Source organism: Mastacembelus armatus, chromosome 19, assembly GCF_900324485.2.
Source record: "Mastacembelus armatus chromosome 19, fMasArm1.2, whole genome shotgun sequence".
NCBI classification, from domain to species: Eukaryota; Metazoa; Chordata; class Actinopteri; order Synbranchiformes; family Mastacembelidae; genus Mastacembelus; species Mastacembelus armatus.
The window spans coordinates 7,256,344-7,378,366 of NC_046651.1; the positions used below are offsets into that span (position 1 = coordinate 7,256,344).

Below are 122,023 nucleotides of genomic sequence, written 5' to 3' on the forward strand. Positions count from 1 at the left end.
ATCTTATCTTATTTTGTAATAACTGCTATGGAAGAAATAATAAGTTCTGCTGCTTCTCAGGACTTTCCTCGTCCTTCTTTCCTCCTGAACCTTCCACTTTGCCTGTGAAGGGAGGAGTGATTTCCAGGGAATTTCCCCAAATACTTCTTTCCATTGCATGCTGGGTTCACCACTGGCTACCTCCTTTTCAAAGCTTAATGCTAACCTTTCAACCTCTACCTCCCAAATCATCAAAAGGCAGCATGGAGGTAGGAAATAACGTCAGGGTTGGATGTGAACTCAAGTGTTTCAGAGCATCTTGTTACAGGATGGAAGGCTCAGCTCTATTGCTGAGAGTCAAGGTGTCGCAGTAATAATCTAATTTATCTAAAAACTGTGCTCAGAGTACTCAGGACCTCTTTCTCAGGTTGGTATTGAATTTAATACAGCAACCATGAGCAGTTCCAGCTGGATAATTACTGTGGAGTCTGCGTTTTTTCCCCTCCGCATGCAGCAGAGAGAAGGATGTGGTGCGTTGAAGAGGTGGGCTGGATCAGAAATATGGAGAAAAGAATGGAGAAAATGAGGCAGACGGGCAGTCAGTCCTTTAAACAGAGAGCTGAACAGAGCAAAAATCAAGAATAACAGCATGTGAGTCTCCCTCACAGTCCCATCACCTGTACAAACCAGAGCTCCTTCTCCTGTGCGATATGAAGTGGCATTTTTTGTCCATAACAATGTCGAAGCTGAGATGGATGATCAATTTATAACAGCATGAAGGTTTTGCTTTGTTAAATTCACAAACTAATGATTCAAATCTTTAGTTTTGATTCTGAGCTACTAGTACTGTTGTTTTAAAAACCCACAGTGTCGTAACCTACATATCCTACACTGGAAAAAACCCAGGGAAATACAGCACCATGATGTTGTGTGCTTCCGCACATCTGTTCTAACCTACACTGTTTCCAAAAGTAAGCATTATAACGCCAGTATAGTCAGGCCACAGACTGGCCCACTTCCAGTCTGTTACTGCACTTCACATATTTTCTGGGCTCTTTTGCACTGGTAACATTTAGTAAGAAATTATTTGTAGAGGGACTATACACGATATATGTTATGACACACTCAAGGGTGAAATTGAGTTCACTTTTGTCCATGATAGGTGCTGCAAAATGTTCTTTAACTTTAAAATAAGTGTTTTCCTTTCCAAAGAAAGTTGGTCCTATAATGTTACTCCAATTCCAGATTAAGATAGAAAAATCTAATAATAATGCACATCTTCTACATTTCTCCTTCATGTAGTCAATAGTGTCAATATAAAGAATTGTCCATGGAACCAACAAAGTCACTTGAAAGATGAAGTTGATTATTCAATAAACATTGCTCATTAAAAAAGCAGTTACAGTACAATGCTTCATGATTACCCAACACATGTAACATGACTCCTGAATGGAAACCTACCTGTGGCTGACACATGCACAAGTAACAAAGTCTTAGTGGCATTAGTACAGTAATTGATGTAATTACCAAAAAGAACAACACATGGACACTTCTGTTATCGTTCTAATGTGCTAATTGTTATTAATTTAGGCTGTGTGTCTCTAGTAATGCATGTTTATTAGGACATGCATTACATTTACTCTTACGTTGCTGTTTACTGTCTGCAGGGTGCACCATGTTAACTGAACATTTACTGCATTATATTAACTTAGAATAATCCTTAGAGTCATTGAAATAAATTAGCAACACTAGCATGTTAATACAGAGCAGTTGCAAACATCATTTCTATGTTTCAATGTGAGTCAGCCTTTTTCAAGCTGTAGATCAGAGTGTTTTGGAGTAGGAAGTAGAAAGAGTCACTGTGTGAGATTAACCTCCACATGCTGACAAATCAACCTGGGCAGACTGTTCAGCCCACCAATCATAACCTTAAAGTCAAGCGAGGACGACGGGAAGTTAAATATAAAATGCTGCTGATGCATAAAACTTGAGGATGGAGAAGAATAAACTCCTCAGATTCCTACATGTGTTGTTTTTCAACCTGTCAGCCGATTCAAAAGGAAGGCTGCGAGTTTATTATGGTTGTCCAAATCTTAATTTACTTTAACAAACAATAGTCTGGGTGTACAGGATTATAAATTGTTATTAAAGGGTTCTGCAGCCACATCACAACAAGTGCTTTAAGCTGGCTCTCTGTTTCCAGTCTGGTTCACAGATATTCAGACAATATTTGTGGGAAGTAAATCCCCCCTTCAACCACTGTCATGAAGCAGGCGAGCCTCCATAAACCTTATTATTATATAAAGACTACAACAATACACAGACTTGTGCTCTAATGAGAGGTGGAGTTATTGCTGTATGATTATGATTGTTACTAAATTGCCTGGAGGCGACTGTATGTTTTATACTGGATGACATGTTTACTGCTGCTTGGTTTTCTCTTTCTCTGTAATATACTCTCCTTTCCGGCTTTTCTTCTTGTTTTCCTCTGTGCTTCTTTCATTCCCTTTTTTCTTTCTTTCTTATTTTCCTCCCTCTCTCCCCCATCTGAAGAAAAGTGAGGCCCATAGGAATGTGCTGATGGCTGACTGTTTCATCTTGGTCTCACATTACCGCCCAGACTGAACCTCATTGACCCGATCTAGCGCACGGACGCACACACTCACACACACAGACACAGGCACGGACGCACACACAGACACACACACACACACACACTGGTATTTGTCATTGTGCCTGTATTTTGATGCCCCTGATCTCCAGGGTAACGGGTGTGAGTGCAAACAGCAGGATGGAAAGATGGAAAGCTGTCCTGTAAGCACAGTGGTGGGGGTTTTTTTCGCAGTTAAAGCTGAGTTTATATGACCACATCGACTGTTCCTGATCCCTTATACACTGCTACATGGGGAAAACTTGTAATCCTTTCTTAATTCTGCACATTAAACTGACTGAAGAATTTTCAAACCCACTAAAAGTCAGTGACAACTTAATTCGACAGTGCTGTAAAGGTTACTGCTTCCTCTGAAACCATGCAAGTTGTCTATCAATTGTATGGCATAGTACTATTTGGATTTATTGTTACTTGAAGGGCAGTTTTTCCAAATTGAAGAATGTGGTGATGATGAAAAAAATATATATATATTTTTGTGTTTTTTTCTCTCAGTATCTTTTTTCCCAATGGTCTCAAGGACGATTTAATATAAAACCATCTGCCTGTCAAAAACACCTGTAATTATATAAACATTTACAAAATATAAATGTTAAGAGTTATCGAACATGCACAATGTTGTTTTCACAGCATTTGAGTTTTTGGTCAGAGAGTTGATTGCAGGTTGCAACATCTCGTGTCAAACACAGGCCTTTCCACAGAAAAATTCAGCTGAATTAATCCCACCTGACTAACAACTCTGAACCGAAACATGACGGTAAGTTTCCCAACAATTTTACATGTTGTGGATGTTGGAAAATCCCGAGCTCCACAGAGGTAAACCTATGCTTCCAATAAAAATTATCACTGACTCACATTTCTGTCAACAGCATGTGAAAACAGTGGATTCATGCCAGGGTCTCTGGGATTATACCGTTCCCACCAGCTTGTTTCAATTTTGAAATTTAATTTCAGTTTTGGTTTTAATTTCATTTTTATTTCATAAATATGCAAGTTTTCAGCTACTGTGCAGTGTCTCTTTGCTTTATGTATGTCTTAATAAACTTTGTCCTCAGATGTATTTATCACTGTTTTGATCATTTGTTGTCATTTGAATAGGCCTTGCTTATGCCACAAGCAGCAGCTGGCAAAAACATCTGGAAAACACACACACACATATTCCCCTACCCCTAAGGATCCTGTGGCATGATAGTAAAAAACACAAAAAAACAGCTTAGCAGGAAAAACAGACATGTGACAGTTATGAACTTGTCCAATATGTCTGCATGGGTCCAATTAAATATCACGCGATTTCCTCATTTCATAAAACTCAGGATACACAAACATTGTCATTACAAGGGAAGGATGTACACAAATGCTTGTTTGTTTTTGAATGCGTATATGTGTATATCTATATGTGTTTGGATCTGGTTTTTGTGTTTTGTTGACAAGTACTGATGTGACATCAACTGTTTTTTCTAGCAAACATAACATACATAAACATGTTTCCAATAGAGTTTCCAATTCTACGGTTTTAGAATTAAAGTGTTTGTCAACACATCTGACATCGGCTTAACCCCCCTAACATGCACACACACACACACACACACACACACACACACACACAGACAAACACACACAAGTGACTGTCCAGTCATTGTTTGGATACTGTTACTAGACAGGGCAGGTATGTTTCCTCTCTTAGTAAAAAAAAAAAAAAATTAACCAGTAACAAATTTTGTGATGTTTTGGGCAAACCTTCCCTCATTAAATGTGCCCTCATGTGGCTGTGTGACTGTTCAGTGTGTGGAAGAGGACAACATCATGTTCAACCTTTATTTTTAAAAATGTCAGATATGTGTAAATACAATAGTTACGCTATGCAGTAATTAATATACACACTGGCAATACATGTATTCTAGTGTCATCCTTCAAACTGTTGTTGGTAATTGAGCAGCAACAGATTGAAAGGGGTGTAAAAATGAGTGAAACAACCACGGTACCAGCTCTGCTTTGCTCAGTGCTGAAAGGATTACAGTTCCATGATGCAAACGTGGCACCAAGAGCTGCCCTCAATAGCCCCCACCTCCACACACGTACAGACCTAGACACATAGACATGCACACATCCCCCTCCTCCATGCTTCCTCCCTCTTCCTGCCAAGCCAACACGACCACTCAGCCCCCAGGGGCAACTTGTGTGGCACTGAATTCCCTCCCCACCTCCATTTATTCATCTTATTCTCCCCTCACATCTACACTCCCAAGCCGTTCTTATGTACTGGGCTGCTTACTGAGTGACCACTTCAGAGTACTGTACCAGTTCAGTGAGGAACCACTAAAACCCTTTGAGCTGAACCAAACTGGGAAAACAATGTTGGTCTCTTGTACAATCTGGGTTGGCAGTGTGTTGCCAAATGATCAGAAACTATACCCTTTTGTGAAGAGACATTCTAGGTCATCCAGGTTACTTTTAGTTTGACCGAGACTGGCTCCAGTAAGGATGACTACACCTTAAAACTTTTATTACCATGCAACCCAATGACCAGGAAGGGGAAGAAAAAAAAGATAAACGGAGATCACATTGTTCCAATACTCCCACACAAACACACATACACATATGGAGCTGTTCGCGGGGATCCAGACAAAAAAGGGTGAGCTGGTTTAAAAGGAAGTTTAAGGTTGGATTTCAGAAACAAGTAGTACATAGAGATAAAGCTGAAGTGCATGCACACCAAGAAAAATAAGATCACATTGTCCTGTCAAAAGAGGTTCCACTGTGTGTAAAGGTCTTATATGTACTTTATCTCTTGTTTGCTTATATTACTCACTCAAACATAAGATGTAACCATAAACATGCATGTGGAGACTATTATTTACTGAATAACTGCTATTATATGTGAAATGGGATTTAACTGTAGTAGTTAAGGGGCTGTATAAAAATTACTGTGTAAGAGGGGATGAACTATGTCATCTCTAGCTGGTACAGTTGTTTTGACATGAATGACTAAAGGTACAAAGGTAATCTTAAGCGATTTTTCACATAGCTGCCAAACTGCATAATAGTAGTGAACACCCAGCAATGATGCTGCTGAAGGCTTAAACCCACTATCCTGAATTCCAACTATTAATGTGACAAGAGAAGGCCAAAAATATATACACAGTATTAATGAGTTGAGATAAAGTCAAGAGACTGTCTCAGTTTTTCCTGAAACTTTGACTATCTTCCCTACAGGAAAATAAATACATAACGTTCCTGGCCCCATATGCCCTCAAAGCCCCCTAAGGGCCTTTAGACTTCAGTTGTAATATACACCAACAAATACCAACAGTCTCCAGCTTTTTAGAGTTTTGGTGGGACCTGCAGACGCCTTAAAGTATAAAGACACAGGCAGCGCATGACATGCCCAAAGTCAAGGACTGGACAACAGTCTTACAGTTACATGGTGGGCACATTAACCAACGCAGCAGCCAGGACACCCACAGTCTGCTGCGCCTTTGGTTTCAACAGGATTGGCTCTCATACCACAAGTGTGCACATGTGCAAACTTGTTTTTCCAAATTTTCTAAGCACTGTATATTGTAGGCCTCATTTACATTAATCCCCATAACCCATTATCATCATTTGTATGTCTTATAGGAAATAAATGAAGGGGAACTCTTTGCCTCATGAAATTTTATTTGCCATTTAACTGCTGTATACCAGTCGGGATGTAATGAAAAACCTTGGGGTTACATGATTGATTTTTAAACAACTGCATTTTGGTTGTAACAATCTACAAATATGCCAGCTCATTTTCAGCAGGAGAGGTATATAAATCTGCTGTTTATCAGAAATAACTATGGGCTGTGTTGTTTACTCCTGAGTCATTCTGCAGCCAGTTTGTGTCACTGGACTGAACGGTAATCAAGTTCAATTCAACTGCCTCACTGTCAAAAGATGAAAGTGTTGTGTCCAGTAGAGACTATAGTGGTAAAACTCCCTTTAAGGCTAAGCTAACTTAAGCTTTCAGACTGTTGGCAGGAACCAGAACTGAGTCTGTGTAAAATACTCCAAAAATTTGGTGAACATATGAAAAAAAAAAACCAAACACAGCAAGATGCCTGTGTTAAGCATGTACTTTTATTGCATTACTTACATTTCAAGCAAGCCAATTACAACTAACTCTGGGAGTGACCCAAGCCTTAGTCTGACTCCATTTTATGAAGCGTTCTAGTGCAATTATCACGACATTGCATGACTGAGAAACACAACCAGAATCAAACTTGATCTGTGTGAACTCTCCCTCAGAGCTGTAGCGGCAGCCAGATGTCATCACCAACCACAGAAAGAAAAAAAACACAGCAGCACAATCTGATAGGACGCAATCTAGTGACATAAATCGTCAGCTTTCCACTGCTCTGCCATACCATGTGGTTTGGATAGAGCGTTATGTAGGCCAGTGATAATTATGCCATATCTCTCTGACTGTCTATATGTGTGTGTTGGTTTCAGTCAAAAATATAACAGCCCCTTTTCTGTCACAACCAAATGATTTATATTGTCTGTTGTGATGGAAATATCTTCAGTCAGAGGGTTGGGTAACACATTATTCAAATGCAAGTTTTTTGTTTGCTGTGTATGTTTCATATGAACTGCAGTTTGTGGAGGTGTTTTTATATTGCTAATTGAGATTTGATACAAAGCAAGGGGGTATCCTTAAGGGGAAGCTGAAAGGCACCAACAGCTGATGATAGAGCTGGCATATGGCTTTGCATTTACAAGCCACACTAAAAATACAGGCCAGAAAACAAAGTATAATTTGAATTTGGTAAATACTAAAAAAAAAATGCTGCTGTTTGGCAGCTGCCTCCAGTCTCTGTCTCAGTTGCAGCTTCACCCCAAACACAAATGCACTGGAATTCTTTCCATGCTTGCTTCTTATTGCCATTTAATAATATGTAACATTTTCAGAGTGAAACCCAGACGTGATGTTTAACGTGATGGATTGCTTTTCTTCAGCATGTTTCTCCTCTGTGCATGATGTTTTTTAAACCACAGTTCAATCAGTAACTTCCTGGAAATGGTGAAAAGGGGGATTCAAACATGTAGACGCTGGTGGTACACTTGGGAGAATGGTAGGTGGTCAAGGTCAATGCTTACCTGGCCTAGTATCATTCTGGTTAATATGATCTAATTTTAGCATATTTAAAGGTGCAATAACTAAGAATTTACACATTGCTTGACATACTTCTCTGACCTCCAGGTGACCACTACCTCACTTTTTCCCTCAGCTGCATTTGACAGAGTTCATATCAGCATCTAATTCCTTGCAAGCTGCCGGGAGATTCTTCTAAGCTCCAGTCTGGTACAGTAAAAGCCCCAATACAGTCTGCTGATTAAAATGGAGCTGTCAGGGAGTCTCCTGATTGGCTGCGGGGACATGAGGAGATAGATCCTTTGGCTGTGGGGGACTGAAGCAGTCCTGTGATAGACTGGCAACCTGTTCAGGGTGTACCCACCCTCTCACCCAGTGTCAGCTGGGATTCTACGGATTGAAGTGAGTCTTGTACCATACGCCAGCATGTGTGCAGAAGTGGGTGTATGTGTGTTTGGCTGGCACACTTGGCCAGCTTTGTTGGGGGTAGAGGGCCAAAGTAGATCTCACAGTCTGAGCTGGTGTCTTGGCTCTGGCAGATGCAGAGGCTGTCTGGTCAGCACAATGATCCTGCATGCAGAGTGGTTAACTGGACTTTATGCTAAAATACATGGTTACCAATGTGCGACATAACTTCTAAAATACAGTTTTAGGGGACCGAAGGATCCGTCAACATATTATATGCCATTCCTCTGGTAGATATGACTTTTGCATACACAAAGTTGTTCACTTTTTAATGAAAACTGGAATATACTCGCAACTTAATGTTAGTTTATTTAGTTGCTTGGTAGCTAAATTAACTGCACAAAACTACACCTGACAGTTAGCTGGTATAAAAACTTAGTCACAGCTTACTGTCTGAACTTATGAAGTGTAGTAAAATAAACCTGCAAAAATGTTTCTGTGAGCGTGGGGTCGACCTTGTGCAGGATATTCAATCACGAAACGTAGGCTTAGGAGGGAGGGGAACACTAGCGGCTTATAGTTGCAGATTCAGGCAATAAAAAGGGCTTGTTAAGATAAAGTACTGCATTATATTTTAAAATTGGGAAGGAAAGGAAATGCATTAAATGAGACAAAAGAAAATACACACACACACACACACGCACACACACACACACACACACACACACACACACACACACACACTTTTTCCTGCCATGCTAAGCCTTGGAAACCTGCCTCTTATGGTAACACCATGGACTGGGCATTGTGACGTGGTCTGTCAGGCCATGGGGTGACCAGGTTGACCGTTTTAGTTTACAGTAGAAGGTATTAGGTGACTCACATAAACACCACAGCATTAGGTGAGGTTTAAGTGTGCACCAGGTGAGTGTTAGGTAAGTGGATCAGAGTTGGAGTCCAGGGATTAGCTTTAAAGCCACCATAACTAGCCCTACGAGCACACGCCTACATGCAAACACACACACACACACACACACACACACGCAAACTAGCCACATTAGCTCTGTGCTGAGGGGATTTGACTTCTTCTATTCTGGTTAGAGCCCTCTGTTACTCAGACAGTAAACACACTTCTTTCGTAAACATCCCGATGACTCATGACTGACCTCCAGTTCCTGTAAGTCAGTACAGCAGCTCGCTGTAGGCTCACAAACATCAAGCACACATTACATAAAGGGATCAGTATGGGAAGTTTTGTTGAAAGCAAACTAGCATAACAGTGCTCCAGGAGCTGCAGAGAGGAGATTAAATAGGAGAACAAATTTGTGTCCCCAGTGAAACCATGACAGGTATATTATATATATATGGGAAACATTTCCAATTTAAAGCTGTTTTCTGCTGCTATGAAACAAAACATAGTGATCCACATTTCATGTATTCTTCTGTTATCATATCATCATATGCTGTATACGGAAACTGATTTTCTTCTGGGATGCAGGATAGAAGGATATTCAATTACTAGCGCTGGGGAAAATGTTAGTCAGTGTTGAAAACATCTAAGATTTCTCAGGCATTTTTTTCCTCTGCTACAGGTATCTGTAATATTGCATATTACTTCTTTAATTCACACTTGTATGGTAAACTGTCCAAAGAGGGTTCAACTGTAGACCTCATGTCTAAGACCTGTATCCGTCAGGTAATAGAAACAGACTAGGATTCCCAAAATTGACATCAGGACTCTAACTTTGGTGACCAACACATGTCCACATACAACAAGCGAATCTTTAACAGCACATTAGGTAACTTTGAACATTTAATGAAAACATTTAATTGGATCCTACTCTATTTTTGTACATCTTGCTGATTTTAGTTACAAAAGTCTTCCTACAAGACTAAAAATAAAGTAGAAGTCACTTTCTTAGATTGGATTTTATTTCACATGTAGCACATCCATCCAGCCATCATCTATACACACTCATTCCTTAACCAGGGTCACAGGGATCTGCTGGAGTCTATCCCCAGATAGGTCACCAGTCCATCACAGGGCCACATACAGACACACACAGGCCTAACATGCATGTTTTTGGACTGTGGGAGGAAACCGGAGTACCTGGAGAAAACCCACACAAGCACAGGGAGAACATGCAAACTCCACACAGAAAGGCCAGGTTGCGAACTCAGGACCTTCTTGCTGTGAGGCAATAGTGCTAACCACTCATCCACCATACTGCTCATGTAGCACATGTTTTACAAAACCTTACAAAACCTCATTCACATCCTGACCAAAAAGGCGTTATATAAACTGTAAGAGCAGACCCATAGTGGTAGTGTCCTGTGTGGCTAAATATGAGACAAAAATTGGCTTTTTATTTTACTCTCTTTTGATTACAGTATGCTCTATATATTCAATATAAGCACAATTTTGGACACACCTTCTCCTTTAGTGTTTTTTCTTTATCACTTGTACATTAATACTATAATAATCCAACTATGAAAGAAAATGTATGGAACTATATAGTAAAAAAAGGTTTTAAATAACCCAGTTTTATATATACAGCTTGGCACACTCGTGGCATACTCTCATCAGATTCACAATGTAGTTTTCAGTTCAAAGATGTGCCTTGTCGAACACTTCTTGACTTCATAATGTGCTTTACACCTTCAGTTGTCTTGTGCAGAGGAAGACTGGGTACAGATATAACAAGCCTTATTAGTTCTACTACAACCACTGTGCAAATCAATATTATGGCCCAAAACTGTTAAGTAAAGAGAAAACAGTCTATCATTACTTTAAGAGAAACGAAGACCAAGTGCTACCTCTGCTGCAGAGGATGAGTTTATTAGAATTACCAGCCTCAGAAACTGCCGATTCACAGCACCTTACATTACAGCCCACATAAATGCTTCTCGGAGTTCAAGTGGCAAACATATTGCAACATCCACTGTTCAGGGGAGACTGCATGAGTCAGACCTCCAAGTTGTGGTAAACATTACTTTGGAAGAACAACAAGCAGAAGATACTTGCTTGGGCCAAGAAACACAACAAATGCACATTAAATCAGTGCAAAACTGCCCTTTGATGTGATGAGCTCAAATTCAAGATTTTTGGTTTGAACCTCCATGGGTTGGTTAGATGTCGAGAGAGTGAACGGATGGTTCCTGAATGCGTAATTCCCACTGTGAATCATGAAGGAGGTGTGATGGTGTGGGGGTGTTTTGGTGGTGACACTTAATCAAACTTGAGGGCACACTTAACCATCATGGCTACCACAGCCAGAGGCAGACTTACCATTAATCGAAGGTAGGCGGTCGCCTAGGGCCCCGAACTACCAGGGCCCCACAATTTATGGTTAATCTTTCATCACTTAAAACCAACCTTGTATTTCCTTGAATCAACTTTCTAAAACTGTGTCAGAAAGTCAATTCGTGACACGAGTTGCAGAAGTGTTTTCAGACACCCTGACAGTGATTCGCTGCAGTTTGTTTTGAGCAAGCGAGGAGACATGAAAGATATGAAAATAACATTTGAGGAGAAAGAAATAACAGGGAGAAAGAATGAAAACTGGAGGAATACAGTGACAAAGAAAGAGAAAAGGAGGAAAGATGAAAATAATAACAGAAGAAGAAAATATAGGGATGACATAGAAGAAACAGTGTCATGACCCATAAGAAAAAAGATTCAAGGAAGAGAAAGAAAACAGTTAAAGAAGAGAAGGAGTAAAACAAGGGTAATACATTGCTTTGTGAGGTCAAAGAAGTTGAATGGAGAAGAAGTTAAAGTCATGACTAAAAAAGCCCTGGATGTGGAAGGGCCCCATACCGATGTACACCTCCAACTTGCTAAGTCCGCCACTGGCCACATTACGCAACGACATGCCATCCCATCTGATTTACACTTACTGGGACTATCATTTGTCTTCCAACAGGACAACGGCACACCTCTTGGTTATGTAAGAGCTATTTGTCCAGGAAGGAGTGATGGAGTGCTGCATCAGATGACCTGGCCTCCACAATCACCCAAATCCTATTCAGATGGTTTGGGATGAGTTGGACCACAGCGTAAAGAAAAAGCAGCTAATAAGTACCCACACCTCTGGGGACTCCTTCAAGATTGTTGGAAAACCATTGCAGGTGACCACCTCATGAGGTCAACGGAGAAGATGCCAAGTGTGAAGCAAAGTTAGCCACTAATTCCATATTTGTTTAATATGGAATTCATTTCAGTGTCTTCAGTATTAATATGCAATGTTGAAAACAGTAAAACTAAAGAAAAAACATTGAATAAGAAGATGTGCTGAATTCATTGGTAGTGTGTGTTTGCATATATATAGCTTTAACAGGAACATAAGTCATAGCCTCACTCTACCCACTGGTACATTGGCACACTTATTTAAACACACCTAAATTTCATAACTTTGCAGTTCACTAGTGATAATTGGAAAGAATAGAGAATAGAAGCAGAGGCAAGGAAATTAGACACACCAATTATGATGCTGGAAATTCATAAAACATACTAACTTTAACTGAAAGTTAAATTCACACGTCTGGGATAATGTTACGACCCCTTAAGTGTTTCCATTCAAAGCCTCCAAACTTTTTGCTGTGAGACTGTCGGTGGTGTGAATATAGAACAAGGCTGACTGAGCAAGCGATGATAAACACAGTCCGCCCTGTGAATTTCCACCATCAATAGGGGCTTTTTCCAGGCCCAGTGCACTGCAGCCATCCAGTGAGCCTGTGTTGACTGTATATACAGAAAGAGAGACTGTACTTACTGTGTATCTGAAAGGTTGCCTTTCTATGTACTGAAAGGATGATGTCTGCTTCTGCAAAATGTGCAGCATAACTGTAATAAAAAACCAGTAGGAAAATGCCTTTTCTATTTACTATGACAAAATGTTAAGCAAACTATTTTCCGCTCTTAGAAACTTGGTGATGTCTGGCATATTTTCCTCCTGAATAGACAGGAAGTGATGAATTTTACAGTTCTGGTGTGTTTGTTATAAACAGAAGGAAAAATGGTAATTACCATAACCACTGATGCTCACCACTGTTGAGGAGCAAAAGCATAGAGCGCCACCTACAGAAGGTCAAACTTCATCAAGAGAAAGTTCCAGAAAGACCATATGATTACATTCCCAGCCTCACCACTTGACTGACAGATGGCTGCTGGGAAATGTAGTGCAGAATCATCACCGTAATGTGCACCAAAATGGGGACATAACAGAAAAAAACAAATTAAATTCTGTGTTTGAGTAACTTGTGTGCACATGAAGTCCATCATGGCCACTTACTGGAGGGGGTCAACAGCCATTTTGGGAAGTGTAGGAATAATTTTCTCAGCTCCTGTATTACACTTCACTATAGTCAAAATATAAAGGTGCTAAAATTAAATACAAATTCTCCATAATTAATTCTTTGAACCTCTCAGGTTGGGAAAGCTGCCTTAGTAGTAAACACTTAGTAAACAATCTGATTAACGTACCAAAATATTTTAAGCCAGGCTGTACGTGTTCCACCTTCAGTACTCCTATGACTGCCCATGAAACCTTGGTTCACTCCAGCATCTAGCAGAAGAGCAGAGCTCCATCTTGTGGTAAGAGCAGGCCAGAACTTTCTCTAGCATTCACTCAAACTTTGAAGTCTGAGCCTCATTTTAACCTAAATCTGACCTTCCTGCTTTCATTCATTCAAAGCAGTAAGAAAAAGCAAAAAACAATATTTATTTTTTTCTTTGATTTTATTCCATAGTTTAAAAACATGACTTAAAATGAAATCAGCATATAAATCAACACATCGAGTAGTAAAATAATTTGTGGCTGCTCTTCATCATTAAGAAATGCCTACATATCTACATATGATTTTTTCTCTTGGACTAAATATACTGAATTTATTTGTACACATATGGTGTAGACAGTTTGAAAAATATGTTTACAATTGTTTAATTTTAGTGGTTCAGACATGACTGCTAATGTGTCAAAACAATGAGAAAGCTTTACCGAACTGTAGCCTCCTTTAAGAATTTGCGTTCTTATAGGAGAGGAGTGTAGACTCATGTAGAGTGTTATTTGCTTTCAAAGTGTACAATAAATATTTCCGGCCTATATGGCTTTGTTTTTGTATAACCAGCTTAATCAACTCTAAACGCGCTTTTACTTCTATCTGTGCAACATGCACATACACGTGCTTGATGTCATTCAGAGGACCTATGACGTTCAAAGGTTTAGAAATTGACATACATTCGAACATTGTTGTTACGATCAATGTCCAGTGACACTGCTTGTAACTGTGGGCAACAACGCTCAAAATACTTTGGGCTCAATTTTATTAGTAGTATTCATAAAACTTACAGGTGTAACTTACAGATTAAGTTGGTGTGCGTAGGCTTAAACCTTTACTGAACAAAAACCTAATTCATAGCTTTATACAAACCAAATAAGCACATCTTGGCTTAAAAGCTACAAATGAATTGTAGCTTAAGGGAATAACCAATATTTCTTAAACCATAAACTGATTTTCCTTTTCCCCATTTCCTGTCACCTGGAGGACGTGTCTTCTAGTAGCCAGAATTTGGATCTGATTTGTAAAGTGAAATTTGACTAACTGTAACCTCAAGACTTTATGTGCTGTTTTTTTTCCTCTCAACTCAATCACCTGAGCATTATGCAGCAGATCCTAATGTAGAAGCTGCTGTCCTGCGATAAAGGTGGAAAACAGCAATTATTACACACTGCTTTGCCTAATCTGCCTGTGTTTAACTGAAAGCTGTCAATCTTCTGTTTTGTTGCATCTGTACAAATTAAACACTTTGACATGTCACAGCAGGCATAATTCACCAGTGTAAAGAAAATTTATTGTTAGATGGCTTTGATTTAATGGTTTCCCTTTCAGGGTCCTGCTATTATGCAGTTGCCATTGTTAATGTTATTAACATCTGTGCATTCCCATTATAACAAGTCAAAATATCTGCTGTGGGAAAACACTACACCCTCTACTGAATAAAAGTGTTTGGAGATATAAATTCAAGCTCCACGTGCAACTGGTTTTGGTCGGTGCTGCAGCATGATATGAGGAGGGTCCTTTCTCTAAAGGAACCTGAGAGGAAAATCAAAGTCCCTTAAGCCCTTTAATATTTTACTAATACACTGCTCAGTTACTTCTTAAGCAGTTTAAAACTGAGATGAATTTACCAGTAGGACAAACACTCAGTTGGGTCAGGGCACTGTAATAAGAGATACTATTGATAAATGTCAGCAGAGCTTTTCCCCCACCCCAAGGCTCAATGGCAGCTTAACCTTCACAGCAAAGATGTGCAGGGCAGAATGCCAAATGGACGCTGGGAAATTATGTAGGCATTTTTAATGTTTTGCTATTTTGTCTGCCAAAGATAAAAGCCTATCCAAACAGCCAAGGTGACAGACTAGAATACATTTCAAAGTGACACACATGATCATCTGAAAAAGTTAACAGAGACAGTTGATTATCTGACACGGCTTGTAATTATAACAGGCTTTCACCTGGAGTTTGATATAATTATAATACTTATAGCTGGTGCTCTGTGAAATCTGTACAGTCAGAAACAAAAACCATATGAGGTCTATGTCTATTGTATTGCACATACAGAAAAAAATGTGCATTCAAGTTTGCATACAATGATTAAAAAACACCCCTTAAACAACCACTACTAAAGAGAAGTGCCTGAAAAGAACAACAAAAAAGGATGATTGTGAAGAATATCAAGGATGAAAGCTTATAAAAAAAAAAAAAAAAAAAAGTATGATGACAACAGAAGTAAATGAAACTCCCTTTTAGAGATAAAACATGTTCTGTTATGAGTTGGGTTGTGGCTCAGATCTCAAACACATGACTCAGTTTCACTCCCTCAAGGATGATGGTGTTTGAATTGTGCAACAGGAGCAGTGAATGAAACAGGACTCATCCAAGCTGAAAGCTTGTGCACTGACTGCCATAACACAGGCTGCAATCAAAGGGCAAGTCTTGATGCTCAGCATTGAAGTGAGTAAACATGCAGGCTGGGATGTAACCCAAATCTGACAAAAACATTACCTGGAGGCAACAGCGATCTATGCACACTGAGTCATGTCTTATTTTGTGCTACCATACTGCCATTTAGTCACACGTATGACTTGTCCGACTGAAAAATGCAGACACGTCATATATGATGGGGGAGTATCAAAACTGTGCAATGGGCCTAATGGGAACATCAGCCACCAGCTGCCTTAATTCTTTCAAGGCACTGTTTATGGTTGTCACGCTTCTGTCCTCTAGCAGCCACTGTGGGTATTACTTCAGTGTTCAATTTGCCGTCAACATATAATGGTCATAACAAGACCGAACATGGCCTACAACGGTCAGATATCTAGAATTATACACTTTTTTCTTTAGTCGGGAAGAAAAATGCAAGTTGTCCAACTGCTCTTTGATAAATTATTTTGACAGTGTCCACTTTTGTATCACTGGCAAACACACTGACACAAGTTTGTGAATTAAAAGGGTTTTGCTCACTTGTTGTCGGTCTAACATCTGCCGTCTTTTCCTCACAACATCTGGACGGAGTTTTTTTGATGTGGAACAAGTTTTGTTTCCACTCTTTGTACGGACTTTCAAAATAACTTGTATTTTACCACATCTTATGTCTGGTAGCTCTACTATTCCCAACCGACAGAGAAAGGACTTTTTTTCAGATTACTTTTTTTTTTTTAAGTTGAATTTTCTACTTTTCGCCATGCTTGTTCTGTTTGTATGCGCACGTGAGACGCATCAATATGGCGCGTATAAAAATACGTCATCGTGCATATGTCAATATCGCGAGATGACAATTTGTTACAATGGAGAGGAATTATACCGTTATGTCGTCGACAAAATTATATGATCGTTATTATTCCTATCCCTGCGATGCAAAGCGGTTGTTATTATTACAGGATCCACTGAGAATAGACACCCACATTTTACAGCTTTTTAGCTCCCTGTTTCGGTTCACCACTCCGTCTGGCTCTTACTAGCCCCCAACATAAAACATGGAAGTGAACATTTCTGGCAAACCAACTCAAACGAGCCATATGTTTGCTGGTGAGGAAGGTCAAACAGCCACAGAACAATTATTTATCCCCAAAGGTTATTGCACCACAATGAAGATGCTAGGTGAGTGAATATTGGATTGACATTCAAGCCATGGTGAAAAGGGAGCCCTAAGCAACTGAGCTGATTACATCAGGGGTGTGTTGCTGCCCCCATAGTGGTCTGACGGTCAATAATGTAATTTTTAAGACCTTACGTTTTTGCACAGTAATTTCCACTTCCCTAGACAATTTGATTGGCTGTAATGCTATGACTTGAGTTCCAGGGAAACAGTCTTGTCTCTGTGAGCTACTGCAAAACAAAACTGCATCATATGGGTCAAATACATAAGATTCCTTTTGCCCACAGGCACACAGGCGCACACACACACACACACGCACACCATTCAGACACCATGTTTTGTTTGCAAGATACATTAAATCATTAAAAAGGCAGCAGTTGTAGCTGAGATCAAGATAAAAGTTCCTGAATCTTAAAAAAAAAAAAAAAACACACACAAAAGCTTAGCAGTAAAACTAGAATCTTTCAGGACATTTAAAACTTTTTTGTTTCTTCTTGTAGAAGGCACACAAACTACCACGAAAGTATAGTAATCTTTAAATGTGCAAAAAAGCTCAGTTGACATTATTTCCTTAATATAAACAGTGGGGGGAAAAAAGAAATGTTTGATATCTCAGTCCCCTTCCCCACATCTTCCCCTCTTGTTTTTGTAGAGGAGAGAAGGACTGCAGTGCAGAGTCTGGTGCCCCAGTAGAAATGTGCTTTAGAACCAACACAACCAACTCTGCATTTCTTCCATTGGCACTTAGTTAGCATTAGTGCATACAAAAGAGCAGAGACACAGTCTTTGCATGTGCAGCATGATGTGGTTGATAATGCACCAGCCCAATGAGTGATTTTTATTCCAGATGGTTCAAAGATAAGAGGACGAAGATCTCCGGCTAGAGTCTGGTGTCTGGTTTCGCTTTAATAACACAGCAGACCCCTCAAAAAATACAATGACACATGGTAGATGAAAGAAAGCAGCACATCAGTTTCTCCCTTATATACTTTTGAACCTCCAAAGTTTGATTTTAAGTCAGTAATAGTGTACTCAAGATGCATAACATATCCAGCATTAGGAGGCACCTCTGGTCCTTGAGTATGTGCCCCCACAGCAGCATCCCTTTTTGTCTTCAGCTATTCAGATGCAGGGGAGGAGCCAGTGGTAGTGGGTGACAGCTTGGGTGCTCGGAGGGCCTGTGGGTTGACAATGACTTGGATAACAAAGTCCTTCTGGATCTTGGTGTCTTGCAGCCGCGTCTTGTCCGTGAGCAGCTTGCCAGAGAAGAACCAGCGCTGGTGAGCAGCATCGATATCCTCCTGGGCCTGCAGCTGCTTCTTAAGCTGCCCTATAGTGTCAGCCATGCTGGCGCTAAGGCGAAGGTCTTTACCAGTGGACAGACGTACCTACAGCAGAACAGAAAATGTAAGATCAAACAAGTGATGCCTTGAGTGCCAGGGCTACACTACTTAAAAAAAAAACAAAAAAACCCTGGGGCTGTTTTTATTTACCTCTATTAGTGATGAACACTACAATACAGCAATACAATACAGCTCTGGCTTTATGGAGAGCTTATTTATACATTATTAAACTGTTTTCCAGGCTAGGTAAAATTCTTATATGTTTGTGAAATGCCACTTCCTTTCCAGCCTTCACAATGCCTGCATTAAGGTGCAGATGTGTGAACTGTACCATGGAGATAGTCCCCTCTGATCCGCTACCTTAATTTTCAAAGGGCCCACTGTATTAAGTGTTTCATGCAGAGAGGCTACAGCACTGTCAACAATATGATCAATTTGATAGGGAGTGGGATTGAGGTGGTCGCCCTCCACTGTGTTGGCACATGGCTTAGAAGTAGATACTGATGATATCATTTCTTTAAATTTAGTAACAGCATTGTTTTCCCCCAGTTGCTGCATGATACATTATTTTAAATACAAAAGTTATTGAAGAATGGTCATATAAAAGAGTTTGGGGGAAATTATCAAATGTTCAATTTCAATCAGAACAAGATCAAGGGTGTGATTAAAACAGTGGGTGGGTTTATTTGCATTTTGAGGGAAAACAAGTGAATCTAATAACGAGACTATTATTTTCAACATCCACATGAATGTTAAAATCTCCCACTGAAATGACTTTATCTGTACTAAGCACTAAATCAGATAGGAAGTGTAGAAATTCAGTTAAAGACTCTTAATAAGGGACAGGTGACACTAAATAATAATTATTAATGAACTTGACCTGAAGATTGCTGCTTCTAATCCATCTCAACCTGTGCTTCAAGGAACATATCTACACATTAAAATGAGATGTTAAGTTGTTAACTTCCAGTGAATGTAGAGAACAACCCAGTATGACTGTAAAGAGCATGTTAAAGTACCTTGAGCTGGAATTCCTTCTTGGGTGCTACTGCGGGTTCAGGGCTGTCACTGGGGTCTTCATCACTGCGCTCTGAGATGAGGTTGACAGGTGGGGCCAGACAGTAGACGGGCAGCTGGTAGCGGTTCCCAAGTTCATCGTAACACTCAGTGAGAGTACCTGAAGATGAAAAGAGGACACACCAGCATTTAAAATCCAAATCAAGTGTTTCACTATTTTCATGTCAAAGCATCATTTTTAAAGATATGAGTAACCATGTGTTCTGGTATATTTTATGTTTCCTGTCCTCACCATGTGGCAGTGTAATGCTGGCTCCATCCACTATAGCCTGGGCCAGCTCATGGTCATTACATTCAAGGGCCACAGCAGCGGCTTTCAGGGCATCCCAAATCTCCTTCCGACCCTCAAAGGCTGGGGCTGTGTCCCAGAACTCATCCCGCTTGCTCCGTAGCTGGCCTTCTGTCATTGGGTAGTCACTCTTCCACTTTGGACGATCTTTCTTCAGTGGCTCATTACGTCCTGCAATGGGGAAGACAAGTGAGGAAAGATCTGTATGAGTAGAAAAACTAGAAAAAAAACACTTGAAAACACTTAACATACATCGTTACAGCTGTCCTGTTTAGTTTTAATGTAAACAAAAATAACTTATTGTGTATATCCCTGAAATCTAACAAACCTTGTGAATGCATTTGGCATCCACTCCGTCCTTGTTCCAAAAGACACTGGCTACACTGTATTGCTTTATTTGCTGTCTATATGTACAATTTCTCTGTTTTTACTGTTAGAAAATGTCTGTCAAGAAGGAGTGAAATGATCTGAGAAAACACAGAGATCAGGCAGATTAATTGTTGATTGGCATAATGTTCCAAAATAATTCAGAACAGACATAAACAGAGCTGGCAGCAGGGACAGAAATGCTAGCTGCCACCAGAGATATCTCATCCCACACCACTATGTCATCTGAATCTAAAATTAAAGAGGTGGTTCAGCGTTTGCAATATGTATGAAGCATGTGTCTTTGTAACCTTATCTGTGTTTCCCACCATTCAGTATTAACACAAAGCACACCTAGCCCAGAAAAGCACTTGTTTAACAGGAGGTGTTCCCCATGTAGTCACACAACACACTCAACACAGTCTCCAAGCATCAGGCCAGGAAACTAACATACCTGACATCATCTTAAAATTTACTAGATATTCTTCCTGAAATTATGCTGTAAAATTGAATTTACAAAACAAGCAGTAGTTCTGTGCTAAAAAAAAAAAGTGGGTGTTTTTTTTGTTTTTTTTTTAATGCGTGCCAACTGTCAGCCACTTCATCTCTTGATGTCAAAAAGCACTTTTCAGCACGCCGTAAGTCTTAAATCAAGTACTAAACCAGCCCAGGCTTATGTTTACAAATGCCTGAGAGGCAGAGATGCCAGACGCTGAGAAGCGGAGTGATGGAAAACGAAGAGTATAAAGGAGACAGCACACATCCAAGAGATTGATTTTCTTAGAAACAAATTATTTATAGTGTGGGCAGCTTAGGAGGAGTAATTTGGAGGCAGTGGTGTAAAATTAGCACTTGGAGCAGATTCAATCCCCAATGAGGCAAAGGGGCTTCCTCAATACTACTCAGCAACAGCAGTAGTAGACATTCTGTATGCTGTGTTTAAGAGAGGAATGAGATTTAAATGGCAAAATCCAGCCTGATTCTTATAATGCAACATAAGACACACATCGAAATGCAGGTACAAATAAAATAAAATAGCCTTTTTGTACAGATTAAAGAAACAAGCTCCAACATGTTTAGCTGTGAGGGTGTACAGGTACTGGAAGGCAACCTTCCACCTAAATCTCAGACAGAGCACAGTTCCCAAAATGTCTAACTTTCCCTTCAAATAATAGGACAGTTTATTTTATTGTATATATACATGAGGTGGGTTTCCTCCCACAGTCCAAAAACATGTATGTCAGGTTGATTGGTGACTCTAAATTGCCCAAAGGAGTGAGTGTGAGTGTGTGAGGTTGTTTGTCTCTATGTGGTCCTGTGATGGACTGGTGACCTGTCCAGGGTGGACCCCTGCCTTTCACCCAGGGAGAGCTGGGATAGGCTCCAGCAGATCCCTTCGACCCTGGTTAAGGAATAAGTGGGTATAGATAATGGATGGATGTCTACACCTGGTTTTGAAAATATATACTATGAGAGACAAGGATATCATCATGGGACATGATTAGGACAGGTTTTTATTCTTTTCTTACATATATCATTACATGATTTCAACAAATGAAGGCCCCGACTAACAGCTCCCACTAGTTATTGCTTAATGACACATTCAGTCAGCATGATGTCAACATGAATATATTTTCTAAAGAGTTAACGCTGCACAGTTGGAACTAGCAGATGTGAGAAAGCAGGATGCAAAATCAGGGTATTTTCACACTGTGGGGCTCATAACAGCAGGTGTGATGTGATAGACTACACTGAAACGTATTTACGAGTTTTAATGAAACCAGTCACAAATAAGGCATGAGGATCAAACTGCGTATAAAGCTGCATGTGGGTGCTGCATGTGAAGATATACACAAAACAACGCACCCCACAGCCATCTGGGGCTCACAGACATATGTGGCTGTTAAGGCAAGGAAAGTAACACTTACTGCTTTAGGCCTGCAAAGACATTTAACAACCTCCCACATTCTCCTGACATGAGGCAATGAATGAGGGGCGTTCTAGTGTGTTCCTCTCAGACACCACTGAACGTGCACTGGAGCGTTACAGAGGATAGATGGGAGATACGCTTTTAAACTGGACTCAAAGTCTCAATCTATGTATGATCTCATTTCCTAAGATACATACAAAAAACATTATGCATTCCCAGGTGTTGTCTCCTTACAGCTGGTTATCTTATAAACACAACAGCACATTCAGCCATCTGCCACTAAAGATAAACTCATTCTCTGTACCTTGACTCACAGCGCTGTAGCAAATTCAGTTCATGTGGGTACCGAGTTCTGACAAGACTGCACAAAATGCAACACATACATCACATTTGCCTGTTTACCATTGACCCACAGTTTGGACTGTTGTCTGTACAAAACAAGACTTTTGAAGATGCCAGTAATGCAATAGTCATTAAAACCAAATGTTTCAGTGAGGATTTTTTTTTTTTTTTTTAAATTGTGGCCAAATAGATATTTATGTTTAACACCAGAAAGATAAACCTGGGGACCATGTTTGATAAAGAGCTGTAACAATCAATAAAAATCAATCAAATTGTTTTCATAACTGACATGATTTTAACCATATTTAAGCCAACAAGTCAACATTTTCTGTTTCTAGCTTCTCAGCTTTGAAGATATGATCCTTTAATTACACTAAACTGAATGTCTTTGGAGTTTGAACATTTTAATATGACACCTTGGTCCATGGGGAATTATGATAGTAATTTTTCACAATGTCAGGGCAATGGAAATTAATAGTGTCAGTTTCTAAATTATTTTAATCTTGCCAATGCACACTGATACTATTATACTTGTAATAAGACAGCATTATTCTGGATGTGTTTGGATTGTGGAAGGAAGCTGCAATACCCAGTGAAAACCCATGCAGGCCCAGAGAGAACATGCAGACTCCACACAGAAAAACCCTTGGGTCGAAGGGGGTTTGAACCCAGAACCTTTCGCTGTCGCCTCACAGCAACAGGAAGGTGCGCCATCTAATATCCCCTAGATGACTAATGAGATCAGAAAAATTATTGATGCACCACAAAAATGTTATGCTGTAATGTTACAAAGCAGCAACAATTAAACAAAGAATTCCTAGTCATGTATTTCTTAGTAAGACTGACTAAAACTCAAGATATGTACTATTTACTTCGCATTCGTTATGGGCACAGCTGGCCCTCAACACACTGCAGGAAATGTGAGCTACCAAAGTGCAGTCTGTGAACACAATAGTTTATTTTCTGTAACTACAAACAATCATTTCCACTCCCTGATGGCCTGCTTCTCATCTGACCTTCAAAAAGAAAACTACTCCAAAAAGCACTTGGTTCTGCAGACACAGTGGACAAGTTGTCCAGCCTTGTTCTCTTCGGGTACATTTCAACCTTGACAATGCAAGTAAGCCTTTGTCTTGATCAGGCACATGGCAGAGACACAAATATGATACATTACAATTCAACACAGACCCCAGAGCAATTTCTTCCAAAAAAATAAAGATAAACTCTTTACTGCAGGGTGTGGACTAAAATGGACCAACATGTACTGTGACAAATAAAGATAGCACATCCACCTTCTGTTGTACTTGACCTCCTGGTCTGATTGACTGATTGACTGACTGACTGATTGACTGACTGACTGACTGACTGACTGACTGATTGATTGACTGACTGATTGATTGACTGACTGACTGACTGACTGACTGACTGACTTCCTGTCCGCCTGCCTCAGTGTGTGTGTGTCTGCCTGCCTTTCTGCGTGCCTGCCTTGTGTGTGACTGACTGACTGACTGACTGACTGACACTCTGTGTGTGGGTGTGTCAAACAGAGCAGATTCAGTCCTGTTAGAGAAGCCAGTCAATCATGCAGCAGGACATGACAGGGCTTGTTCTTTCGAAGCCTGGTCTAGGGAGTTGTCTGTTGATACCAATCAGGGTGGGAAATTAGCATGAACCAATGCCAAATGTCCACAAAGTCTCAGTTTTGACAGCTTTTACTGTTAAATAGTCAATCCATGAGCCAATTTGGAAGGTGACAAAGAAGACAAATTATGGTTAGGATCACAAGAATCTACTTTAGATGCTCTTTCTGGGATTTATCCAAGAGGATATGGGTAAACAAAAAACTTCCCTTTCTGCTCTGATACAAAGCTGGGATCAGTCTTTCTAATGTAAACTGGAGACAATTCCAGCTGGAAAAAGACTGACTGCAAAACTTTCCATCAGTAAGAAGCAGAGGAAACAGAACCTGCATTTAAATAAATAATAGGACTCTTGGACTCCCAAGAGTCACTACAATGGGAAATTCGTTCTGTCTGGAGATGCTGAATGTGACAGTAACCACACTGGCTCTCAACCTTATACCAAAACATATCTGATTAATGAGAAAGTTTTAACTTGTCAAGAAAGGAATGTAAATTTTAAATTGCTCATATTCTATTGGAAGTCAGGTACATTTTCATCTTATATTCAATGTACTTGGTAAGCCTGTAAAACCTGTAAGTCTGTAAAGCTTCTAATCAGCACAGTCACACCACCTATCATAAAAGGTCACGCTAAATATGCCTGACAATGCTGTCTGGGGTCCAAACAACGCAGGCATCTTCCAATTCCACTGTGTGGCGCCTGCATCATTCAGTTTAGTCTGGTTGTTCATATAGCATTTCTTCTTGTTAAGTGCTGACGCAGCAATCCAGACTCCATCTGTCACTATCAAAGACAAGTGTAAAAGAATAAAACGTGGCAGGTCGCCAGTGTTTATCTTCAGGGGAATGTAATCTTCCAGGAAGATATTGGACATGAACTAAAGCCTCTGACATGAATAATCAGCACATCAGCAACTTCAGGAATCGATGCAACCTCTTCTTCTTTGCTAGCATTTACAGTAACCACAATGTACTGCTTAGTCTCTAACTGCACAGATATATGCTGTTCACAGGACTACCATAATACTGCTTTTTTAGATAACAGTTGGCCCAGCAGGTTGGATGCTGCTGGTGAGCAAACTGTCAGCCTTGATGTAGGTGCGATGTCAGGCAAAGGCAGGTGTAAGTGTTGATTAACTGGACTATGGTCAGTTTTAGGTGTGGGTCTGGGAAGGCAGACCTTGTCTAGATGTTCAAATAACAGAAGGGAGTTAGACCACATTCTGTGCAGTGACAAAATAAGAAAACTTTGTTCAAGAAAAGGGAACCTGCCCTCTGCAGACCAATACACCAGACAGAAATTTAACTACGCATCCAAAATAAAAAACTGGTACCCATGAATATCCTTCCTCTTTACTTGCAATTGTGCAATTTCTTTTTGCAGACACTTCTATGTTTGTAACTGTACAACTGAGTCACAAGCAGGCTATGTCAGCTAAACCTGTGTAACACATTGGTCTAACCATGCTGATATGCAGTTTTAGGTGAGAAGACACATAGTTTGCATGTGAATACTGGCCAAAGAGAAAGACCACCCAGAGAGCTGTAGCAAAGAGTGCTGTTTTCTCTAGCAGCTCAGTGGAGGTGTGTTTTATCCTGTTTTAACACCAATCACAGCTTTCCCTTCAGAAAAAATAAGATCAGTATGGAGGTTAAACTGCATCCAGGTCTGATGCAGGACTGGAAAACATCTGGACAGAGTAAGCACCAACCAGGTCTTTCACATACACTTGCAAAATATGTCCAAACCAGCATAATGTTGCCATGTCTTGAGTTAAGATAAAAGTAAATTAAGTGCAGCTAAAAGATGTGTTTTTAAATGATGTAGTGAAGCACTACCTATATATCCACATACACGACACAGTGTAGTTTTACCTCCTCGTCCACCGTTCCTGGAGGAGCCTCGGCTCTGTGTGTCGTCCCAGCCTTCCCAGTATCTCCCCACACATCCTCCCATGGCTGCAGATGCTTCCCACGCGTCTCACTAGCTGAACAGGGGGCCCATCACGCAGAAGGAAGATCCACTAGGTCCGAAGAAGACGGGTCGCGGGTCCAGCGGTGTAAGCCTGGCAGGTCATCGGAGAGAGAACTGTTTGGATGTTTGACAGCTCTGCGCGGATCCGGACCTGTCCTGTACCTAATGTTACCTATCTGCACTTTTCTTGTGTCAGTGTTTTGGCACGACCCCTGAAGATTGAGGGCGGGGGGGGGGGGTCGTGGCCCGTAGCACCGTTAGAAGAGTTTGAGAGCCACAAAATCGCCGCAATATCTGCCAAACAGTATATTAAAGTTAGGATATGCCCAGAAATGTGTATGTGATTTAAGAGTCTGTTAAACTGGACTGGTTTATATCCTGATGTCCAACAGGCTAAAGAGCGCGCACCTTGGTCGCTAACAAGCTAACAGGGCCAACCAGCTAGCATCAGTAAACACAAACTTCCGCACACTCGTGGACATTTTCCCCGCACAGTGAATTTCTTCCTAATGCGGTGGGTGCTTAGAGCTTCCCGCAGCGCTCGGTTTTCCGATTCATTTCTCTGACGTTGTCTCCAGATGTTTCTCTTTAAATCCCCCAAAGCGTTACTTCCCTCTGTGCTGGTTAACGACGACTAGCGGCGGAGCTAGCACCACCGAACTTTTTACGTTTAAACGTCAGCACGCACGCAGGTGTTGCGTTCCGTTACGTCGGGGAGGGGGAGGGGGCATTACGAATAGCCCAGATTGTAAACATATTAGTTAGTAAATGGGGTAAGACATTGCTATTATATACAACCGATTCGTTTCTATTGAATATCGTGTTTTAGCGATCCAGGTAATAATGAATTTGATGTTGTTAACAGGCACTCCGTGTATAAAGAATTCCACTCTGGTTAAAGTTTTCTGAAATCCGAACAGCACGTGAAGGTAGCACCAAAAACTAATGTTGCGGTTTTTTTCAACATTCAATAAACGATTAACTACACTTCAAGCAACATGCACGTAACCCAATTAACCTGAAGTTAACACTGTGCCCTGTCGTCAACAGTCCTGTTTTAAAAAAAGTTTATGTAAAATTACTTACTTTTGCGGTTTACGGTTAACTTTTCGCGCATGCGTGGAGTGGGTGAATTTACAGGGGCACGATGGCTGCGGACGGTGCTGCACTGCTGTCTCTGGTGGAGGAATTTGTCTCGGGACTACAGGACAGCAAGGCCAAAGATGCAGCAACAGGTAAAGAGATTCTCGTCATGTTTTACCGGCAGCTTTCCAACACAGCTCGGTGTGAAATAAACCCTGTGGAGGCTGCTGTTCTGTTTTTCAAGGATGCGCACCGCGGCATGACGGTTAACTATGGTTAGCTGAACTAGCACCACAACATCCTGTGCGGCGTTAACGTCACATCTTCATCTGAAAAACACGTCGTGACGCTACTGTGCAAATGTTGGCACCCCAGCAGCACACGCTGAAGCCACCGCTGGTGTTTGGTTGTACTGTCAGTCGATTAATGATAGAGTTTGGATGCTAGACCCCACATGCTGCTTGTTAGCTGCAGAGCCTGTGTCCCGTATGCAGTCATCCTGTCAATGAACTCTAGTAACCTTACATGTGAAATCCATCCATGCTCCTACATAATATGTGGCCCACTAACATAATTAGCCCAGTTGTGTTATCAGTTTTCTGCCTGAGCTTGTAGCTCATAACAATTCACTGAGCATGGTTTTCTTTTCAGGTGTCAGAGATGGACAGTTTACAATACTGCAGCTGGTGGAAGCACTGGGGTGAGCTGTCAGCATTGTTGGACATAAACAAAAGCTTGACCATGCTGACATTTCTGTTTTTTTCTCGGATGCACACTCAGTACAATACATCAAGTTGTTTCATTTGACCAGTTGAAAAATGTTGGTTTGATAACACACGTCTGAAGCTAAATTATAATTATATATTATAATAATATGTTGTCATTTTCGTTTACCTCTTCCTCTCTCTGGTAGACTGAGTTTGACTAGCTCACAGCCTCACACCCGAGCCAGAGGAGTCCAGCTGCTGTCTGAGGTTTTACAGGACTGCTATGGAAATCTTACAGAGAGAGAAGGTGCAGTTCTTCGCTGTCATTCCAAGTCTTTACTCTTTTCTAGATAATCAGGTTATCTTCAGAAGGGTACATGATGACATATTAAACATATTATTTACTTGCAAAGCCCAAAATATTGAATCGTGTGTGTGTAATCTGTACTCCACTTTAGATAAGAGTGTTTGTCATTGCCATAAACACTGTCCCTGTAGAGAGGGATGTTTGACCTATGTATGCCTATACCTCCTCTCCTCAGTGGAAGTGCTCATTGCTTTCTACGAAAACCGTTTAAAGGACCATTTTGTCATCACACCACACGTTTTAAATGGACTCAGAGCATTGGTGAGTGTCTGCATGAGGTTTCATCAGAATTAATAGACAGAATCCTTTAAGAATCCTTTTTAAGAAGTTCCAGATGTGATGTTGTCGTTTCCAGACAAAGTCTACGGTGTTGCCTCCTGGCTCGGCCGTGTCCATGCTGAGGTCTTTGTTCCAGGACATTCCAGTACAGGTAAGGCCCAACGTAGTGTTATATAAGGGTGTTAAAAAATAGGTTTAAAGTGCATTTTAAAGACGTGTGCTATCCTGAGGAGGTTCTGTGTGTTTTGTGCCAAAGGTGAACACAGCAGCAAATTTGGACTGCATCTGTTTCCTTACACTTGCTACACACAAACACACATCCATGATGTTTTAATGCTGTTGTTCATTGTAAAGTCGTTGTTGATCTGCGTATTTTCCTCCAGTCTCTGAAGATGGAAGAGAGATCATACGTCTACAATATGCTCATCAGCCTCATGGAGTCCAGAGAGGCCGGTAAGAGACAGGCTGTGCTGAAATTATAATTTACTGTCTCCATCAATTAAATAAAGGGGAATATTTGATTTAGCATTTTCAGCAACTGCTCAATCTTCTTCAGACAAATATTGATTGCACATCAGAGGTTAAAGAATAAACCTTTCTGATTAATCCACAGAGCTGAAGGGTTTGGGGGCGGACTTTGTGTTTGGTTTCGTCCAATCAATGGATGGCGAGAGGGATCCTCGCAACCTCCTGTTGGCCTTCCAGATCGCAAACAACATCATCCGCAGAAGTTATGATCTAGGTGAGAGCGCATGTAGTACAGCATCCCCCACGCTGCTGTTTCCTCAGTGTCTCCGAGCATTTTCTAAACCTGTTACCAGCATATTCTTCCTGTTAATTTCCTGTCTGCTGTCTCAGGTACATTCACAGAGGAGCTGTTTGAAGTGACGTCCTGCTATTTCCCCATCGACTTCACCCCCGTAAGTCCCTGTTTTCACAGCTGCTTTGACTGGGACACTGATGAAAGCAGAGAGATCAGATACAAATGTCATCACCAACTTCCTGTAACCTCAAATGAACTCTTTAGAAAACAGTAATACAGTGACTGGCAGCTTGTCTGTTCACACACATTTACCACCTCTGCTTCACAGAAGATCCCAGCTCTGACCACATTTCTAAATTTAAGGCTACAGCTTATTATTATTTTCACTATCAGCCATTCTGTCTATTTTTTGGTCTAGAAATTAGAAAAAAAGTTTTAAAAATTCCCATCACAAATCCATGTTTTGCTCTGAGTACAAAGCCCAAAAACAGATACTAAAACAGATTTTAGAAGTTGAAACAAGTGAATTATTTTTTTCCAAATGATTTCCACAAAATTACCTGATCATCAAAATAGTTCCTGCTTTTTAAAAGCATGCCTACCTTCACCCTCATCTCTTCATAACTACCCCAGCCTCCCAATGACCCCCACGGCATCACCAAAGAGGAACTAATTCAGGCGCTGAGGGCCGTACTCACCGGGACGCCAAAGTTTGCTGAGGTAGGACAAAGTCAGCTTATGTGGAGCTTTTTGCTGGGAAGGAAATGTCGTGACTTTGCTCTGAAGAGGGTTTATGCTTTGCGTTACAGTTTCTGTTACCTCTAATCATTGAGAAGCTGGATTCAGATGTTCAGAGCGCGAAGCTGGACTCACTGCAGACGCTGGTGAGTTCCTCAACTCTGAATCTTATCTGTCTCAAGGATGTGGAGTATGAAATTTTCGCAGCTCATATTATCATTTAACTCTTTTTACTTTTCAGACTGCATGTGTGTCACAATATGAACATAAGGACTTGGCAGAATTCCTGGAGGGGCTGTGGGCGTCACTGCGCAGAGAGGTTTGTATATGTGGTATCTTAAAGTTGGTGTACTCTGCAGTGTTCATTTCATGACTTTCCTTTGTATTTCCACGGAAAAGCAATGGCATTAAAACACAGATGGCCCCCAATTATTCCCGCTACAGGGCTGAAAATGCAAAATCCAGCAAAAGTACTGAGTGATGTCTCATTACGAGTGAGAACATAATTGAGAGCAAACTACAGGAAATGACCCAAAATACAAAAGTTTCTGGGAAGAAAGTAACAAAGGCAGTTTCTCATGATGAGAAAGCCAAGAAAAACAAGATGAAGGCTGGACCAGTGCTGATATTCATCAGGTTTTTTTTGTGTTCTTAAGAGAGTGTGGATAATATCCTGATTCTGCAGGGAGCAACATCACATGTGAAATCTGACAGATCAGTTACAGAAATGTATCCAAGTAAACTTTTCCACCGTTTTAACCACGCACCAGTTAGCAACCTGCCAGTATAATCACATCTTAGTGATTCTGAAGCTAAACTCTGCTTCTCATTGTTTTGTTTTTTTTGTTTGTTTTTTGTTTTTGTTTTTTTTCTGTAGGTGTTTCAGACCTCCAGCGAGAAGATTGAGTCTGCAGGCCTCACTGCTCTCACCGCACTCACTTCCTGTCTGTCTCGCTCAGTCCTCAACTCTGACTCTGAAGACTCCCTCAGAACATTCCTGGATCTTGTTCTCAACGGTGAAATGTTGAATTCTAACATTTATGCACGTACCTAATGAAAACAAACAGTTTTGAACAAACTACATAGCCCTGCAGGTCAAAACACTATAAAAATGACAGTTAAAGTAAAACAGGTGCAGTACATACAGAGGGTTAATCATAATAAAACCCAAGCTGGATGACAAATGCAAAAACAACAAAACTGAAGTTCTTTAAATAACTAAAAAGTGGTGTGATCAGAGTGACAGTAAGGTGGTGGTATTGATTTATAGAGACATGTCCTGTTTTCCTAGATTCAAGTATTTTAAAAAACTAAATGTACAAGGGCTGGGTTACTAGGAGGGTTTTCTGCAGTGTAGCGCCGCTCGACAGGCAGGAAGTTAGACCACAGTGACTGCTCTGCTGCTGAATTTCAGCCAGCAGCTCTTTCATCCTTAACATGTCACATTAACAGTCAGCTAGTTTCTTACCAAAGTACAGTTAGAGCACAAAATCATACCAACTAATATCACAGGTTTACACACTTGTTTTAAGTGATCAACAAATAAGTGGTTAAAGGTATTCTTAATGTAATAGTGTAGCTGCGTTTAATGGCAGGAAGATGCAACTTAACAAATAAACAAGTGACTAAGTTACGTGACTTTCTAATGTGATGTTTCAGATTGCAAGCATCACCTGTGTGAGCCTGACCTGAAGCTCGTGTGGCCCAGCGCTAAGCTGCTGCAGGCCGCCTGCAGCGCCTCCACCAGGGCGAGCCACATCGTAACAGCCGCTGTCATGCCTTCACTAATTGAGCAGTACAGCAGCAGAACACAGGTACCCCAGAAACACCAACATCGCAGTGTTTGTTGTGTTTTTTTAAGAATAGATTTGTGGTTATTTGATAATGAGTTGCTGTAACATCCAGTCTGAGTTTCATTCATTTATTCATTATTTCTGTGCTGGTACTGGTGTGAGTATTTTCATATGATTATTACAATGATATTAGCAGCCTTATAATAAACTGGAAGACTTTCTGTCTCTGAGCAGTGTTCCCACAGACGGACATTATTGGAAGTGGTACAACGTTTTGTCCAGTCAGTAAAAATCAGCCAGTCTTTAGAGAACGGTGAGTGCTCAATCCATTATTCTCTGAATAAAAGCATCAAATGCAGCCCAGAGCCCATGTTTAAAAAAAAAAAAAACTTCAAATTATTCATGTTATACTTGTCTAATTTATTTCAAATTTTAACCAGTGTCTTTCTTTGATGTAATAAATTCCACACAATAAAATCTTCCAGAAAGATAACAACAGTATGACTGAATTTTAATTACCTTGATAAAATCTAGACCTCCAAATCTCATGGATTTTTATTGTTCATCTGTTTGATGCCAAACATCTTGCACAATGACAACAGTAAAAAGATTGCTCTGTGTTAATGTCTCCTGGCATTAAAGTAGGATTTTTCCAGATGTGCTGTTCAGTATATTTACGTTTGGACTGTGATGGTTAGGATTATCTGTTCACTTGTTTGAAATACCTCAAGTGCTTAGGGACTGTGTATACTTGACCATGGAGACTAAAGACAGAATTGGCTTTCCATGAAGTTTAGAAGAATCCTCAGGTTTTGGCTCATCAGCTTCTGTTTCTTTGTCTGTGTTTCATCCCTCCATGCTAGAAGAGAGTGTGTTTTTAGCCTTCAGCCAGCCCCTGTGCAACATGGTGTTCTCAGCTCTGACAGAGTCTAATTCCAGTCTGCAGATCACGGCCACCTCTGTGCTCACATCGCTGGCACAACAAACAGGTGAGGTGTCTTACATTTACAGCTTAGTCAGTTTCTATCAGAAATACAACACTGATTTAAATATTACAACTGTACTATACCTCAGGTTTGCTGCTGGACTCTGATATTGAGCTGGCTGTAGATCACCTGACCAGACTGTTGCTGACAGAGGAGGATGATAGAGTCAGGTCAGCTTGTCACCAACATACTCTCATCTGTCTTTCCCTTGTCATCGATTTGATTCACCACACAGTGGTTTTTACAGCGGTATCCTTTTATGAAGTATTTATAGTACTTAATAGCAAAAAAAATGCTTTTAGTCAGTTGGAATCAAGATGTTGCTGTGCCTCTGTATCTTTGTCGTGTTTCTGCTTGCAGTCTCGCTGTGGTGGAGTGTGCCGGAGCCCTAGCCCAGCTGTACCCTGCAGCTTTTATTACTAAACTCATCCCCAGGCTAAAGAAGGAGATGTTTTCTGGCAAGTGAAAAGCATGTACTAAATATGACATCTGTGTATGTAATATAGACAGACTATACAGATGTTAATATTTGTATTATACAATGTGTAGAAATATGAATTAACCTCACCAGCCTGTTCTTTTCCTCTCTTCTCTTCTCAGAGCCAATGGAGCAAGACAACAGAAGAGAACCTTCAGAGCTGCATTCCCATAATGCAGTGCGGCAGCGTTGTTTGTCTGCTCTGGCTGCGGTGTCCAAACAACCCAGTGTTGTCCTGGAGAGCACGCCTGTCCTCCTGGAGGTGCTGAGCTCAGCACACACAGGTAATCAAGATATCAAAGAATCAAGGAATTAAGGCGAGACCAAAAAGGCTGCCTGCAAGCGACAGGGTCATTTCTTGTTGCTTTTAGGGAGTGCCAGTTTTTCGGTGGAGGAGGTGGTGCTGGCGTGTCGAAGCCTCCAGAGAATAGCAGAGCAGGTCCAAGACACCGAAAAGACAGGACGATGCTTTCACGACATCATCATTCCGCGCCTGCTGTCCTTGGCCCTCCAAGCAGCACTGCAGGGTATGCACCAGATTTTCTCAGTCTCAAAAGCAACCACATAGCCTTGGTTTATGTTTGACTGTGACCTGATGCTGCCTGGGATTCTCACTGACATCCCATTGGTTCATCAGGTGAGGGGTCATCTGGCTGCCGGAGCCCTCTGGTAGAGGAGGTGGTCCTGTCTGCTATGGTCCCTGTCATCAGTACTTCCTGCTCCAGGCTGCAGCCCACGTCAGTACAATCTGTCTGTCAGTTCTTCATTTTCTTATTGAGCCTGAAGATGCTACTGCTACTGTCTGTTTCTCACCTCTTTCTTTCTTTGTCAGTCTTTTCGATTTGCTGCATGATCCCCAGTAAAAGCATTTTTCATGAGGTTTGCCTGGTTTCTTATGTGGCGTTTAATGTCATCAGGCTGGCAGGACAGACAGCGTCGAGGGCCGTCTCTCTCTTCCTGGACGGGGATGTCTCCTTTTTGCCCGACAACTCCTTCCCATCACACATCCAGCTGCTCAAGGTCTGTGTGGACATGGATTTGTCTGTGATTTTATGTGTTGTTTGTTCATTTATTGTCTTTCCATACTTGGGGAACATCAAATGTTTGCTATAATTACAGGCATGACATTTTGTGTCCTGGAAATGTGATTAAGATAAACTACCCCTCTCCCCTGGAGTTTGTGTGTCTGTGTGTTTAATTTGGTTTTGGGTGTTGATCTTTGTGCGTTGTATGAAAAAACTTTTAATAAAAATATTATTTAATTGCACAGTAAAGATAATTTGTAATCAGATATATTGTTATTAAATATCTTATCCTAAGAATGTAGCTGTATTACATTATTATGTGTTAACCTCAGATCATTTATATTCTTATCTTAGGAGTCATTTTAAGTTTCAATTTTCACTTTTATGTCACTGTTGTGTGGATATTGTGTTCATAGAGACATGTCATGTTTTCCCATAAGCAGCAGGGGGACTCGTGGAGCCAGTCTCAGATGGTTTGTCTGCTGATGGGCTGCATGTGTTCCTTACCTTGCAGTGTGAGTCCCATGTTCAAGGCTTAAGTGTGTTTTCACTGAAAGTTTTAAAACTCACTGTGGGCGTTTGTGAAGCTGAACACCAACAGCATTGTGTCTGTCATGCAGGTAGAGGTGCCCCAGGTAGACCAGCTGCTCTCACAGCTAGAGGAGATGAGCTGCACCTGCAGCCACCCGCTGTCATACACCGCTGCTGCAAAGTGCTTTGCCGGTCTGGTTAACAAGAGACCACTGGGTCAGTGTGTGTGTTCAAACTCCCGTGAAGTGTCATCAGAGGTTTTTGTCAGGAAACAAAGAGCTTCATCTCGTCAGTTAAAAGCCATGGTGGTGGTTTGGTTTGTTCTGCAGGTGATTCTCTTGACAGCCTCATTCAGAGGACGATGAAGAGGGTCTGTAGTGAGTTGGACTGTACAACTTCAGCTGTACGCACCCAGGCATTCACACTCCTGATCTGGGTGAGTTACTCTGTCATTATATCTTTTGTCAGACACTATGTGGACATTTTTACTTACTTACATCACTTAAATTAATCAGTACATTATTAGTTATTTTAGCATAAGAAGCAGCAAGTGCATTAATGTTACCTTTGTCTCCAGGTTGCCAAAGCACTGCTTCTTCGATACCACCCTCTGTCCACAGCACTGACTGACAAGGTAAACCCTGTCAGAGACCTTCACTCACCCCGCTGTCCTTTACTCAACATAACTGAATATTGTGTTTTATGACAGTGACTTTGGCCTAGGTATATTCTGTCATTGCATAGTTTAATATCTGTCATGAGCCATGAGAATTTGCAAACTTGGTGTTGTCATTTTATTTTTCAAACTTTTGCCTTACACTGTGTCCTCTCAAAGCTCTTCTCCCTGCTCGATGATGCTGAACTGGGTGCAACAGCGGCCAACGGCTTCTCGCTGCTGATGAGCGACTCTGTAGACGTTCTGAATCGTAGTTATCATGCCGACGTTCGCATCATGTACCGCCAGCGCTTCTTCAGCGAGAACTCGGCTAAGCTGGTGCAGGGTTTCAACGCAGCTCCCCAAGGTACATGGCAGCAGCCCTGCTGAGTAGATCAGCTGTTTGAAACTAGTTTGATTTACAGGAGATTTGAAGGGCAGTGTGTGAAATCTGTAAAAGAGAAGGGATAACCTTCAGGTTGATTACATTTCTCTAACTTTATACATTGTCTCTGATCCAGAGAAGAAGCCCAACTACTTGAAAGCTCTGTCCAATATTGTCAATAAACTGCCGAAACAAGTTCAAGTCACTGAGCTACCAGCGGTGAGTAAACAGGAAGTTTATTTGGTTCATTTCAAATTGTATTTTAACTACAGTGACCATCCTGGCCTTTGGAAGCAACAGTAAGGTGAAATGTTTTTTTTCCCCCCTTGTCCAGCTTCTGTCACTGCTGCTGGAGGCCTTGTCATGTCCTGATCAAGGCGTCCAGCTGTCTACCCTGTCCTGTCTGGAGCCCGTCCTCATTGACCCACCTCTAGCCCTCATCCAGCAGCTGGAGGCTTTGGTCAGCAGGCTGATAGCCCTCATCTGTAGTCCAGCCATGGTTAGTGAGAAGTCTTACCTGAGAGTACTTTCTATCCTGGTTCAAAAACATACACCAGCTTATTACTCCTGTTATAATGTGATATACTTCACCATATCTCAGTTACAGAGTAATACAACATCTAAATGAGACTGAAGGAGCACTCTTTTTGACAGTATTGTCCTTATTTTTCAGAATGTAAGGATTGCCTCGCTGCGGTGCATCCACGCTCTTTCCCGTTTCCCTGTACACGAGGTACAACGCGACTCATTTGTAGATGCCAAGAACCTTGACAAGCTATTAAACGCTTTTGCAGAATCTCACATTTCTGAGTCAGCACTGAAGTAAAAATGATCCTTGAGGAAAGTCCTATTTTGCAGATGTTTTAAATAAAAAAAAAACAAAACATTCCAGCCTATAATATCCCTCCACTTATATCCAATGAATGTGAATTCTTTGATGAAGCAATTTGGTGTTTTTATACAGCGAGGTTAAGTTTATTTCCTGCTCAGACTAAACTAACCTGTTATTAGTAGGTAGCATGAGTACGGTGATGTGATTTTCTCATAACAATATTACCTCATCCATCCAAATACAATAAACCTTGTCTCTTTTCTCAAATCAACACTATTATCAAACTAAAGATATCCCATGAGTAATGTGTTCCATGTAACTATAAAAAAGTAAAAACAAACTCAAAAAAAGAAAAACTGAACATTTATCGCTGTTTCAGATCTTGCCATTTCGGGCCCGAGTGCTGCAAGCATTGGCCCCGCCTCTGGATGACAGGAAGAGGCTGGTGAGGAGCGAGGCGGTCCAGGCCCGAGGAGAGTGGTGAGAATCGCATACCTCTGTTAGAGACAGACACACACTGGAGGATAATTCAATTCTCACATCTGTGTTACTTTCCTCATAGGTTCCTTGTGGGAAGCCCTGGGGGAAGGTGATTTTGTTCCTCAAACCAAGCCCAAGTCTCCAATTCCCCTCCCTCACTGATCCCCCATACACTTGGAAGAAGGCAGATTCATGAGCACCAACCTCCAGGACCAGGCACCCAGGATCAGAGCTGTGTGGTTCACACAACTGTGCTCCCACCTTCTCTCGGGATTCCAGCAGCATTCCCTCCTTCCTACACCCATTCCTTTCATCCAGAATCCCTCTGTCATCCATCTTCTGTCTTGCTTTTACTGAACTCTTTTTGTTCTAACTGCCTAATCTTTATGAATGCACAAATAAGAGTAAGGGACTGACATTAGAATGTAGTCTAAATGCAAAGTATGAAAATGCCTAGTTTACTGTGCAACACACTTCATGTCCATTGTTCTCTTTCTCTCTGCTTATCAGTGTGGATGCCATATAAAATTGCATTTTCACATCTAGTCCTAAAATTAAAAATGGTTGCTGTTAAAATGCACTTTGTATGCATCCACTCCTGAACAAAGAGGATGAAAACACAGTGCGTATGTTCAGTAGAAAGGTCTCTGCATTGGGTGATGTGTGATCTTCTGAAATTGTGGCAGTAATGTTTGTCTTTTCTTACACTTTCTGAGCGTTTTGAGAAATTGAACTGCTGGAAACATCAAAGATCTCCACTTCACTGCACGTACAGATGTGGACGTGAGTGTAGCACTGAACCCGGCAGGCGCCAAGAGCCTTTTAGCTCCTCCTCTGGATGAATGCATAACTGAGCAGTAACATCCTAAATCACGGGTGTATTTGTGTCACTGAGGTGCACCGGCTGGGTGGTGGAGTTAAATAACATGGGGGGGGGGGGAATGTGCCAACTGTCCTCAAGCACCTCTACATCACCTTCACTGACATAAGTTGAATTTTAAGATGAATTTTACCTAATTAACCACCTGTGTTGAGATTAATGTTAATTGCTGGATGAAGATTGTATGTTGTGTGACTGTCAAACATCTGCCTTTAATTCTTTTCAATATTTGAACAAATATTGACGCTATGTTATAGTTAATGAGTCTTTTCAGTAAGGCTGGCTGACTTTGGACCTCACATCAACTTATGCCAAGGAAATAGACAAGATTTAAAATGTCTAACTTTAAGATGTCATTAAAAGTTTTCTTTGTAATTATATGAAAAAACCTTATGTCATTTGTATCCACATGAGAATGGGGACAATATAAAACCAGGAAATATCAAACATATTTTATTTTTTTAAAAAAACCAAATCAAATTAGAGCCCAGCTCCTACTGGTTACAAGTGAAATCCCAGCTATATGTCATGTTTCTATGGCAACTACAGATCCAACCCATCCATTATTATAGATATGAAGACGTTTGGGAGAAAAATCTGAAATTCCTTTTACCACTTTAAATTTAAATTGCCTTGTTTTAAAGGTTGAACAACAAAAAGAGGCACACGGTTACTTTACCAGAAAGATGACAAAACAAGTGCTGCGTGGTCAACAATTAAAGACAAGTCGATCAAACTCTTTGTTTTTTGCTCATCTTTGGCACCAGAACATTGGTTTAAACCAGTGCTTCTCATTGTCATTAGCACACACGCCCCAAAACATGGCTGCAAAATATTGCAGGTGTAAACAAAATGACTAATGAAACAAAAAAATGATAGATGGCTGCTCCACTGTTGGATGGATTTGTCCTCAGCTGAAGACACAGAAACAGTAATTCTATCAAAATAATCAGACTGAAAACTGAAAGACCTCTTGAGTCAGAAGAGGTCAAGGCTCAGATCCATGACTAAATATGCAGTCAGGGACTTACTGAGAGTGTCAGTTGTTAAAGGTGATATCTTTTGCAGTTTCTCGTGTCTGAGAAGTTCATGTGTCCATTAACAAGTCAGATATGCTGATGATCGGAAATCCTCTACACCACCCTGTAAGATGCTGTAACTGAGTGGGTGTCATCACCAATCAGTGAGCCTTTATAAAATCCTCACTGCCTCCCACACTGCCTTCTCTTCCATCTTACACTACTGTCAAAAGAGGCTGTGGAGTTGGTGCAAGAACTGAACAAAAACTCTTAGTTGTGCTTTTACCAATGGGTAGGGGAAGGAGAAACAGGTTTGGGCTTGGCAACAACGCTGACCAGCAGCATTGAAAGGGCAGGGTGACATCAGCTGGTGGTGAGATTTACAGTGTGAACTATAAGGCTGTAAACCAACAGATGTAAATAATAGCACTACTGGTTATTTCCATATATCTTCACACTACCAAGCTTCTTTTCCCCTATCAAAAGACTGTAGCAGCAGCTGGGCTTGGAACGCAGCCCTAGCTGACCTCAACGCTGCGACACACACCAGCCATGTTACTTGTTGTGTAGATGCAGGTTGTAAGTGGTAAAAGTTAAAGGGTGAAGTTCAAATTGCCATGGGGTCTCTTCTGGTGACAGTGCTGTCCCACATGATGCCGTCCCCACAAGGCAGGTGGCTTGAGGGTAAGAGGAACCGTGTGACCCAGTGACTAAGAAACAGAAAAAGAAGTCAACTAAGGTGTCAGTGCAAACAACAATGGGCATTTTCCATTTATACTTTCTTTTAGATCTGGGTTGGTTTGTATCTGCTTTCATACATTATTCCACATGAAATACAATTTCATATGTGATTTAATTTACTGGCAAAATGTGACAGTTCTGGCTGTTATGATGCTTGTACAATGATCAAAATTCAGATATTGTGGACTTTTACTTTATAACTCTCTGAGGTGTACACCAACAGAACCCAGGCAAGACAAGGATGTTTAAAAAAAAAAAAGAAAGGTAACAATCTGAGTTTTATTGTTTTGATCCATATGTTAGGGAATATCTGTGATTGGGAAACTGTGTAGTTCAACTCACCTTTTTTTCTCCACGCCTAACAGTAACTTCCAGTTATTTATTTTACCATGATGATATGGATTCCTGAACACCTGCATCCCAACAAAAGAAGAAGTAATGACTTTTCCTGCACTTGTACTTTGCAGTTAATGTGAACTGCCCAGTAATGCCTAACTAGCTGCCAACAGTGTCATCGGTGTATGTACCTTGCCCTTCTCCTTCAGTCTTTTGGTCTCTTTGCGGTTGATGTGGCGTTCCACGCTAGTCTCTCCCCTGCTGATGAGCACGGCGTGCCACAGGGTTAGTCCTCCCAGAGCTACTGCCACCGAGCTGCAGGCGTGGAGTAGGGGGGGGCGCATTACAACCTGACCTCTCTGCATCATGTTACCAATCTTCATCTCATCATTTAAACAGGGGGACAAAAGCAGTGAAGTGTTGCTCACCTGGTTAGTACCCAGAGGAAGACGATACTCTTATGAGCAGTGGTCTCTCTGAAAGTGTAGGCTGGAGGAGGGGTCTGATAGTAACTCTGAAAATGAGAGGAACTGTCAAATAAGGAGGTGTTTCACTTACAACACCAAGGCATACATCATAGAATACCAAATAAATCCAGTTATGAGTTGAAATCAGGCATTACACTCATCCAGCCTCACCTCTATGGCACTATAGGCCTCCAGAAACATGTCCCTGCTGCTGATGCTGCAGTAGATGCAGCCGAGCATCATGTAAAGGCAGAAGGAGAAGAAGTAGCGATGGTTGAAATGGCCCACACAGTTGTTCAACCAGGCTGAAGACATATTCAGTTCAATATGCACAAAATGGGAAATGCACGCTGATTAACAAGAATTACAATTCACTGAATGCATTTTCTTTGAAGTTAATCTGTTGCTTTTAAAAAGGATACGGCAGTGATGGTCCATCTTCAAAACACACCTGGAATAATAAGAATAACAGTTTGTCATGAAAGATTTACCTCCACAGATTGAAATAATTCTCAGGAACAAAGATGGCTACTCATCTTACATGTTGCAGATGCTGCAGTGGTGTGTCCTGGCTGGTTTGGGAGTTATACACTTCTTACAGATGGATACTGAGGGAATATGAATTTTGTCCTGGAAAAAAAAAAATCAAAAAATAAACATTCCAAGGATGTATTATCTTATTAGACAAAATAGAAGTCAGGCTAACTTATGTTTTGTTAGGGTGACATTTTTCAGATGTACCACAGAAGACAACCACCATTGTAAACAATGTGTACAACTTCTGAGCTGTAACTCCCAGTACTTGTAGTACACACCTAACTACACCAAGGACGCTTTCAGACCAAACAGTTCTAGGGACTCAGTTCTATGAACTACCCTGCTGAGGAACAGACCCAAGAACTACAGACCATAAGGGCCTCTTTTTTGTTTGCATTCACACCGCCAGTAGGAAAGCTGAAATAATGTAAGCCAACTGATGGTTGGCATGGCGACATCACTTCTGACATTCAACAACTCTACTGAAAATGTTCATGTTTTGCTTTAATCTGTCAAGATCTCTCTGAATTTTCTCCGTCACGTAGGCAGCCTGGACTTCGGTGTCAGTCATATTGTGAGAGAGTTTTTTCCAGACTAAAAGCTGTTGTTTACCCTAAAATTAAACTGCCGGATGACAGTGCTGCATTGGGTTAGTGTTTCACGAATCAATGTCAGTGAACATCACTCGTGGTTCCTATTGTACTGTAAAGTACCTAAAAAAAAAAAAGCCTCTGTGAACAGTGTTTTAAAAACTACTATGTGGACATACAAGGGGAGCTTTCTCCAAAGTTCATCCAGCCTGAAAGCACCTCATGTGACTTGGATACCTTGGGTGGTTGTCCTGGGGAGGTGGTGGCGGCCTTGTAGTAATGGAAGACCACCATGATGAGCAGCCAGTGGCCATAGCAGAGGTGCCAGACGACCCAGTGAACAGGGTAGGTGCTGAAGATTGTGGGTAGGACGAACAGGTAGACGATGGCCACGACTGAGGTGGTCAAGAGGATGACCAGACAGACGAACACCTGAGGGGCAGAGAGGGTGAGGACAGGGTTGAGAGAAGCAGTGTAACATTTGGAAGAGAGTTGAGAAAAGAACCTACCACTCCAAACCAACGGGTCACGTTGTCCACGATCCAGTAGACGGGTTCGAATGCACAGTCCAGCAGGGTGTCTGAGTTGTTGAGGCTGTTGAAATACAGTGACTTCAGCAGCACCTTACCATAGCTCCACAGCTCCGATAACCTCCCCCTCGTCCACAGTTTGTCACCCCCGCCTCGGCCTCCTCTCTGTGGGCAGCACAGCCGGCACCACCACAGCGCCAGTCGCATGGCCCGGGAGAGCTGCCACCTCCAGCTGCTGCCCATACGCATGCCACCACCGCCACCCACTCCTCTCCTACACACTCTGCCTTCCAGACACACACAAACGCATAGACACACACACCAACAGTTACTAACACAGGCTGCATAAAAGAGCATCTCTTCATAGCGTAGCCTGATAATCGCTGAGGTCTCCATTGCCTGTGAGAGGTTGTGAGAGCTCCCAGTGCATTTGAGCAGAAGGATACGAGAAGAACAATGAGCAGGAAGCAACACAAGAGTCTTCCACTTCCCGTTATCTAAGTTCGATATCAGCATCCACCGTGCGACACATCCATCCATCTGAGCAATTAAGCACAGAGGCGATCAGGTAATGAGCCCCTCAGCCCCTCTAAATAACACTTCTACTGTTAATAATTCACAGCAAATCCCAACCTCCAGGCCAAAAACCTCTTAGAAACCTGCCAGGAAGATACAAAGTGGTAACTCTACAGGAGGGAAATGCAAAGGGATGGATGTCGTAAGGAGGACATAAAGTGGCTACCTGATCCTGGGGCATCATTTCATGAAAGTTAGTATTGGTTACACAGATAAGACTTGTTCAGGTTCTCTGAAATAGGATGGCATTAATAATGAGAGATACTAATCAGGGACCTGTAGTAGACAGTAACAACGTGCCCTCTTTCTGTCTCTGTCAGCTACTGTTTGACTTCTCCTCTTAACTCTGGCCTGTATTTTGTCAGTATTGTTTTTCTGTTTGGTCAGCATAAACACTTTGTAAAGACAATATCTGACCAGAAACAAAAAAAAATGTCCCACCTGTCAAGCTGCTACCAGGGAGCGGTTGGCTTTTGGTTAAAAACTTCAATTTTCTGAAAACTCTTACTAACTTATTTTCTGTTGATCTACTAACAGGAGATCTTTGGAAAATATAATTTCCTTCGAAATATGAAACATCTTCGGGTTAATGCTGGGGGTAACATCATGGCGTTGAAAGAAAAAGAAAACACCCTGCAGACACGTGCAGCGGCACCTCTGCTTGTCGCAGACAGGATGCTGGCTGAATAAATAAGAGTGTTTAATGGGATAATAATAATCTCCATGTTGTGTACCTGGCAGTCAGAGGGAACATAGCAGGACACCGCCATCTCTATGGCAACCAGCTGGCCTAAATCTGCTCTTACAAGAAAGGACGCTCACTGCCATAAGCTGCCACAGACTCTGAGAGGCACAGAAGATGATGGTGGACTTTCTTTTCCGTTTTAATATTGCAATAATCCTCTTGTAGTGGAATAGTAAAAACATGAGTCCTCTTGCAGCCTTATGAAGAAATATATTTAAGCAACAAGCCAATAAGATGATTTAGCTTATAAAACATGAGATAAATACTGATTGGCTGACACGATGATAACCTGCTTGGACTTTACACCTATAACCCAACAGTGACTCACGACTTTGACACTGATCCCAGCTACTGTTCTGTTTCGTTTTAGTTGTGACACATAGTGAATTACCTCCCCCAGATGAGCGTTCAGACTTGGTGCATATCAGGCAGGTTGAAACAAGAAATGAATGAACAAAGATTAAAGATTAAGTTCCAAATGATTTATCCCACTTCAGAGATCACTCATTGTTTTTGCTCATGTAATCTACAATCAAACTTTCCTACATGGCAACCTTATTTTTTCTCTTCAGCACACAACACAATGAACACATGCTGCTTCCTTTGGCTCATTTAGACATAAAGAACATTTTCACAGACAGTATCACACAACCCTAACTTTGAAAACAACAGTGCTTTGTTCAAATGGCTGTCTGAAGGCAGATGGATTAAAACTGTGCGAGTAACCAAACTACAATGTCATATAAATATTTAATCCTGACAGTAGAACCAGTAGATGACAGCATCCTCCAATTAGCTGTCATGCTGTGTTAGCCTGCTAATTGCTAGCTGCCTCCTGCCACCTTCAACGCCCCCGTGTTATAGGTCTGTTTTAATGATTACAGTGCACCGAGCCGGACCGAACCTTACACTGACATGCGTTACCTGGTCAGGTGAAGTGGGCGGACAAGCCTACAGCACTACATCAAGTCATGGTCAGGTTGTCCAGTGTTGTTAGCTTAGGTCTCCACTGACAAATACACAGTAGCCGCGATACCTACGAAGATCGTCTATTGAGCAGAGTCTTTCAATGACACCTATAACCCAACAGTGACTAACGACTTTGACACTGACACTGTTGGCGTTACACTAATGAGTAGATTTCCGTGATTTATGTTTATGTTTATGTAATGTAGGTTAGCTCTAAAACATTTGGAATTGTATTTTCTTCTTTATTTTTATTTTATTAATTAGTAGGGATCAACTCTTTTTCAGGATGTGTAAATTAGTTTGATTGACTTTCAACTTGACGTGTATTTTTCAGTGCCCGACAAATAAGTACCAAGTGGGACATCCTGTTTTCTTATTTTCTTTGGTGGCAGTTCGCAGAGATCGCGCAATTCGCCCTGGGAAATGAAGTTTTATTTGTTGTAGCATTTCAATAAAACTCCTCTCAGCTTCATGCAAATGATAAAATAAAACCACATTTCCTGTTCCCGGTACGGGTCCTTCGTATGAGAACATTGAATAACTAACGAAACATTTATTAAAAAAAAAAAAAAAAACAACGGATTTTTTTTTAAATGTCCATAAACAGGAAGTATCGAAATCATATGACTATAGAAAAATGGCTGCGGTGCAGTGGTAAGATGCTGTTTTCTTATTAGGCCTTATTTTTCTAAAGGAGTTGAATGGTGTATGTGTGGTTACTGCTGAAGGTTTGACACTGTACATGAAGTGAAAGTGCGTGTATCGCCAACATGTAGTTACATATGAATATACAAAGTACAATGGCAACTTGTTACTGCAGGGTTTCAACACAGCACAACACAGTTATGTACAACGTTACCAAGTATTATCGCTTTGACCTTAAATCAAAGGCATTATTATTATTATTAGTAGTAGTAGTAGTAACAGTAGTAGTAGTAGTAGTAGTAGTGGTACTACTTAGACAGCATTAACGGTTGTAAATACCCTTAGTATTAACATACTGACAGGGAATGGATATAAGTGAAGGCTTGTCATTTCATTAGAAATTGCCTCTGTACATCATATAATGGATCACATCTAATTAAACACATGCAGAGTTCACAGGTGTTTGTTTTACAAGTGATAACACTTTTTTCTGCATCATTTGATAATAATCATTTGATAATTAAGATGTCAGTAGGAACAGCTGGACATAGTCTGCCTCTCTCTCTGTTGTGCGAGCAGGCGTTCCCGTGGGCGTAACTATGAGGCTGAGCTGCAGAGGTGTCATCCTGAGGTGGTTCCAGTGGATTTTGGGGACTACCATCCCCTCAAACCAATCATGGTCTGGCACGTCACAGCACATCATACAAATATCCAAAACCGTTGGTGTAGTCCTTAAACGTCCCTTTAACAGCTTCATCTTCTCCACTCAGGTGACAGATACAAAGACCCGCCGTGGAGCTCGTAAAGGTAGCACCTCCTCCTCTTCCTCCTCATCTTCCTCGGCACCCCCGGACCCACTCAGCTCCATGCTCGACGGCACAGACCCCCTGTCCATGTTTGCAGCAGCCTCAGCCAGTGAGACTCCAGCCATGTCACACAGTGCCTCCACAGGGGTCAGTTCAGACCTTAGACGCACTGACTGATATTTAGACAAATGCTGTTCCAGAGGCTTTTCTCCCCTGATTTAACACTGACATTTGAAACATTACCTATTGGCAGTTATTGGTATTAACCATCCTAAACTACCATCAGTAATCAGCACTGTGGTGAGAGATGATACCTACAATTGATTAAAGTTAAATATTGTGCTTCCAGGACCTGGGGAGGAAGAGGAGGGAAAAGGAGGACGAGTTGGTCGGGCCAGACTTTGAGCCCTGGCCAGCTAAGCGTGGCGAGATCCTGGCCAGGTTTACCACCACTGAAAAACTCTCAATTGTGAGTCCTCTGTTTTAACACCAAATACTAAGTTGTTCTTTTACTACAAACCAAACCCTGTAAGTTTATTTTACCACACTCTGTGTACACAGTCAGGCTTTACTGGATGTGGCTCTAATTAAAATGTGTTTGTCTTCTTAGAACCTTTTCATGGGCTCTGACAAAGGTAATACTTGTGTTTCTATTCAACATAATAACTTCCTTAAATACTTAAAAGGCTACATCTCTGCTTTATATGACTAAATATTAGCAACGATTATATGGCAGTGTATCAGTTACCATGTTTTAAAAACTGATCTCTCCTGTGGCCTCTGTAGGAAAAGCTCCTGGTCCAGGATCTTCAGCAGTTTCAGAGAAAGTTCGCACTCGTCTGGAGGAGCTGGATGATCTGGAGGAGGTTGGGTTTTATCCTTGTCCCCATGAGTGCAGGCTTGTATTAACATTCCAGTATATATGTGCAAAGATGTGTGAATGGTCCTGCACACCTGCCAAGTGTGGCTATATGAGAGTTAAAGGTTCTGACTGGGAGCATTCAGTTGAATAGAATTGGTTACAAAGCTCATCAGCCCAATATACTAGAATTTAACATTTTAGCTAAGCAGAGTGAATGTATGTGTGAGCAAAGACGTATTCTGGAACTACATAGTTGTCTGTGTGTGTGTGCAGGGATCCCAGAGAGAACTGCTGAACCTCTCCCAGCAGGATTATGCCAACCGCATTGAGGAGCTGAACCAGTCCCTGAAGGAGGCTTGGGCCTCTGACCAGAAGGTCAAAGCCCTAAAAATTGTTATCCAGGTAACCCACCTGTTCACAAAAGGGATGGAGAAAAAACTCAGATATTCCATTTTGAGGACAGTGTTTAATCAACATTTGGACTAATCTGGGTCCAAATGAACTGGTCTTTGATTTAACAACATTAGCATTGATCTGTGTTTCAGTGCTCTAAGCTTTTGTCTGACACCTCTGTGATCCAGTTCTACCCCAGCAAGTTTGTTCTCATCACTGATATCCTCGATACCTTTGGTGCGTGAAGAAGCCTCACTTGAATTCTTGTAGAAAAAACACTTTGTATGTTTTCTGAGTACAGTCTTGCTTGTTTATAGGTCGGCTGGTGTACGACAGAATCTGGACCATGTGTTCAGACCCACGACCTTTACCAGGTATGGATCAAGCATCTACATCCAGTACTATTTCTGGGATACATGATATTTACTTTTGAGGTGACACTGCGCTGATTCGGTGTTCTGTCACTTGGCGGCCCCCCTCCTCAGACTCGTTCACAGTAGAAGATGTGAATGACACAGCCAAGGAGACGTGCCTCAACTGGTTCTTCAAGATTGCCTCCATCAGGGAGCTCCTGCCCAGACTGTATCCTTCACCAGCATTTTTTTTTAAACATCTGCTGGTCAAAAATTCTTTAGTGCAGAACTGCCTCCATCAGTCTAAGTAATCTTAACTTGAACATGGTTTTGAAACTTTGGTTGTCCTGTACGCAGTCAAGACCCACACTCACCTCGTGTATAAATTTGAGTCTTTAACCTCCATGAACAGATATGTTGAAGCTGCTATTCTCAAGTGCAACCGCTTCCTGAACAAAACGTATGTTAATTTACTTTATGGGCAACACCATTTTTCCATTAGGTCTCCATAAATATTGATATTCCAGAGCCATTCCATCAGAATTTATTATGTTCCTTTAAGTCAAAGTCAGATTTTGGTTTCTTTGTGAAAAATTTGTGTTTTAGGGATGAAGGTGAGTTTTGCCCTAACAAATAAATAAATACATTTTTTGTTCTTTTTTCTCCTTCTGTCCCTCCTTCCTCCACAGTGGCATTCAGGAGACTCTTACCCGGCTGACAGCCATGATCAGAGGGATCGGAGACCCTCTGGTGGCTGCATATGCCAGAGCTTACCTCTGCAGGGTGAGACACATGGCAACATGCTCAGTACTTTTTATTCATCTTGAATTTTATGTTCATCCTTATCTCATTTCGCAGCATTTCAGAGGGTCTGTTTTGTCTTTACCTCCCCCACTAACAGTGCACTGCTTTCTCGCTTAGATTGGCATGGAGGTGGCCCCCCACCTCAAAGACAGTCTGAACTGCAACTTTTTTGACCTGCTCGGCACCTTCCAGCAGATCAGTGGGGAGAGCGTCCGGAACCAGCTGGTGCAGCAGAGGGTGGAGGTGCCCGAGTACCTGACTCTGTACTCACCTGCCATCAGCTGGATCCTGCAGTGCATTGCCTACAGAGCCCCAGAGGTGCTCCGTCACATGCATTTTACCTGCACTCTTCCAGTTTTTAGTACAGTCAGTTCTTTTTTTTTTTTTTTTAATGGGGTTTGTGTTTCTTTTTCAGCCTTTGCTAACAGAAATGATGGAGAGATGCAAGAAACTGGGAAACAAGTGAGTGTTTTCTAACTTTCCTGCCTCAGTTCAGTTTAATGAATATCCTCACTTGTCTAAAAATATTTAGTGTTTTTGATCAGTTTTTTTGAGATTTATTAAGTTAAAGATCACGTGATCAAGTGATTAACAAACCTTTACAGATGGCTTTATGTAGCATTTTAGCTCCTTGTGGTTGTTTTAGTAGGAAAACATTTATGAGTTCCTGTTTCCCACAGTGCCTTGCTGCTAAATTCAGTTATGAGGGCGTTCAGGCCGGAGTTTGTTGCAGCTAGAGCCACTGACTTTATTGCGATGATCAAGGAGTGCGATGAGGCCGGCTTCCCAAAGGTCAGAGAGTATGATAAGTTATAACATGGTCATAGAGTAAATGTGAATTTACTTTTCTTTTTCATTTTTTAAATTCTGGCCCTAAAAATATGTCTTAAAAATCTGGTGAAAAATATCAAAGTAAACATGTTTATGTTACTGTGATGTGTCTGGTAAATCTGAAATGAATTGAAGTTTGTTTGCGGTCTCCTTGTTCAGCATCTGTTGTTTGGATCTCTGGGTCGCAGTCTGGCCTGTGCCGACCCTCCGGAATCCGAGAGGCTGACGATCCTGAACGAAGCCTGGAAAGTCATCACCAAAGTCCGCAGTCCTCAGGTACCGAAAGACTGACACTGGGTCTCACACACAGTCATTGAAATCCAGGTGTTCCAGATAGTTACTCAAAATTTGGTTGTGACTTTCAGGATTACGTCAACTGTGCTGAGATCTGGGTGGAGTTCACCTGCCGAAACTTTACAGTGAGACAATTCATTGAGCCCATATTTACCATTTGGGACTGGATAACAATGTTAACCTCTCACTCTCTTCGGTTTCTCTTTTCCTAAGAAACGCGAGGTCAACACGGTTCTAGCTGACATCATCAAACACATGACCCCTGACCGGGCGTTCGAGGACGCCTATCCTCAGGTAAGAAGCTCGCTGACTAAAGCACCAATTTAACCTTGTGCAAAACCAAATCATTGACTTGTTTCTGCCTTCTCCTATATTGTCCCTCTTTATTCCACATGTACCTTAGCTGCAGTCAGTGATCAGGAAGATCCTCACCTACTTCCATGACTTCTCTGTCCTCTTTTCCATGGTGAGTGTTCTCTAGTTCATAATGCATGAACTGAAACTGGACAAGCTGAAAAATGACCAGTGATTTCCATTCCCCCAGGAGCGTTTCCTGCCATTTCTAGACATGTTTCAAAAGGACAGTGTGAGGGTGGAGGTGTGCAGATCCATCATGGAGGTCTTCATCAAGTAAGGGCCCCATTAAAGTTTGGTGAAATAATTTGGTTTATTTATATACATACCTTATACATATACATACATATACACAGTATATGTTGGCCAGAGTTTGGACTTGGTCTCAGTCTATATGTTTGTGTCCTGCAGACACCAGGTGGAGTTCACCAGAGACCCAGTCATCCTCAACGCCATGCTGCACATCTGCAAGACCATGCACGACTCTGTCAAGTAGGGCACTTTGAGTGTGTGTTTAGTATTTTATTGCAGTTACATTTTTGTTTTATTCCAATTTATGTTTTAGTTGATGTCAGGCCTCCTGTAGTTTTCTTCATTTTAATGGACACATACATAATGTGACTGTTGTTCAGTCTTCGGGCAATAACCCCTGTGTCTTGCAGTGCTCTGACTCTGGAGGACGAGAAAAGGTCTTTGGCTCTCCTGATCATCGGCTTCATCCGCATGGTGAGACACCTCAGATAACCTGAGTTTAGTGTCATTCTATATTTTGGTCTGCATGAAACAGCCAAAACTATTTATCTTTCCCAAAAAACATGCTGTGGTTCTCAGGACTAAGCCCAAGAAGAAACTTCTTTAAAAACGTCTAACAAATATATATTTTTATTTTTAAAAAAAGCTAAATAAGTTCCAAAAACAACTGGATACTGTGGAGCTCTTTCCATCTGAGGATTAAGACATATTTGGTCCTCCTCTGAGAATTTGTGAATTTGTTACACTTTGTTCTGTTTGTCCATTAGGTTTCCTTTGGTCGTGACTTTGAGCAGCAGTTGAGTTTCTGTGTGGAGGCCAGAGCCACCTTCTGTAACCTGGAGCCAGTACTGGTGCAGCTCATTCACGTCAGTATAAACCTGCACACGTGTGCATTCAGTCAGTGTATGACATTCACACGCTCGCTCTCATCTTTGCCTTGTGTCTGTTAAAGATGGTAAACCAGCTGGCGATGGAGACCAGGAGGGTGATGAGAGGCAGTCACTCCCGAAAAACAGCGTCATTCGTCAGGGTGAGTCAGTGAACGGCATCTGATCGCTGCAGGCCACCGTACAGATATGAGCAGAGTCTGGCATCCAGCTTTCAGGCTTCAGATACAGTCAGAGCACAGTGGACACCCAAAGGCCATGTTTCTGTCTTTCTCCTCCAGGCGTGTGCTGCCTACAGTTATATCACCATCCCATCACTCAGCAGCATCTTCAGCCGTCTCAGCCTCTACCTCCTGTCCGGTCAGGTTGCACTGGCCAATCAGTGCCTCTCCCAGGGTGAGCAGCTGCTTGGATTTAAATTGTAAACTGGAAGTAGATTGTCTTGCCTTGTTCTCAGCCATTTCTAACATTTTCCTCTTTTGTTCTCTCCTTTCACGCTTTCCACTGCCCTTCGTTTCTGCATTATTCCAATTTTCCGTTCTTTGCTATCTCCCCCTTTTTCTCCCTTTTCACTTCCTTTAACTCTAATATTCTCCCACCTCTTTTCCTCTTTTCTTCCGACCCTTTCCCTCTAACTCTTAACCTCTTTTTTTTCCTTTCATTGTTACCCTCCTTCATCCTTTGTCTTTCTTGCTTACCTCCTTTCCTCTCTCCTGCATCCTTCTTTCCTCCCTTATAGCGGATGCTTTCCTAAAGGCAGCGGTCAGTATTCTTCCAGAGGTTCCTCGTTCCATCAGCGTGGAGGGGAAGCTTCGCTCATCTGAGAGCTTCCTCCTGGATTTCATCAGCAACTTCCTAGCCACGCTGCTGGTTGTCCCGGTAACACATTCCATTTCTAGTACAGAAAGATGTGAAAAATCCCCCAAAATCTTCCTCCTTTATTTCGACAGTCTCCGTGTAGTTGTGTGTGTTTGTTTACAGGACCATCCGGAGCATGGTGTACTCTACCTAGTCCGCGGCCTGCTCAACATGGTCCAAGATTACACCTGGGAGGACAACAGCGACGCTAAAGTGCGGGTCTACATCAGCGCTCTGCCGCTGCTGGCTGCCATGAGCCAGGAAACCTACCTTTACTCCATCCCCAAAGGTACATGCTCACACAGTCTAATAAAACTGTCACGCCTACACTGTTTTTGCAACAAACACTCCAGGATTTTGCTGACATCCTCAGTCCTATGGGGATTATTGTGGACTGATTATTGTGGGAAATTGTTGGAACTATTCCTTCATGACTAGAAGCTGTACTTTTGATCTTTATATTCATTTTTTGACCTAAACACATCTTTCCCTTTCTCTACCCTTGGTCTCAGTGGATTCTAATGAGACACTTTACGGAGGAGACCCCAAGTTTTTATCAGAGCTCAACAAGCTGTGTGACACTCTGATTGGACAGATCCTGGACCATCTTAAGGCACTTGGTCGGGATGAGGTGAGGACAGAGAAAGAAGCCAGGTTTTTGTACTGTGCTTTCATTTTCTCGTGATGCAGTGTCAGCAGAAACTGATTCCGGTCTAATAACTGCACAGCCTGCCCCTCAGCAGACTGCAGTTATGCGTTAGCAAGCTTCACTGTTTGCCAGTTCTTATTAGCACTACAGTGACAATCATCTTGCCACCTCTCTGCAGCAGAACACACGGCGTCAAGGGGCTCTAGCCTTCTCCCTATTCGCTGTCCTGTTAGCTCATGGTGACCTGAGAAACAACAAGCTGAGCCAGCTTGCCATCAACCTGTGGAACCTCAGCCACAAACACGGATACTGTGAGACTCGTATCTCGGTAAGTTGACACCCACATCTCAAACATATTTAACAGCTCCACCTAGAATTCTTTTCTTGCTTCCTGCATTCAGCTCAGATTGTAGTCTCACATTTTTAGCCATCTTTAAAAAAAAATGCTTTGTGTGAACACAGCGATATTGTCCCTCTCTCCCCTCCAGGTTCGGACTCTGGATTACATCAAACACCAGGCTCAGCAGCCTGACATGGCTCACCTGTCAGACACCATCCAGAGGCTTGCACTGCAGTCCCGCACATGAGCACCCAACAAACTTTGTTAAAATGTTTGTGCACCTCAGATACATTTTGTGTATATAAAACATAACATGCACAAAAGAGAAAAATTAGGACCAAAAAAACCCGTTAGATTGAAGTTGGAGAGAAATTTTTGCCATTTTTAAGTCTAACATAGCAGTTAGAAACAATGACACAATGATACAATAATGCACTGAAACCTTAAATAAAGTCATCTTGCTCTGAGTGAAAACCTCTGGATAAGTGATTGACAATTGACGGACAGAAAAGGCCACAGTAGTATAACTATCAGTCTAACTATCTTTGGCTTCATCATTCCAGTGTTACCCTGCACTTTAAGCAACACACATCTGGTCTCTTTAATGGAACGTAATCTAGTGTCATTCAGAAAATTTGTGTAACATAATATTATTGGTTTATTAAGTGTTTTAAAATGTTCTCATCATGCATTTGTACAAATAACTATTTACCGTAAATAATGGCAGTTTATGAAATTCAGTTCAAACCCGCTTTTAAGTAAACAGTCTCTGATAAAAAATATGCAATAAAAAGAAATGAAGAGGACGACATTTGTTTCAAGACATTCTGAAACTCTTCTCAGTTGTTTATTGAATCATTGAAAAGGCAAACACTCCGCTTTAGTTCTCAAGGGGAACGAATTATCAAAATCAAAAAGCTTTGATGATGGACATTGACACACACATGCGCACGCACGCACACACACACACAGAGAAGACCTTTGGTCACACACATTTTTACTGACAAAACTGACTTTCGGGGTAATGAAGCAAATATTCTTCCTGCACATGATGTGGAATAAAAAAAAAAGAAGGAATATACGTAGGAGAGCTTTTTATTACACTGGGTTTGTTATGTGTCAACCTAAAAGTCATTTTTGCCTCGATTTCCCTTTAGATACTCAACCTGAGTGGCATAACAGAGAGGCCTGGGGTAAGAGCTGGTCACCGGAGAGAATACTGATTCTGAATTGGATCTTTTGACATTACAATACAATTCTATTAAAGTCGAGTCATTTAAATATTGTTTTCAGGCATTTGTTGAACAGGAATTTTATATTTTCCCCTGACACAGTTAACTAATTCTTTGTCACATAACTAGTCTTTTTGTTGCACCTACACCAACAATTAGACACAATCACAGCAGAGCATGTACATTGACAACTCAACACTATTTTACCTCTTTGACATTGAGCCAGCCAGTCCAAAATGCCCAATACTAAAGAAATAAATAAGAAGTTATAAACTAAAAGAATAATCTGTGACATTTTTCAATTATTAAAAGAACTAATTATCAAGAATTGGCACTGTATTTCAGCAATTCTATTGTGTATTTTTATTTATTTGCTTTTTCAACCAAACATTGAATGCATTTTTCGAAACTTTGTAGCATCTTTCAATTTACAGATTCATTTTTTGTAACAGCTTTATTTAATATTGGATATTTTGGACTTTTATATCCCACACAGATAAAATAAACATTACTCTAAATTGGAAGACCTGTGGACATTTCTATTTTCCTAGTATTTAATGTAAATTTATCACTTGGGGTGGATTTGACCCCATAAGATTATCTGGAGAAGTTAGGGCTTTAAAAATAAAGGTTTCTTAAAAATGAGCTGACATCACCAGGCATGAAGAAAAAAATAGAAACTGAATGATGTGAGAAAAAAAAAAAAAAGAAAGCAATGAATAAGCAGAGGGAGTGTGTTATAAATAAAAGTGTGATAAATCACACTTTTTATTGTGCACAGGCTGAACTAATAAGGTACTGATACATGTCCAAAAACTGTTTAACAGTAATAAAGAAGAACACCAAAGGCGACATATGACTAAGCCAGAAATTACTGGGAAGGCAGCATTTTTTTAAATTTTTTGTTTTTTTATTCCATGCGAAGCAAAATTCATACTAACAGATGGGTTTTCACAGTGGCTCATTTTGCTCCCCTTAGTCAGCAAGTGCACCGTAAAAAGTGAGACCTCTACACTTGAGCTATTTTTATACACACAACTGTTTGTAACAATTCGCTTGCATCAAAAAATGACTTCCACCACTTTGATCCATAGGAGACACTGAGCGGACACTGATAACGCCCACAGAGCTCTGTCTTGTCCATAAAGCTAATGGATAAATTAGAGATAAGAAACTGAAAAGTGGCCTTAGCTACAAATAGGATTTAATTTACTACTGAAAGAAAAGACTTTCCACAGAACAATTTGTTAGAAAAATGCAAACAGCAGCAACATCGTGGCTCTGTTTGAACCCTGTGTGGCTGTCTGGCAAACAAAAGTGTTTGATAATTGTAGTGACTTGGCTAAACCTTCTTATAATGATGAAATCAACAGCATTATAAGAAGGGGTTTCACATGTTATGTGATCCTCTCCGCTGGGAGAGTCCAGCCATGCCCATCTCCTGGGAGCAGATCTGGTTTATAATCTCGTCTTAAAAATAAGAAACCCTAAACAGAGAGCAAGAGTCCCAAACTAACAAAAACAACTCAAATAAAAGAATATAACTGTACAATAATTCAACACAGGAAGAGTTTGCAGTTTGGTGCAGTCAGCCCAGGCGGTGCTGACAGGGGTGTCTTGGCGGCCTGATACTCACTCACTGATTTTACAACTGGATGGGTGGGATGGGGTTTCTCGAAACAGCACGCTTCTGAAAACACGGAGCACAACCTCTCCCCATCCTTGTTGTTATAGTGACAGAAAGAGACAGGGTGGTCTTCTTTTTGTGTTCATTTGCTCTCTTTTTCCTGGGCTGCAGACTCAGTCCAGCTCTATGGGGCTGCTGTCCTCCTGGGCTTCTTCGGCCCCGTCATCCTCCTCGCCCGACCCCATCAGGCTGTTCAGCAGGTTTCCTGCAGGGTGCAACAGAATGAGCATTGTTCTCATTTGTGGGGAAAAAATCTGGCCAGAGGCATTAATACAGTGGATCAGTTATTTGTGTGTAAATATTCCTTAATAATTGCTCAAATGTGCAAAAACTTGGACCACTCACCTAGTAGTCCACCGTATGATGGGGACTGTTTGGGTGGAACGCCAAAGAAAAGTTGTCCTATTCTGTCGAGATACTGAGGAGCCAGGAAGACGTCCAAAGGAAGAGAGGGACAGGGAGACATGGTCGAGATTAGGACTAGTTTCAAACTTATAACTGAAAGATCCAAAGATTATTTACATATAGTATGCAAGCATATTACACATGGAACACGTGGTGTGTTTCAGCTGCAGTCCCATTACTAAGGTCATTTTGTACATGATTACCACCTGATTACTGGATGAAATGAAGAAGAAATGCCTGATCATAAAGCAGTATCTTACCACTCACCTCATTATACATGGGGTCCCTCTTCAGGGAAGGTTGATATTGCTCACATAACACTGTGAAAACTGTTAATTTACCCCTGAAGAATCAAAGAGAAGTAAAGTTAAATGCTGCACATTGTTACTTTCCATCTATTCAAATACAAACTGGGTGATTTTTACTTGTTATTCATTCTCCAAGCTTGAAATAGGACATTCATCCTCACCCATCCACTGCCAGCAGCAGAAACCAGATAAAGTTTAGTAGGGGCTGGACAAAGGGAGGGCCTTTCTCTATGGACGGGTGTTTCTCTGTGTATGTGCTAAACACCACTGTAGCGCTGTTTTTGTTCTTTAAGCAAAGGAACCTGGAGGAAAAGGAGCATACAGAAATTTCACATATAGGTAATAATAAACGGAGAGGTTGAGAAAGGAAATATGACAAAGTGTGACACAGATGGATGGCAGATCAGGAACATAACGTCAGAAAATTAAAGACACTGTTAAGAAACTGTCAGCAAACAGAAAATGGATACGATTAAAGGCTGACAAGAAAATGATGCCTCTGAATACACACGTTCAATATCTACATCTTGAATTTAATCTCAAAGTCCAGACAACATTTAGCTAACAATAGAACTATTACAGTACTTCAAGTTGGAGATCAAATATATACTACATATATACTACAATACTTTTGTCAGGTCAGGAGTTCAAGGTGTTTTGTAAAAATGACAGAATTACTGTCAGAATTACTAATATCTGCAACTTGGACATGAATGAATAATATTGGTGATAACATGTGGGACAATAACATGTGGGGACATACTGTAGGACGGCCTGCACCACAAACATGTCGACCTCGCTGCGGAAGCCTCGTGACGCCGAATACTCCACCAGCATCTGCGCACAGCCCTCCCCGTCAGCCGAACGCAGGAAGTGGTAACGGGACTCGCTGTAGTTTTGCTCTGTAGGCACAAAAATCTCAATATTTGAAGGGACAGGGCAGCTGGCACATTAACAACAATGTTAAGGGCAACACACACCAGCCACATGCTGAGAACGGTGGCTGATCTTGATGTGGGTTGACAAGCATCACAAGGATACTGGTGTGTGTGGTTTGCACAGATTGCAGTAGGCCTCAATGTTATTCTTCATATGGGTATAATAGGCTTGTCTTATAAATTGTTGATTTACTCCTTTACACAGACACAATTACTGACTGAATACTAGGTACAGCTTTTCAACTGTTCCATATCAATAAAATCTATATTTAGTCATAATTTGTGACAGGCAAAGAAATTGTTTTTATCCCCTACACCGCATAAGCTAAACGATTAACTATTACCTTTCCACAAAGTGACAGCGAGCAGCTGATGTAGTCTGGGGTGGCCCAACTTGCCGGATCCTCCTGTGGACCATTTCAAGGCTCTGGACACAAACGCTACTCTCTCTGGGGAGTTCTGGTCCATCTGGCTGAACAGCTCAGCCAGATTTTCTACAAAACATGCAAACAACCCTGACATCATGAGAGAACATCCCTACCAGTTTGAAATGTCCTATTGTACTGTGCTCAAGAAACGCAGGCTTCTCTGAATGTCATGACATTTTATAGCTGCATCATTTGCCAGTGATTATGCAGAATAGGTACGCTCCTAACAGATCTGGCAGATCAGTACATGTTCTAGGCCATTCAAAAAAGCTGAAGCATCTTCCAGTGGGAATTTAATCAACTTTAAAATTTGACATTTTATGTGCTCCTTATATCTGTTTTAAAATAGTGCAATCGTTCAGTGAAATACACTATATTTATTTTCAGCAACAACAACAGAAGACCAGCACATTTGATGTTAACATGAATTTTTCTTTCCCACAATAAAAAGGACAGCAGATATAAAAACACACTGCATCTATCCATTCTTGCAGAACTGCTCAGAAACGTGTACTCTGTACTACAATTAGTCTTGTAGTTAAAACTTAAAGATTCTTACTCACCTAATATATCATCTTCAATTTTTGTCTCAGATTTCTCCAACACTTCCAGCACAAGCATGGAGAGATCTGCTGCACTGTTTTGCTGCAGAGAAAGACAAGTCTGAAGTATCATGAAGTCACCTGCTAACTGGGAGAGTGGTCGTGAAACGTGCGCACTCTCAAGACTACAAATCTAAATCATTTCTCACACATGCATGAAAAAAAAAAAAGGTTTACTGTGATTGACTTAATTAAAGCCTGGAAACCTGACAATACACACATAACACAAACTGTAAGTGCAACTATTCTCAAAAACTAGTTTGTATGTTATTTGATCAGTAATCATCACGTACTGTATTGTTGAACAATCCAATACACAACTCAAGCTTTTATTTTACAAGCAGTTTCACTTGGCAAACTGGCAACATTAGAGTTCACTCTGACATTATAAATTATACAGACTCTCAGGAACACAGTATCCTAACATCACATTAAGTTGTGGCAAAATTTAATGTAAGCATATACCTGGTTATAGCTGAAGAAGAGCAGAGCGCCATTGTACATCAGTTCCCTGGCCTCAGCATGTTTTGCCTGTGACATGTACCTGGTGGAAGACAAGTGTGTCACGATTACACATGGGATGATACGATCTGCTTACCAAGGCAGACAAATGTTGTCTGCATCATGATTATTTACCACACAAAACTGCAAGCTGAGATACATGCACACTGGTTTTATTTGAGATACAACATATAAATGTGAATATTTGAATTAGTACATATTCTTTATTGTTATTTATTCTACTAGTGTAGCATTATAGAGGCTTCTCATTCTACATGTACAGTGGTGTGAAAAAGTGTTGACCCCCTTCCTGATTTCTTATTTTTTTGCATGTTTGTCACACTTTAATATTTCAGATTATCAAACAAATTTAAATATTAGTCAAAGATAACAAGTAAACACATCATGCAGTTTTTAAATGAAGGTTTTTATTATTAAGTGTTAAAAAGTGTTTGCCCCCTAAACCTAATAACTGGTTGGGCCACCCTTAGCACCAGCAACTGCAATCAAGCCTTTGCAATAACTTGCAATGAGCCTGTTCCAGCACTGTGGAGGAATTTTGGCCCACTCATCTTTGCAGAATTGTTGTAATTCAGCCACATTGGAGGGTTTTCGAGCATGAACAGGCTTTTTAAGATCATGCCACAACATCTCAGTCAGATTCAGGTCAGGACTTTGACTAGGCCGCTCCAAAGTCTTCATTTGGTTTTTCTTCAGCCATTCAGAGGTGGACTTGCTGGTGTATTTTGGATCATTGTCCTGCTGCATAACCCAAGTTCGCTTCAGCTTGAGGTCACGAACAGATGGCCAGACATTCTCCTTCAGGATTTTTTGGTAGACAGCAGAATTCATGGTTCCATTTACCATAGCAAGTCTTCCAGGTCGACCTGTCCAGGGTGTACCCCTGCCTTTCACCTGAGAGAGAACTGGGATAGGCTCCAGCAGATCCCCGTGACCCTGAGCCAGGAAAAGCGGGTATAGAAGATGGATGGAAGTCTTCCAGGTCTTGAAGCAGCAAAACAGCCCCAGACCACCACACTACCACCACCATATTTTACTATTGGTATGATGTTCTTTTTCTGAAATGAAGTTACTTTTACGCCAGATGTAATGGGACACACACCTTCCAAAAAGTTCAACCTTTGTCAGTCGTCAGTATTTTCCCAAAAGTCTTTGGCATTTGGTCTTGGACGTTTTCTGTCAAAATTGAGGATTTTGTTTTTCCTTAATAATAAAATCCTTCATTTAAAAACTGCATGATGCATGATGAGAACTAACTACAGATACTTGTTATCTTTGACTAACATTTAAATTTGTTTGATGATCTGAAACATTAAAGTGTGACAGACATGCAAAAAAATAAGGAATCAGGAAGGGGGCCAACACTTTTTCACACCACTGTATCTATACGTTCTTAGGAGTTAATATTACATTGGCTTTCTGTTTATTTGGATTGAATTTTAAACAAATTACTATTTTACTAAACTGTCACAGCACAACTAACCTGTCCATTCCCACAATTAACATCCAGGTTATACTCCGTATTGGAGATGTAGAACCTATTGGATACCAATAAGTGTGGGAAAACGGACCCAAATTACTTCTGGCCAGATTCTGCAAACCTGACAGTGGTCATAACCAGCTAACCAGCTGTGGCTCAACATATTTTAAAGCCAAACCAGTCCGGGAATCCTAACACAGACTAAAGTCAGGCGGTGCAGTTACGTTTTGCGACTACCTGGCTAAATGCTACCAGAGGACTGTAGCAACTACTAACGTTATGTTAAGGGTACGACAACGATTAACAAACCTGTCTGCTGTGTTCAGTTCATTTCTATGTGAAACACCTTTACTGACAACAAAATAACCTCTAGTCTTTGCCTGTCTTCCAGTAGCAGCCCAGCTAACTCTGCTTCGGGCTATCATTAGCTGATAGCGTTAGTTGTAACGTTGCTGCTAAACTGAGCAGCTAGCTAACTAAGTAGCCGTAGTTAGCAGTCCCGGTCTGAGACTAGTTAGATCGGCACTATATTTGTCCAAACAAATAGAGGGGTCGACGTGTGTGGGCGGGCCAGTGGTGAATTTCACCCAATCACAAACGGGCAGGTATAGAAGCAAGGTTGACAGCAGAATGATCTCGAACAAACAGGCCCCAAAACCAAATGAGAAATACACGAACGCGAAACGAAGTCTTACCTAAAAAATAAAGTCCTGTACATCTGATGTGCCTCATAGTAATCCCCCTTTTCTACGCTGGCTCGCAGTTTTCCTTCCACCCTCTGAACACCTCCTCGGTTTCTGGCACTGGAGCACCTCAGAGACTCCTGCTCCGACATCGTCGTTGCTCCGCAGCAGCTCTCTACCCAAGTGTTGACACTGGCAACGCGACAGCCTAAAACACTGACCTTCTTCGCTTGCCGTAGCCGGTCTGTTATACTACGTTTGGTCATAAACGTGTATCCACGTGTTTGTATCTGCGGGTATTTGACTGGGAGATCAAACTGTTGGGACACTAGCTGAGGTGACGGACCCCTATCCCATGCCAGTGTTTACAATTCATTACCTACTTTAGGCAAAGTATTAGGATTAACAGTTTGGTGTGTCAGGTTATTTAAGAAACATGCCCTCACAAATAACAAAGGTACATTATTAAAAACAACAGTTAATGCAGAAAACAGGAATTATCAGATTTTGTTCCATTTGCAAATGGACTCACACTTTCAAAAACTATCTGCTCCTGCAGCCTCACCATACTATTGGAGGCTATTTCTTATGAAGTCACAAAAAATGTTCTTGTTTTCACATTTAAGACTCCTGAGTCTATAAAATCATTTTGTTTACAAGTTCAATTTTGGCATTTAAGCATCTGTGAGGCAAGAGTACATTGATTGTAATGTGTTCATTCGTAAAGAAGACATTTTTTGAGCCAGGGAGACACATAATAAAGAGTAAAGACTACCCTGCTTCATTATTTTCATTGTATTTTGTTTGGAACAATAAGGCAAAGTCTTCTATTTTTAGCTTCATTAGCTAATAATACTTTATTTGTATATATATTATTGGATTTTTTACATGACCAACATCGGCTTTACTAAGATGTATAAAATGCTTAATACATTTATTGATAATCAAAACACACCAGAGACAAAAAAAAGTTCAGTACAATATATTTATTGGTATAGGAGCCAAATTCAAAATGTTTTCCAACTAATAATAATATTTTAAATGAAATTCCAAAGATCTTGTGTTACACACGTCACAGATGGAGACAATCGATGGTGTGGGAATGTTCCTTTATTATTTCTCACATTGCTCACCTGTAGACATAAATTAATACAGCATTGATGAGCGGTGGCTTTCACTGAACTGCTTCCCGCTTACGACTGAACTGATTTGCTTTTGCCGTAAGAGCCTTGCTGTCAGTCCTCTCAGCGCCACTACTGCCATCAAGCGGCGTAACATGTGTATTACACTATGATTTGCCTTAATTCTACGTGACTTCACAGCTTTACTAAGATGTATAAAATGCTTAATACATTTATTGATAATCAAAACACACCAGAGAAAAAAATAAGTTCAGTACAATATATTTATTGGTATAGAAGCCAAATTCAAAATGTTTTCCAATTAATAATAATATTTTAAATGAAATTCCAAAGAGCTTGTACAAGGACCCTTTCTGGGTCAGAAAATCGCAGTCCGGAAGCAATTAGCTGCAACCAACCTCACAAGAAAGAGATGTAGAACACAGGAAAACATGACATTATAAAGTTAGCCAGGAATCACATCTTATTGGTTGACTACAGGTGGGGCAAGTCACGGTTTAGACTTGACTTGCCCTTCGTTGGCCGGTGCCAGTCACACTATATTGTACAACACATTCTTTAATACATACAACTAATACAAGTTCACACAATGATATATATAATACTAAATAAGTAAATGTAAACCGTGGTTTTCTATCTGCAGAAGCCTTCACCTTCCCTATCCACTCTGTATGTCTCTTCACACCGTGGAGACAGTACTTTTAAGCTTTCTCCTTACCTTACTGGCTTTCTAGGCCTGCACAACTCCTTATAACAATGTAAACATAAATAATAATCATAATAATAAATCAGCTAAATAATGCTATGCTAATGCTATGCTAAATGAATAATACATTTTTCCCAACAAAATCCACAGCATGGGTGACAACACAACCATTAAGAAAACTAAATAAATAAAAGTCCTGTCAGATGGGGAGTCTCCCATGGACCCTGAAGTTGTACACACAGGTGTAGTCGATGTTTCCCCAGTTGTTCTCAATCTCTAGCTGCATGTACCTAAAAACCTGCAAGTTTGGATTCTGGAAGGAGACAAGAGAGAACATGAATGAAGAGAAGTCAGGTGCATGTGACATTTATGTGGAAAACATGATATGTTCATGTGAATCAGTTTTAAATAGTTGTTTGTTGAGCTGAAGCAGTTTGCAGCCACTTAAATGGCAGGCAGGATCACAATTAAATCCAGTCTCTACTTTTGGTCCTGTACATTTGTTTTGTTTTGTTTTTGGTGTGTTTGAATGGTACAAAATAAAAATGCTTGATTGTATCACTCACAGACACTTCAAAGGTCTGAAATGCTGCACCGTCCTGATCATAATCTAGCGTTCCCAAATAGGTCCCTTCCTCATCCGTGGTCCACATTCCCTGAAAGAGAAACACAGAGATCAGTGTCAGCTCAGTGTGCACTATAGGAATAATAATACATCTGTGCAAGAGAACAACAGAAAATCTGCAACTTACATAGACAGAAAACTGCTTCGGTGCACTTTCTATGATGCCGGCAGGTGACTGGCTTTTAGTTATATGGCCCAGTGTCACGTGAGTGATTGAGATTGGGTGGGACAGTGAGATGACTAAATGTCCCTGTTCCCCTGAGAAGCACCAGCATTGTCCAGGAAGAAATGCTGAACGTCCCTGAAGGGAGAAAATGTTTTAGTGTCAGTGGTTCAAGAACTTAATTTGTTTCTCTGTGTTTCATATTAAAAATTAGAAGTGTAATTCCAATACACTTTAAAATAAGAACTGATAATGTAGCATTTAGGAATGTGGCCGTGTCCCCACCTGAATCACTCTTTTTTGCATTGTAGAGGAATAATGCCAGTAGAATATTCTGTCCCACAGTAGTTCAGTGCGTTTATGGGGCCAGTATGTGTCAGAAGAAAGTAGCTGTAGGACTCTGGCACCTGCACTCATGATCAGTTGCATGCAAAGTTACAAATCAACCAAGTTCCATTAACACAGATGTTAGTGTCATGATGACATAAATGGAGATGGAAAGGATTCATTACCTTGTGACTCTAAGGCAAAGTTTGGTATTGTGTCGACTACAGGAAGAAATCTGTCCATCCGTTCTCTATGGAACTTGATTTCCTCGTGGGCCTCTTTTAAATGCTCCTGCATTTGTGAAAGTACTAAACGACATAAAACAAAAAGGTTAGAAATATGATTTTTATTGACAGGAGTCTCTGCAAACCTGGATCAGAGACTAAAATAAAACAACTGCTCCAGGTTTTACTCTAGAAATGATTGTTTTTAGTAGGAAGTTAAGTGACTCACCAAAAACCATGAGAACCAGCAGCATGAGGCCACCGACATATTTTGCTGTGACTGCAGAGAGAGAAACAGGGTGTTTGATAACAAGGTAAAAATATAACTGAAACTAGTTTTTCTCATATAAACTGCTGCGGTTACAGGTGAGAGACAGTTACTTACTTGTATTTCCTCTTCTCTCTGGGCCAGTCACTGGGGTCCTAAGAGTAGGGTCACTTGGGATCGAAATATCACTGGGCTGGGTCTCTTTCATGTTGTTTCCCATCGAGAAATTATCTTGTCTTCTATGGAGACTTTTCTTCCTCCGACAGACCCTAAAAGGTAAAGGTTGAGAAAGAGGTTGTGTGAAGATGTATAATGTGCTACCTTCATTGCAGGTTTACATGCAGATGTGCAAACACTCCAACAACCTACCTGTTTAAGACCTCGTTGTAGGAGACAACTACAATTCCTTCCTCATTGTAATATCCTGCCTTTTGTAAACGAAACCTTCTTCGCAACATGACTGGAAAATGGTAGAAAGACAGAGACACAGGGACAAATCAGTGGCATGTTGACCTAGTTCCACACTGTTTACTACGGATGCTTGTACTGTGTATTATCACAATCGACGAAAGTCATTAATGACAGCTGGGTAATGCAACTGTCAGCACATGTGCATTTGCCTTCCCTTTCACTATAAGAAAAAATAGGCTACACTTATAATTTAACAAACTTCCATGAATAGACAAACTACAAAAAGACATTAGACCGCTACAATGTACAATCCACTATATCAAATTAAGTGAATAAAAATAAAATCCCATTAAGTATTGACATGTCAGTTGACTTGTACTGCTGTACCCAAAGACGTTTTAAAGCAGAGGAACGTTTTTAGTGAACTCCTACAACAGACATTAACATTAATTTTGCAACAAGTTCATGTGCCAAGTGTCAAATGTGCAGCTCTTATTTACCTCTTATTTTTTGCAGTGAAAAATGTACGTGTAAGCACCTCAGACGTGTGAGCAGACTGTAGACTGAATTCTGCAGCTTTGACACCTGACGTAATGATTCGTCATTAACGTCCTTTGGAATGTTCGTACGTTCTATATGCAAATGAGCTCGGAACCGGCTCTACTGACCTCTGACCCTTCAATTGATGAGACGTTCTTGTTTTCAATTATTCTACTATTATTTTTTAGGTGCAGCATAAACTACTTTCTACATTCAAAAGATAGCGTATATTTTTCTTTTCCAAGACTCAAGAGTAGATTCACGATTTTTATGTGCGTTTTTTTTACTATAGTAAATATAATATTTACAGTATCACAATAATACAAAAATACAATAAACACAATATATTATGTATAATATTAAGTATAGCATGGTTGTGAAATCAATTGTTGGAGTAAAATATACAATATTTCCCTTTACAAGGTGGGGCAGATTTATCCTCTGCATCTGAAGTCTTTTGTGTCCACGGCCATAAGACTCTATAATTCCATAATATGAACAATAACACACACACACCACATACACACGCATGCATGCACACACACACATACACACATACATACACACACACACACACACACAAAACCCCAAAAATAAATAATTACTTTATGACTTTTCTACATACAAGTTAATTGCTTTATTACTTTATTAATTACTATTAATTTATATAATATAAATAATATTAAATTTAATAACTTTAAATGAGAATAACTGCTGTAACAATTTAATTTCCCCTTGGGGAATAAAGTACTTCTGCTTCTTCTTCTTCTTCTTCTTCTTCTTCTGTGTTCAAGACAATAAGTATTCCTAATAGACAGGACAGAAAGAATGCAACCACAAGGGGGCATAATCCAATGTCTTCATGTGCCTGTTCCAGGTCCAGGTAAATGCAGACGGTTGTGTCAGGAAGAGCATCCGACGTAAAATTTAAGCCAAATCAAACGTGCGAATCACAAATATGACTTCCATACCAGATCGGTCACAGCCTGGGTTAACAACAACCACCACTGGTGCTGTTGACCTACAGGGTGCCAGTGGAAATTGGACTACTGTTGGTCGAAGAAGGAGAGGAGGAAGGTGTGTTCATAGGCAAAGAGAGAAGAGGAAGGGCAGGAGTGTAGGACTTAGAGTAGGGACTTTGAATGTAGGGACTTTGTCAGGGAAAACTAGAGAGTTGGCTGATATGATGGAGAGAAGAAAGGTGGATATCTTGTGTGTTCAGGAGACCAGGTGGAAAGGTTGCAAGGCCTATAGATTAGGTGCAGGGTTCAAGCTGTTTTATCATGGTGTGGATGGAAAGAGGAATGGAGTAGGAGTTATCCTGAAGGAGGATTTTGCTAGGAATGTTCTGGAGGTGAAGAGAGTGTCAGATAGGGTGATGAGTCTGAAGCTGGAAGTTGAAGGTGTGATGTTGAATGTTGTCAGTGGTTATGCCCCACAGATAGGATGTGAGTTAGAAGAGAAGGAGAAATTCTGGAGGGAGATGGATGAGGTGATTCAGGGTATCCCTAGTGGTGAGAGAGTGGCGATTGGGACAGACTTCAACGGACATGTTGATGAGGGAAACAGAGGTGACGAGGAAGTGATGGGTAAGTTTGGTATGCAGGACGGGAATGTAGAAGGACAGATGGTGGTAGACTTCTCAAAAAGGATGGAAATGGCTGTAGTGAACACATTTTTCCAGAAAAGGGAGGAGCATAGGGTGACATATAAGAGTGGAGGCAGGAGCACACAAGTTGATCACATCTTGTGTAGACGTTCCAACCTGAAAGAGATCAGTGACTGGAAAGTAGTGGCTGGGGAGAGTGTAGCCAGACAGCATAGGATGGTGGTGTGTAGGATGACTCTGGTGGTGAGGAAGATGAAGAGGACAAGGGCAGAGCAGAGGACCAAGTGGTGAAAGTTGAAAAAGGAACAGTGTTGTGTGGTTTTCAGGGAGGAGCTGAAACAGGCTCTGGGAGGTCAGGAGGTTCTTCCAGATGACTGGACAGCTACAGCTAAAGTGATCAGGGAGACAGGTAGGAGGGTACTTGGTGTGTCATCTGGAAAGAGGAAAGCAGATAAGGAGACTTGGTGGTGGAACGAGGAAGTTCAAGAGTGTGTTACGAGGAAAAGGTTAGCTAAGAAGAAGTGGGACACTGAGAGGACAGAAGAGAACAGACAGAGAGATGCAGCGTAAGGTGAAGGTAGAGGTGGCAAAGGCCAAACAAAGGGCGTATGAGAATTTGGGAATGATGGAAGGATGTGCAGCAGGTTAGGGTGATTAAGGACAGGGATGGAAATGTGTTGACAGGTGCCACAAGTGTGATGGAAAGATGGAAGGAATACTTTGAAGAGCTGATGAATGAGGAAAACGTTACTTCAAGGTGAAGGTGGGACTGCACCAAGGATCGGCTTTGAGCCCCTTCTTGTTTGCTGTGGTGATGGACAGGCTGACAGATGAGGTTAGACAGGAATCTCCATGGACCATGATGTTTGCAGATGACATTGTCATCTGTAGTGAGAGCAGAGAGCAGGTGGAGGAAAATCTAGAGAGGTGGAGGTTTGCTCTGGAAAGGAGAGGAATGAAGGTTAGCCGCAGTAAACCGAGTACATGTGTGTAAATGAGAGGGACTCAAGTAGAACGGTGAGGTTACAGGGAGTAGAGGTGAAGAAGGTGGAGGATTTTAAGGACCTAGGGTCAACAGTCCAGAACAACGGAGAGTGTGGACAAGAAGTGAAGAGACGTGTGCAAGCAGGTTGGAACGGGTGGAGGACAGTGTCAGGTGTGATGTGTGACAAAAGAGTGTCAGCAAGAATGAAAGGAAAGGTGGACAAGACAGTGGTGAGACCAGCAATGTTGTCTGGTTTAGAGACAGTGGCACTGAGAAAAAGACAGGAGGCAGAGCTGGAGGTATCAGAGCTGAAGATGTTGAGGTTCTCTCTGGGAGTGACGAGGATGGATAGGATCAGGAATGAGGGCATCAGAGGGACAGCTCATGTCAGATGTTTTGGAGAAAAAGCCAGGGAAGCCAGATTGAGATGGTTTGGACATGTTCAGAGGAGGGACAGTGAATACATTGGTAAAAGGATGCTGAGGTTAGAGCTGCCAGGAAGGAGGCCTAGAGGAAGACCAAAGAGGAGGTTCTTGGATGAAGGGAGCAGCCGAAAGGAAAAGAAGAAGAAGAAGATTAGACAGGACAGAAAGACATACATGGTTACAGTGCAAATCAGTGTAAAGTTAGTTTGGTGCTGCACACCTGCTTCATGTTTCTAAAGTAACGTATAGAAAACCAACCTGACGATGTGTTTACAGTATGTCTGATAATAACCATTTGAACTAATGTGAGCACATTTTGAAGTAAGAAATTACCAAACTAATTTATGTTTATGTGAAAACTAAGCAGAAACTCACAAAAAAAAAAAAAAAATCCCAAAAGAAATCAAGAATGGAAAGGATGCTCCAACAAATTCATGTTTCTTTAGTTTGTTGTATTTCGTGTTTATTGGTTGTATTGGCTGAAGAATTGACAAAAGTGTTTGTAACACTACAAACATAATACCCAAAGTTGGATCGTCTACAACAAAAGACACTCACAGTGTTACATAAACCTGTAGCTGCTGCCTCCAGGCTGCACAGTCTGACACTAGATGGAGACAGACACTGTACAAGGGAACGTATCTCTGGTTATAAGTACTGCATAACTCCATCTGCAATTTACTTTACCCATTTAGTCTTTAATACAATACGGTTTATTTCTGAGATAGTATTGTGTTTGACACGTGTAGGAAGGACTCTTGTTCTGTCTCCTGGTGCAGAGGAGTAGCGTTAGCGGTTTGCTGATGGGAAAGGTGTTGTGAAGGAAGTGGGTCTTTGCGTCCCACGCAGAGGAGGGTTTTCCGGTTAAAGTTTCCTTTGTGATTCGGAAGTGCTGCTGTGATGCCAAAGCTGTTTATCCTTAGACACATCACACAAGTGGCGACCATGATAAGTAAGCTCATAAACACATAGTAAATGCGTAGTTTCGGAGCATTCATTTGTTTCCTAATGAAGAAAAAAGCCGCAGCGTGACGGGACTACGCTGAACAGCTAGCTAGCGGTTAGCGGTAACTAACGCCAGACTGTTATATCATGCTAATGGCAGCTAGCTAACTTGGAGTGTCTGCAGAGGAGCCGGGTGGGTTTTAGATGTAGTGGGTGCTAACAATTAGTGCGTTTTTCTGTCGTTGGTGACCTTTTACGTTTATCATATCGCCTGTGTGACATTTTATATAGTAGCATCACTTTAAGTCGCGTCTTAAGTGACGCAAGCTAACCCTAGCTTAGCATGTGTGTCTATTTTGGACAGTGACAGCTGTGGGCTGCTGCCCTATGACATCCGTGGAGAGGCCTCCAGAGCCCCAGATTATCAGTTTTCATGAGTCTTTTTTAACCTCGCTTACTCTTTTGCACACACCCTCCTTACACTAATGAAGATACTGCTGCTCAGTAACATAAGCTTTAAAGTAATAGAGGAATATATGGGAGGTTTGTTCGAAAAGACGACACTTGTTCTCTGCTGAAGCTTTTTGTTTGTTTGTTTTTTTAAATGTTTTTCAACAGACCCATTCGAAGCCCACTCTCTCTGAAATGGGAAAACGGCACTTCAGGATTCTTTAATACAGGTAAGGAACAAGCCTGGTTTCTGTTTAGTTTATGACAGTGCAGCAGGGAGCCATATTCTCCACTTGGCTGCTTCAAACTGAGGGCGTTTCAGTTCTAGGTAGTGGTTTTCCTGTTTCTGATAGTTTAAAAAAACCATGGCTGTCAGGAGGAATGTATCTCTGTTGTGTGTGCTAACTTGTAGTGTAATCATATCTGAAAGCTAGTGTGGGCGTGTAGACAGGAATGCTATAGTTCTAAATATCTCTTTCTAATGCTTTGTACCAGATTAGTACACACTGCATGTTCAAACAGCAGCCCTCTGTTGGGAAAGTAACGATGAAGCAGCTGCTTATGCAGTAAGCATTTGAAAAGCCATCTGTTTAAAATGGTGCGGTTAATAAACTGCAAAACATCTGATATCAAGGTCACTGTAGGGTAGATTATTGTGTACACTGCAGCACCTTAAAGCCACACATTTTCACACTTTCTTATATCTTCCTTAGAGATATGCATCTCAAACTGATGTTTGTACTGAGACAGAGAGCACATGTTGTGCCTTGCATTGTTATTGAGCATGCACTGTCCCAGATGCTAGTAATATTGTTCAATATTTGTCAAAGTGCTGACTGATTTCTTTATAGAAATATAAAATATAAATCTGACCGTTACTGTTTGATTGAATAAGTGCTGCATTTTAGCACCCCTGAATTTCTCTATTATATTATTTACTTTCTTTCCTAAACCAGTTTCCCGGTTTGTTTTTCCTCAGTCTGAGTTCTTATTGTAAAAGCTTGTGATTCACTTGGCTTGACTTGTTTTGGCTGTTAACATATTATTTCAAGAGTCTAATAAGATCAGTAAAAAATGAACATGCAAAAGTAACTTCTGTTTTTCCTGTCAAGGTAGTATTGTTCTAGGCAGTCGGTTAGTTAGATTAGCAGATATACCAGAGAATTTGCTCCCTGATGCTGTCATGACATAACATAACATGAGTGCCGTAGCAAGGACTGGAAGATATTAGGAGGTTTGATATGAATCCAGGATGATGAAAGATTTTAACACTTATGACTTCACATACAGTATGTGATAATGATTTACTATTCCATTAATCTAAATACTGTTTTGGTTTTAAATATACAATCATGTTTGCATTATCTATTAAGATCTGCTTCATCCAAAATATAAACACACTCAAATCCATAAGACAAATTAAGATGTCACCTAACATCATTAGATGAGAAAGAAACAAACAAGACTTAAACAAGGTCACAGGCACCATGACTGGATTTTCAGCCTGAGTACTTGGTTTTTACTGATTGAAATGTTATCTGTGTAAAATGGAGTATCAAAAAGTGTCAAATACTGAAGGCTGGTGTGAAACTGTTTTTGTACACCAGCCTGTTATTAGACAGTTGTTATGTAGCCCTCAAACTCTGAAGATATTCTTATATCTCTGTTTCAATTTGCTTGATTATATTTGTGCCATATTCTAAAAAGCATAGCAAAAGGTCTTAAATGTATTCTATTTGACATCAAGTACATTTAGTGTTTACGTTTGTGAGAGAGAAGAGTGACATCTCAAGAGAACACCGCAGCATTGTTTTCAGCCCTGCTGTGCAATAATGACAGAATCCCCATCAGAACTCCACCACTAATAAACACATATTTGCAGAGAGAGCAAGACAGAGATCAACACACAGCACGGCAGCATGTCCTGCATTTGTAAATAACTTAGTGATTGGCTGCCACAGAGCCAGTCACAGAGCCAGTGATTGGCTCTGCTCAGTCCACAGTGTGTTTATTAAAGGAAGATAACCAGTTACACCAGGCTTACTCCAGTAAATCAGGAAAATCTGTTCAGTAAAGCAGGTTTAAATAAATGCAACCTGAGTTACAATGGAAAAAGTATCCCTCCAAACTAGTCTGATCTGACACAGGCTCGTTTTTAGGTTTAGCATCAAGCTTAACCAGTTTGTATTACAAATGTACCTTCCAGTCTAAAACAGTGTTTCACAGCTATACCTCATTATAGCCCAACTGTGAGCACATGTCAAACTGCATCATGTCAAAATATTGACACAGTTGGTGTCATTTTAATGTTACGTAAATAACTTAGGTAAAGTTTCAGTATACATTTTTTTTGCAAATGTTGCACAGTGAAATGAAAAAGTTCCTGGTGGTGTGAATTTAATTTGCCATCATTGTAGTGAGCTCCAAATGATGCTAGACGGTGGTTTGTTACCTTTGGACAGAACCAGCATAGTTTCTCACTGTTTTTAGTTTTTGTGCTAAGCTGAGAGACTGCTGTTAGCAGTAGCTTTATATTTCCACCATACTGCTCATTTAATTCTTGATCCTTGTAAGATAATCAACATATCTCTCAAAATGTTAAACTTTTATTTAAGCTATGATCCTACAGTTCTTAAGCAAGGCTTGAGTGTATGGAAATCACACTGGGTTTGAGGAAAAAATGAAAGCAGAAAAAAACCCCTAAACAGAGTTCTGTCTTTCAGTGGCCACAGCAACAGTTGTAAAAGCTCATACATGCAAATTATTCTGTGATGGTTGCCTTAATTCCCAACCTAGAGCTATTGTTTTATTCTCCCCTTTTCCAGGTGTGTGTGTACGTGAGAGAGTGACTGTTTGTATGTGAGTGCGTAAGTGTGTGTATAAGGCAGGCAGGTAGGCTGACAGACAGAGAAAACTATTCACTTTTTGATTCGTTGTAACTTGTGAAAATGGCTGGGTACGATTTATCTTTTTTTATTTCATGGCTTTCTTCAATACTCAACTGATAAACATTTTAAGTGAAAATGCATTGTTTCTGTGTCTGATAAATAGGGATATTCTAGCTGCAGATTGCAGCTTAATTAAATTAAGAATTGCAGATTATTCTTTGTAGTTGCCATCCTAATATCACATGGACCCTTTTGATGAGTCTGTTACCTATTATATTTTTGCCACAGGTCTCTCCATCACCCTGGTAGGGTTACACCCACAGAAAGGGGAGGAGCCACGTCCTGGCAGTATGGAAGCCACTGGGACGCCAGGCTCTGCACCAAGCCCTCAGAGCGAGGCCGTGACCAATGAGCTCCAGGAGTTGTCCCTTCAGCCTGCTCCCAACCTGTTGCCTCTACAGGAGCGCAAGAATGGTGAGACAGTGATACATGCAAACTTTTTCTTATTCATTGAATAAGCCCAGCCTTGTTACCCAGCCTGGTAACAACACCCCTTTGCATATTTTTAATGTAAGGCTAGTTTTGACCTCAGCACAAACTTAGGCAAAAGAATCTAAAAACATTGTTTACATATGAAAACTACAAATCTACAGTACTGTCTTGTGGCAGTTTTCAAAATCTTTCTTCCTCCCTCCCTTGGTGGTTAACAGCATTTTACATTTAAACCAGCTTCTGTCACGGAGTAAGACATACACTGCCTGGTTACTCTTCTTCTTGTCTCTGTTAAACCTCTGTTCTTTCAAATGGGGTTTCGTTTAGTCTTAGTCTGTCTCTGCACAATGTCCGACTTAGCAGTACTTGCCTGCAGCACTCCACTGCATCCTTTCATGCGCATATGTTCTGTCCACAGGCTTAGTAGTCAGGTGATAGAGTGCAGTCTAGCAGACATGTGGGGCAAACTGTGTTGGCTTTTTGCCCTATTTCTTGTCTTGGCTCTTGACCTGATTTTATAAAACAAACTTACCAAAACACGGTCTGTTCTCATAAGAAATGTTATAAAGATAGCAGGCAAGGACTCATCCCTGTTGACTATTGTGTGTGGACATATGTAAACATATGTACTATTATATACTGCACATCTTTCTTTCTTGGGTTTTGGAACAGTTATTTTGCTGGGTGAATTTACAGAAAACACTGTTCAGTCACTTTACAGATCCTGAATGCCAACACTTCCAGCTCAAGCGAATATTTTGGCTTAGCACTGCTCATCATTGACAAAAGTGGCCCATTTCCAATGTAAATTCCTCAACCTAAAAGAGTGCATAAAGAATATGTTACATAAGTTGAGGCTGAGTAGAAAGTGGGAAAACAAGACACTTTTGTGAGAGAAATTAAATGTCAGATGTGTCTCTACATATTTTTTTTATTTATTTTTTTTATTCATTTGTCAGTGGGGAACTCATCACAGAGGGTGTTTAAAGGCCTGGGGAGACAAAGAGATTTGAGTGCTCAGGTGAAACTCTGTGTACACGGAGAAGACTGCATGGAGTAAAGTCTCCAGAAAGAACGGGGTGAAGGAGCTGCTGTACCTAATTGGCTTGCTCCTCTGCGCTAACCTCCAGTTACGGTAGATTAGAGTGTGCTGCATGTTTGCAGTGTGGATTTAAGGCTGTAGGCTCTTTTTGTGTCTGGGGATAGCTTAGAGCTGAGAGTACATGGCTCTCTGTGCAGAGGGACATGCAGCAGCTTTGTTTGCTTCAAATCATAGTGGAGAACACAACATTGCTGCATTTATGTGTTTGATTTGTTAGACTGCCAAAGTACAAGTGGACCAGAGCCTACAAAAAGAAGTCACAAACACCCCCAAAATAGCTCATTTAGGGACAGTTTTGTCATCATGGCTTTAGGTGATAAAAAATCAGTCTGATTCAAGACTTTGGAAGTTCAGCGTAATATCCTGTCTGCTCCAATTCATAGCTGAATGTGGGTAAATAAATGTATTTAGCAACAATTTTACCATTATGTCTTTTTTCATTCAAACTTGCTGATTCTTTGTTGTTAGATGAATAGATTTTCAGGTTTCTCTGTTTTTGCATTACATGTTTTTCTTTTTTTGACAATATGCAAGTTTATATCTTCAATATAAAAAAGCTTCTGAAAGCTTTCCTCCAAATTAGATACAGTCAGTGTGTTTGAGCAAAGATATCACAGCTCTGCTCGGCCCTGCGACAGTGTAACTGTTGCACATATACACACACCTCACTATATCAGAGAAATCACCCACATTAGCCATTGTTCCCAGCTGGGTGTTGGCCGCCCGAGTTTGTGGAGGAACAGTTGGGTGAATGGCTGGTGATTTATCGGGAAAGAAAGGTTAGTCAGGGTTGGACCATTAATGATTTACTGACTTCGGGGGGTGGTCAAACAGCTGCAGACAAAAATAATAAATACAGTAAAAATGTACTGCCGAAAAGGAAGCTGAGGCCCAGTACAGTTAGAAGTGACTGCAATTTAAGTAATAAAAAAAGAAGCTTTATTTATGCTATTAGTATTTTAGGCAGTGTTTACCTTAAGAGTTTCCCAAAAGTTGTCCTGTGGATTCTTGCCACAAACTTGACCACATTTACCTCACAGAAGCGCACACACACACACACATTTTCTTACACAGCCTCAGGCCACCACTCCCATATTCAAAGCCCTGTTCTTATGGGCCTGTTTCTTCCACACATTATTCTGCTAGTCAAACTCAGGCAGCTAACTCTAGCATGAAGATACTTTCATAGCACTGTGGAGATCCATGTCATGTAACTGCAGGAGCATTTGTACATGTATACATTTGTGTCAGTGAGACAGAATGGAATGTCCCCATAGACCAGCTCATTAAAGCTTTATCTCCACACCAAGTTACGCAACCCGTTTATTTCACCAAGTTCCTTCCTCAGTAATGGATAAATGCTGGGGAATTTTTTGTTAAACACTCAGGCGGATGTAAAGACAGGTGACGTTTTTCAGGATTAGGATCAGAGACAGATTTTTAGGTTCATGTGCACTAGTGTGCATGAATCTGTGTGTGAGAGCATGTTAACATTGTTACAAAACATTAGGGCTCACACAGCAGAGCGCAATTAACATTTCCTGTCTTCCCAGTCACAAACCTGTCTCTGAATTGTTCCACAGCAAACAAAAGTGATCGTGCTACACTATGCGATCGAGATTGAAGCTTCTTTGAGTGTGGGAGTGAGCAGCAGTAGAAGGGGGAGGGAAGGGGAAAAGGAGAGGAGGGCGAGGTCATGTCTTAAATGACATTATTGCATAACTTCTCAGTGAGGGAACAGAAGGAAAGTGAGGGAAAATGGAAAGCAAGAAAGGAGGGGGTGTGTTAGTTGTTCTTGAGGAGGTGAGGTTTGGCTCCAGCTTGTTTTTGTTCTTTGTGAAGTTTTACTTTTAAACTGGCGGTGAAAGGTTTTTTTTTTTTGTTTTTTTTTTGTTTGTTTTTTTTTGTTTTCCTGAAGAAATTCTCATAAAAGTGAAAAAATGATATGGAGACACTGAAACCCGTGTATGGACCTTGCTGCAATCCAAGGTGCATTAAGCGACAGACACGCAGACCTACACATACCCTCTCTGCCGGGGCGTGCACACACTTGTAGAAAGGCGAGGGACTGTGAGGTGCTGTGCTCCCAGTGGAGTACCAGCTGTTGGTGAGAGGACACCTGTTTAATGTGGCTTTTCTGTCGCTGGACTTCTCCTCAGCCCTCTGCTGCTGTTGTGTTTTCTGTTTGGTTTTTTTTTTCCACCCTTTTGACTGTGCTTGTACCGGGACTATGAACTCCTGAACTTGCCGGGAGGGTGACTTCAGCATGGTGCAGTGGGATATGACTATCCAGTCAGGTAAAGTCAATTTCTGTATGCTGTATTGTGTTTTCCTAACTTTGAAAAATAATGACAGTGACTGGACATTACCTGTGAAGTCTAACACTAAACAGCTTTGGCTAATAGTAATGGTATGTCTGAGTAATGTTACGTTTTCACAACTGTTACTGCAGAGCAGTCATTGTCATATAAGCAGCTCCTAAGGCTGCAGTTTCAGTATATCTAACAATTACTAATGCATGCTAGTTTCATTGGAAGCTTGCATAATGAGGGGCCACTAAACTGCTGCTACAAAGAAAAAGGAATTCAAATATACTGACAAGTTCCCTGATGTTATAAAATTTAATGATTTTTGTAGAGCCAGCCCAAAAGCAGTTTTGCCCAAGTTGGTGTAACAAAACTTCAAGGATTTACCTCAGAGGGTCTCCGGAACAAGGGGAGCAGTCAGGGCTGTGTGGCCAGTTTTGCAGGGTCTCTCAAGATCAGAACTAGACAGATGAGGGGGTTGAGCAGGTCAAAGGGTTTGGTTGATGAATTGGGTTTTCTCAGAAACTGACAGCTCCCCCTTCACTCAGAGCAGCTGTCAACTGTCCAACCAAGGTACTGCTGCTCCCTAAGAACTGGCAGCTGACCACAGTCCAGGAAAGGCTGTAGAGCTGGAGGTTAGCGGAGGAAGGAGGAATAGAGAAAGCCCAGGCTTGCTGAGGGAGACTGGGGACAGGAAGAAAAGTAGGTTAGAGGTATCACAGACTCTGCTCCAGATTTAAGTGGAAATGACCCACTCTTTTCCGTCAGAACATATTGTTCCAGATCATGACACAGACTGCAGCTACTGCAACTAGACTCTAAAGAGAATTTTAAAAGATAAATGCAACAAGACATTGTCAGCACTGTTTTCAGGAGTCCTCACCGGTGAAGTTTATTGGACTGTGCATTTTTTTGTTTCAGTCAGACACTACAGGAGCTGAGTTCACCAACTAGTACACCTCTGAGCCGGGTTAATCAGACAAATTGATTGCTTCATTGTTTTGATTTTGATTGAAAACTTGCAGACTCTTTGGCCGCAGGTGCATAGACTAGGAGAAAAGTCTGATCTGGAAATGAAACATCTTTAGAGCCTAATTGAGCTACGCTGATTTTGTTGACCATTGTCACACTAAAGAAACTTTAGTTGTTTTTGCCTTTGAACAAATAGCCACCAAGGAACTGCAGTTTGGTTGTAGATACCATGAGTTCCTCAAACAAAGGGCGATGGCAGTATGACTTTTAGAAAGTGATCATGAAAAGGCTAAAAATAAAGGGTTGAAATCAGATGAGTGAAGTTTTGAATTCTCACTAAAGCAGAAACAGATACAGATAATGTCCCGTATTACTTCTAGCCTTACATAATGATAATAGATGGCCCATGGGTCACACTGATGTTCCATCATTGGTGCTGGGCTGTGGTCAACAGGAGCAAGGAATAACAAGTTGCAGAAACAAAAAATGAACCCACACAGCCAGATTCTTACACTGTAAGTGCAGTATTAAAGAAGCCAGTGCTAGATATGTAACCTGGTTGAAGCTAGCCGAGCCCAGCAGTGATTCAGGGAGGCTCATGGTACTGTTATGTAACAGACTGGGAGGCTGCCAGCAACAGAGGCCCCAAAGCATTCTGTCAGGCTGAGAGTAGGAGGGGAGTATGGGAGATAGGCCAATAGAGGATGAGAAAGAGGAGGAATATGTATAGAGTTAAGAGAGAATAATGAAGAATTGTAAAACAGGAATAGAGAAAAGTACAGTGTGTAAAAAAAAAAAAAAAAACACCATAGAACTGGACATGGGGATTGAAGGAAGTGTCATGTTTAACTGTATTTCAAACACACAGCTGCAGTCCAGCTGCATGTCTGCTGGCCTCTGTGACACTGACTGTCAATCCAGTAGATAATCTTCAAATTATCAGGATTATTGTGTCATTAAGAAAGAATACATGGTTGGTACAATTCTTAATAAAAGACATCAAGGTTAATATATTATAAATAATGTTCTATGGTAATTCTCCTTTGAGTATGTATGTTCCCTTGGAAGAGTCCATTCCTTTATTTGATTATAGATAGAGGATTAAGTGGTATGGCATAATAAACTGCAGCACAAATCAACAGGCTAAGTCTAAACCAAATGTCGTAGTTTTTCGTGAATGTAAACTCATCTCAGTCTAATAAACATACAGAAACATATTTATGCAACTGAGGCAAGCTCTGCAAGAGACTTAAATCTAAAATGTGTCCACTGCACCACGCACCCACCCACAGTCTATGTATGACTCACTAGGACACACACACTTCACAAATCATGTCACTGGCAGGACCTGGACATGCACTCACAGGCTTTGGTAGCCTTCTGTTTTTCACAGTGTGTCCTGACAGCAAAGTATTTCAACAAGCACTAACACACTCCCGTCTTTGATTTGCGATCCAGTAAATTCCTGTTAGATAATGAGAAGTGCAAGAGCATAGCCAAACAGCCTCACTCAGATCTGCAGCCTAAAGCTAAAAAAAAGAGCTTCGTAGTTCTGCTCACAGCAACAGTAACATGGTGCCTACACACCCACAGGTACAAGCCCACTCATGTAGCTCAGGGTTCTTTAGAGAATGGGATCATATAACATACACTTCAGGGCATGCAAGCTCACAACAGTCCTTAAACATGCAGAAGTGAGCAGATAAGCCTGCATGCATCTGTTGCTCATCACACAGACACATTCTTAAAAAACATGCTGCATACATTGTTAGGTGTGCAGGTATTTGAATGGCTTGGGCAAAACTGGTGGGTAGCAAAACTGAATATTAATGCAGTGTCTTGTACAGACAACATACTGCAGTCAGAGTGCCATTTGTTTTAATGAGATTGGTGTACTGGTGTAAAATCACAGCAGTAGTCTTGCATTCTAATGTATGGCAGCACAAGCTCTAATGCTACAACTAGTTTTTAGAGGGGATAACTAAGAAATGCTATATTAAGTTACTCTTAGAGAGGTATTATTTTGAAGCGTAGATGCTCTAATGGTCTGTTCTTAAAGACAAATCAACATTGTCCACTGAAAACCCTGTACTTTTAAAACTTGAACTCTGTGTGTGTACACACACAGTTCCTGTTGACGTCTCCTTGAGTTGGTTTAGTTTGTGCCTTGTGTGGAACTTGTGTGGAACTTGCTGTGGTGTTTCTGAATAATAGAACAGCCATTTGTCTGTGACTCACCTGCTGACAACAAATGTGGCTCACTTAATGTTAGCTGATGAACGTCACAGAGGTCAGTGTGAGCTGACAGGACCCTTGTTTTGTTAGGATGACTCAGACGTCGAGCCATGTGCAGGAGAATGCAGTGGTGTGGAAGAAGTAAGAACTATAGCTTCGCAAGGCATAGCTACATTATTTGGCATGTATTAGACATTTTCATAGATGCAAATACTGTAATGTAACTGAATATTATTCAACCATTGAAGGATAGTTCTGCTTGATGTGGACGCAAGTGTGTGAATCAAGCTGTGTCTCTTGTATACAAACAGGAAACACTGTTGATAACAGTAGATGTCCTCAAGTGTCACCACATTCCAGAGATTCCAGGGACAATCGTGACGGCTCAGCTCCTGTCCCGTCACATTGTTACTCTCCATGATTGCAGCACATGGCCACTAGTGTACCCTCTGTTATATCAGAGTAAAGTACACAGCTGTTTGTGCTTGAATTGAAATTCCCATGGTATTAGGGAGTCGTCATGGTCATTCGATATCTCTGCATTCTCGCATTCATGAGTGTTGAACAGATCTGTGTTGTGTCTTTATTAGCCCCAGTCATGTAGATTTTTCTAAACAAAGAAACCTTAGAACATCTTTTTAAACTGCTCTGTATAAAATGCACACTTCATTTAACTTGAATGTCTCACAGTTAAAATAGAAAGCTGTGCCCTCATTAAAGGTTGGTGTCTAATAAAAACCCTGTCATTTCGGCCGCTGAAGCAAATTAACAGCCAGGCTTTTATTAGATGATATGTACAGTAACAGAAAGAGGAGAGCAGGGGAAAGAAGGAAGAAGTGGAATATAAAATCACAAACATGAACCTTAAGGAAACCATTTACAAGAACACACACATACAGTATGGAAAATACTTTGTTGTACCCTGGCCATGAAACATGAAACCACATACTCTTCCACTTTGGCTACCTTTAATCTTTTCCCATTCTGCCCAGGAGTCTGTTCTTGTAGGACTGAAATGTAAACCAGTCATAAAGGATAAAAGAAGGCAGTGTTTCCTCCTTTAAGTAGGGTAAGAGGTTATGGGGTTTCAATAAAAATTATTTTCAAATGTTCACGTTATGTAATAGTCTGTTAGAAAGCAGTCATCACCGCACAGGGAACACCCTTAACCAGTTCTAGTACTCTGTTTTTCCCTCTCTCTGAAAACCTCATTTGCTAAGCATGACCTCCCCTCCTATTTCTGCCTATTCTGTTTTACGTGAAGGCTCATGTTACCAGATGCTAACAGTGGCTCTATTTTTCATTCGACACTTGTGCTTTTCTCTGTCCTTCATCAGTGTACAATTAGACCATAGTTGGACTACTTTTTATTAACAGGATCTGACAAGGTGAGGGGGTGGCGCTGCAGGCTGGTTAACAAAGGATCTCTGACCATGCTGAAGAGACTGTTAAAAGGCGCTCCATTAGTTTGCTCAGTACCATTTTTATGCACTCACATTCAAAATTTCCTGTAATATTCTTTGTCTGGGTGACTTTTTTTAAGCTTCTTAAAATCATATTTTTGTGTTCCCTTTATTAGTTGTTAGTAACTTGGGAAGGTTTGAAAGAAAAAAAAATACATTTTATCACAACTTGTTTTATTTTTGTCATTTCTCTAGATTATCATAACACTGTGCTGGTAAAGCAATTGCTGGGATAAAATGGTCCTACAAGTCACAAGTAAAAGCAGTCAAATGAGCATATATGTTGAAAACAAAAATCCATAACAGTTTGACTTTGAACCCGCAGTGTATGTAAGGTTTCCTTTACAGTGACTGATGATTAGTAACATTAGGTGTGCTCACTTTCAGTTTTATGCCCAGATAAAATGATTGTCTGGCCATGGTTGTTTCCTTTTTAGATCAGACGATCAGATTTGCCTGAATGTCTGACCGTAGCTGTTTCCTTTTTAGATTCAGAGATCTCAGCAATTCATTTAGTGATCAAAGTGTTATATTTATGTGCTTCTTCCTAGAAGAAATTGCATTAGTAAAAATCTATATCTTACAAAACAAAACTCTTATTGAAGCAGCTAGCCAATCTTGCTGAAGTCTACCATTAGGTTAGCTAGAGATTATGCATCAGCTATCCCAGAAGGCCTTGTATACTTGCTTCATCACATAAAACATAGGAACAGTTGGCTTTACAAGCCTCTGGCAGTGAGTTTAACTCTTCTGTGACATACAGACTGAGCACAATAAGTGACTAAGTGCATGCTTGGTATAGTAGTGTTTACGTCAAGTTTTGTGCCAGATTCCAGCATCCTTTCCTTTGGTTAAACGTAAAGCAGCCATGCAGACACCAGTCTCCTCAGTGTGAACATCTCAGTTCAGATATAAATAACTAGAATCCTTAGTCTGCATTGCTTTACAGTGCAAAAATGTCAACAGATCAAGAAATCCCAGGTCTGATTTCAGTGTTGCTCAGGCAAATGCAAAGAGTGCTGGTAAATTCCACTGTGTGTGTGGGGGGGTGGGGGGGAAATCCAGGAAGTACAAATTAAAAAACACCTCCTGTTTTCTCTGCTGGAATGTTAATGGCCAGTCTGACCTGGCAGACTGACGCTCAGCCTGGTTGGTTTCTCAGCTGGTCAGGTTTGGTTGGGTTTATCTGTGTGGTGCATTCTTCATCCACCTGTGATGTAGGTAAAGCCTCTTGTGGCTAAACGTTCACTAGTTCAAACATCCTGAAAACTATAAGCGAAATATATCCCTTGGTGTAGTGCCAATATGTCACTTGAGATTCCATACAGATAGCCTTTCTGATTCTTTTAATGTTTGGGCAATGAGTATTGTTACCCTTTTTTAAGTGAGTAAAATATACCAAAACTGCTTGACGCATTAGTGCTGAATTCAGAATGCTGCCCAAATAAAGTTTTTTTCTTTTAAGAAATATCAGGTCAGTGATCAAGTAAACCTGCCCCGGATTCCCACTAAGAATTCAGTGTCAGCTTTGCATATTTGACAGTAGTTAGATCAATGTGATAGATCACTTGCATACTGTGAGACAGATGCTGGTTTACCATTTATAGACACACTTATTTCACCAACATTAGACTGCAAAATATACATATATGTGCCGATGACACATCATTGGTAAACCATCTTAATTTAATGGCCGTATGATTATGAAAATAAATTAAAAATAAAACAGATGTGCGTATATGTCAGTAGGAGGCCAAGGTAGATAGATAGATAGATAGATAGATAGATAGATAGATAGTTTTCACGGAGGATGTTGTTGAGTTCCAGTGATAACACTGGATGGAAATTCTCAGTCTCATTTCTGAGAATTTTCTGTACAGGCTTCGTGTGGCTCACCTGAACCAGGCTTGCTTGTTCTTGTTTTTTACAGATGATTACGGTGAAAAATGTTTGGGATGCTACAGTGGTAGTGGACTAACAATGATAATGTACTGCACTTTGCACAGTTAAGCCTGGTGACAGGTTTGTGTCCAGACAATCAGTCTTTCGAAGATATTTAGACCCATACTTTTTAATATTTGTGTTGAGTCAAAGTATGCTAATATATATATTTTTGTCTGTTGCCTGTTCCCTTTCCAAACCGAACTGGAAATGAGTTGATTTCATACAAAAAAGAAAAATGGCAAAAGCTGGTATGTTTAGATATCATTTTTCAAAAAACAGTGCCCTTGCTGGTCCAGGTGACAATGACTTTAACATGTGGGGGAGTGTTTCTTGTACTTATGCATCTGCAGGAAGTCTCTGAGTCTTGATTTCAGCAAGACTTTCATACAGTAATTATATCCTGCCTACTTCCACAAAAAAGCGTTTTCTTTTTACTACTTCTTTTTTTAAATCCCAGAAATGTTTTCCAGCGAACGATTAAAAAAAAAAACTTAGATAAGGATGTCCAAGGACAAATGACTGGAATGTTCTAAAACCACAGCTATGACAGCTAATGTTTTTTTAAATAAATAAATAATGGTATATATTTTTAAACATTGGAAAGAGGAGCTGGTGCACTCATTGTAAAAATTTAAATTTATATAGTGCTTTGTTTTATAACCCAAATACCTGCAAACCTAATGATGTCATATATCTGCACTGTGCTTTGCCAATACCACATAGATAGTTGTGATACTATACTAAAATATTCCCTAATTTCTTATTCAAGCATGGACAAGTCATAGGAAACATCATAACTGCACTACCCACACTATGGACATCATGCATTAAAACTATAAAAAAAAAAAACTCCCCCGGAAATTGCTAAACTCCATGGTCAAAGTAACGATGGCAGTTCTTAAACAACACAGGGTTTGTGCTTTACTACTAAGCTGTAAATTGCCATTCCCACATGGGGTTTATATTAACCATGGCAGTTTGGTTCCTGTGTTTGTTTTATGAGGTATACACTAATGAAAGTAATGCAGTTGTGTTTTAAACATGGAATATCCTGGAACTGTAGGAAAACTGTTGTAAAAATAGTCAAATTCTGTTGATTCTGGCTACCATGAAGATGAAAAACATGTGATGGCATGTTGTGTGTCACTTTACGATATGTGTATGTGTGTTACTGAGATTGGCTCTTTCTGCAACAGCGACATCCTAATCCCAGTGCGTGTTGTCATCTCAGTGTTTCCTGTCCAGACTGTGAATCATAACAGCAGGTGGACTTTAATCACACACTCACAACAAACAGCTATTGTAGATACCAGCCACTGTTTGTTCAAGGTGTTGTCTGTGTTTTCAGGTGCACGGGTGTCACCTGGTTTACTGTATTGTCATCTGTGATGTCATCCAAAATGCTGAGGTTTTATATGTGTTATTATTACTCAAGCCACTGGTTTGCTAATAAGTGTGAGAGCTATTTTTGTTTGTTTCCTCTCTCATAAAACATTGATTCAGTCGAAGGAAATGGGGCTTAAAGTTTGTATGTGTGTGCCTCAAAGAAACCTTACCCTGTGAGTGCACAGGTGATACCAAGCTGAATATAGCCCCCTTATGGCCAGCTGGCCTTGCTATTTAAAACAGTAGAAGTGGGAGGGGGTGGTCAGCATTTTGCAGTAGAAAGTTGGATGGTGGTACTGGACTGCAAAAGAATCAGTTTTTCAACTTTGGAATCCATCTTCTTGGAAGAGTTTTATCCCTTCTCAGGACATATTTTATTGAGCCTATGGTTGAGGTGCCTTTTCTCAGAGACACACTGTTCCAAATAATATTTGAGTATTGCAGTGGTTATTAATCATTCACTCTAAAAGTTGTGTGATTCATTCCAGCATCATATTTAACTTAGCATATTGACAAAGGGCAATTATATTGGATAAGGTTATCACTGAAAACAGTTGATGCACTTTGTCAAATTGAGAGTGTCCATGAATCACTTTTTTGTGAGCAGGTCTGCTTATTTAGAAGTGTAGAGACAGTGTTAAAGAACAGATTGCGTCATCAGTGGTGCTGTAATTTTGGTCTTTAGGGTGTTTGTGTGTATATTTTTCACCAGGAGAACGTTTACATGTGGCAGCCCTCCTCACCCTGTAGCACTGAATGAATTTCAACAGCTGAGACGGAGAACTTTATCGGCAGCGATTGTGTGCGTGCGTGCGTGTGTGACAGAGAGAGAGAGAGAGAGTAAGAGAGAGAGAGATTCTGGAGGAGCTGCAACCAGAGCAGTCTCTCTGGGTTCTCTCTCTGCCGAGCTCACTACTGTCCTCTCTTCCTGCGCTACTGGCCTCTTTTCAGTTTTGCTCCCCTTAACTCCCTGGTTCTTTTCATCTGCAACTTGCCCTGTGGATTTCTTTCCCCCGTCACTCTGAGAAGCCTTTGCGGAGCAGTACTGTCGTGACTTGCCGGCTGCCACTGCAAGGGAAGGAGAGAGCAGGAGGAAGAAGAGAGAGAAAAGCTGAGACAGACCAATCGATTACTCTAGTACAGAGGAGAGAGCCACTGGATAAGGAGCGGCAGGAGCAGCGTTTTTCCTAGTCATTTTGGTTGACAGTTTTTCTTTAACCTGTTTGTCAGTTTTGTGAAGCAATTGTTTCACATCCCACCCTAATTAAAAGGACAGCTTGGATAGCTTTGGCACATTTAGGCGCTCTTTTTTCCTTCCCTTTGTAACCAAAACTGCCAACATTTGTGACTTGGGAGGAGGAGGAGGACCTGTTTTGATTGAGAAGTTCAATGTCTGCCAATCATCCATCTGAATGATAATGCTGGACACCAACCATTGCCTGTCCCTTGAGCCCTCCCCTCTGGGCTCTCCTCCAATGGGAGATGACATGGAGAAGGCAGGACTGAAGATGGATCATGACAGACATGTCTATCACAGCCTGAAAGAAGGTGGGCAATCTGAAGCTGCACATAGTCAGCAGAGATGCAAGCTATCTGATATGATCTGTGTTTATGTCCCTCAGTCTACAGGGTCATATCAATACTATATGGCTTTATATTAATAGTTAAAGGGATGTGCTAAAGATATGGGGGTGATATGGTTGAGTGACAGAAGGCAGTTGAAGTAATTTTAAGAGGTTTCTGATAAAATGAGACCATAAATGATAAACTAGATCAATGTATTAAAGTGAGGGCGATTACAGGAGTAAACTATTAAGCCTGTTATGGTGAGGTCACATTGCTTATTGCTTCAGGATTAAAGGTGGCATTATCATGTAAATGCACACATTCTTGTTTACAGCCAAAGTTAATCACAAAAACACTTTGTGTGTATCCTTAACTATCCTTAAACTATCTACTTCAGAATATTAGGCACCAGATTTGAAAGTATTTGGTTTCATTAAGGATTCAGAATGCTATGCAGTCCCTACCACAACAGGCTGTATCAAATACAGTGGTGTGACACTTACTGCTACTGTACATTCTGAACGCACTCAGGGGCATACAAAACATCTTGTCTCATTAAAATGGAAAAATCAAAGCAGCCAACAGTGAAATTTGAAATATAGCCTAATTTGGAATGGTTACAGTCAATGCAACAGTAAAACAAGCCTGTATTTATTTATAACTAACATTACAGGAGTCATAGATGACCGACCACAGATGAAACAAAACATTCCTGTGAGGTTACAATGATGGAAGAGAGAGGAACTCTACAGAACAGAGAGGGAATAGAAGTACAAAATGTATGACATTAATACAGTATTGTATATATGTTTCTCTGACACTACAGTCATGCATGTTGCTAACTGTTCAACTGCCGAATTCTTCAAGGAAAGCACACATCATGTCTACAGAAAGCAGGAAGTGGCAAGCACTACATTAAGCCATGCTTTTGACTCTTGTTGCTTGAACTCTATGATAATTAGTATTCACCACAACCATTCTTGTTGTCATTTGGATTCCCTGCACAGTGCAGCAGTGCAAAGACAGTGGGAGTGATTCCAAGGTGTTAATGGCCTCAACCTTGTATTGTTTCTGTCCTCTAGCCTCTTTCCATTCTCACCTCACCACATGTGAGACATTTGGTGTGGTCATCTCTCCACAGACGCAGTCAGATTGAGCTACTGGGCAAATGATGAGCCCAGACAGGACAGCATTAGTAGGCATTTCCAATGCCAGTACCAAGTGTCATGTCTTCTCAGAGCATGTGTGTGTCCTGGGCTAGTAGTTTTGTTCACTGGTATGTATGTGTCAGAGCCAACACATATGGGTGAGAAAGTGGATGCATGTAGCAGTCTGCCTGTGTGTCTGTGGTCATGGCGGGTGTGTGTAGGCTTAGCTGTGCCAAGTTTGGGGTCTTTGGGGACAGTGATGAACTCAGACATGTTTAATCAGATCTAATGACACATGAGCGCAGCAGGATTACCCCAGTTGGCTACCAAGAACTTGGCTCTGCTCAGTGACCTCTTCTTCCTCTCTGATGTCTGTTTAACTTTAGAACAAACTCTTGGATCTTTCCTTCCTTGCTTACTTTACTTTTTAAAAGGTTCACTGTAGAATTTAAAATAATGCATGTGATCCCTGTGTCACTATATTTTCACAGAATTCCCAAACTTTTTTTCCAAAATTCTAAGATTTTGGATATGTGGAAAATATTAGCTTTTTTGGCAAATGATAAATGTTTACCAATTTAGATGGATTACTCAATGAAGCACTAATCAACTAGAGTACAATTTTGGGGATTTTTTTATTAGTTTTAGTTATTTATATGGAAAAATAGGACTGATACTTGAATTGAAAAATGAATTCACTGATAATTTAGCTATTTAGTGAAATTGAAGCTGTGTTGGAACTCAGTGTTTTGCAGACTTAAGGGATGTCCACACAAGACATTTGCAGACTTAGGCAGACAATGAACTTTATGTCACACAAACCTTTGTGGAAAAGATGAATTGGCCATTACTCTCTGTGGCTTTCACACTGACTCTGGCAGCAGGTTGGCATAGTGGTTAGACATGTCATCACAGTAAAGTGAAGTAAAGTGACCAATGTAAACTGTGGTTCACTGTTGTTCCCTCTGCTTCATCTAAAAGCTGTAAATGCAGTTGTCTCTGCTCCCCCCAACCCCCACCTGTTTTCCTTCACTCTGAGTTCTTATGACTGCAGAGCCCAGTTTTGGCTGTGGCCTAGTATCCCAGTAAAACTGTCCTGCCTTTTCATCCTTGTCTTAAATTACCCAAAATAGCCTTCAAACCTAATTTAAACTCTGCAGCATTCATGGTCTTCAAAAGACAAAGTCATTGTAATGTTTATTCACAAGTATCTGGATATCTGGAAGGCTAGTAGTTAGGTCGAAATGTTTCACCACAGTCTAAGGCAAAGCTGGTAGGAATCTCGAATTTATCTCTCAGGTTGGTTTCACTCCACCCCTAGCCTGAATAAGCTTGTCAGTGTAACAATGGAAGTGAGAAGAAGAGAGGGTTGTTAGAATCTAATTGGTCGACTCTTGTGACCCCTCTGATCCACAGACTGGGTGTGGAGTGTGTCTTCCCTGCGGGAAATGTGAAGTGTTCCCTAACTTCCTGGGAATAGATGAAAGAGCAACCTGGTAGATTGAAGATAAGTTGTGTCTGAGCCTCCCACCTTTTGTTAAGTGGAAAAACCCTCACTGGAAACATAAATTTGAGATTCCTACCAGCTTTCCCTCAGACTGAAGAAGCCACTTGATTAATGGTGAAACATTTCAAACTAACTACTAGGAGTCCAGTTGCCATGACTCAGCTTGTAGATAACTTCACTTGGACTACTGAGAATCTTCACAACCGTTTATTCACAAGTTTTTTTTTAAACACCAGTGCAGCTTTTTATTGTGCATTGCAGTACTCTGCTAGCTCTAAGATCAATGTTTCCATGTGGCTGGTCAGTAATCACCAGATTGTGGAAAGAAATTTCAGCTTAATTTTACAAATATCTCACTTTTTTGTTATTATTTTGCAAGATGCAGCTGCAGGATGTAATCTGTATTTTATACTTCCACAGTGCTTGTACCTCTGTCATAAGTCTCTCATGCGAACTGGTTTTATGTAGGGAAGTTGATGTTAACAGGTTTCTTTAAATACTCTTCCTCAATTAAGGAAGTTAAGTTTCTACAGTGTTTAAGAAATAATTTCTGCAGATGGTTCAGTACACACTGTGCAATCTGAGAGAGCATACTTTATAGTTATTATTCTAGTATTAGCAATTGCCGCCTACATATTTTTTTAGTATTTGATTTTGATTTTCATTATTGTACAACCCTAAATACCAAAAAAGTTGGGACAACTACAATCTAAAATCTACAAAAACAGAATGCAGTGATTGCACATCTAATATACCCATATTTTATTCACAATAGAACATAGAAAACATATCAAATTTTGAAATTCATGGCAGCAACCCCTCTCAAAAACGTTAAAACGGGATAGGCTCATGTTTGCCACGGTGTAGCATCCCCACTTCTTTTAACAAGTCTGTAGCAAATGTCAGTCCAGTCCAACAGTTTTTGAGAACTTTATCACTGTAGTATTATATGATTTGGTTTCCACACCTCAGACTACAGTTTGACACCACTGCAGCTTTTCACACTTACCACCATCAATAGTGTGCCCGATGAGCATCTGTGTTGGCTTATTTTGAACAACTGACAAAATGGAGCAAATGCTTTTAATTTTTTCTCTTGTGATAAAATCATATTATAAACAACCCGTACAAACCACTGCGGCCATTGTGACCAAACAGCCAATGGGTTCAGTTAACTTACTGGCAGAGATGAGTAATAGGAATAATGGAATGAGGCCTTTGGTGTGTGAAAAGGGAGAGCACTGAGATGTGAAGCTGCAATAGAGGGAAAGCGTAAGATTCTCTCTCTCCCAGAATAAACCCTCTGGTGCAAGGTTGTGCAGAATCTTATCCTGCATTTTGCCATGGGAGACATTTTTAGTATAGTCGTGTGTCTGTGTGTGTGTTTGTGTGCAGGTCCAGGCAGCATGTGAGTGTTTGCCTGTGTGTTTGGCTTTAAGATCTCATAAATCTCTCAGCTGCTGCATGGCTGCAGCATATACAAGAACTTGCTTTGCTGCATTTAGGTCTCTGTGTTTACATAACTAAATGTGAACTGACATGTTACTGCTTCAAGAATGGAGTCTCCAGTGTTACTTTGATCCTTTAAGATGCAGAGCATACACACTTGTAAATATAACAGAAGGGAGTGGGAATCTCCAGCGAAGATTTCAAAGGAATGACATTCACTAGCACAGGATCTGACAGTGGGACTTGTAGTGTTGCTGCACAGGCCTGGATTGTTTTTCAAGCACCAAATGATGTCACTTTGTTAGAGAGAAGGAATGAGTACTGCTTGTCCTCAAAGTAGTAGACACAACCCAGGCCAGAAATGCTTGGGAAGCCTCAGTGATGTCCATACACATACCTCTTCAGCAACGACAGCTGGTCCATGTGAAACAAGTGTCTTAGATCTGAAGTGTCAGTGAAAATAGTATCCTCTGTAGCAACATACTCATTTCTCCTTTGGATTTTATTAGACACTGTAAGTGTTAAATCACGATGAGCCCAAATTGTGTATCATGTCATAGAAATGGCAACAAGATGTTCCCAAGAAACATAATGGAAGTGCAGTACAATATTAGTTACTCAACAATGACACAAAATGACACACCAGCACAGCACAAACATTTCTCATGTGTGTTTGTGGTTGGTTAGTAGTCTGCATGTCTGACCAGCTTACTTGTCACCGTGTTGCAATGAAACTAATCCTGCAGCAAATGAGAAAATACAGTGCACAGACACTATCTCCAGCTGGTTACATTATAAATTATTATTCGAACTTCCTTTGATTACTTAAATAAAATTACTTTCATTTTTAACTAAGCATTCAGTTACTGTTATGAGACCAGAATGAGAGCTAGTATGATTTCAGCCCATATAAAAAAAAAAAACTGAGAAGAGTTGGCCTACTCTATAGACAAATGAATTGGCCATTACTCTCAACAACAAATTAAGTTGTTTTTTTTTTTGTTTTTTGTTTTTTTGTGTGTTTATGTGTTCGGGTCAAACAAGGTCCAGCTACATTTATCTGCGCTGCGTCTCTAAAAACTTTTTCTCAGTCTCTCTGTTATGTAACATGTGCTTCCTGTTTTGAAATGACGCTGCAATCAGCCCATATGTACCATTTCTTGTCTCGGCTAAACTCTCATCGAGGCAGATGTTGGGTTTTTTTTGTTTTTTTTTTGCTTCCTTTGCTGCTTTCTCTTGTCTATTTTACTGTGCTTGTCAGTTATTCTTTGTGGAATGATTACTTTTTTTTCTCCACACACATAGGCACCCATAGAAATATGTCCAGAAACAGGAAGTATGTAGCACATTGTTCACGCCCTCCTTGTATACACCTCCTCTGTAGTTTCAAAAGAAGCACGAAATAAGGGGGAAATGTGAGGATGAATTGGGTACAAAAGAGTACAGGTCTTCTTCATATCAGTCCAAATGCATCTGGATTCCCCTGTATGGATATTTATTTAAATGTCGGGGTTGCACTTCTGATCAGTGGATATTAAGAGACAATAAGGAAGTCTTAAGAGCTCAGAGCTCCAGCGCTGCAGTTTATCTCACCGGCTGTCACTGACTTTCTCTTCTCCTCTTTCTCCTCTCACCTCCTGTGTCCCCATGCAGTCCTTCAGCTCAAACTCCAGCAGAGACGAACACGAGAGGAACTGGTCAGCCAAGGGATCATGCCACGTAAGTCTCTCTTTTAAGTAGCTGGGACACTGTTTGCTGATGAATTAAAACTTACCGTATTGTGCAGCTCCCATGATGCATCATCAGTTTGGTTAGTTCCATTTTTATATATTTTGTACTCATGGTAAAGTTTGACATCAACACCCAGTGATGCTCAGTGCATACCCTACAGAAAAAGTTCACGGGCTTTCTTTACGCTTTACAGAAACCATGCAGACAACCAGGGCAGTGTGTCTGCGCCTTTGAGCTGAGGCCAAAGTGTTAACCCTTCCTTGCTCCAACATGTCAAAGACTGATTGGGTTTAAATAATAAAATATTGCTGCTGAAGCTGCTGTATTTGTATAACCTCTATTTACTGAAAATGTGAGCCCTTATGTGCATGTGTTATCTGTATGAGTTTGTCTTCTGCATGTGTCATATTTCCTGGTGCCTTTGCACCACTTTGTCTTATCAAATAGGGCAGCTTCCTCTTCTTCTCTATCCACTTCCTGTTTCACAGTTCCGCACATCAGATGTGCTATATCTGTGTGTTAATAATATGTGATATATTTTTTCCAAATTTCCTCTGTTTTACTTTAATTTAGCTATAAACAAACACTATAAACTATAAACCACTAGCAGACATTTTTCATTAAGGTTTCTTCTAACAATAAAACTCACTCAACATGCATCATCTTAGAAAATATATGGTAGTGTGGATCACTTATCACTTTATTATTATTCATTCCCCCTTTTTGTTGAATAGCACCACTGTTACCTCTAATAGTTTCATCCAACCCTGGACTGGGATATCAGTCCACTAAAAATGCACTTAAAGTAAGTAACCTGGGTCAGTTTGCATAAATGTATGGCTTAGGCATAAAAAATGCAGTGGAGTGGACACTCTAGTGGGCTGCATGGAGTCTCATACCCTGACCATTTAGTCGTTACAGTAAATCTGTCTGTGTCCTTCCTATGCAATAGGGCTCATGTCAGACCATTAGCCGCTTTGGGATCAGCGCGTACTGGTAGTATATTTCATTCTCAAGTTACTCTTATGTGGAGATGGACAAAATAAAGAAAGCAGGAATTTGCAAGAGATTCAGAGAGATCAAAGACTCTGAACATGGCCAGGGTGATGACGAAGGAGGAGAATCTTCATTTATCAGATGGGATTGTTTCATGGTGACAATCGTTTAACAAAAATCCATCCATCCATCCATCCATCCATTTTCTATACCCGCTTTTTCCTGAAAGCCAGGGTCACGGGGATCTGCTGGAGCCTATCCCAGCTCTCTTTGGGTGAAAGGCAGGGGTCCACCCTGGACAGGTCACCAGTCCATCACAGGACCACATAGAGACAAACAACCTCACACACTCACACTCACTCTTTTGGGCAATTTAGAGTCACCAATCAACCTGACATACATGTTTTTGGACTGTGGGACGAAACCGGAGTACCCGGAGTAAACCTTAACAAAAATCAAATAAATAAAAATATAGTAGTGTAAGAGACAGTGTGGGAGCTTATGAAGGGTCAGTTCCTGTTGTATCAAGCCCTCACACTGGTTTTGCACCTGTAAGTAGTGTGAAAAAAATAACTTTCCACCCACCTTTCCTAGCAACCACCTACTAGGTGTTTTTAGGGCAGGGACTTGATCTCCCTCTTGCAGTTGATGGGCCTAGGTGTCAGTAACTAATGTATTAAGGTGAAGAAGGTTGTCATTGAATACAAAAATATGTATGATTTTGGTGGATTGAGAGAGATCAAATTCATAGATAGATGGGCAAAAAGAAGGTACGTCATGTTTTTATAGTCATATGGTGTCTGTGTCTGAGCTGCTGGCTGATGAGTTTGCCCATTTCAAAGTTAAATATTGAACCAGAGTTTCCTAACCAGTATGTGTGATAGATTGAAAGGTGTGTATGTGGCTAATGGAGTTCCAAGTAGTATCAGGTCCTGTTCCCACTGATGGAGACAGATTTTAGAACACTATCTACATACAAGGTTTTCAGTTCTTAAATTAGAGGTGAGAACTCTCTCCCTTTTCCTTTTTTGTTTGTTTTCAAGTTGCAAAACAATGAAATTGTACATTAATAGCACCAGCTTGTGGATTATTGCCACAGAAACAATAACATAGGCGGCGAGGCAGCAGAACAGAGCATACAGGAAACATTTTTGTGAAAGTGGAAACACTGTGAGATTGACACGTTGACAATTACACGCCAGAAAAGCATGTTTTCTGTTCTCTCTGTTCAGTGGAAGGGGATTAGGATATGGATATGATTATAAAGATGCTGCCCAACATACTGCAGTTCTCTTCTTGCAAAGTTATATGGTTTCAGTCGATGATAGTGGCAGGCTCAACAGACCAGTTGTGTGTTTTGTGCTGTTTTGTTGTGATCTTGCTGACTGGTTACATTGCATCTGGTATGTGAGTCATCTTCTTTCAGAGTCAGAGGTCATGACATGAGGAATACCTCCCACCCTGGTGCACACCCACTGTACAGTAGATGGCGAACTGTTCCAGGATGTCCACATTCACACACTTGGCAGAGATTTCACCAGCTCTTGACCAATCTGATGTTTTCTGTTACATCATTGTAACTGCCACTGTCCTGCCCATATCTTTCCCCACACAGAGAGCAAAGATCTTTGTGCCTGTTTTTCAAAATCCTCACCTTGACAGTAGAGTATTAAAATGTTTTTGATGTTGAAGACTCAAAGTTTGGGGGCTACCGGTATCCAAGTCTATTTCAGAAAGGTTAAAAATGTATTTGGTTTAGCTTCAAGCTGTTAGAAATGCTTTAATGAGAGAGAAGGAATAAAGTTTGTTAAACAGTTTTTTAAATTAATTGAACCTGGGTTTTCACCACATCAAATATCTGTAAAAACACATTTAACTTTAAATGAAATTAGAAGTGATATTTGAATTTTTGGACTAACATTTTGGTGCAAAGTTGACCCAAGGTAAAGCTTTGTGTGTGTGTGTCTGTGTGTGTGTGTCTGTCTGTGTGTGTCTGTCTGTGTGTGAGTGTCTGTGTGAGTGTCTGTGTGAGTGTCTGTGTGAGTGTCTGTGTGAGTGTATGTGAGTGCATGCGTGTCTGTGTGAGTGCAGCAGTCTGTCCGTGAGTGCACATTCCTGTTTTCGCTCCAGACTACTGGTCATCGAGAACTAATGTTTCTCAGGCTCAGCTACTGGCTATCTATCAGACCTAACACAGACAGTTGGCCTTTGAAATAGTTTGAGTGCTCGGCCGTCTCTAAATCTGCACCACAAATGTCAGCATACACAGTTCCATTTCTGTTTAAAATACCCATCTAAACTATCATGAAACACGCTTAGTGTTCTCATCATGGTAACGATGAGAGTATGGAAGCGCTCAGTCAGAAAATATCTGGCACATGAAAAGGTATCACTGCACTGAGATTCACCCAAACTTTAGAGCATCTTTTTGTGTGTAACACACATTGTAACCAAAATGTTGCAAAAGAATGCCTAAAGGAAGAGTCATATCAACTTCTAAGATGATATGAGGAAAAAGAGTAGCGTGGCCAACTGAGCACCTGGACAGGACCTGTGTTACATTTAGGCTAATGAAACTGCTGATTTTGGGTCTAGGAAGGGTCGTGGTTACAATCTGACTATGTGCTCCTGCAAAACCCAACTTACTATACATAAACTAAGCCAGCACCACTTACAGCAGCTCAACCCTTCCGCAGTTATGTCAACGTGAAAGCCGGAATGACAATACAGCTGTGGTCAAAAAAGCTAAAGAAAATAGCTAAAAATAACAAAAACAAAAAAACATTTCATTAGTGATAAAGGTGTTGGCTTCTGGTTTCTGCAGAAAAATATTTTATTTCTGCTTGCCCAGGATGCTGCAGAGACCTGTCAGCCTACTGAGCTGTGGTCAGATCTTTGGCTTAGAATAGCACTCCTCAACCTTATCGTCCTGCGGCTACTTCTGCTTTGAGTCTGTCTTCTCTATAACCGTATCTGTTCTCATTGTTACTTGCTGAAAGAATCACCACAGCAGACATAGCTGTGTACAGGAGCTGTGTTCACCTCTCTCTTTCTGTCTTCCCCCTTCCCATCTCTGTCTTCACACAGCACTGAAGAGCCCAGCAGCCTTTCACGAACAGCGGAGGAGTCTGGAGCGGGCAAGGGTGAGTGTTTTAAGTACAGTGAGTTTTCTCCTTTCTGAATATTTTTTTGTTGTTGTTGAAGATATGTGGGTTAAAGTATTTACATATAAATAGTATAAATTACAAATAAATGTTTTATTTCGGCTGTCCATGTGGACAGCTATCTTCTGACAAGAAGTAACAAACTAAAACCCTGGGTCACATACCAACAACATTAACATCACTTGAAAGGTCTGAATTCACATAAACCATCAAGGTTGTGTAGTTTTATCAGCATGTTCTAACTCATTTAAAGTAATAATCTGTATTACCTGTCCTGAGGACTAGTTGCAGAAACCTCAATTAAGAAAAATTATGAGTGATGCCAAACTGGCAGTATTTTGTTCCCTCTGTCCTGTAACATAATTTGCTTTATATTTTATTTTTATTTATTCCTTCTTATCCTTTTGCTTCTGACCCTTTGTCTTTCATCTACTACCCGTCCATAATTTGCGCAATTTGCACATATTTCTTCCAGACTGAGGACTTTCTAAAGAGGAAGATCCGGAGTCGTCCTGAGCGCTCCGAACTGGTCAGGATGCACATTCTGGAGGGTGAGTTTTTACTTATAGGCAGAAATGCGTTTTTTCACACAGAAGTACTTCTCAGAGTGTATGAAGTAATGTGAAATAGATGAAACTTCATTAAAAAGGAACCATACAGCAAACAAAACAGAACTAAAGGTTTGTAAGAATATATAGTTCCTACTTCATATTTTGGTTTGGTCTGAATTTAACTTTAATTTCCTGTAATTATACAGCACTCAGTCAGCACTATATAACTTGCTATGCTGATTTAGCCATATCGGCTTAGTTAGTCTTTGGACCTAGTCATAAGTTATTTTAGGATGAGCCTTTCCTATGTTAAGTTAATTTATTTATTTTTAACAGTGTAGGCCTTTATGTACTGTTCCTTTTATATACTGTTTATTTTATTATTAAACTAACAAGCACCAGCTGTTTTGTGTTTGGTTTGGTTTTTAAATTAGGTTTGAGTCAAATTGAGGAAGTGCTAAAATGAGCCGTAAACCTGAGTATGTGTGATCTTCAAAAAGCAAACAACCTCTTTGTGGATCAGCTGAAATGTCTAATTGGTTTATATATTGATTTACACCTGGTGGGTTTTTTTTTTTTTTTGTTTGTTTTTTTTTTGCAGTAGATTAAAATGAATCACTTGATGAATGAATTTGAATGTATTCATGTTGTCCTGCTCCGTCTTACACAGAGACATCAGCAGAGCCCTCTCTGCAGGCCAAGCAGCTGCAGCTGAAGCGAGCACGACTGGCTGACGACCTCAACGACAAGATCTCCCACAGACCAGGTCCCATCGAGCTGGTCCACAAGAACATACTGTCAGTCAGCTGTACTCTGCAGCATTCACTGCTGGGTAACTACACAACATACAGACTGTTGCACAAGACTTTATACAGATGCAGGGGCTGTTCACTGTGTTAATGCTCTTGTTGAAAGTAAACCCTGCACACAAGAACATTAACATTATACAATACCAGTCAAAGGTTTGGACACACTTTCTCATTCAAGTCAATGGTAAAGTGTGTCCAAACATTTGACTGCTAGTGTAAGTACAGCACAAAGTTGCTGCAGTAAAGATGGAACAAACAGTCACACACATTACAAGGACGCACAAATTGGCTCTTTGGGAGCCAGTGGAGGGAAACCCACACAGTCACACGGGAATAAAATGTAAACATAGACAGGGCCCATATACACACACACATATTATACACATACTCAAACGTAATGAAATCTATTCACAATGAAGTCTTTGAAGTGACATACAGTAGTATATACCAGTCCAGATAAATCAAAAACAATACGTTTTAAAGAAAGCACTTGTGTATTTGTAACATGCAGACAAGCTGGTGCAGGGATACACACACCCACACTTGCACAACTAACACAGATAGATCTTCAGTGTTCATGAGGACTTGTAGCCTTAAGGTACATTTAGAATGAATACACTCATTTTAGTCCTGCACTTACTGGACGAATGTTTGCTGAATTTATTGGTTCCACTCAACTTTGGGATGAGTGGATGTGTTGCACCACGTCTAACATGATTTATTTTCAGTCTGAACACACCTTTAGTTGTGTAAATACAACATCCAGGTATCTACACACACTTATAATACCATATTTTAGGGGTGAGTGTATTGACGCTCACACTCCTTAGTAGTTACAAATTGCATCATCTTAGTCGATGTGATACCATACAAGCTAAATCACACAACTGTGAAAAATTACACAACTGCTGTGTTTGGACATAGTCTTGTTTTGAAACTTGGTAGGACATAGTGTTGGAAAACTTCTCTTAAATTAGTCATCACTGTTTACCAAGCCTCATGACCGTGTTACCCATTGTGAAAAACTATTTTGACCTCTGGCTACAGTTGTACAGCTGTTGTTTTTTCTGTCTACAGACATTTAAACAAACTACCAATAGATGCCACAGCAACTCAGATGTTTCATTAAGTCTGAAAACATTTCTGCTCTGTCACAGATTCTCCAAAGGGAGCAGGGGGCGAGAGCTCGTCTTTAGATGAAGACAGCAGTGACGCTCTGTCACCAGACCAACTAACCAATCACGACTCTCCACTGAGTGCCATACCTCAGCTGTCCCCGCCTGAAGTGCTCACTCAGAATGGGGACATTTCTCCCACACAGGTACCATAGTAGGATCTCATTTTAATCAAATTGAGACGATGGCCACTTCAGCTTGAACCAGTTCAAACAAAAGTGATTCATTTGTCCAACCCATCCATAAAACAAAGCAAGCAATGAATGACAACATCCAGTAACCAGAGGGATTTTTTTTCTCAGCTCCTTGTGCAGCCCTCTCCTCCTCCGCCTCCCCCACCTCTCCAGGTGAATGGGTCAGAGTCCTCCACACTCCCAAAATTAACAAATGGAACAAAGGTGCCCTCAGGAACCTCCCGCTCTTCTAATGGACAGGTCAAGGTGCGACCTATGTTTATTTTCCTGATGGAAAGTAATAGTCATGGACACTCTCTCTCTATATATATGTGTGTGTGTGTATATATATATATATTATATACATATACATATACATATATATCTATATCTATATCTATATCTATATATATATATATATATATATATATATATATATATATATATTGTAGAATATCTTTCAGGTTTTATAATTTACAGATAAATGTGAACTTGTGTATCAGCTATAACAGGATAACCCTCCCCAACCCCATTTCTCATGGTTTCTGTTTGCAGTCGCAGGCTAAGATGAGCTCAGAACGTCCTCCACAGAGACCTAAGAAACCAAAGGACAACAAACCTAAGGTCAGCAAGTGCTTTGCTTCACTTTCATTTAAACAAATTTAAATCTGTGATGGGATAGAAAAATGCTCATAGATTCTAGACATAAGTAATGGTAGATGTTGGCTCAACACAGACTATCTGCAGAGACGATCCTGAGTCCCGGACTCTTACGTCTAGGATCGAGTAGACTACAGCTGAAGGTTCCAAACCCCTTATTTAAGTCTACAGCTGTTTAGACCCGTATTCTAAGGATAACACTAAAGCGCCTGGGTTCCTCACCCCTGAGTCCCTGACCCAATTGGCTTTAGATCGAAGGTTCCTAACCTAATCAACTTAGAGTACTGACCGTGAGTCCGATTGTCTCCCCCACCTGGGCAAAAGTAGTGACAAAACAGTTTTTTAAAAAAAGAAAAAAAAATAATAATAAAAAGTTAAAAATTAATATTAGAGGAAACTGAGTGCAGATAGATCGGTTTGGATAAAACACTGTGAGGTCATGTTATATGCCACACTAAAAAGAAAGGTTTTTAGCTTGGACTTAAATATTGCCAGAGATGAGGCTTGTCTAACATCATCAGGAAGACTATTCCAGGTTTTAGCTGCATAAAACTGAAACGCTGCTTCTCCCTGTTTAGTCCTGACTCTGGGCACGAGCAGAAGGCCTGTCCCTGATGTTCTCAGAGTTCGAGATGGTTCATATGGCACCAGCATGTCAGAGATGTACTGTGGTGCTGAGCCATGAAGAGACTTATAAACAAGCAGTGCTGTTTTGAAGTCTATTCTCTGAGAGACAGGAAGCCAGTGCAGAGATCTGAGAACAGGACTAATGTGGTTGTACTTCCTGGTTCTAGTCAGGACCCGTAACACCTATGACAACAGCATCTCAGCCTTAAACATTAAGGTTGTCTTTGTAGGGTTTAGAAGTGCCAGTTAAAGAACTATAGTTTTGGTGTCAGTTCCTTTAGTCAGAAAGCTTTTCTCTGAACCCAACATTTTGACATTTCACAATCATACAAGTAATCCATTATAGAAAAGGAACAGATACCATTTTATGAAACCCCAGTACCATCAGTTCACCAGAATACAGGCTTGCTTTTTCTGACCTGCACTTTTGTTATTGTTATGCTATTACTGTTGAACCTACTTTCAAATGTCAGGTGTCAGTAACTTGTGAAGACCATGACAGGACAGGATAAATGTTCAGCACTTATGGTATTTGATACAGTAAAAGTATTAAAAGGGAGTTTGAAGTCCTTTAAATGTCTTTGTCATGTAGGTGAAGAAGTTGAAGTACCACCAGTACATCCCTCCAGATCAAAAGGCAGACAAGGAGCGTCCACCGCAGATGGACTCGTCCTATGCGAAGCTCCTGCAGCAGCAGCAGCTTTTCCTGCAGCTCCAGATCCTCAGTCAGCAACATCAGCATTACAACTACCACACCATCCTGCCCGCCCCTCCCAAGTGAGTGTCAAGCATGACTGTGTGTGTATGGTGTGGAAGTGAGGATGACTGATTTCAGTGGTTTGCCACCCTTTTTCTTCATGTTAAACCAGAGTTATAAAAAGTTCATTCTGCAGCACAGTCTGCAAGCAGGTTTCATTATGACTTTCTGCCTTCTTCTAAATTTTCTTCTGTGGCTCATTCCTTCTACAGCTTGTGGTGAATCTATAGAGCTTGGGGCTTAAAACGGACACACACAGTGGCTTAACAGCAAGCTTGTGACTAATTTGGCATATGTTTCCTAATAATGTGAAACATAAAATGCAGATAATAAAAAACTACTGCGTATGTGATAGCTTTAGGTTTGTTTATAAAACTGGTAACTGGTGATTGAAATGAGTTGAGACAAAAGGAACAAAACAAAAGGAAATAAAACTGATTTACTTTAAAGTTTGTAAAAATCTGACAGTACTTGACAAAGAAAGTGATTTTATAAATTCAGATATTTCTAAAATTCATTATAGCAGGCAGTTGTCAATACTTATTTTAAAATTTATAACCTCAGTCACGACACTGTCTCATAGTACTGTAAGAAGGAGAGGTAGAGGAGAGGACATACTTTTATGTTTTCTGTCTCCCCTCAGGCCTCCAACCGAGCAGCCTCCCACAGCCAACTCTGGCCCCTCGCCCTCCCGCAGTGTTCCCACAACGAGCACCCCGGCCCCCTCCAGTCAGAGTGGGGCTGCACGTCAGAGCCAAACTGCAGTGGGAGGAGCAAAGCCAGGCACTCTGCCAGCCAACCTGGATGAGTTCAAAGTAATTTAAACAGATTACTTTGCCTTGTGTCAGAAATGTACCTGCCAGTAATGCTTTTAACTAAACATATATATTTTAAAGGAGTACTTTCCACTGCCTGTTTTACCACCTTCTGTTGAAGGAGACCAGGATGTGTCTAGTAAAAACTTACTGCTGACTGATACAAATAATAAACTATATAATATATAATCATTAAGACTACCTCACAGAACAGGTGTTAATGCACACTCAGTCAGAAATTGGCTATGAATTGGATCGTTTACTAGTAATGTTAAACCTTGCTGACCCTTCACATGTATCAGCCAGACATCAGTGGTTCTCAGCCTTTTTGATGTGTGATCCCTATTAACAAATCAGTACCCCTACATCAAATCTTTAGACCGCCCAATATATTGGGTGATCTGGGAGGCCAGTTAGGGATCAGTGACCTAAGTAATATTCCACTGAATTTACCACTTTGTCATTTTGTCTCCCACATACGAGTTATTTGGTTCTCTTTCACTCTGAGTCAATCCCTGCTGTAGAAGTACCGGTCTGGTTTCTCATCCTCCAGGTTGCTGAGTTGAAACAGGAACTGAAATTGCGTGGTTTGACCGTCTCAGGCACCAAGAATGATCTCATTGAGAGGCTCCGCCACTACCAGGAGCAAAATGGAGGCACCCCAACAGTTTTGAAAAATGGCACAGCACAATCCAGCCAGCAGGGCGCAAACTCAGTTGCTAGCACCATCACATCCTCTCCAACCACAACTACCACCCCTGAGATCCAGTCAGCAGAGGGTGGGTTGTTGGCTTTAGGCTCATTGGCTCAGGTGGTTCCTGGAAGAGTCATGCGTTTTGGCAGCACCAGCTCCAGCCCGCCAGTGTCACCTACTCCATCTGAGAGGTCACTGGCAGGAATGAGTCCAGATGAGACGAGCTGTAATGGAGACATGTTTGGAGAGATGGTGAGATTTATTTACGTTTATGCTGTTTGATGAAATAATTGTTCATTGTTGACTTCCCCCTAATGGTACGGTGGCTTAGTGGTTAGCACTGTTGTGTGGGTTTTCTAAAGGTACTCTGGTTTCCTCCCACAGTCCAAAAACATGTATGTCAGGTTGATTGGTGACTCTAAATTGCCCATAGGAGTGAGTGTGAGTGTGTGAGGTTGTTTGTCTCTATGTGGCCCTGTGATGGACTGGTGACCTGTCCAGGGTGTACCCCTGCCTTTCACCCAAAGAGAGCTGGGATAGGCTCCAGCTGATCCCTGTGACCCTGGCTTTCAGGAAAAAGCGGGTATAGAAAATGGATGGATGGATGGATTTTTGTTAAACGATTGTCACCATGAAACAATCCTATCTGATAAATGAAGATGGACTTCCCCTAAAATCATTTTGTCTCATTCCCCGTCTCATTTTGTCGCCTTCAGGTGAGCTCTCCCCTGACCCAACTCACCCTGCATCCATCTCCTCAGCAGCTGTCAAACATTTCTCCACTCTCACAACCTCTGTCTACTGTCAAAGAGGAAATCCAGAGCTCATGCAGCCTGTCCAGGTCTTCACCTGCCTCTGGCCAGCCTTCAGAACCCCTGCTGGGGGTACTCATGGACACATCTTGCATGGACAAGGACCAGATGCTCCAGGAGAAGGACAAAAAGATTGAGGAGTTGACCAGGATGCTGAGGCAAAAGCAGAGGCTGGTGGAGACCCTACGATCCCAACTGGAGCAGGGTAAGATGGCTGGTGGTATATTGGTGGAGAAAGAAGGAAGCGAGAAGAGCAAAACATCCCCAGAGGTCAAACTTCAAACTCTGATCAAAGCCTCGGCGATTCAGCCCCCGACTCTCCCTAACGGCATCTTGGTGAAGGTAAAGAAGGAGGTGGAACCTGAGGAAGGGATGGAAGGTGTAACAGAGGAGGCACAGGCAAAGAAACAGCCCCAGCCGATGCAGTGCTCTCACGAGACTCTGCTCCGGCTGCAGCAGATTCACCGGCTGCAGATCCAACAAGCTGAACAGCAGAAACAGCAACCAAAGCTTCAGCAGGGTCAAGTGCAACTGCAGAAAGTGGCAGAGGCTCTTCTAAGCCCACAAAAGCAGCAGAAGAAAGAAGCGCAAATTCTGCTGCATCAGCAGCAACTCCAACAGCTCATAATACAACAAACCCAACAGAAGCAGCTCCAGGCCCAGCAAAAGTTAGCTCAGCAGAAACTGGCCCAGCAGAAACTCACACAGCAGAACCAGCTCAAACAAACCCAAGGGCACATTCAACAGAGCCAGCAGAAGAACCCGGTTCATCTGAAGCAGGTGCAGATCCAGAACCAGACAGTGGTGGGTCAGAAGGCTGCGGGGAACCCTGCCCAGCAGAGGAAGCAGCTGAAGGCTCAGCAGAGGCAGCAGCAGAAACAACAGACAGCAGCTGTCACCACACAACAGGTGTGTGCATGGTTCCACATAATAAAAGTTTACAAATTAGTGATAAATTGGACTTTTATTGTGGTAAGAATTTTAAAAAGGCAATATAAAGAAACATACTATTTGATGTTCGTTTCCAGGTGACCCCAGTCATCATCAACCAACAGAATGGCACTCAGATCCACACTCAGGCTATTTCATTAGACCTCCTCAAGGCAAACGGGACACCAACACTAGTCACCGACAGCAATGGAAACCACTACCTGATCGCTCTCACCAGCCACTCAACAGATGGACAGAACCGAGTGTCGTCACTGACCAAAACAAACGGACGCATCACACTGCAGGCATGGCAAAACAGATTTTTGTAATGGATTGTACAAGGTTAAAAATGATGAAATACTTACCTGCAACTTCTTCTGCTTGTTCTAATTTTTCAGAGATTGCAGTCAAGTCCAAGTAAACTCCCCAGCACCAACGGCCCGTCAAAAGAACAGACAGAGGCTGAGCCTACAAGCCAACCAATGAAAAAGGTGCGGCTCAGCTTGAGAATATGTCACCATAAAATATACTTTAAAATTCCTTTTTTTTGACTATACATGTTTAGGTTCATACTAGTACTTTATTAATTACCAAATGGATTTGTCATTTGCAAACGCGCCGCAATGGCCAAAACACGTGCAAGAGAGAAAACAACAGAAGTGCGCCAGGCCTGTAGGGGGACCCCGAACTGAGGGATGCTATGAACAAAGTTTGGATAACTTTTACAGAGGCGACTTAAAAAGGTAGGTTTTCAGTTTACTTCTTTTTAAAGACTTGGCCGTCACGTTATACAACATTATAAAAGTACAGTATTGTAAAAGATGATGGCCAAGTGTTTAAAAAGTAATAAATGGAAAACGTACCTTCAGCTCTCCCACCCTGCAAAAACAACCCCCCCCCAGGTTTCCCAACGTTGTATGACACTTTTGACCAAGTAAACAAATGTAGTAGAACATTTTTTGCACATATTAGCTCATGACAACAATCATCAGAGGACGCTCATTCTGTTGCAATTCAAAACTATAACTGCATCTCATTGCACAGCCTCCGAAATGAGACGAGGCTTATATCGCTACGTGTCTCTCTCGCCTCTGTGAAAGTTGTCCAAACTTTGTTCATAGCATCCCTCAGTTCAGGGTCCCCCTATCGGCTTGGTGCACTTCCGCTGTGTTTTCTCTCTCGAGTGTGTTTTTGTTGTTGCAGCATTTCTCTCTTGCATGTTTTCTGGTTGTTGCATCGTGTTTGCCGTTGTCGGCCACCATAGAAAAAGAACCTGCTAGATAAATATAATGAAATGTAGCAGGACTGTTTGCATTTTACAAGCAATAACATCTTCCTGCCACAAGGTGTCACCCATAACACAATCATCCAAATCAGACTGCACTGATGAAGTGTCATACAGCCGTTTTACTCAAAAATAAAGATTCACTAGCCAATCACAATGCATATTCAACTTACTACTGCCTATTTCTTCCCTTAGGGACAGAAGGCAGGGCTACACCTGGACACACATGGCATTCCTCAACCCAGCCTGTCAGTCACGGCTCCGCCCAACCTGCAGCCTTTCTTTGACGATATGTCCAACGGCGAAAGCCAAAGCAACTTAATCTCATCTCTCAAGGTAACCACTGTCTCCTCTGCTCCTAATAAGTTCCCATCATCATGTTGTCTCTACTGCTCAGTCCTCGTCACACGTTCCAAACTTCATTAACTTTTTCTCTTTGTTTCCTCTTTTCTCTCATTTCATCCTGGCAGAGAGAGGAGGTGTGTCCGCCTTACGACCGGCACACACTGTTCACCCCTCCCTCTCCCAAACACAACACCTCCCTTCCTACTCAACGCTCCAAAGTATGTCCTCCAGCATCTCTTCTCTCCTCAGTCTTTTCTTTTGTTGTTCTTTTTTTCTGCCTGTCTCTCCTTTTTCCATCCAAACTCCTCACGCAGAATTTTGTATGTTTATTTTATCAAACTTAGAAGGCAGGTGTGTCTGACTTGAATCATAGACCTACAGCTTAATGTTTTAGCCCTTTTGCTGTGTATTTTTGGTGTTGCCCATTTTTTTCAGTTTGCCTTTTCTTCTTGTGCTTAATTTAGATTTGTCTGTTTCCCAGAATACTTTTAATACTCAAGGAAGTTGTAAACTTATGCCAATCTGAGATCTTGAGGTCTCTGTAGGTTAAAAAAAAAAAAAAAAAAAAAAAAAGCGACTCAAGAAAAAGTGAGAAGCAAAACACATTGTATTCTGGGATGTTGACACTTGCACTTGTTTAGATTCTAAGTGACTAAAACCAGCTGTACTTTCAGTTCTAGCAATAAGACAGGAGAACTAAAAGAGATGTTTTATGTTTAACTTTATATAACATGCTGCACACTGTACTGTGGGCTTTAATAGTTAAGTTGTAAGATCATCTATATATATAAGATATATATATATATATATATATCTAATATCATCTACATCTGAAAATAAGAAAAACATAAACCAAACAACAACCTGTGATATAAAATGCAAATTTCAACACTGTTTTTCAAGAGAGGTTGTCCATTGTGCATTAGGTTTGAGAACTTTGGGGCTAATGATTAACGTGTTTCTCTCTGTTAGCAGGAGAATGGCCTGAACAGTCAGCAGATGGATGACCTGTTTGACATTCTGCTTAAGAGTGGAGGTAAGAAATTGTTATAAATCTTGAGAGACGGACGTCATCAGTCTGTTGTCTCCAATATTGATGAGATTTTTCTGGTTTTCCCTCTATCCTCCTTTAGAAATACCTGGCTTTAAGGCCAACCCAGACCCTTCCCTTGCCCCGCTCCATTCTGACCCACCCTCCCCATCTTCTCTCCCATCTCCTCTCCACCTCTCCCCTCCCACCCATACAGAGCCCCTTGTGTCCACTCAGCCTTCTATGGCAGAGCCCTGCTCAGGCAGCGGACGCCTGGAGGACTTCCTGGAAAGCACCACGGGCACCCCTCTGCTGGGCATGGAGCCGGACGGTGGCCTGACACTGATCGATGACCTCCACAGTCAAATGCTGAGCACATCCAGCATCTTGGACCACCCTCCCTCCCCCATGGACACGTCCGACCTGGGATTCTCCCCCCATTCTACAGGGTTGGACTTTGGCGACCCCACCTTGGACAGCATGGATTGGCTGGATATCTCCATGGTGGGGAGCATCAGCGGAGGGAGCGTGGGTGGTGGCGTGGGAAGAGGAGGTGGAGGTGGAGCCGGTGGAGGAGACGGGGGGACAAGTCTGGCCCCGCTGGCGCCGCACACTCCACCGAGCGTCTTCTCAGCCGATTTTCTGGACAGCACAGACCTGCAGCTGCACTGGGAGTCATGTCTGTAGCCACAGGCACACAGATGGACACACGCTCGCTCACACTGTGTACAGGCTCTGTCTTTAATCATGCACATACAAAAACCTTCTCTATGCTGTCTCTACCACTGCGGGGGTCACTGGCACATGCAGTCACACGCACACGCACATTTACCCCATCTTTGAGTGCTATGTTAGGACCTGGACTTGGTGGTACTAAAGTGGACTTTGTGAAATTGGATTCTGTGGGTATCCATACAGCAGACTGTATAATCCCATGAGCTACAGTATGGCCAGATTAAAGTGAACCAGCAGGAAACTGTAGGTCACTACAATAATGTCATTTCAACCCTTGAAAACAGTTTGACAGATTAGATCTGAGGAGGGACTGTCAGTGACATTTACTGGGACTCCTCAAGATAGCAGTGTGTGTGTGTCAGTGCCTCCTAAACTTTGCACTTATGCTGAATCTGATTGGTTTAAAGGAGGTGTTCAGGTCTACGGCCAGATCGTAGCGCTGTGCGGTGAGGCTGAGCGAAAGTCACCATGTGTTACATTCATCAGCTGAGCTGTTGATGGTGTGAAAAGAAAAAAAGAAAGGCAGCTGTTGGTGCCTCATCACCTCACCGTGGCAACCTGAACCCTGCCCCCACACTAGTCAAAAAAAACAAAACAAAAAAAAAAAACAAAACAACCATAATTGGTTGCAAGTTGCTGTTGAAATTAACCATATCAGTGGCAACAGTTTGAATTGAAGCCTCATTGGAGGTTGCGCATTATTGGTAACATTATGGTAGACCACTATGTATTGCTGTATATGGGGTGTATATTATCAATTGTCCATATGACTATTTTTCTTTGCTGGTTGCTTTAGAGTTGAGCTGGCCAGCTGGGGAACATAAGGTGAGGGCGGGGCTTCCAAAATACTTGGACCTTGTCATTTTTTTTAAAGAAAAAAACTTAAAAAAATAAACATACTATAAAAACTTCAAAGATGTGTCTGTTTTTCTTTTGCACAATTACAAGCAAACATGCTTAATAAGGGTAATTATGTATTACTGTTATTAGATTAGAACCTTGGACTTTTTTAGGGTTTAAAAATCCTTGTGATAAATTGAGTGGCCACATGAGAGTGCCATTGTAAAGAAATCAGATGTCATCAAACAACTGCCATATAACATAACTGAGGATGACAACATGATGTAATGACACAATATTATGCCAATTAACTACCAAAACACTTTTAAATATATACAACCTATTTTTCTCAACATTTAAATTATTTTGAAGAAAACTTTTACTACCTGTCCAGGATGTACCTCTGCCTTCCACCCAAAGAGAGCTGGGATAGGCTCCAGCAGATCCCCGTGACCCTAAATAGGAATAAGCAGGTATAGATGATATGGAGGGATAAAAACTTTTACTTTAACTAAAAATGAAGCTACATTTCCAAACATCGATGACAGCAACATCTATTTAAATTTACACAAGCAAACACAATTATTCCTAAATATGTCATTTAATATTTGTGAAACTATCTAAACAAACAATCAAATACATGAAGTAAAATATTATTTCATAGCAGGTGTACACCACTATATTATGTCAAGTATGCCTTACTGTAGTATGTGATGAAAAGTATATCCTCGTATATGATCAAAGTATGCCTTACTACAGCATGTAGAGAAAAGTTAGCTGTTGATGAAAAATCTGCTCTATTCAGATACGTGGAAAAGTTTGTCTTACTATAGCGTTTGATGAAAAGTATGTCAATGACCTACCATCTTATTCCATAAATAATAAATCAGAATCTGAAATAGCTTATTAATCCATGGTGGGAAAGTGTCTAAAGGGGAGCTCCACTGATTTGGATGTGGGAGTACTACTCTATGTTTGAAAAAAAGGCCCTTTGTTGCACTAGAGGGAGCTGCACTAAATCGGATAAACTGCCTCAAGTGTTGTAATTTGAATCCATGTCAGTGCTAAACACTACAAGACTGGAAATGAAAAAAATGGGGTGTGGCATTAGAAAGAAACAAGGTTAAAAAATATCTGTAGCCCTGCTCTCATCTCTGCTTGAGGCCAGAGGCTAAAATACATCAGCATAACACATTCAAATCTCCATTTGATCTCTTAGTGATCAAGTTGCATTGTGGGAAAAATAGGTGACAGGTTTCAACAAGGAAAATGTGTGGAATAATAACGATATCACCATTTGGCCCCTCATCACCTATCAAAGACATACACAGACACACTCACACACACACACACACACACACACACACACACACACAAACACAGATAAGTGATGCACAGCACGCAAACATGCACCCAGGTCACTACGCTCTTACAAATTCACACACACAGGTCACAGCATCTCCCCAGTGCAGCATCAGTGCCATCGCTCTCCCCCTCTTTCACACAGGGCAGATAAAAGTCCTGAGGCCATGGCACTAATTAACTATAGTGAGCCCCAGAGTGCCGCAGCACCACGAGGGCTAAAGATCTCCTCTGTATTTCACACCCCACTGAGAGGAGCCCACCGCCCTGCAGCCAGCAGTCACACGAGTTTTAATCACATGTGCTCAGAAAACTTTATCACCAAAATGTGCACAGTGCAAGAATAAGGGAAAGTGGTATTTTGCTCAGTGACAGACATCTGTTTCTGTTGTTAGGGAAGACTTTTTTCCTTAGATAAGTTTTGACATTAATAGCCTAGCACTTGATAATTTCTTATTCTGCATCACTTTCCTCTACACTCAGGAAGTGATTGGCTTAGTATAAAGACTGGAAGCAGTATGGTGAGTACCAAACTCAAAAAATACTGGGTAGTACATTTCCCTCAGGTTCTTATTAAATCCTTCCTGTGTGGTAAACACCCACAGCTTTCAAATGCCATACCTCAAGTTTGCACCTGTGTTTTTCATCAGCGGTTATTTTCTCAGACCTGACCAACATATTGAGAAACATTGGGAGTAAAGCATCTGGTGTACATATAAGTCCAATGTGGTTCTGTGCATTAGTGCATGTTACATGTTGTTTTGGTACCTGTTTGTTCAACGGATCCCTCCTGTTTCTCGCCACCTCCGTCTCCTTTTTTCGTGTGAAGCTGCGTGATGTGAGAGGAGCAGTCAGGTTGGGGTGGATGATGCCACGACCGCAGAGCCTTTGATAGCAGAGGATGTGAAGGCTGACATTTGCACAGACAGGGGGAGATGGAGGGAGGGGGCTCGGGGAGCGAAGTGGCAGGCAACGAGTGAGGAGGGCACTGAAAGAATAACGGCAGTGTTTTGTTGTACACCTGTTTGTTTGAAAGACAGGAGAGTGGCAAAGTTGCAAAAGCAGACATGCAAACAGCACGGACAAAATTGAAGATTAGTGCTGGGCTACTGATTTGAATTTTTAAGCTCTAATTGTGGTACTCAGCATTGCTTTAATATTATACATGGATTAGATGATTATTTTTCATACTGTATATGAAATGAGTCAAAGTGACGAACCTCTGGAGCGTTTTAGTGTCTATCAGCTCATTGTTTTGTTTCTTCGGGCCTGCAAATTTAAAGTTTTGGTTCGGTGCCACCGTTCTCATGAACATTGTTTCCAGGCAGTTGCTGGTTTCTGGTCAGAACCTTAATGAAAGACAAGCAAAGTTAGTGACTAGTTGGTGCAGCTAAAAGCCAAATATTTCCCTTAAGAGTTGGTGAAGACAAAAAGAAAACTGGATTGTTTTGACGACAATAGAAAACAAGAAGAGGAAATAAGTGGATTAACCTGACATGACAAATCAGGTGGGATCACACTGGCGTTTGATGGGGGTAGCGTCTGCACTCACAGTTGACCACTCATTATGTAATCAACGTCTGTTCCTTTTAATGTAACCTTGAGACAGCTAAACTGTGCGAGGGAGAGTTACGCAATGCACCCTTTTATCTCCACTTATCTGTTGGTCAATTCATTACAATAAGTAGCCGAACAGTAAACTGTGTCTGTGTCGATATGATCAGCACATAGTGCTGAATGGACATGAAGAGGGGACAGTATGAAAACAGGTTCATCACAGTGGAAGCATCAATTCATTGACCAGTTCAGCCCAAACAGCCCAGAGCTCTCAGTTTCATCAGGGTGAGCTTCAGTTCAGACGTGATCAGACTGATTGTCATTAGCATGCTGGGATTAGTGGCATCACTGGTACAGGAAGTGTAGAAAATGTGTTATACTGCTAAAAATATGTAAGATATTCTAGTGTCCATTAAATGATGATCAACCCGAGATGTTCACCCCATTTACAGACCCCTTGAAATGTGGAGGAACAACTTAGCTTCACGTCCTGAGTCCTAGTTCACTTTCAACATCACATCTCTATTAAAAATGAATCTAAAACGTTCTTCTCACTTTTCCGAGCACACAAGTCAAATAACAGGCTCCACACTGTCCTCACTATCAGTTCTCTACAACAAGGCAGCAAGATGTAATCACATAGGACAACTCACACCCCCTCATTCCAAAAGTCAGCTGCCATCATTATGATAAACAAGACATGAAAGATTTAGTTTTCCAATACATATTTGAGTGTGTATAAAACTGAACAGTGAAGTAAAGATGACAGTTTGGGGCGAAACTGGGTATTATTAACAAGCAGCCAATATAATGACATTCAACTCCAACAACCCTGTGAGACTCTGGGTGATTAACTGAGAAGTGGAGAGAAAAAACAGAGGAGTGAGAGATGTAAACGATATATATAGGGAGGACAATAGAGATGTCGATATAAACAAAAACAAGGATCAGCAGCGAGAGTGGAGCCAGAAGAAAATGGAGAGCCAGTAGAGACCCCAGAGAGGAGCTGCAGCGTTTTCCTTTGTTATTGCTCGGTGTGATTAACTCTGGAGGAAGAAGCCTGCTGGAGGACTTACTGAAATAGATGTTCCCTATTAAAATCAACTAGTGCGACTGCCACTCACCTGGCTGCTGCTCAGCATTGCAAATGTACATGACAAGACATATAGCGTCTATAAGAGACCTGACTCACAGTCGGAAGGAGTTTGTCCTTGCTCCTGTGAGATGCTGAATGTAAAGTTAAAGGTGCAATGTGTAGAATAATAACTTCAATCTGTCACTGGATTCGTTTTAGGATTATTGCAGAGAAAAAGGGGTGCTTTCTATTCTGTCTTTACTAGCCGTTGATACCAGAAACATCAGTACTGGCATAACTTTGAATGCCTCATCTCTTGACTTACAGAGATCAAAAGAAATTTGGTTAAGAGTATTGAGCATGGGTTTAAAAAAAAAAGAAATCTTCATACTTCAACCAACCAAAGCAAAAATGGTTTCTAAAAAGTTGCTTTTTCGAACTCAGTGAATGGATTTCAGAAGTCTAGCACCCAACTTATATTTTAGTTTTATATTATAGATTTTGCAAACTTAGAAGAAACTATAGCGCTGTTCAGTCAGTGTTAAAGGAGAAATATGCAAAACATGAAAGACTTAGCAACATCTAGTGGTAAGTTTGCAGAAGGCAACCTTCTGAGCACCAATCACACTTCACATTGAGGGTATGGTGGACCTCACATTTAAATATGATTCACTTCACTGTCCAGAGCCAGTATTTGGTTTGTCCATTGTGGGCTACTGTAGAAACATGCTGACACAACATGACTGCCTCCGTGAAAGGAGACCTGCTCCCTATGTAGATTTAAAAGGCGCGGGATTTATAAGATCAAGAAAATGTGAGGGGTTTTGCTAAATACTACACATTCATATAAAACAAACAGAAATGTCATATTTCAAACAACGTTCAGTGTTCAATGTGAAATTTGACTGGTGCCCTTTTATTTATATCCTTTTCTCCCACAATGTTTTAATGGCACCTTATTGGAGAAATAGCACCACCAGCTGTTTATCACAATGAATGAACCTCTACAATTAACACTGATGGAAACAATTCCTTTGTATTTTCTTTAACCCATTTTTCTCCACAATTTGGTTAGCATGTGCACCATATTTGGACGGAAACCAACTTTGTGTTGTTCTCAAATGATTAAGCAGTTTCATGGTTCCTACAGCTAAACATTTTCCTAACTATCCAATCGTCATACAGTCATTCACACACATACACATACAGCTGTGTTACTATCACTTCCTGGGATTTCACACTGACTTGCATTTGTTTCCTGTACACTTAACTAAAACATGAACTATAACCACTAACTTACCCAAACCCTATCATTAACTTAACCAAACATTAACCGTAATCACTAACTTACCTAAAAATTAACCATAACCACTAACTTGCCTAAACATTAACCGTAACCACTAACTTACCTAAAAATTAACCATAACCACTAACTTGCCTAAACATTAACCATAACCACTAACGTACCTAAACATTAACCATAACCACTAACTTGCCTAAACATTAACCATAACCACTAACGTACCTAAACATTAACCATAACCACTAACTTGCCTAAACATTAACCATAACCACTAACTTAACCAAACATTAACCCATTGCCACTAACTTACCCAAACATTAACCATAACCACTAACTTACCCAAACTTAACTTAACTTTACTTAACCATAAGACAGAAACACACAGGCTGTGTGAAAAAGTAAATCTCTGCTGGTGTTTCTAAAGATTTTAAGGTTTCTGCTTCTTCACCCCTTCACTCTTCATCACGATGTGCTCCGTCCCAGATACCAAAGCTTTCCAGTCATCCACTAAGCCATCCTGCATTGTTCTGCTATATTTTCCTCTCATGTACTGATTTTCTCATCTTCCTCCCACGACTGGCATTCAGCTGCTCCTGTGTGTTTGTGTTTCTTTTAGTTCCATCTTTGTGAGGACTCAGATTACTTTCAGACCTTCCAAATGAGGACATTTTACACTAGTTTAGATGAGGAATGCAGTGATATCCCAATTCAATTCTCCCGGTGGAACATCTCTATGCTCTGCACAACTATTTCATATACATAACCTATTTAAGTTGAAATGACTGCACCATCACATCAGGTAGAAAACTGTACCATCTCCGACACGAGTAAGACATACTGCCCTGTCTGCAACATTTTCCTGCTCTGTCAAAAGTCACCTTCTGATTGGCTGCTGTGTTGACACCTTGACCTTTTACAGCTTACAGGTTAGAAAAGTCTGAGTAGAAATCAATGGCTTGACTTCATCAATGGATTTTACTTCTCATGTTGTGTTAAAATGTTGCTTTTGTTTCTTCTGACATTCAAGATCAAACTTTTATTGATCCTTGTGGAGACATTTTGCTATTAAATAAGTCTCATTTTGGAGGTGGGGTGGGCATACAAACAACAAAACAGAAGAAGAAAGGCAGAATATTTATTAAAAAGTAGTTATTTTCTCTTCGGGTTTATTCACTGATCACCTATTCATTAATCAATAACATTCCACCACTGTCATCCCTGATCTATCAGATCAACTTTACCAGGAAAATTCAGTCCAACAGTTATCGACCTCTTTCCTCACACACATACTGTATCAGAGACCACTGGGTCAGTTAAAGCACTGAATGTACATGTACATGTACTGTATATAGTATGTGTGTATACTGTTATGGCAAATTCTGGTTGAAAAACAGCTAGACAAAGGGCTAAGGTGGGATGATTAAGAATGCTGTCTAAGATGGCAGATGACAAAATGACTAAAAACTCAAAGATCAGGTGGTCAGGGGACCTTTTAGGGTTTGGCTGACAAAGTCATACACATAATAAAAAACAGTACAGTGTTTGAGAACTGTGTGAGAGGAGGGAGACAGTGGGGAGACACAAAGACTGTGGGGAAATGAGATTCATTACTGTTCTCTCCAGAAATTGTGCCAGTAATGGACACAGCAGCGTCAGGGCTGATTTGTATCTGTTAAGGAGAGTCCGGGGCCGGGGCCGAGGCCCTTCAAATTGCTAATCAAAGCCAGCCGTAAAGACTGACAGCTATTCTCACTGGGTGTCTGCGCAGAGCTCATTCACTTCTATAAGTTGCTGTGTGTGGCGTTGTAATGGGCCCAAATGGAGCTGGATATTTGCATCTCCTTTGATTTGGTAAAGGTCACTGCTGACAGGGAGGTCCAGGGGGGACTGTGCAGAAAGACACGCACAGTCCTCTGATTGCAGACAATACTGTTACACTCTTTGCTTTCCCCTGCCTTGTGGCTGAATCCTCCAAACTGACCATTTAATTTTCAGCTTTTTCTTTTGTACGTTTCTGTTTCCAAATAGAATAGAGTCTCTTTAGATGGCACACGCTTATTTATACATTATTCCATATTCCATTATTCCATATCTTCCTTCTTATCTGTTTTGAATTTGCTGCTTCATTGTGCACCCATTCTTTTCAATACACGCCCCATCTCTCTTCCTGTCTCCTGCTCTCTCCATACTCCCAACCAAACCCAACCAACCAAATCATCTGTCTCATTTAGCTTGCTCCTCCAATCATTAAAAAATGTAAAATAAATGTTAGACTTAAAGTAAAACAGAGTAAAATGACAGCTTAAAAAAACAAATCTTTTAGTTGACATTTCTGTGCTAGTCATCTTTAAGCCATGTTGTCAAATAAGTCTTGAGGAGGGTAAAACTCAAAGTATGTTTGCTCTGCTTGAGTGAAAAAAATGATATTCCTCTGTGTGTGTGTGTGTGTGTGTGTGTGTGTGTGTGTGTGTGTGTGTGTGTGTGTGTGTCAGGGGATGTTGTGGGTGGTAGTCCTGCGCTCTGATACAGGCCCTCTGGGCTCTGTTGCCCTCTTTGTCTTTGCTTTTCTAATTGGCCAACTGAGTGCAGCCAAACATTCAGAGGAACATCACTAATCATTCACCTAACCTACTCTAATAACTCCACTGTCCCTCTCAGTCCCTTGTTCGACACCCTTCTCTGTCTGTTCTGTCTCTCAGGACGTGTAGAGGACAGTGTGGTGGCCATGTTAGAGGTCACAAAGCCCAGACATCAACTGGACTGGATGCCAAAGAAAACAACAGCAAACCAACACCAAGTAATAAAATGAGAAGATGGTCCTATCTTGAAATTATGAATTGTGAATTATGAATTGAAGTGATGGGTATTAGGTTTGAAAAGTGCCACTTACAGTGTTGTTCTGGAGGGGCAGCAACAAACAGTGTACTTTGGTGTTTCCAGCATCTGTGAGCTTGATAATCTCATGCATTAGGGTTAGGGTGCAATACACTGAAGCAGCCATTCAGTAGACTCAATTAATAATTTGAAATGGAGTCAAATGTCACATTTCCCTTTGGACATACTGTACAGGCGAAGCTTTGGCTTCTAAGTGTGTTTAGAGTGCACGTGAGGCTAATTTTAGAGGTGGCACAATTGCATTCAGTCATTGGAACGACAGGATTAGATGCAAACAGGATGCACTTTACATGCACTCAGCAGAAACAGTCAATCTCACAGTTGTTTTATGGATTGTGTGCTGCCATTCTGTTCATTCTAGCCAGTATTAACCAACAACAGGTCGGCTGGTTAAGTGTCAGACATACAGGCCAGTCAGAAATCAATATGGAGCTGGGAAAACCTCAGGTTAAAGGACTTTACATTTAAATTCATGTCAAACACTATAGCAGTAGCCTACAATAAAACTGTACACAGTGTATCTTTTGCTGAAGACATTTATCCATCCATTTTCTGCCGACACAACACGATGACCCAGACACTCCTCTCCCCAGCAGCACTTTGTTATCTCCTCCTGAGAGACCCCAATGTAATGTTTCCAGACTAAATAAAATACAATATCCTGGTAAGTCCCCAAGACCACCTCAACTGGCTCCTTTAAATGTAAAGGAGCAATGGGTTTACTTCAAGCCCCCTCCATATGTTCAAACTCTACTCTAACAAACTTTGGCCACTTGTATTCACAATCTCATTCTGTCAGTCGCTGATTCAAAGCTCAAGACCATAGCTGAAGGTTTGACTGACTGATAAATGGAAAGAACTGCCTTCCAGCTCAGCTCCCTCTTCACCTCAACAACGCGGTACAACACCAGCATTACTGCTGACGCTGCACCAATCCAGCTGTCAATCCCCCGCTCCATTTCACTCTCACACTGATGAAGCAAAATATTTGGAAAAGTCTTGACAGTTGAATAAGTGCTTCATGGAAGAAATCCCTAAAAGAGCCCACCTTGGAAACATAAAAATAGATTGGATTCTGCTAAATTGCAGTGCTGACCAGCCTCAGTGTTTCTGTGAAGAACATTCAGGTGTAACAAAATGAGAGGGGTTTTTTTTTTTTGGTCACTTTCCATGTTCACAGAAGAACAAATGAAACTTTCTAAGAAAACTACAACATTATCACTCTGAAACATAGAAGGAATGGAAGAAGTTATGTTATGGGTCTGAAAACATACAGTTAGGAGCCAACGCCCATCAAACCTGAGACAACTGGAATGGTTTGTTGAAGACATGTAGACTTAAGTACCATTTGTGGAGATTTCTGACTTAAAAATAAAATAAATGCACAAAAAAGGGACACAAAAATGACCACATTATTATTATTACGTATTACAGCCAAAACATGTTTCATCTCGAGTTGCTTTTAAAAGTAGATGTCAACATATGACTTTCTGTTTTCTACAGAGTTAATGCATGAGGGAACAGACAGCGAACATTTAAATTATTCTCCAGGCAAGTGAAATGAAGTCAGAGGAAACATTTCCCAACCTCACATCTGATATAAACAAATCAAAGCCTTCCACCCCAAGGAGAGCGAGAGTCAGCAATATTTACTCTGGTCAAAACATGTGCAGAACTAAATGTCTTTGACTTTAAACACTGTGTCAGTCTCATTCAGTCACACTCCCTGCTGTGTTGTTGTGTGGAAACAGGCTCAGTCCTGCAGCATCGGAAACATCAGACTCACTCATTTGTGCTGTGAACCTACAAAGTGCACTGTCAGGGTGAACGCACGCACGCACACACACACACACACACACACACACACACATTGTATGAGCAGATAAGAAAGGGAGGATTGACAGCAGACAGCCTTAAAATCAAGCATTTATGGCAGTGTGAGAGAGATAAGAGAATAAACTACACACACACACACACACACACACTTGAAACTTTACAACAACAATGCAGCACCACAACTGTACAATTCATACTATTTCAATTTCCACTGATCTTGAACTGTATGTGTGCTTGCATAAAAATGCAGGAATACGTGCAAACACACATCAGTGAGCAAACGTGATGTGAAAATGTGACATACACACACAGAACATACCCACTGCCTCATGAGGTGATTTTAATTTTTAATTACCTTTTCTAGCTCCCTGGATTATAAAGTCCATATAACAGAATGTGGTCCAATGAGACCTGAACACACTGTACCTCAACAAAACACAGGGTCCCGTGTGCACTCATGACCATATAAAGCAGATAAAGCATTGCCTGAATTAACATTTGTAATTGGTATTCATTAAAAGGCCTTTGAATGAGAAAAGGCTTAATTCTTTATTTAGAGAGCTCCTCATGATGTGGTGACATGAAGTGGAGATCAATGGGCTGATGTTTGTGATCTGTGTGTTTCTGTGTGAGGTGTGTATTGAATAGATGCTTGTACTATTGCCTGCACAACAATAATGTTAGGTATTTTGTGCTCATTCCGACTTTTGTTTAACTTCATCATTAGAACTTTAGGTTTTCTATTGTGGACCTGGAGTGTAGCATAAGGACAGCAGCTTTATTATCTGCATCTGTAACGGTACATAAAAAGCCCAGATAGATCAATTAATGAGGCACGATGCTGGTTAAGTCTCTAAATAACCTTTAATCTTTATGTTGTGTTCATGTGCGCGTGGTGAGACTCGGCCACATTAGTCACCTGTAAGTGTTGCGATGTGCAATCATCACCCATGCGGTGGGAAAGAAATGCCAGGTGACTTGGTCACACACACTCACACACTGCAGTTGGGCCCTGCTGGCATCCTCGGTAGTGATTCTTGCATTTGACTAAATAAGATATAATTATGTTCTGACAGATTCGTTTTATGAGAGACATTTTTGAAGCACGGTAGAAGGAAAAAAGTCACAACAACAGTGCTTTCAGCTAATTCTTCATTCAGCCTCCAGCTGCTTGTTTATGCAACGTCCACACATACTGTACTACAATAAGAAAAATAGATTATCTATGAGACAAAGTGCTAAATAAGCTACAGCTTTAGTCCTTTACAAAATTCTTCAGAAGGATCTTCAAAAATATGTTTTCGGCAAAGCTGCAGTTGGTTGAAATGTCGTCATGCTTCTTTTCAGACTATAGTTATAGCTCAGTAGGTACCTACTTACCTACTGGAACCTACTGGAAGGTTAATTAGGTCATTATCATCCCATACATTTTCATTGTCATCACATAAGTTCCGTCCTTATGTTTAAGCTACTTGGTTATGAAAAGATTGTGACTTGCATTACATCTGTCTAAGAGCACCGTGTACACACTGTAACAATCTCAACTACATCTACGTCAGTGCTGATGCTGCTAATTGACTTTGGATTGACTCATCGCCTCCAGTAGGGTCCCACTGATTTGTATATATACGGCTGATGTATATGGAAAACTCTTATTTAGTAGTAACCCCCCAGCAGCACCAATTCAGAACTGGGACATTTCAGCAAAGGTAAGACACATCCTCTAGAAATTATGTATTTAGTTAACTGTAACATTTATGCAGGACTGATCCAGACTCAGTGAGAGTCTGGGAATACTGGGAATACTGGGAGTAATATTGTCCTTTATAGCTCTAATTTGCTTTGGGAAAATTTTGTGGTAGAAGTGCAAAGAAACACCAGGAACACCAAAATGGACGCCCACCTGCAATTTACACCACTAGTGTCTGATATAACATTAAGGCTTATCATTTTTCCATTACTGCTTCATCAGTCGTCGCCCACAAATCCCTAATGTGAATATTCATAGATTTTGTGAAGTCATCAAATGAAATATTTAACACAGTGGGGATATTCAAAGTGTTGCTTAATGAAGGGGTTGCTCTTGTAAATCAGAGACCTGCAGGCACTTTGTGAATCTAGTTCAAGATAAGCATAAATTCAACAGGATTATTTATTCATGTGGTGACAACAGCCCCTGTGCATTTACACATACAGCGCACACACATCGTTTTCATTTTGCTATTTCTATGACACAAAAAACCAGTGGGCTTTCTCATTTAGACACCCTGACCTCTATTTGTCTGATGGTGCTAAGTTGTTAGCGACAGAAATGCAAAATCGACATTTTCATTATCTTTTCTTTTTCCACTTGTATCGTTTAGAGTGAAAAGGCAATTTGTGCATGTACACTGAACATTTCCACCGCGATACCACAAACCAAGGAGGTGATGGAAAAAAAAGTATGTAGTAAATGTAGTAAATGAATAGAAGTCAGCAGAGACCTTCATCAGAAGATGAGACACGCCAAGACGAGACAAGCACACCTGACTGACATTATAGAAGATGACACACTGAAGAATACCACAGAGCATCACAAAATATTTCTATATTATGGTACATATTGGGGGCAGCCTAGTTATTTTTATTTATTAAAGGGACATACCACATATTTTAAAGATCAGTTTACAGTGGTATACTGTTTAAGGAGCCTCTGGATGAAGCTTTCTAAACTCTGAGAAAACAACTCGCTGGGATTTGGCTTGAGACTACAAATCCATAACAGAAAGCCAATATTACAAAGTAGTGTAGCGCAGTGGTGTGGACATTTAACAAACAGTCAGGGGCTTGCATTATGGGAAATGTTAACTTAATGGCAGTACTCTATTCAGACTGCCAATTTCATCTTCAATTTAATCTTCAGTGAAACGTATGGAAGTACACCACAGACTGGAGCTTCTGTTAACAATACAGAGCAAGGCGATGGTTGTCTCATACAAATGGGGGGAGTGAATGCACACTGAGGAGACTGGTGTCATGTGCAGGTCTGCTGTATGAAAGGGGTGGAAGACTATACTCAGACACAGCTGTACTTCGAGCTGAGTGATAATGCAAAAAAAATGTCAACATACAGATGTTTAACAGGAATAATGTTTACCATTTTTGCCCTTATTACTACAATCAGAGTGTCATTAGGTTATTTCAGTCTTCA

The 122,023-nt window shown here is 41.0% G+C and overlaps 6 protein-coding genes across 25 annotated transcripts; 3 read left to right on the forward strand and 3 right to left on the reverse strand.

Annotated features, from left to right (window-relative positions):
• Positions 1-14,797: 14,797 nt before the first annotated feature.
• ubtd1b (ubiquitin domain containing 1b) lies at positions 14,798-27,571 on the reverse strand. Of its 6 annotated transcripts, none has more exons than XM_026316280.2 (5): positions 27,555-27,571; positions 26,194-26,384; positions 19,981-20,208; positions 19,691-19,848; positions 14,798-18,716 (listed from the first exon to the last, which is right to left on the reverse strand). In XM_026316280.2, the coding sequence occupies exons 2-5, from the start codon at positions 26,273-26,275 to the stop codon at positions 18,447-18,449; spliced, it is 738 nt and encodes a 245-aa protein (XP_026172065.1). In that variant the 5' UTR covers positions 26,276-26,384; positions 27,555-27,571; the 3' UTR covers positions 14,798-18,446. The 6 variants fall into 6 exon arrangements, with proteins under 6 accessions (XP_026172065.1, XP_026172064.1, XP_026172063.1 ...); XM_026316279.2 differs by lacking the exon at positions 27,555-27,571 and adding an exon at positions 27,380-27,509; XM_026316278.2 differs by lacking the exon at positions 27,555-27,571 and adding an exon at positions 26,702-26,977 and having other exon boundaries at positions 26,194-26,587.
• On the forward strand, positions 27,377-38,653 carry mms19 (MMS19 homolog, cytosolic iron-sulfur assembly component). Of its 3 annotated transcripts, none has more exons than XM_026316269.2 (31): positions 27,377-27,528; positions 28,028-28,076; positions 28,290-28,390; positions 28,626-28,711; positions 28,806-28,880; positions 29,113-29,182; positions 29,343-29,471; positions 29,588-29,649; positions 30,126-30,212; positions 30,302-30,376; positions 30,472-30,549; positions 31,108-31,246; positions 31,890-32,044; positions 32,258-32,336; positions 32,887-33,012; positions 33,098-33,179; positions 33,370-33,467; positions 33,610-33,771; positions 33,859-34,014; positions 34,125-34,224; positions 34,405-34,507; positions 34,956-35,027; positions 35,133-35,259; positions 35,373-35,479; positions 35,621-35,677; positions 35,879-36,065; positions 36,220-36,302; positions 36,418-36,582; positions 36,757-36,816; positions 37,295-37,395; positions 37,478-38,653. In XM_026316269.2, exons 1-31 carry the CDS (start codon positions 27,441-27,443, stop codon positions 37,506-37,508), a joined length of 3,090 nt encoding a protein of 1,029 aa, XP_026172054.1. In that variant the 5' UTR covers positions 27,377-27,440; the 3' UTR covers positions 37,509-38,653. The 3 variants fall into 3 exon arrangements, with proteins under 3 accessions (XP_026172054.1, XP_026172055.1, XP_026172056.1); XM_026316270.2 differs by having other exon boundaries at positions 32,890-33,012; XM_026316271.1 differs by lacking the exons at positions 27,377-27,528; positions 28,028-28,076; positions 28,290-28,390 and having other exon boundaries at positions 28,655-28,711; positions 28,785-28,880.
• Positions 38,654-38,706: 53 nt separating this feature from the next.
• Positions 38,707-44,857, reverse strand: zdhhc16b (zDHHC palmitoyltransferase 16b). Of its 3 annotated transcripts, none has more exons than XM_026316275.2 (10): positions 44,741-44,857; positions 42,475-42,778; positions 42,203-42,397; positions 41,380-41,468; positions 41,261-41,289; positions 41,010-41,143; positions 40,800-40,885; positions 40,563-40,686; positions 40,379-40,448; positions 38,707-40,006 (listed from the first exon to the last, which is right to left on the reverse strand). In XM_026316275.2, exons 2-10 carry the CDS (start codon positions 42,742-42,744, stop codon positions 39,888-39,890), a joined length of 1,116 nt encoding a protein of 371 aa, XP_026172060.1. In that variant the 5' UTR covers positions 42,745-42,778; positions 44,741-44,857; the 3' UTR covers positions 38,707-39,887. The 3 variants fall into 3 exon arrangements, with proteins under 3 accessions (XP_026172060.1, XP_026172059.1, XP_026172058.1); XM_026316274.2 differs by having other exon boundaries at positions 42,475-42,782; XM_026316273.2 differs by lacking the exon at positions 44,741-44,857 and having other exon boundaries at positions 38,707-40,004; positions 40,378-40,448; positions 42,475-44,706.
• A 529-nt stretch (positions 44,858-45,386) lies between these two features.
• vps35l (VPS35 endosomal protein sorting factor like) lies at positions 45,387-53,987 on the forward strand. 2 transcript variants are annotated; one of them, XM_026315398.2, is made up of 30 exons: positions 45,387-45,439; positions 46,010-46,109; positions 46,201-46,383; positions 46,586-46,705; positions 46,847-46,871; positions 47,023-47,102; positions 47,372-47,500; positions 47,644-47,728; positions 47,809-47,865; positions 47,977-48,073; positions 48,257-48,304; positions 48,534-48,627; positions 48,766-48,966; positions 49,064-49,110; positions 49,329-49,440; positions 49,639-49,755; positions 49,845-49,898; positions 49,987-50,067; positions 50,177-50,239; positions 50,318-50,403; positions 50,539-50,619; positions 50,790-50,853; positions 51,147-51,245; positions 51,332-51,409; positions 51,548-51,662; positions 52,006-52,145; positions 52,248-52,413; positions 52,637-52,755; positions 52,952-53,101; positions 53,262-53,987. In XM_026315398.2, exons 1-30 carry the CDS (start codon positions 45,423-45,425, stop codon positions 53,358-53,360), a joined length of 2,907 nt encoding a protein of 968 aa, XP_026171183.1. In that variant the 5' UTR covers positions 45,387-45,422; the 3' UTR covers positions 53,361-53,987. The 2 variants fall into 2 exon arrangements, with proteins under 2 accessions (XP_026171183.1, XP_026171184.1); XM_026315399.2 differs by having other exon boundaries at positions 52,955-53,101.
• A 208-nt stretch (positions 53,988-54,195) lies between these two features.
• Positions 54,196-61,595, reverse strand: get4 (guided entry of tail-anchored proteins factor 4). Its single transcript, XM_026315400.1, has 9 exons — positions 61,411-61,595; positions 59,179-59,257; positions 58,675-58,756; positions 58,028-58,177; positions 57,509-57,647; positions 56,907-57,047; positions 56,705-56,780; positions 56,378-56,450; positions 54,196-56,237 (listed from the first exon to the last, which is right to left on the reverse strand). The coding sequence occupies exons 1-9, from the start codon at positions 61,548-61,550 to the stop codon at positions 56,146-56,148; spliced, it is 972 nt and encodes a 323-aa protein (XP_026171185.1). The 5' UTR covers positions 61,551-61,595; the 3' UTR covers positions 54,196-56,145.
• Positions 61,596-69,631: 8,036 nt separating this feature from the next.
• mrtfab (myocardin related transcription factor Ab) lies at positions 69,632-108,867 on the forward strand. Of its 10 annotated transcripts, XM_026314830.1 has the most exons (20): positions 69,632-69,775; positions 70,387-70,448; positions 73,395-73,580; positions 92,330-92,395; positions 96,491-96,546; positions 97,043-97,118; positions 97,789-97,950; positions 99,085-99,248; positions 99,405-99,542; positions 99,831-99,899; positions 101,155-101,339; positions 101,963-102,134; positions 102,688-103,080; positions 103,545-104,549; positions 104,669-104,875; positions 104,969-105,061; positions 106,051-106,191; positions 106,326-106,418; positions 107,176-107,236; positions 107,334-108,867. In XM_026314830.1, exons 3-20 carry the CDS (start codon positions 73,457-73,459, stop codon positions 107,915-107,917), a joined length of 3,789 nt encoding a protein of 1,262 aa, XP_026170615.1. In that variant the 5' UTR covers positions 69,632-69,775; positions 70,387-70,448; positions 73,395-73,456; the 3' UTR covers positions 107,918-108,867. The 10 variants fall into 10 exon arrangements, with proteins under 10 accessions (XP_026170615.1, XP_026170623.1, XP_026170613.1 ...); XM_026314838.1 differs by lacking the exon at positions 69,632-69,775 and having other exon boundaries at positions 107,173-107,236; XM_026314828.2 differs by lacking the exons at positions 69,632-69,775; positions 70,387-70,448; positions 73,395-73,580 and adding an exon at positions 85,913-86,554 and having other exon boundaries at positions 107,173-107,236.
• The last annotated feature ends 13,156 nt before the right edge of the window (positions 108,868-122,023 follow it).

Bases quoted from the DNA above. Each gene is read 5' to 3' on its own strand.
- ubtd1b (XM_026316280.2), bottom strand. From the start codon at position 26,275: ATGGGAGGATGTGTGGGGAGATACTGGGAAGGCTGGGACGACACACAG. The intron at 20,209-26,193 runs GTAAAACTACAC...TCCCCATTGCAG, and splicing joins CAGGAACGGTGGACGAGGAG to GACGTAATGAGCCACTGAAG. The intron at 18,717-19,690 runs GTACTTTAACAT...GTTCTGCTGTAG, and splicing joins AGAAGGAATTCCAGCTCAAG to GTACGTCTGTCCACTGGTAA.
- mms19 (XM_026316269.2), top strand. From the start codon at position 27,441: ATGGCTGCGGACGGTGCTGCACTGCTGTCTCTGGTGGAGGAATTTGTC. The intron at 30,550-31,107 runs GTTTGTATATGT...TTTTTTCTGTAG, and splicing joins GGGCGTCACTGCGCAGAGAG to GTGTTTCAGACCTCCAGCGA. The intron at 33,468-33,609 runs GCAAGTGAAAAG...TTCTCTTCTCAG, and splicing joins AAAGAAGGAGATGTTTTCTG to AGCCAATGGAGCAAGACAAC.
- zdhhc16b (XM_026316273.2), bottom strand. From the start codon at position 43,035: ATGGATGGATGTGTCGCACGGTGGATGCTGATATCGAACTTAGATAAC. The intron at 42,398-42,474 runs GTAGGTTCTTTT...TCTGCCCCTCAG, and splicing joins TGACCCGTTGGTTTGGAGTG to GTGTTCGTCTGTCTGGTCAT. The intron at 40,687-40,799 runs GTGAGCAACACT...CCACGCCTGCAG, and splicing joins TTCCTCTGGGTACTAACCAG to CTCGGTGGCAGTAGCTCTGG.
- vps35l (XM_026315398.2), top strand. The intron at 48,074-48,256 runs GTATCCTTCACC...CTCCATGAACAG, and splicing joins AGGGAGCTCCTGCCCAGACT to ATATGTTGAAGCTGCTATTC. The intron at 50,068-50,176 runs GTAAGAAGCTCG...CATGTACCTTAG, and splicing joins TCGAGGACGCCTATCCTCAG to CTGCAGTCAGTGATCAGGAA.
- get4 (XM_026315400.1), bottom strand. From the start codon at position 61,550: ATGTCGGAGCAGGAGTCTCTGAGGTGCTCCAGTGCCAGAAACCGAGGA. The intron at 56,451-56,704 runs GTGAGTGGTAAG...CTGGCTCCTCAG, and splicing joins GGGACCCCATGTATAATGAG to TATCTCGACAGAATAGGACA. The intron at 56,238-56,377 runs GTGAGTGGTCCA...TGCACCCTGCAG, and splicing joins ATCATACGGTGGACTACTAG to GAAACCTGCTGAACAGCCTG.
- mrtfab (XM_026314828.2), top strand. From the start codon at position 86,419: ATGATAATGCTGGACACCAACCATTGCCTGTCCCTTGAGCCCTCCCCT. The intron at 92,396-96,490 runs GTAAGTCTCTCT...GTCTTCACACAG, and splicing joins CAGCCAAGGGATCATGCCAC to CACTGAAGAGCCCAGCAGCC. The intron at 97,951-99,084 runs GTAACTACACAA...GCTCTGTCACAG, and splicing joins TCTGCAGCATTCACTGCTGG to ATTCTCCAAAGGGAGCAGGG.